Genomic DNA, 121,896 nt, shown 5'->3' with positions numbered 1-121,896 from the left:
GAAGAGAGAGAGAAAGGAAGGAAAGAAGGAGGGAAAGTCTGATAAAGATTGGAAGAAAGTACTTGGTGGCTATATGGAAAGTTTGACTCTGCAAACTTAATAGCAGAAAAGTTCTCCACTCCACTTCTCAGGCAAAGACTTCTTTGTTCATATGATTCAATTAACTCGTTTCCCATTGCTTCTAAGATAAACTGAAAACTCTGTTTAACTTTTTAAGACTTACATGATGAGTCCCCAACCTATCTTTCCAGTCTTCCTGTACATTACTTCCCCTCCCAAACTCTGTCCTATAGCCAAACTGGGCTTCTTTCTATTTCCCATATATGATAGGTCATTTCTGTCTCTATTACTTTATTTTCATTGACCATCCTAGTACTTTGGAATGCACTCCTTCCTTTTCCTTTGCCCCAGAGTTCTTCCCTTAAAAAAACCAAAAAACCAAAACAGGCTATATTTTGCATGAAGCCTTTCCTGATTCCTGCTATGCTCCCCTCCTCCAGGTGCTACCATCCCTCATAAACTATCTTGTATTTAATTACTTTGCATATAATTGTATTTATTCTCTTGATAGTTACACAATATGTACTTTTTGTGAACTTGTTTTCCTCATTAGAATGTAAGTTCCTAGAGTGTAGAAATTGTTTCATTCTTGCATGTCCAATGCCTGCTACAGTTACCTGCAGGTACAAATTAGGTTTTCTGTAAATACTGGTAGACTTTTGAAAAACACTCAAGGGATTAGATGGATAGGAAGAGGTGAAAGTTGTGTCTGGTTGGGATGAGAACTGAGTTCCCAAAAAATTGAAACAAAGGAAAAAAGGCGACTTTGGACAAAAGGGAAGAAGGAATGGGGAACCACAAATGTCTTTGTAGGTGATAATAAAGAGTATGCAGGTAAGAGGACGTAAGTGGTTCTATATTATTTAGGGTCTTGGGGATTGTGCATTTGGAGGGAGAGAGAGTCATTCACCTGAGAAGTCACCTAGTCCAATAGTCTCACTTTGCAAATCAAGCAACAGGACACCTCATAGATACTGTGTCCCAATCGGGATTTGGACTCAGGTACTTGACTCCAAAGCATTATTTCCTTCGCATCACACAGTGTTGGAGTTGGGGAAGCGTCAAACAAGCTTTGTAACTTTCCCTCTTGACTGTGTGTGTATGCGTATTGGGGGGAGAGTCGGGTAGGGTGAAACGTGGGGGTGGTCTCGGGGTCCCAAATTTAAACAGTTTTCAGTACCAGCGAGTATCCTTCCAGGGGTGTCCCTGCTTGGCTTGAGGTCGTCTCTGACTCAGTAGAGGGGCTGGATCGGTCCAGGCGGAGAGAGAAGGAAAGGGCGGGGGCCGGAGCTGGGGGTTGGGAAGAAGGGGGGGTCGGTGGAGCTTCTCCCACCCAGTTAGCTTTCGGGCTGCCTCTTCTCCAGCTGGGAGGCAGAGGCCGAAAGACTGGGAGGAGCCAGAGCCGGGAGCTGCAGCTGCCGCTGCTGCTGTTACTGTTGCTGCTACTTTTTCCCATCTCCCAGCCTCGGGCAGTCTCCACGGATCTGCCCTCTTGCTGCTGCTCCCCGCTTCAGGATCTCTAGCTGTCTCTCTCCTTTCCAACATGCTTCTGATCTTGGGGCTCTGCTTGGGCCTCCCGCTCTGTATAGGGCATCAGGATCCCCTGGTGTTGGCGGAAGAGCTGGAAGAGGCGCTAAGATGGGACGCCCCAGTAAGTATGAGAACTTTGACCGAGGATGATGGTGGGAACCGGTGGAGTGGGGAGTGAAGCGTTTAGCCTTTTTATAATCCGGACAGTCTATTCCTCAATCTCTGTTTCACTTGCCTAATTTTCTCATCCCTACTTCTTGTTTTGGAAATTCGAATGCCTGGTTCCCCCATCTTCTCCCTTGATTATCGGGGGTCTCCCCTTGTGAGTTTGCTGTCTAATAATCAGGTGCATTGCATCTGGCTCGCTCTTAACGTTTTCCAGTCTCTCAAGCGAAGATCCTTTCCCGCTCCTCCTCCTCACTTTCCATTTCAGTACTGGAACTCCAGGTTGAGTAAACTTCTTGGCCCCACTCACCGGCTGCCGGGGTTGTGGCAGCTTTTTAAACCCCAATTCTGATTTTGGAGCAAGAGAAGTTCCTCACTATATTCTGGGATATTTGGTATGTGGCTTCTTATTTGATCCCCGGAAGGTGATCTCATTTGATTGCTTCCTTGCAGGGCTCTAGGAAATGTCACTAATCTCCTACAAACGGGGGTACCTTATTTTCCCACCTGAAAGGTGGAGAAAACATAATACCCATTCACATAGTGTTATGAATAGATTTTGCCTATCTTAAACTACATGAGATATAGTGACTAGAGCCTTGGAAGAGGAGTCAAGAAACAAATTGGATACCTGGATTTGACTTCTCATTTTCTCATTAACTACTTGTGTGATTTAGAGCAAATCTCTTAAACTCTCTGTTTAGTTTCCTCACTCTTTCAAATGAGGAGGTTAGAGAAAGGATTTCTAAAACCCTTTCCAGCTTTAGCATTTCATAACTTGGATGAATGAGCATTGCTTCTTGGGAATGAAGAAATAGAAAAGATATAGGCACTTAACAGATGACTTTTGGGGTGTTCTTAATTTTTATTGGTATCTTTTATTTTATAACACCTGCCTTTCCCAATATGCCTCTCTCTCCCTCTCCTTCTCCCAGATAGCCATCACTCATAATAAAGAATTTAAAAAGGAAAACTAAAACCAAACAAAAAACCTCAGCCAAACTAATCAAAACTCCAGAGAAGTTTTATAGTACACACAGTGTTCTGCATACATGGCCTTCTACTTCTAGAAAGAAGCTGTGGGTGTTTTTCATATCTTTGGGAGCAAGGCTTGGATATTATGATTTCAAAGCATTCAGTTTCTATTGCTTGGTATTATTTTTTCCATTTACCTAGTAGTCAGTGTATATATCTTTTTTTCCTGGTTCTGTTTATTTTACTTTGCATCAGTTCATATAAGCCATTCCTTTCTTTTGTGTTTTCTTCATATTCATCATATCTTAAAGTAACATGTCATATAACTCTCTCTGGAGGAGATCTTCACAATAACTTTGCAAAATAGGTGCTATTTTAAAATTTACTCCATTTTACAGGTGAGAAAACTGAGGCAAATAGAGATTTAGTGATTTGCCTAAGGTCATAGAATTAATGTCTGAGGCCAGATTTGAATTCAGGAATTCCTGATTACAAGTCCAATACTCTATCCATTATATCACCAATTGCATCCAACATTTATCTACTGCAAATTATTTAACCATTCCTTGACAAATCAACATCCACTTGGTTTTCAGTTCTGCTATAAATATTTTCATATATATGGCAATTCTTTTTTTCCCCCACAAATCTCATGGGGGGTGTGTGTATTATGTTTAGCAGTGGAAATTCTGGGTCAAAGGGTATGGACATTTTAATCACTTTTGTTGCATAATTGTTTTTCAGAATGGTTGGATTAGTTCTTAGCTCTGTAAACAATGCAGTAATGTATCTATCTTCCTACAAATTCTCCAATATTAACTATTCTAATCTTTTGTTAAACATATTTTACCATCTCTCTCACTATTTTCAATTTTTTTTTCTGTAAAAAAGAAGCCTTCATATGGTACTACTGGCTGCCAGCATAGTGAAAATATCTTTTGCAATTATAAGGATGTGAAAACTCTTTGAAAAGCATAAAACAGTATGAGAGTATTAATGTAAAATGTTATATACTTATAGATATTAAAATATATAATGCCACCCTAGGTATCATCAATAGTTATATTTGGGAAAAAATAAATGAGTACCTGTTTCTTTCTCTAGAATTCCATAGTAGATACTGAAGAAAAACCCATGGAGGTATCATGATGGATATTTAAATGTTGCTTTTTCTCAATGGATGTTCTAATCTTTAAAGGATAAATAACTACATGTAATGTTATTTATCCTTGAGAGAGAGAGAGAGAAAGAGAGAAGAGAAAAGAGAGGAGAGAGAGAGCGAGAGAGAGCATGCGAGAGTGAGTGAGAATGTAGACATATGGAAAAGGTATAAGAGAAAGGAAGGGAGAATGAAGACATATGGAAAAAGTAAATTTTCAGGGAGGACCCCTGAAAATTATAGGACTCCCTAAAGAGCGCAGTGTAGTATTATACTTCTAGTTTGGGTGTGGAAATGTTGAGGAATCCAGAATGATAAGGTAGTGCAGCCTTTCTTTCTTTTCCAATATTCTCCAAAATGCTCTGCTGTGTTGTTATTGTGTGGCTGAGTTCCATCAATTCCTCTTGTAACGATCCCCAGCAGGAAATTCAAAAATATTTTTGTATCAGAGGGGTGGCATGGCATAGCTAGTGTGTGGGGCCCTAAAGTGGAAAAACTGGGCTCTCTCTCCATTCTATTACTCACTTGCTGTTTGACAGTAGGCAAATTGTGTTGCCCTTTTCTATTTTGATTTCCCCAAGGCACAAAAGTGAATAGTAATTTTCTATGGGCAAATAATGATTTATCCTTCATATCTCCCAGGAAATGATCTGAAATTCTTACCTACAAATACACCTTCCTATTCCAGTGAAATTAGTTAACAGCTGAACAACCTGTAGGAAGAGTATGCCAGCCGAAGGAAATATTTTGCATGGTTGATGTGTAATTATTCAAATTGGAATATGTCCAGACCACTGTGGCTGTATTATTCCTTGACACAGATGATAGATGACAACTCCAGTGGGCCAGTAATCTCTAGCCCTTGGTTAGGTTTCAAACTTGAAACAACTCTATTTGGGAACTCCCACCATGTTGGGTCATGAACTCTCTCAGGAGGAATGCTAACCCCTAGATTATTGCATTTTCATACAAATATAGAATCTCTGGATTAGGAGCATCAGAGATCACTTAGTCCAATTTGTACATGGACAGGAATTTGCTATCCATCCCTACCTCCATATAATTTCCCTCTCTGGGACTATACCTAAATGTTGGGGTAATTATCTCTTTTTCTCCCTCCCTCTCTCCTCTCTCTTTCTCCCCCTCTCCTTCTCTCCCACTCTTCCTTTCTATCTCTCTTTCTCGATGTTTTATATGTCTGTCTCTGTCTCTCTGTCTGTCTTCTCTGTCTTTCTATCTCTTTTTCTCTCTGTCTCTCTGTGTGTTTCTGTTTCTCTCTCACACTATTCAAATAAAATTAAATCACCACACATTTAGCGACTACTATCTGAGAGGCATTGTTCTGGGTCCAAGGCCCTATCTTTAAGCAGTTTACATTTCCTGATGTTCTTGCATAGTCTTTGCATGTTCTCAGATTCTGCCTAATTCTACTTTAATTCCTGACCCAGTCATACCGTAATATTGCCTTTTCTTTGGGGTTTTAGGGGATTTTTTACTATCAATTACCAACTCTCCTATTCCACTCTCCTTGCCTTTCTTCTTTTTATTTCTTCTTCTCTTCCCTTCTTATTTCTCTCCCCTCTTCCCTCTCACTTCCTTTTCATTCTCTATCTCTCCTGTTTCTTCTCTTTCTCTTCTCAAAGCTTCCTAGGAAGGATCCAACAACTCAGGCAAATCTTGACTATAATGACCTATGGTAAATCTAAATCAAGAGTTATTGAAGGGAACCCATGATGCCTCTCAGACCCATTCACTCCATTTATTTCTCCCCCTTTTCTGATCTAAATCATTTCTGCCTTTCTGCCAGAGGAGAATGTGTTTTTTTCTGAACCAATACATATAAAGAAGCTTAGATCTTCTGGGAAGAATAAAGTTTCTTCTTTACTCTCTTTTTCACCATTTATATCTTTTAAATGTCATAAGCTGTCTCTTTTCCTTTCCCCATCTCCCATTCAACATTGGTGGTCCTTGAGTTGGTCAGAGGAAAAAAAATTTCCCTTTAATTGGGTTTTTAAGGTGTTTCATTGTACCTAATAACTTCTTGTAATTGAAAATGTTTTGAAGAAGAGAGAAGAGTCTAATGTTTATGGCCTGGATGCTGTTATTGCTCTTGCTTTGATCCATGGGAGGTAAAAACTTGGTCATTCATCTTTCTGCATCCACTGCTGCTTCTGCTTTCCATAGGGATTGAGGTTCATTGAGCAGCAAACACACACTGATTGGAAAACACTCCTGCATTGGTAGTCATTGTCATGGACTTTTAGACCTGTAGGCTCTATTTAGTCCAAATCCTTTATTTTAAAGATGAGGAAACTAAGATCTTTCTTATTTTTATCCATTTTCTTCCTTTCTCTTCTACATAATCAGCTCCAGTCTGGTGCCTGTTGTTTTATCAACAATTTATTAAATGCCTACTATGGAATAGGTACAGTATGTATAGATGTTGGAGATAAGAGAAAATGGAGTCATCTCTCTTCTCAAAATTCTATCAGGAAAGGCAACATGTACATGAATGTATATATGTAGGTATGCACATATATGAATATGTATGCATACACATACATAAATATTTAAAATAAATAAATGTAATGAATAATTTGGGGAGAATCACCAGCAGCTAGGTAGGATTAATAAAGCTTGTTGTTTAAGTTGAGCTTTGAATGAAACTCGTGATTCTAAGTGGTGGTGGTAAGGAATGAATACACTTAAGGTACTTAGGAAAGCCTGTGGTGAAGAATCAAGACAAGTATTTTGCATGTGATATGCAACAGGAAGGCAAATTGGACTATACTAAAGAGTTTGAATGGGATCAATAAGGCTAGGAAGGTGTGTTGGAGATAGGCTGTGAAGAACTTGAAATGTCAGTTGCTTTTGTGTCAGTCAGTTATTTGTGACTCCATGGAACATAGCATACTTGGTCCATTTTCTCTCAAAATCTGTCCAAGTTTGTGTTCATTATTTCCATGACATTATCTATCTCATTCTCTGCTCCCCTCTTCTCCTTTTGCCATCAATGTTTTCTCTGACATCAGGGTCTTTTCTCATGAGTCCTGTCTTCTCATTATGTGGTCAAAGTATTTAAATTTTAGCTTCAGATTTGACTTTCCAATAAAGAGCATGAATTAATTTCTCTAAATATTGACTGATTTAACATTGCGGTCCAAGGGATTGTCAAAAGTGTTCTCCAGCACTACAATTCAAAATTGTTGATTCTATAGCACTCCTTATAGTCCAACTCTCACAGCCACATATTACTATTAGAAAAATCATAGCTTTGATTATATAGCAAGATGATATCTCTGCTTTTGAGTATGTTGTCCAAAATTGCCATAGTTTTCCTTCCAAGGAACAAGTGTTTTTTAATTTCATAACTGTAAGTCCTGTCTGCAGTGACCTTTGAGCTCAAGAATATAAAATCTGACACTGCTTCCATTTCTTCTCTCTCAATTTGCCAGAAGGATTTGCATTTGATATTAGAAGTAATATCCCTATTACTAGCTCTTGGAGCTTACTAAACTCCAACTTTATTGAACAGGGCAATGCCATGGACAGACCTATGCCTGTGGAAGTTAAGTGAAGAATGAGAGTGTGTGTGTGTGTGTGTGTGTGTGTGTGTGTGTGTGAACTTGAGATGGGAAGCTTAATTAGGAGGCTATTTTAATACTCCAGGAAAAAAGTTGATGATGGCTTGATCTAGGGCCATTTGCATGAGTGAGGCAAAGGGAATGAGTTCAAAAAATGTGGAGGTACAGTTGACCAGACTTGGTAAATGAGAGGATGTGGGCTGAGGGAATGGGGAGGTGAGAATGACTCCTTTAAGCTAAGTTGTCCTTGCCTCATCTTGTCCCTAGTGTCTCCTCTTCCTTTTATTTTGTTGTCATTTAAACACATCACTTATGATCTTATAAAGGAACCCTTTCACTGATCCATCATCCCAAGGAACATTTACAGTTATTATGGATTCGTTTCCAGGTCCTGTCAGGGTGATTTGCCTGTATTGCTTTATTAATCTTCCCCTTCTAACCAAACACAGTCTTCTCTTTTTCATTGTACTTTCAAAGTATAAAAATGTATTCTAATGGATAGAATACTTAGTAACAATAAAACCTGGAATCAATTCCTGCCTCTGACATAATTGGTAATGTGATCTTGGGTTAGTCACTTAACTTTTCAATGCTCTAAACTAGGGCTTTTAAAACTTTTTCAACTCAGGAACCCTTTTCTCCCTAGTAAATAGGTATATACTGATAATAAATCATAATTTCATGACCACTACTTATGAGACCCCCATATGAGGTCACAACCCACACTTTAAGAAGACAATTCTCTCAACTATAAATTGTAGAAACAGTGACCACCTGTATTGATAGAAGATCCCTATATCAATGAAATCACTGATCAAGTCCCTACCATCTTTTCCATTGAGCTTCAAATTGCCAAATCACATCATGTTTCATTTTCTTGTCTAGACTAAGCTCAGTCTCTGTCAGCTTGTTGGATGGATTGATTAATAGAAGCAATGGGAAAGTACTCACAGAGGACTTCTTCTAAGATCAATAATTTTATTGTCATGGGTACATCTTCCCTTCTACCAGCCCAGTGAAAAGGACATGGTTACCTTGTATCTACCAACTTAGTGATGAGCCTCCCAAACCTAGTTTGGGTGGTCTTTAGATAACACTTGGATTGTGTGTGTCATAAATACCTATCCCCAGTCCCATTGTAAATGCCCAGCTCATTTGTTAGAAAACTGTCAGAGCTTGTGTTGCACTGAAAGAGCTTTGGAAAATCCAGGATTACCTACATAATGCAATGATACACTAGAGTAGGGGTTTAATGGAGGAACTTGGCATCCCATATAATACCTCTGGATCTTCGCATTGCCCTGACTTCTCATTTCTGGCTCTTAGAATCATTCCCTTCGCTAAGGACCAAATCAAGGCCACTTTCTATGGATTTTGTCCATCTTTGATTATTTTGCATTAGTATTTTTTCTGTGTCTATTTTAGCCTTCAAAGAAGGGGAGCTTAAAGCTGGGCCTGGAGTCAGGAGGGCTCATCTTCCTGAGTTCAGATCTGGCCTCAGATATTTACTAGTTCTGGGACCCTACACAAATCACTTATCTTTTTGCCCCAATTTTTTCATCTGTAAAATGTGCTGGGCAAGGAAATAGCAAACCACTCCAGTATCTTTGCCAAAAAACTGCAAAATGAATAGTTGGACATCACTAAAATGACTCAATGATAAGAAAACTAGAACTCTTTAAGAGCCAGGAGTGTTTTTTTTTTTCTCTTTGTATTCCTAAAACCTATCACTGTGCCTTGTAAATAGAAGACAGTTTCTGAATATTTGCTGAATTCATGAAATTGAATATTTAACTAGCAATAGTGAGACTTCCCAATAGGCACCAAAAATCCATGTATGAAAACCACACACACAAAATGTAACCAGCACTTTACCTTTTCAAACAAATTTTGATTCTGTTCATTTTAAGTTTGGCCTGAACTATAGCTATAATGATCCCTCAGAGAGACCTAGATAGTCATCTCAGAAGCAAAAAGCCTACTTCTCTTATTCTCTATGAAATCTGTTTACCAGAAAAATATATTTTACAAAGGAGAGACTTCAAAGAAAATATTTTAGATCAATCAAGCTCCAAGTAAGTCCCATAGGGGGTTGGGCCCTCTTATTGAACCATAGAGTAATTTTGAGTGGTTCCTGACCTCTCTACAATTCCAGGTAGAAAAACCTTATTGTTAAAAAAGACTGAGATATTGGAGTAGAACTGGGTAAGTAGCTGTTCCTTTGGTCTTTTACAGGTTCTGAAGAATTCTTCTCTGTTCCTACCTCATTCTGGGGTTCAAAAATTACCATACAGCCTGAAATTCTCATTGGGCATCTATATGGCTTTCAGCCTAGATACTATGTCTCTTTCCTTTTTTTAAAAAAATCATTGTTTGGACTCCCTTTTATGGAGATTCCATAGTGATTTAAGTAGTGTTCTCTAATCACCATCTAAATGTTAGCCTATGGGTAGCATAAAATGCTGAACTTGGAGTAGAGGAGACCTGGATTTAAATTTTGTCTCAGAGATTTACCTATAAGAACTTAGGAAAGTCACTTCATCTCTCTAAGTCTCAATGTTCCTATTTATTAAATGGGTATAACAATAACAATAGGAAAGTTGTGAAGATCAAATAAAATAATATGGGCATTCTCATTGGTAAACCTAAGAAAACTGCATAAATGTTAGTTATTATTATTTTTATGACAAAAATATTTTATCAGAAAGCTTATAGTCACAGAGCTATAATATTTCAGAATTGGGAGGTGCCTCAGAGGCTATGTAGTTCAACTCTTTCTTGAACAAGAATTTTTTCTACAACATACCAGACAAAGAGTCATCCAACCATTGCTTGAAGACCTCCTGAGGGGGAACTCCAAAGAAACCTATTCCACATTTGGATAGCACCGACGGTCAGGAAATTTTTTCACATGAAGCTTCTCTGCAGCTTTTATCCAGTGTATCCTACATTAACCCTGAAGGGATTGCTAATGTTCTGTATTCAGTACCAACTGAAATATTTTGCTGATGATCTTGATTGTGGCTAGCATTTCTATATCACTTAAAGGTTTTAAAGCACTTTGCAGATATCTCATTATTTTCACAACAACCCTTAGAAGTAGGTGCTATTATTCTTTCCATTTTATAGATAGAGAACTGAGGCAAACAGAAGTCAAATGAGTCGCCCAGTTAATATGTGTATGAAGTCGAATTTGAACTCTTCTTGCCTCCAGGCTTAGGGATCTGTCCACTGCATAACTCACATTTATGTAAAGCTTTTAAGTGTACAAATCAAATTCTTCAAAACAAAACCACTTTTAAGCTTCCTTTTAAGTCTTGTCTTTCTCTTTCATCAAGCTCCATCAATCTTTAGAGTTTTTTTCTTTTTTAATGTTAGGAATGTCCAGTATGTATCTTCCTTTTTCTCTCAGGGGAGAGACTTCCTTCCCTATGATCATCATTTTTAATATCTTATTATGAAATGTTTATTGTCAACTATTATTAGTAGTACTTAATGAAAAGAAAAAAAGAAGACATGATTCTCTTTGGATCTCCCATGGAACATAACACTCAAAGCTGCTTGGTACTAGAATGAGAAAATGTTTGTAGTTAGATTGTGAACTCCTTGCAGACAGGGAATATTTTTCTCTTTACTTTTGTTTCTAGCACTCAGCACAATGCCTGGAACATAGTAAGCACTTAATAATTGCTTGTTAACCTGAGACAGGTAGCATTGGTACCTATGAGAAAACTGAAGCTTGGACTTTCTCAAGAAAATTTCTTGCTTCCTCTAACATACTTTGAGTGAATATTTAATATTTATATCTCTAGTGAAGGTGTTTCCTGATATTTTGAATTAAATTCAATATTGACCACCAATCCATCAAATTTAGACATCTTAATTATATATTAGCTGTTAAAAGTCAGAGTAGTATTAATTTCAAGGCAACAAAGAAGTGAAATAATTTTCATCTTCTCTGTTACATATTGCCTTACTGGTTAAGCATTCATCTGGATGTAAGTATTTTGTCATAGCTTTAGGTAACAGCTCATTTAACTTCTGACATCGAATTTGGTATCCTTACAGCATCCAAAGAGTATGAAGAAGTATTCTGAATTTAAAAGACAGTTTTTTTAGAATAGGATCAAACTAACTCATAAATATAAAGACTCTAATCAGTCATTTATGATTATATTTCATGAATTTTTTTTTGTTGTTTTTTTTTTATTTTTATTTTTTACTTTTAGCAGATTGGACATCGAGTCCCAAGACAGATCAGGCTACAGCAGAGGCTGGTAAGTATATTCATTTGGCATCTGAAAAGCAGATTTTCTTCACTGTACTAATTCCTTTGAACTAGTCCTTGCCTTTGATTAAAGCTCCCTGAAAACTTATAAAGAAGCACTTGCATTAATGCTAAAGTTTGATAGTATTAAGCTTTGAAAGCCATTGTTGTTTTATCAGGCTTTTAAAAAATAGATGTGAGCTTTCCTTTTTGGCAAAGGAACAGATCATGTCAGTAGGAAAGCAAGGACAAACTACTTTAAAAATAATCTACTACATAAGGTTTCAAAGGCCTTCTTACAAAATATAACCAAACATGAAACTTTTTTTTTCCTTTTAACATTTCTCTTCAATTCCCCCTAGGGGCTTAAAAACAACAAAATCTTCTTAGTGAAGTAAACAAATGGGAACATCCACAGATGTAGGCTAAAGCTTCATGGAATGAAAATTGGGCAAGAATTTGAGTGAATTTTGGAGATTAGCAGATTGGGAATTTGGGATAACCTCCAGAAATTCTAATAACTTATTTTGGAGTTTATCTGTTACCCGACTACTGTGTACTCAATGATAAATCATTTCAAAACACTGAAAATCTCTATCACTCTCTAGGGTTTTGTTTTTTTTTTTTTTTAATGCTAAGAATGTCCAGTATGAGTCTTTTTCTCCCTTAGGAGAAAGACTTCCTTCCCTATGATTGTCATTGTTTATACTGTGTTATGAGATCTTCCTTCCCTATGATTGTCATTGTTCGTATTGTATTATGCGATTTTTATTATTAACTATTATTAATAGTACATATGAAAAGAAAAAAAATACATGATTTTCTTAGGGCCTCCCTTAGAATGATGCAGTCAGAACTGCCTAGCACCAGGAAGAGAGAGATGTTTGACGTTAGAATTCCAGCAGCATCCTTTGGAATTGACCATCCTTGACACTCATCTCTTGCTAACCAGCTTTCTCTTAAATTGTTAATCTATTATTTTAAAGGTAATAATATACCTTAGGTATATTAACATATACCTTATTATATAAGGATTTAATATATAAGTCCTTACATATTATAAGGACTTAATATTTATTAAATAAATAATAATTTATATATATTATAAGGACCTTAACAATTAGGTCCTCCATAGTGGGCACAGTGTTGTGTAGCTATACTGAAAGTATCTATTATTTCATGAGTATCCTCCATTGTTGCCAACCCCTGCAAGCTTAAGGAGATAGTTTTCATAAACTAAAGGTCATGGCATATGCTTATAATTCCTCTTCTCAGGAGGCTGAGGCTGGTAGATCACTTGAACTTGGGAGTTCTGAGTTGCAGCTGATTTGGTGTTCACACAAAGTCTGGCAATCAATTTAATAAGCCTCTGGGATTAGAGGGCTATCCCATTGCCTAAGGAGGGGTGAAATAGCCCAGGTCAGAACAGCAGAGAAGGGCAAAGTATTGGAATTAAGCCTGTGATAACCCAAGGTCATGTAATCAGTATCTGTCAGAGGCAGGAATCAAACTCATGTTTTCCTGACTCCAAGGGAAACTGTTTTATCATTCACATGTTGCCATATATTTTGTTAATGTTGTTCAGTCATTTTAGTCATGTCCAACTCTTTGTGACCCCATTTCGAGTTCTCTTGATAAAGACACTGGAATGATTTGCCATTTCCTTTTCCAGCTCATTTTACAAATGAGGAAACTGAGGCAAACAGTCATGTCTCAAGTCTCCAGTTCAGTCAGTTAACAACTTAGTGGCTATCTAAGATTATAAGTTTCAAAGAAATGCTGACCTAAATTCATAGATTTTAGAACTGGAAGGAATCTTAGAGTTAAATGAATCAGTTCTTTTCCCTTTCCCCCCAAACTTGATGTTTCTAACTCAATAACAAGCCAACAAGCATTTTAAAACAACTGTCTGTCAAGTCCTATGCTAAGTACTGGGGATACATAAAAAAATAATAAAAACAAACAAAAAATCCACAAGCTCTCATAGTCTAATGAGGGAAATAACATCCAATGACTTCTGTACAAACAGGATATAGACAGGACAAACTGGAGATATATACAGAGGGAAGATATTAGCATTAAGAGGCTTGGGGAAAACCTTGTTGGGATTTTAGGTAGGATTTGAAGGAAGCCAAGAAAGCCAGGAGACAGAGATATTAAAGAAGGGAGTTCCATGCATGAGGGACAGCCAGTTTTTGAAAATGCCTAGAATCTGGAGCATCTTGTTTGAAGAACAGCAATGAAGCCAAAGTCATTGGAGCACAGAATACTTTGTGGGGAGTATGATGTCTCCCTTCATTTTATAGATTAAGAAATTGAGGGCCAGAGTAATGAAATGACTTTTCCATGGTCACACAGTTAGTGTCTAAGGTGGGATTAAACCTAATCTTCCTGCCTTTTCTGGGAACTTCCCCACCCAATGCAATCACAAATCAATTCTTATTTAAGAAAAAAGTCAATGAGACCTGGGCATATGCCTGGGGTTAATTCAGGTCATCTTTTTGTTACTTGATTTTAAATAACTCAGCTTGAGTCATGTTGAGGACTTTGGTTCATGGATTCCCAAGGTCAGACAGCCTTTCAATCTGTTTTAGCTTTCCTAGGAAATAATGAAGGAGAAATTAGATTGTGTCACAGGAAGAACTTCCTCCACCCTAATTTTCCATTTTTGTTTCCAAATTAAAAAAAAAAAAAATAAATGAGAGTTTGGAAAGGGTTTTGTGCCATTAAGGAATACTCATTGTGAGATGATTGAAGCAACTTTTTATATTTCCTTTGTTCTCATATACTTATGTAGTTTCTCACTTTGCTAGGCATTCAAAGACCTCTGTGATCTTGTGTCTCTACCTATATGATCTGTCTCTTAAAATATCACTCCATTCTAATCGGCCTCACTCTGGCACTGTCCTAGGACAGGTTATTCCTATCTCCATTTTTGCTTATATCCTTTCCCCTTCCCTTTTTATGATGTCCTTTCTTTCCTTTTAAACTTATCTATATTCTCAAGATCTAGTCAGGTTCTACTTCTTCCATAAAGCTACGTTTGCTTATCACACTTCTCAATAATCTCTAGGGAAATAGTTTCATGTAGTGGAAGAAGTATTGTATTTGGAATAAGAAGGCCTGGATTCTAATTACAATTTTTACTTACTGCCCAGGTGAGCTTAGTCAAATCTCTTTGCCTCTCTTCATATATGTTGCCATATGTAAAATGAAATAAATGAGATAGCTTTTAAAGAACCTTCCTGAGATATAAATCCTTTTCTCTAAACTCCGATACTATTTAGAGTAAGTACCACACAGTATAATGTTTAATTTATGGACATTTCTTTCATTTTCCCAATTGGATTGTATATTCATTCAGGGAAGAAACCATGTGTCATTTTCCCCATGTCCACTCCTATTTCAATATGTGCTGTATGAAGCATGAAGTGGAGTATGAAAAAGACTATCAACCATTCTGGAGGGTGGGAGGCAGTGAAGAATGAAGAAGAAAAATATAATTGGTAAACTATTTTGAGCTAAAATGCCTCTCCTTTGCCCAATATTCAAAGACCTCTCAATCCTATTACCAGCCTATCCTTCTATTCCTTTGTTAACCAATTTATCTTTCTAATCTTGTTATTCTCCTCCATACATTTTATGCTCAAAGAAAATTTGTTTGTTTTCCTTCCACAAATATTCTTTGTACTCTTTCACCTCCATACTTTAATGCTGTTTTGTAGGCCAGCAATGATGTTCCTCTCTCACTTTATCTATTAATTTTCATATTGTTATGAAAAAACAATTCACAAATCCCATCTCCCCTGAAGTCTTTCTTGATGCTCTTGGTTGTTTCCTCCTCAGGCTTCACATAATTCTTTGCTTTATAGCCCTTTTAGTGCATTTATCTGTGTGGGTAACTTACTTCTATTAGAATCAAATAAACTCAATGAAAATAAGAACCATAATTTATTAAAACTTTTTATTTCCCTACATTTAGCATAGTGCTCTATATACAAGCACTTAACAAATGTGTGCTAAACAAATGGACCAATGATCTACCATGAGTAACATTGAAAACTTTCTGTAGTCTTGGTTCTTCTCAATAATTCAGTGATCCAAGACAAGCCCGATAAACTTTGGATAGAAAATGCTATCTGCATTCAGAAAGAGAGCTATGGAGATTGAATGTAAATCAACACATGCTATGTTCACTTTTTTCTGTTTTTTTTCTTTTTTTATTCTGTCACGGTTTTTTCTTTTTGTTTTGATTCTTCTCTCCCAACATGATTCATAAAGAAAGGTATATTTAAAAAGTTAATATGCATGTAAAAATAAAATAAAATACATATATGGAAAAAGAGAAAACTTTCTGCAAACAGGTCTTAAACTTTTTTATAGAATTATTTTTTTTATTAAAAAGAGTAGAATTTCTTAGTGTAATCAAAAAATATTCTTTTCCTGTGAAATGGATGTTCTGTTGTTTCAAACTTGAAGCACCATTTTTAATAAGTGCTAAATGATGGCCTGAGAAGTAAGGACAATATGTCCATATATGATAATATTTCAGACTATTAAACAATATAGATCTGGATTCCAGTCTATTTGCATTTCCATTTTTTTTCTTCTTTGACAATATTTTATAAAATCTAAATGTTAAAATTGGAAAAAAAATTATTTTTATGTACCTAACTCTTCAGCACTTCTACATGGTTCAGAACCAGAAACCCATATGATTTTATCAGTGGAAATTAAAATTACAATTAAAAAATAAATATTAAAGAAGAGGAATTAATCAGCTGCTTTGCCACTGAACCCTAAGTAGCATGGGATCTTTCCATTCAATCCTTGATTGTAACTTTCTCTATGTGTTTGTTGCCTTGGCTCATTGAAATATGAGTTCCTTGGGGAGAAGGATTCTACTACTTTTCTGTTTGTATCTCTAGCATTTACACAGTGCTTTATGCAAGTAAGTACATGAAAATACTTCATTCACTCAGAAATTTTATTTCCTAAAATATTTTATTTTTATAGGTGAGTGGGACTTTAATATTTATAATACTTTTGTTGCTTAATTCTCAGAGGACTTGTGTGAATTAGTGCCATCAGTGCTGATAGGATGAGTTTTATAGATAACCCCTGATGGAAGGCTTCAGTGAATAGTTACTGAAACAAAAATAAAAGCATAAAGCATTCTTTTAATTGAGTCCTTTATTGAAATGTGTAACCAATTCAGTGGTTTTTGATTATCCATATCTTTTAGAGGAATCTTGAATTGCATTACAAAGTTAAAACAACATTGATCACTTTGTACTTGGAATCAGAAAGAATGAGTTTGAATTTTAGCTCTGATACTGACTAGATAAGTGATCAAGAGCCAATCATTCCAACTCTCTGATCATCAATTTCCTCATTTGTAAAGTGGGGATAATTTTCTGATGATATCTATATCACAGGGTTGTTGTGGAAAAAAAAGCAAGATTTACTCTCTGGGGAAAAGTAGATGGGAATCATATGATTTAGAATTGGAGAAGAGGAATGGATGAAGGGGAAAAATAAGAAAAAGGCCTCTAAATTACCCCCAAATTTTCCCAATGAAAAAAATACTTTTTTGAATTAAGGACCAACCAAGCATAGAGAATAATCAGTAGTTGTTTTATTTCCCATAGAAAACCAAGCCCTTGATGACGCACTTTTCGGTGAAATCTACCATTATCTCTCGTTATGCCTTCACCATGGTTTCCTGTAGCCTGTTGAATCGGGCATCAGAGGACAAGGAATTTGAGTTTCAGATGCAGATCCCAGCTGTAGCCTTCATTACCAACTTCACTATGTAGGTGGTACAAATGTCGAAAGCTTTACACGAATCTTATACTGTAGGATGCTCAAAGTCAGCCCAAAACAATACAGATGATTTAGAAAATGGTGAAGATCCTTGGTGGTGCTGATAACGGGTTGAGAATGTTAGAATGGAAAGTGTATATGTTTCTGTGTATTTGTATATATATACCATATACATAAAAATACATATATGTATATATTCTACATATATAATATAGATACACTATATATATATTTATATCCTATATATAAAATAAAATACACACATGTATATTTATGGTAGTTCAAGAGATTTGAAAACTGCTTTAAACTATCTAGAGCAGCAGATCTGTTTTGGGTCTAAGTCAAACTCAAAAGGTTTACAAAACAGGGTGGTGTTTGGGGTTTAATTTTAGATCTGGGCAAAGGTCCAAAATGGCACCTATTTTTTGTGTGTTGTTCTGGTCCTATCCTGTTTTGTGTATTTAAGACAGATGGCATGATTTACTCCTGCAACATTATTTAGATTTTATGGGTTGAGTCTTGCCATTCAGACCTGTTGAAAATTGCCCAGGAGAGAAATGAGCAATCTGTGGGTAGCATCCTGGAACTTTTTCTTTCTGTACATTGACAAGAAAAATAAAAATATTTTTCTAAGGTTGCTATGGTTACATGTACCTTATCTCAAATTGTCTAGTAACTTCAGCTTTCTTTTCTCTTGTAGGGTTGTTGGAGACAGGGTTTATCAGGGTGAAGTTACAGAAAAAGGAAAGAAGCATGGTGATAGGGCAAGAAAGCAAGACAATAAGACCTTGGAAGATAATGGGTAAGTATCATTTAAAGAATGGGTTAGTTTTACATTTGGAAAATCTTGAATGGAACAGCATTCTTCTAACCTCCCATATTCAGTTTCCCTCTTTCTCAGTTCTGTCTGCTGCCAAAGTGTCTTGAGTTTATCAGTGTAATAGCTTCATCAGTTCACTATTCCTTATCAAAAGTGGAGAGCTAATATTTTTCAATTTTAGTTGTGTGAGGTATCAAAAGCCATTTAGAATTCTTAGCTGAGTAAAGAATGAAACTTATACCTTGACTTCAGGTCTTTTCACCTATCAAATTGTTTAAAATTTCTTTTCACTGTTTTCCCCTTGATTTCTCCTGCAGAAAATGGTGTTGATTTTTGTGTTATCTCTCATTTATGTAGTAGCATGATTTGGCAAGGGTCCCTTGCTATGGAGTAGATAAGGATCTTATCTACTCTGGCTTTGGAATCAGGGTGATCTCAGTTAGAATCTTGTCTCTTACACATATAGGCTGTGTTATCCTAGGCAAGCCCCTTCATCTATCAATACTCTAGGTAAATCTTTAAGATTGTAGGTTGTAGAGAAAAGAGAACTATACATCCAGTTGCATAAAGTCACAGGTCTGGTCCCCCCTGCCACTGGTCATTATTTGTTATCTGCCCAGCCACTTTTTGTCTTTATCATTTGTGATTCTCCAGGTTTCTTGTCTTCTCTCTTATTCCATTTAGTGCTCTCATTGGAAGGCTAGGTTAGAAAGAACAGGAATATGATGAGGGAGGCTAGGGCAACAAACAGCTCTGTGGTGAGATGGTTGAAAGCTGTGAAGTGAGTATTATGGTGACTTTGGTTTGTCTTTACAGTGAAAAGGGGACTGAGACTTTCAGTGCCTCTGTCAATATTCCTAGCAAGGAAAAAGCTGCCTTCTTCCTACATTATGAAGAGCTTTTGCAGAGAAGACTGGGAAAATATGAGCACGTGATCAGTGTCCGGCCCCAGCAACTTACAGGGAGATTGCACGTAGAAGTGAATATCCTGGAAAAGTCAGGCATCGTGTCCCTTGAAGTACCACCCCTGCAAAACAGCAGGCAGAAGGGCAATGTGAAAGCGGAGGGTAAGTAGTGGCTATGATGCTAAACCTTTCAGATTTTGATCTCTACTCTTTACTATGGCAAAGCAATAAGCAGCATCCATGTTACACAAGGATGACTACCTATGTGGTATGATTTCAGGATTGCAGGGAAGGATTCTTATGCTATAGAATAAAATTTTTATTTATTTGTTTTCATGAAAAATGAAATTGTTTAATGAGGATTGAAAACTCATTAGGACAGTGGCACCTGAAATGTACAAAAGAGGGGCAAGTAGGATCAATTAAAAGAATCGATTACATTCAAGAGATGATTTAGAGGTGACCTGATAGAGCTATCTTCAAATATTTGATGAACTATCATATGTAAAATATGGGGAGAGGAAATGTATGATTCCTCCTTACCACCCTCCATAGTAGTCACAGAAAGCTTGAGCTTTAATCACATAAGATGTTGTCATTTTTCAAAAATAAATTTTTACTTGTTTTTTAATTCTTACATTACCATAGTTTTGCCCCAATATCTTTGCCCTTCCCCTCCCAGAAAGCCATTGTATATAACAAATAGTATTTTAAAAGAAAAAAGAGAATAGGATCAGTTCAACTAATCAAGACATTGACACTGTTCAAAAACATGTGTAATGTTCAACAGCTTTGGACCTCTCACCTCTCTGAAGGGATGGATTGGAGGTTGGGATCTCTTCATCTTGTTTGTCTTTTAAAATATTGTAATGTTTGCTTTTTTTTATATGTAGGTGGTTGTTCTTTCCATTTACATTATTGTAGATATTGTGTATATTTTGTTCTTGGCTTTGCTTACTTTACTGTGCTTCAGTTCAAGTAGATCTTTTTAGGACTCTATATCACATTCATTATTTTTTTCAATGCAAAATTCTATTCTATTCATTCATGTATCAAAATTTGTTTAGTCATGTACCATCCAAAGTGTATTTATCTAACATTATTTCTATTTTTCTGTTATTACAAAGTGATACTATGTATATCTCAGTACATATGGAAATTTCTTTTTATCCATGGCTTCCATATTGATTTCCAAATTGGTTGTATCAGTCCTTAGCTTTACCAACAATACAACAAGTTGCCTATGATCCCACAACCCTTCCAGTGATGACTACTGTAATTTTTTATCATCTTTGCTAATTTTTAAGAATATGTAGTAAAACTTCAAAGTTGTTTTGATTTGCATTTTTCTTATTATTAATTATTTAAAGCATTCTTTCATGTGATGGTTAATATTTTTTTCATTTTTCTTTTGAAAATTGTTTGTCCATCTTCTTTGACTACTTATCTATTGGGAAATGGCATTTGTTTTATGCATATCTATTATTTATCTATTCTGAATATCAAACCCTTTATCAAAATTTGATACAAATTTTTATCAATATTTTCTATCATAATTTAATACACAGATCTTCCTCATAGCTTCCCTTCATTGCCTAGGTGCATTAATTTTGTTTGTGCAGAAAATTTTCAGTTTCATGTAATCAAAATTATCTATTTTATTTTTTGAAATTGCCTCTATCCCTTGTTTGTTAAATGTCTTCTACCTAAACCTATGAATAATGTATGATCTTTTTCTCTTCAATTTTTTACAATATTATAATTAACACTAAACTCATGTATCTATTTAAAGTAGATTGTAGAAAATAGTATAAGCTGTTAATATAAGCCTAATTTCTGCAGAACTGCTTTCCAGATTTCCCAGAAGTATTTATCAAATAGGGAACTTATAAGTAATTTAAGTTTTTGACTTTATTGAATACTGGATTATTGGGTTCCATTGTTTCTGATTCTCTCTGATCTAGTCTATTCCATTTAGCACACAGTTTTAAAATCAATATCAAATGCTTTTGAGGACTATTGCTTATAATATCTGGAAGTGTTCTTTCCTCTGGATCCCTACCTCTTTTCATCATTTCTCTTGATAATTTAGATCTTTTATTTTTTTCCAAATTAATTATCATTTTATAAAATTCTATGAATTTTCTCTTTGATAATTTGATTAGTATAGCATTCAAAGTATAAATTAATTGTGGTATATTTTCATTTTTATTATATTGACATGACTCAGCCATGAACCCTCCACTCATTTAAGTTGTACTTCATTTCTTTAAAGAACATTTTGTAATTGAATCTATACAAGTCTTTTCTGTACTTTGGTAAATTAATTCTTAGATATTTTGTGTATTTCATCATTATTATGTAGAAATGCAATTTTTTTTTTTGGTCTGTGAACTTTTTGAATTATTTACTTGTTTCAATAAGTATTTTTGCTGATTCCCTAGTTTTTATCTCTTCATCTATCTTTGTCTTATTATCTTATCTTTATCATCTTGTTTTCTTGCTGTTGCCAACATTTCCAAAATTATATCAAATGATAGTGGAGAAAGTGAACATCCTTGCTTTGCAACCATATTATTAGAAATATTTTAGTGCATCTTCATTGCATATAATGCTTGTCTTTAGTTTTAGTAGATGCTTTTTCTTTCTTTCTTTTTTTAGTTTTTTCCAATTACATGGGAAAACAATTTTTAAAAGTTTTAAACATTTTTGTTCCAAATTCACTTCTTCTCTTTCCTTCACCTCCTATGAAAAAGTAATTTGATATAAAATATATATATGCAGTCATACAAAACATATTTCCATATCAGCCATGTTGCAAAAGGAGACACAGACAAAAAAAAAAAAACCAAGAAAAATAAAGAAAGTTTTCTTTAAAAAAGTATGCTTTGATCTCCACTCAAACATTAGTTGAACTAGAGAGATAGCTCCCAGTTAGTTATTAGATTAGTTATTAGAAGATTGACCTTTGAAGGAATAACCTCAAGTAACTGGATTTGTTCTATTTAACCCCCAAATATAAAATGAGGAACCATAAGTGGAAGGTGCAGAAAGGGCAAATTTAGGTTCAATGTAAGGAAAAAACTTACTAATAATTAGAGTTTATCTTTTCTGTTTTTATTATATATCATGTACTCTGTACAGTGACTGGAACTTAGTAAATATTTAATTATTGTTTATTAACTGATGGGGATGGATCTCTTTCATTGGACTTCTGTAAGAAAGGGTTGGAGGAATACTTGTTTGGCATATTGTGTTAGAAATATTTGGTATTTGAATCCCCAAAACAAGTTTGAAATTTTACCATTTGAATTTCATCCTTATTCATTTTGACCCAAATTGAAAAAGACATCCTTGAGAATGACAACCTGTTGAAATTTATCCTTAAATTATATTTTTCTTGTAAATTAGTGAATTAATTCAGTGAATCTTTTTTGAAGATTGATAAGGGAAGAAGGGGAGAAGGGGAGAATTTGGACATACACTGGTGGTTTTTGGAGGGGAGAAAAGGATTGGTAAAGGGAAATTTGACTTCATAATTTTGCTTCTTCCTGTCATTATTGCTTATATACTGGCTCATTATGAGTATTATAAACTTTTATTTAATAATCAAGTGTGGGAGGAAGGTGGTTTAGAATATTCTGTCAATTGAACTAATATTTGTGGGTCTCTTGAATTTCTGTTCTGAGAAATGTCTCTCTCCTAGAGATGATGAGAGTTTTGTAGTGGTGGAGGAGTGGGTTCTATGCAGCATAATTTGATGATAATTCAATTAAGCATTACACTGAAGCTTTAACAAAGGGATTGGCTGAGTTTAGGCCCATTAATTTAGACCAAGGGATTTTTGAGAACTGTCAGGCTTGCTGCAGTGGTGTAACTGAATTATTAGCTGTTTCTCATAACTTTTGCTCTTGCATATTTAAGTGTATATATATATATAATGAGTTAATAAGGTCTTTTGCTTTGGTAGAATGGTTGTTTATTCAGGACCTCTCAGCATCTCTGAAACATTCTTCTAGAGTAACTATTGATCTTTTAGGGGCTCTTTATTTTAAGAATGTAATTTTATTTACTAGTTGTGTCAAAACAGATAGATATATCATGAGTTTTGTGAGAATAAACTGAACCAGACTACATGGCAGGTGCAAAAAATAATGCCCTTATCACCACTTCTCATTTCCATTGCTCTCAAAGTTCAGACATTAATGTTTCTGTGAAATTGTACTGTGATAAAGATGAAACACAGGATGTTTTGAATTTGTCTGAACTTTGCTTCATGTTTCAAATGAAAAAAAAAAAAAAACCACCTCAGGGTTGATTGGAAATCAAACTGTTTGGCCTAATACCAGGACATTTGTTGGAAAGGTATAAATATGGACTCAAATCAACAGATTCTTCTGATGTTTGGAACAACATTAGCCCCTTCCCTGCTGCCTACGTGCACAGGACCAACTATTCTTCATTCTTTTTTACTTGACCCTTCTACCTCCTCAAGCTATTGCCCTATTTCTCTCCTTCTCTTTGTGGCAAAAATCCTAGAAAAAAACATCTTTACTCCTTTGCTTCCTCTCACTTGTCAACTCCTTGGAATTTGGCTTCTGGGCAAATTCCACTCAGCAGGAACTGCTCTCTTCAAAGTTATAAATTATTTCTTTATTTTTTGAAGGTAATTGGGGTTAAGTGACTTGCTCAGGATCACACAGCTAGTAAGTTTTGAGGTTAGATTTGAACACAGGTTCCCCTCATTCTGAGGCTGGTGCTATAGTCACTGAGATACCTAGCTGCCTTTTAAATGATCTCTTAATTACTAAATTTAATGAACTTCTTTTAGTCTTTGTCTTTGACCTCATTTTATCATTCCATCCTCCCCCAATACTCTTCTCCCTTGGATTTTGTGATACTTGTTTCATAGGTTTTTTTTTTCTGTCTGACAGCTTCTACTTAGTATTCTTTGCTAGATCTTCATGTTGATCTCACATGCTATGCATGGACTAGCAGATCTCTTTTTTTTTTTAATTATAGCTTTTTATTTACAAGATATATGCATGGATAATTTTTCAGCATTGACAATTGCCAAGCCTTTTGTTCCATTTTTTCCCTTCCTTGCCCCCACTCCCTCCCCCAGATGGCAGGTTGACCAATACATGTTAAATATGTTAAAGTATAAGTTAAGTACTATATATATGTATATATATATATATATATATATATATATATATATATACACACACACACATGTCCAAACAGCTATGTGCTGTACAAAAGGAATCGAACTTTGAAATAGTGTACTATTAGCCTGTGAAGGAAATAAAAAATGCAGGCGGACAAAAATAGAGGGATTGGGAATTCTTTGTAGGGGTTCATAGTCATCTCCCAGAGTTCTTTCTCTGAGTGTAGATGGTTCAATTCATTACTGCTCTATTGGAGCTGATTTGGTTCATTTCATTGCTGAAGATGGCCATGTCCATCAGAATTTATCCTCATATAGTATTGTTGTTGAAGTATATAATGATCTCCTGCTCATTTCACTCAGCATCAGTTCATGTAAGTCTCTCCAGGCCTTTCTGAAATCATCCTGCTGATCATTTCTTACAGAACAATGATATTCCATAACATTCATATGCAACAATTTATTCAGCCATTCTCCAATTGATGGACATCCACTCAGTTTCCAGTTTCTGGCCACTACAAAGAGGGCTGCCACAAACATTCTTAGCAGATCTTTTTTTCTGGATTCTCTTTCCCCTACATTCTCTCTCAATGATGGATTCAATTAAATGTAGTTAATTGTAGATGGTATCTAAACCTACATGTACAATGATAATATTTCTCTTGAGTTTCAGTTCTGTATTAACAATTTCCTGTTGGAAATCTCTATATGAATGTCCCATAGGCATCTCAAATTCAACATGCACAAGATAGATCTCATCTTTCTCTCCAAACCTATATCTCTCCCTAAGCCTTCTGCCAGAGTCCTAATCATTCTTCCAGTTTCCTTAATTTGGAACACTAAAAATAATCTTCAACTTTCCTTTCTCCATCACCTATTCCTACTCCTACATTCAATCAGCTGACAAATATTTTCTAGCCTATCTCAGGAAAATGTCTCATGACTTTCCATTTCTCTTCACTTACACAACTACTACCCAGACTTAGGGTATCAACAGCTTAGACTACTGTTACAGTCTCTCCTTTGGTTTATCTGCCTCAATTTTTTTCCTTCTCCAATTTTATCTCCATATATGACAAATTGATTTTCCCAAAGAAAGATTAAAACATGTCATAGATCTAGACATGTCAGTGAGATTCTTTATTATAAGTGGCTCAGTCATTTTCAGTCATGTCCAATTCTTTGTGATCGATCACATTTGGAGTTTTTTTGGCAAAGATATCAGAGGAATTTGCCATTTCCTTTTCCACTTCATTTTATAGATAAGGAAATTGAGGCAAACAGGGTTATATGACTTGCTCATGGTTACACAGCTGATAAATGTTTTGAAGCCAGATTTGAACTCAGGAAGATGAGTCTTCCTCACTCTCGGCCCAGTACTCTATTATCTCTTAGCTAAAATACAAACTTCTCTTTGTCATTTGAAGTTCTTTGCAATCTGGTTTGAACTTATCTTTTCAGATTTATTACACATTGCTTCCCCTCATGTGCCCTATATTCCAGCCAAACTGGTCTATTTCTTGTTTCCCATTAACAAAATTCCATTTCCTACTTCCACACCTTTGCATAGCCTGTGCTCCTTGAAATCTTCTACCTCTTTGCTCTAACTCCTGGAATTCCCATTTAGAGTTAAGTGAGCTCATGAGTCAGTTCCTGCATAAAGACATTTTTATTTCCCCACTTACTCCTCAGCTTTTAACTTTTCACTTAGAAATTATTTTTGTGTATTTTTAATATTTATTTATCTGTGTAATGTTTGTTTACCCCAGTAGAATATAATGTCCTTGAAGTTTGGGATTGTTTTTTGTTGTTTTATGTTTGTCTTTGAAGCCTCACCACATAACGGCGTTTCTAGAAAGTGTTAAATAAAGGTTCATTTAAATGAATTAAATAGAATAAGAATGATAGATTTAATTACATGCATGGAGAAGATACAGAGCACCAAAGTTGTCCAATTTCAGACTGTTTCCCTCCTTTATCCTTTCTGCAAATATAGTATTAATTGTAGGGAAATTGGAAGAGGGCAGCAATGGGGGATAAATGGGCAGAATTCTATTAGAACTCAGCAAAATCCAAGTTAAAGCAATATGATAAGTGTTGTGTTCCTAGGACAAGTTCTCTGATCTTACTCCTAGTCTTTTTTGGAAGGCATATTTACTTTAATTTTTAATTTTAATTTTCAGTTCCAAGTTCTCTTCTTCCCCTCTCTAATCTCTTCTTCATATATCGAGAAGGCAAGAAATACTTTATCTATTAAAATATGAAGTCAGGCAAAATATACATCACATTAGCTATGTTACCAAAAAAAAAACAAACAAAAAAAAAAAAACAAGAGAGGGAGAAAGAAGAAAAAATGTTTAGCCATAGTTAGATGCATAAAAATAGCAATACATTATGTAAAATAATGGAGCAGATAAATTGGAGAACATTCTCACAAATTTCAAATACTTCATAAGATCTCTCGTGACTGCTTATCTGTCTTTGTGTTTCTTGTGGTCTGTGACCTCTCTTTATGTGGCCTATAGCTGTGGGTGCCTTTCAAAAGTGCTCAGATAGTCTTACCTTGACTAGCCCTAGAAAAATCCAAAATTAATCTGAGAACAGCTAAATAAAATAGGTCAACTCTAGTACAGCAAAAACAAAGAAATAAACAAATGAAACTTGCTGGAATCTAGAAAATGAAAAAAAACAAAACGGTTCTGCGTTTATTAGAATGAAGAAGAGTAGAATCTGAATGTCACTGAGAGAAGGAGAATTTAGGTGAAGTTTTTCCTTCATCATTCCATGAAACGGAATAGTATACAAATGATCTGGAGTTTAAACTTCAGAAGTTTGACCTAGCAAATTTCTTAATTATATTATTTTAGGGGTATAATATTGGTTTGACCAGCAGGTCATATAGGCAAAAGATAGGATTTTAATTCCAGCCATGTCCCTAAAATTTAGTCATGTATAACTTGCCTTGCTTGTTAAAATGTAAGCTCCTTGAGGGCAGGGACTGTTCTATTTTTGTATTTTCATCCCGTATTTAGTACAGTGTCTGACACATAGTAAGTGCTTAATAAATACTTGATTGACCATATCAGAAACCTCATTTATGTGGACACTTATGAGGTAAATTATGTATTTTAAGGACAACCTTAATATGTTACTCTCTGAGCAATCCTAGAAACTCCCCAAAGAACCCATAATCTCCTGTTTAATTTCTTACTGGTCTGAATATTTGGTATTCAATTCATATTTAAGGAGGAAAAAAAATGATGTATGGGAATTGCTAATGAGTGTGGGAAAAACAATCAATGAAAGGAAACAAAAGTGATGAAAAAAGGACATCCTAACTGAAGTGTTACTTCTCTCCTGTCATCTACTTTCCTAACAATACTGGAAAATCATATTTTTAAACTGACAGAAAAATGTGAACTTCTGACCCATGGGATATCCAGGACATTCTGATGCTGGATTCCCTGCTATGACATAGGTTGTCCCTATTTTCCATTTGCAGTGTTGTTGATTTTTTTTTTTTTAAACTATTGGAGAGGAGCCAACATAGAGTTGCTCATGAAGCTGATGGAAACAGTCTCTTTCCATAACCAATTCATTATCATAGAAACCAGTATCTAATTCAGATGATCATGGTCTTTGCTCTCTTCCTTGAAGCTAGCTTAAACCAAAATGGTAGCAGTGAAGGAAGTTCTCATACAGGAAAGGTCATAGATACACTATTGATATTGGAACATCTTTTCCCCTACTTTTTGCAAAAAAAAAAATTTTTTTTGCCAAAATATATTCTTTAAGGTTTGATAACTAATGTTGCAACTAACACTCAAACTTGAAATACGATCCTAGGCTTCTCAGAATAATAGTAGATAATTAAATTAGAAGTTAATGCTGTTCATTAAAATGGTTTTGCCTTTGGTATTTGTAAGCACTTTTCTTAAAAGTGTAGTTTTTGCTACTATTATAGGCGCACACCTATAATCTTAAGCTGCTTCCCAGGTTGAGGGTGTCACATCTTGAATTTGGAAGTTCTGAGCTGTGACGGCCTATGTAGGAATGGGGGACATTGGACCTGAAGCCTTATAAGTCCCTTGAAATCATTTAGTCTGGCCCTGCCAAGGCAACTGCTGGTAATGATGAGCTGAAAGCTAGATACAACCTCCTACTGCTTGAATTTTTAAGTTTAAAATTTTGTATGGCTATGAATGATGGCCCTTGGCAGAAAAAAGGTTCCTATCCCTGAAGAAAAGGTTCTTCAAAAGTTTTGTAACTAAGTTCTTTAGAAGTTTGTCCTAGCAAATTCCTGAATTATTTTATTTTTAGGGGCATAATAATATCATAATATTAAGATGTTGAGCCCTCAAGAGGGGAGAGAAGGGGCACCAGGTTATTAAGGAAGAACAAACCTGCCCCAGGTAGCAGATCAAAGCTCCCTTGCTAATCAGACTGGAATTGAGCCCATACAGCTTCTAACTTATGGGAGATGGGGGGGGGGGGGGGGGGGCACCAGGTAAGGAAGGAAAGAATGAAGGAAGAAAAAGGAGAAAAGGAGAAAAAAAAGGAATAGAGAAGGAAGAATAAAAGGGAGTAAAGAAGAAAGGAAAGAAGGAAATTATTAAGATGGTGTTATTCTTCACAGTAATAGGAAAATTAAGAAGAGGCCTTGAGGGAAATGGTAATAATTTGAATATAGTGAGTTTAAGATGATTATGGGACATAATTTTGCAAGTGGGTTTGTAACAGATAGCTGATTCAGAATTGACTACAAAGTAGTTACTGAGATAGAGTTAGATAATAAGATAGAATTAAGGTTCTGTTCAAATGATTTCTATTGCTGCTGCAATCCTCTTCTGATTGTCCACACATGTTAGTGCTATTCCTTTGAAATTATTGCGTTCATTAACCTGGGTCCATGTTATTTTTTCATAGTAGGATGCAAGCTTCTTGAGATGAAGAATTATTTGATTCTGGTTTAGTATCTCATTCCCCAAGAAGGAGATGGTTGATAAATACTTAGTAAATGATGAATTAAGATTTCATAGAATCCATAAAAAAAGGTTTTCTTTCAAAAAAATTAAATGTTTAGTTTGTTTAAGGCAACATACTATGTTCTGGGTACTTACATGGATCCTGACATCAAGAAACTCATATTATAATGGGAGTTACAACCGACAAAAAAAATTTACATCTAAGATCCAGTGTGGGTAGAAGGTAATTTCAGAGGATAAGCACTAGTGAGGGGAATTCTTTTAGAAAGTGAGATTTTATCTGAGTTTTGAAGGAATCCTGGGAAGCCAGGGGACAGACTTGAAGAGAGAGACTATTCCAGGTGTAGTTGAAAGTCTTGCAGTCTTGGAAACTCTAATTAGGCTAGTGTAGCTGGATTGTGCAGTACTGGAAGGAGTGTAAGCTGTAGGAACAGTGGGAAGTTCGATGGTCTGAGTTATGAAAGTAGTGAATGCCAAAAAGATGGTTTTATATTTGATCTTGAGGTAATAGGGAGTCACTATAGTTTATGGACTGGGAATGAAGTGAGTCATGTGATCAGATTTTAGGAAAATGACAGCTGAGTGGATGATAGATTGAAGTGGGGAAAGATCAGAGGCAGGGAAAGACTAAAGAAAATTATTTCAATTCTCCAGGTAAGAAAAAGAGTGGGCACTGTTTAAGTAGAGAGACGCTGTGAAAGTAGAAATGGCAGCACTTGGTGGCGGGTTGGCTATTGGGAGGAGGAGGAATCGGTGAGATTGAAGAGTAGAAGATCACATCTAGATTGTGAGCCTGGGAGTCTGGGTAGGATGGTGGTACCCTTGACAGTCATAGGTAAGTTCAGAAGAGAAGAACATTTGGGGTGAAAGAGATGGAATTCTGTTTTACACATAAAGAGTTTGAAAGGAGAACCAATAATGGAGGGAAATTCTATGGCTTGATATACTACCAATAGAACTAATTTTTTCTAATCTGGATCCCTGCTACACAGGAAATGAATATGGTCTATGTGCCATTTTTATAAATAGACTAAATAAAATTAGAATACTTGTTTATCACTAATTAGTCTGTAAGGGAGAACCTCACTAGTTATTAAGTTGCTGGTTTTTTGGGGGAAGTCCCAATAATAATTTATTTATTAGCAATACAACATACATAAATTTGCTTTTAAAAATATCCGTCTCCCCCACCCCACTCCTCCCATTGATTTCCCCATTAAAAGCTTCCTCATCATTAGCTCCTACCAGATTTCTTGCTGTGATAGTTACTTCTTAAACGTTCCTCACTCTGGATGCTACAGTTGGAAAGGTATGCTGCTGTTTGGCCCATGTGAAATATTCCTGTTCACTTGCCAGGAAAGAAAGTTGCGGGTGGTTCCCTGACATTGTTCAACTCTTAGATTGTTCAGGTGCATATCATTCAACCCCTTAATTTCTTGATGCTGAAAGCAGATGGAGATCACGCGGTTTTGCTTGTCCTGCCTTTGGCCCTAATATTGTCAGGGCCAGCTGTGTATGGAGTGACTCAGAAATACCCTTATGTGGTTGTTTTGCTTGATTAGAACAGATCACAAAAAAAACCTGGTATTTTTCTTGCTACTCTATCACTGGTGAGTAGTAATCCTTTATGCATGTAAATTTGTTCTTATCCCTTTATTTTTCCACAAATTTATTTTTTTAAAGTCTTTTCTAGTAGTTAATTTAGTTTCTAAGTTCTTTCTTCACTAGGTGATCTATCGTCATGTCCAGCTATGAATGAATGAATGAAAAAACATTTAAATCTTTACTAAGAAGCAGCACTATGCTAGATTACAGATAGGAAAAATGAGATAGATCCTACTCTCCATGAGAACACACTCTAATAGAAAGAAGTTACAGAGTTCTTTTTTTCATGTCCAATGAAGTATAAGAAATTGTTCTAAGGGTGTCACTTTGCAAGGTGTCAGCTTTTTACAATAACTTAGGTCTAATTTTGCCCATAAACAGGACAGTGTAAAGGAATTTTGGAGATATCTTTTGTAACTAGGATTTGTAATATTGATTTAGGCCCCAGCTTCTTAAATTGTGGTTCATGATCCTAAATGGAATCTTGTAACTGAATATGGAGGTTATGAAATTATGATTTATGATCAATAAATGTTTGATTTATATAACTATTTTATATACTTATATTCATAGGGCTATGTAAAAATTTCCCGATTGCACATGGGGAAAACTGAAGAAATCCTGCTATTATAGGCATACCTTTACCCCATCTACTCCTATCTCCTACACCTAACCAGATCAGTTCCAGGAATACAAGCATAGTTTGGAAATGAGACCCTGGCCCTTTAGTAGGCAAAGTTGTATCCAGAAAGGTTAATATATGTCCCAAAGACTAGATAGGTTGGTGAGGCTGCCTTTGTTTAATTTTTCAGAGGGACTTAACACAATGTGGGCCATTGAGAGAGTCATCAATATGAGAAAAGAATCTATTAGTGATAAAACAATTATCCTAGAGCTTTTGACCTTTTTTTTCCTTGAATCTTACTTTGCACTTCAATTTCATCCATCAAAAGTTGTCTAATTATACTGCAAAAATAGCTCTCAAACTCTGCACCAAAATCCACCTGTTGAGAGCCCAATGATCTCAACCCAGTTGTGGTTGTACCTATGTGCTTACTTGATTTACTTTTAACAAAATGGGTCTTTAGGTCCCAGGTGAGGCCATAGTTAAAATGAACTATTTAGCTGTTTTTTCCCCCTAATGGGAAATGTATTGACATATGTGTTTGAAAAACAACATTCTAATGTCACCGGATGTTGACTACTGTTCTCCTACAGTACAAAGGGGACCGCAGTAAAGAGCAGTCAGTAAATCCCTCTTTTCAATTGCTCAAACTCAAACAGCTTTCCAGCTGGTTCCCTAGAGTGTCATTCCTCAGGACTAAATTGTTTTGTACCTCTAGTTATTCCATATGGCCTTTGGCTTCCTTCTTCCTCAAAGGGATGACTCATCACTCAGTATAAGCATCTAGGAAAAGAATCAGTTCTTCTTTGCCAAAAGCAGCTGGTGATGTGGTACACAGAGCATTGGGCCTGGAGTCAGGAGGACCTGAGTTCAAATCTGAACTCAGACATTTATTAGCTAAGTGGTCCAGACTTAAACTCAGTTTCTTCGATTGTTAATTGGGGATCATAATTGGGGATAAAATGAGATAACATTTGTGAAGTACTTAGCACAGTGCCTGCACATAGTAGGTACTATCAAATGTTAACTGTAATTATTATTAACTCTCAACTAGATTTTAAACTCCTTGAGGGCAAGAACTATATATGATTTTTCTTTGTTTCTCCTCCAATCACCTAGTGTATTATACACGAAGCAAGCATGAATGAGTGATAATGAATTTTATGATTTTCTGTCACTAATAGAATATGACTTCTGTATTGCTTCTTGGTTCTAATATAGCATATTATGTTAAAGAAGCACCAGATTTAAAGTAGTCAGCAGGATTAGCTTTGATTTATAGTGGGGAGAAGGAGACACTAGAGGGCTAAAGTATATTAGTTTGCTCTGGGATTTCTGATAAGTCACTTAATCTATTTGTTTCATTATTACGGAAATGAAGGATCTCTTAGTTGGAAGGGACTCAGCAACCATGTCCTTCACTAACAATATCTCTCTACAAAATCCTCAATAAGTTATCATCTGGCTTCCCCTCTAACTTTGGAATAACTCTAAATATTAAAAGTGTTTCTCTTCTGCCAAAATGAAACCTGCCTCTTTGAAATTTCAACCCACTGCTCCTAACAGGCATCAGGATGGGAATTCAAATCCATGTTCTTTGGTTACAGGTAAATGGAGAGATGGGGACAGATTTGAGAGAGACATTGCAGGGAAAAAGCTGACAAGACTTGGAAACTTATTGGTTATAGTTAGGCGATAGAATTTTTAAAAGGATGATGGTATCCTCTATAGAAATAGGATTTGGCAGGTTTAGGGGGAAAGAGAAATCAGTTTCAATTTGAATGTCCTGAATTTGTGATACCTACAGGATCACCAGGTGGATATCTCAAGATAATGTCCATCCATGTGTTTTTAAGTGGAGTTTGAATGAAAGCACACCAGCCTCTCCTCTCAATCTTCTCTGCTTCTTGTCCACTGTTTTTCATACTAATTATAGTTCACTAGCAGGGAGCCCACTAATTAGAAGAAGTGTTGGAAAATAGGTCAGTTCTAAGAAGATAAGCTGCCTGTTTCACAGTATTTATAATACTAATAATTTTATTCAATGCTTCTAAAGTCACAAAGTTCTTTTCTCAGGTAGAGTAGAAACAGAGCTTCATGAATTGTGAGAAATACGAAGAACCTCAGAGATAAGCCATTCCAATCTCCTCATTTTATAGACAAAGAGATTGGGATCTTGGGTAGGTCCAAGGTCACACAGCCAGCTAATGAATAGCAAAGGTGAGATCAAAATCCAATTATGATATCATGGAAAGAGACCTGATATTGTAGTCAGAGGACCTGTATTCAAATCTTGTCTCTGATGCTTAGCTGTGTGACCCTGAGCAAATCACATAAGTTTGCTTAGAATTTAGATTTTTCTTCTATTAAATAAGTGAGTTGGTTAAATTGTTTCTGGGATGCTTTCTAGCCCTAAATTTGTGATTCTATGATTCTGATTTCTAGTCCTATCTTTGTATCATATCATAATGTCATGTGAGAAGGTTAAGTGATGAGGTCTCTGGAGGCCTCATGATGAAACATGCTATCTCTTGACAGAGAGGCAATGGACTCAGGATGCAGAATGACATATAGATATATAAATATATATTTTATGTATGTATATTTGTGTGTATATATGTCTATGTACATAAATATGCACACATAAGTGTATATGTATATATGTGTGTTTGTGTGTATAATACAGCCAGCCAGTAAATGAAGGGAAAGAAACTTGAGTTGGGTTCAAATTATAAATATTTATAACAAGGAATTTAGAGTTTTTTCTTCCCCAAAGTGGGATAGAGAATGTAAAGAGAAAATAGATATTTATGTTTAATAAGTATTACAATAAAATTTGAACCCAACTCTCCTGACTCTATCATTCTTTCTACCACACTCCATGGCTTTTCTGCCTTGAAGAGACTTGAAGAAAAAGAAAAATCAAGTTTCTTTCCCCGACTTTAGTGAAGGCTACATATAAACTGTCCTTGAAGAAAAAATGTCTGTTCTCTGAAAGGAAATGTAGTTTCCTTTAGTTCTAGTGTAACCCTTAGGAGTAGGAAGTTTATTTTTAAAAACAAATTAAATTTCCTTAGTATCCATTTAAATCCAAAATCTATTGTATTCTGATAATTAGAGTTGGAAAATAATTAGGCAGCCTCTCCCACATAATCATCTTTGGTAGATTTCAAACAGGTGACCAAACACTTAGAAGTATTAAAGCAAAAAAAAAAATACTTTGACTTTGTTTCAAAATCTAGATTTTTATTTCTTCTGCAACCTTTGAAGACACATGGTTTATAAGGTGTTAGTATTATACTAATTATAGTCTACTAAAAGGGAGCTTAAAGGACCAAGGTGAAGAATTTTTAATTATTTGTCCGTGTGCATGTGAGATGATTATTAGTCATGTGAAATTTCAGTGCGTATTTTGTAGTAATTTTAATTTCCACTGAGAATTTTTGATCAATAGAAACTACTGAGAAAATATTAAAATGTGTCACATAGGGAGACATTTTAGTTCATAATGATGGCATTATATACTTCATGCTTTTTGCCACATTCTGTTATATAAAAATAAGACTCACCATTAGAATGAAATTCTGAGTGCTATAGTTGTAGAAGGAAATTGGAAGTACCTGGAGATGCTAAGTCTAACTTTGTTTCTCTAAGAAGAAATGTACCTATTACATCCCAGAAAGATAGTATTCTTCATAATTATGTTTTCTTTTTGTTTTTCAGATGATGTTGGTCTACCTCCTTCCACAGTCATCAACCAAAATGAGACTTTTGCCAGGATTATTTTTAATCCTAGTATCATACAGCAAGCCAAGATTGCCCAGAATGGAATTTTGGGAGATTTCATCATTAGATATGATGTGAACAGGGAGCAAAGAGTTGGGGAAATTCAGGTAATGAGTTTGTGATTTCAGTTTTAATGTTTTCTGTCTACAAATTTCAGTTGAATTCATCTGTCTAAATTATATTTTGATTGTTATCTCATGTTCTTATTTCTGGGTAATGTTTAAGTCTCACAAAAATCTGTTTGCTTTCTCAAGATAGATATGCTACTGTGTCTCCCTCCCTGTGGGTCAGAGGTTCACATTCCCTATTTCCATAAGCAGAAGACCAGGTTGAACCAAACATCACTTTTGTCCTTTACTATAGGTCATGCAGTTATAATTTTAAGTTTGGTATAGATATTAATTAAAGTGACTCTTCTGTGGCTAATTTAGCTTGAGATTTTCTTATTCTAGAGCAGTGGTCCTCAAAGTGTAGTCCAAAGAATTGTTGGGGTCTCTGAAACCCTTTCAGAGGGCCTACAAATTCAAAATATTTTTTATTTCTAATATAGTAAACAGCTATAAATATAACCCACGTGAACAAAAACTCTTTGAACAGATCCTCAATAGTTTTTTTTTTTAACAACATGAAGATACTGAGAATAAAAGTTTGAGAACCAGAGAGTTGGTGGGCATGTCAGAATGTGTACTTAGAATGAGCATAGGATGCTCAATATGTTAGATAATAAATGAATGTCTATGGACAAAAGTGTAGTATTCCAAAGAGACTAGAGTCAAAGGAAATTGCATAACCCTGTTTATCAATTATGAATTTATTAAGCTCCTACTATGGGCCAGGCACTATGGTAGACCCTGGAGATATGAAATAATTTCTACCCTCTAGCAGCTCACATTCTATCAGGGGAAGCAGAAAGTATACATTTAAATATTTGTAATCTGTCTATATCTATACATATAGATAAATGTATGTGTGTGTGTGTATATGTGAAAATTACAGTTCTTATTTAAAATTGTGGCAATTATATGACCAATAACAAAGTGATTCTATTTCCACACCAGTTGAATGATCCTTTCAGAGGGATTTGACTGGAGTCCAATTTGAATATTAGGAATATTATGCATGACAATAATAATGAGTTCCAAGAAAGCTGAGTCAGTGGCACTGGAAAGCTCCAGAGAATTCGTCTATTTTTGTTTTCCCCTCTATATGTCCTAGGTTTTGACATATCTTCCCTCCTTTCCAACAGGTTCTGAATGACTACTTTGTGCATTACTTTGCCCCCAAAGACCTCCCTCCCCTCCCCAAGAATGTGGTATTTGTCCTTGATAGCAGTGCATCCATGGTGGGAACCAAACTTAGACAGGTGAGTGAGGGGCAATTGACTCCTTATCCTTGGTTTTCCCTCCACACTAGCTTGTGGACAATGGTCTCTTCTGAGTAAAATCCACTAGTTGCTGAATATCATTATAAAATTACAGCATACAACTGATTTTGCTTAGAAACAACACTCCATAACTGATTGGGTTAAATTGTTATAATGTCATCCTTTCAGCACAATGGGATTGGGGAGAGTGGAAGGACTAGCTGAATCTAATCTGATCATGCTATGGCAATGCAAAAACCAAGGTGACTGGTAGCATGAGGAATGTGATTGTGATAGGGATGTGGAAGTGGGATTAGATGTGTTTTTCTTGGCTCTGGAGGGCAAAACTAGAAGCAATGAGTGGAAAGTGAAGAGAAGCAAATTTAAGTTTGATATGAGAAAGAAAACCCCAGTCATTAGAATTAGCTGGAGTAGGATGGATGGTCTCAAGAAGTGTTGGTTTCTTTCTCAATGGAAATACTCAAAGTTGAGCATATATCTTTTCAAAGTTGAAAGATCACTTCTGAGGATGTTGTAGGGAGAATTCTTGGTCAAATAGAAATTTGAGGACCATTACAACTGGGTTTCTATGAAGATGTGACTAGAGCCAATTGTATTAAACTTAAATGAAAGCCTATTGATCCCAGACATTGACTTAGAAAACCATGAATTAATGTTATTTATGTTATATTTTTATTTATTTTTACTACACAGTTTCCAATTACATTTCAATCTAGTTCCCTCACCTTTGGACTAGACCATTGTTCAGGAAATGATTATGCTTAGTGATTGGATTCAGAGAATGTATGTTTCAAACTTAGTTCTGCCACTTATTTATGTGACTTTGGTCAAGTCACTTTATGAAGGTAAAGGAGAGTGGATAGTGATAGACTTGGAGTCATCAAGATAGGAGTTTGAATCCTGCTTCAGATATTTACTGCTTTGTGATGGTGAGCACGTCATTTAACTTCTTTGAACCTCAGTTTCCTCATATAAAATGGGATAATAATAGAACCTATATTACACAGGATTACTCTGAGGATAAGATGAGATAATATATGTGAAATGCTTTGAAAACCTTAAAGTATTATTATGTAAATGTTAGTTATTAATTTCTCTGAGCTGTAAAAGAAAAGGGCTAGACTTGAATATCTTTCACCTCTAAATCTATGATCCTGGGATGCTGTGATGTTTTCTGGAATCTATCAGAGTATATCTGTGTCATCTTATAGCATGATCTTGCCACCATGTATATGCTCCTAGCTCCCAATGCTCCCATTCTCCACCTTTTGCTTTTACTCTGGAATAGTAATTAGATTGGGCAATTAAATAGGCAGTAGATAGAGCTCTGATGTTGTAATCAGGAAGACCTGTGTTCAATTTTGGTTTCAGACACTTATTAGCAATGTAAGTCACTTAACCCTGTTTCCTCATCTACAAAATGAGGTGGAAAAGGAAATGTGTATTTTCCAAGAAAACTCCAAATGTGGTCATAAGGACTTGGATATGACTGAAAACAGTTAAACAACCCTCTTTTCCCCTTTGTTCCCCTCTGTGACCATCAATAAATTTTATATTTCAAGATTTAGATGAAGATAGGCAACAGAATCAGTCATTTATTAAGTATCTACTGTATATCAGGCACTAGAATAAGTGCTGGGGATACAAAAATAAACAAAGGACATTCTTGTGGAGGTTGGGATAACAAGCAAACAAATATGTACAAAAAGCCATAAAAATTCCAAGAGAGGATTAAAAGAGAAGAGGCACTAGAATTAATAGGGGTTGGGAAGTACTTCTGGTAGAAGACTCCATATGGTTTGGTCTCCTTCTTCTTTGGTCACTGAGTTATTAGAATGCCATTCCTTTCTAATCCCCAAAGCCTCGGCATGTAGTTTTGGCTATGAAGTTGAAGGGTGGCTTCTTTCCAGGAGAACCACCCCAAGCTATCCAAAAATCTGCCAGGGATCAGTGAGTAACTCCTTAATATAATTGCTATCTTGAGTGGGTTTGAAAACTGCTTACTATTTTAGCAGCTTTCAGCTTTTCTGAAGCTTCAACAATTCAACAGACGGTTGTTAATACTGCCATCTCTGCTGTGAAGAGCAGCTTCTGAATTCTCCAGCATGAAAAGTTTTTATGTGTTGAGACCTTTAGCATTTCATAGAATTATGGAGATGGAAGGAACGCCAAGGGTCATGTACTTCAACTCCTATTAAAGTATAACTCTTCTGTAACATCCTAGGAACAAATAACTTGGCTGGCTGATATTAGTGAAAGGCATGGGACATATTTCCAAGGCTAGTATTATATAGCATTAGGTGCAGAGGACACTTGGACTCTGTTGAGTACAGCTGTTTTTGAAAAAGCAGGACCAAAGATTTTGGACCCTTTCCTCATCCAACACCTGGGAGGAAACAAATGGGAGGAAAGGTGATAAATAATAGATGAAGCCCATGGATGTCGTGAGGCAGGTCCTGGGAGAGGAATAGCACAATGAGGAATCCTGGAGGTGGTGGTACAATGTTGGTTAAAAGAACTAGGCAATGAGAGTAGAGAGCCACAAGCCATGCCATCTGGGAAGAAAATATATTCCCATATCAGCTCTCTGGGTGAAAGCCCAGGCTGTCCCTTTTGATGTTGTTCTGAGGGACAGGGACTACATCAAATTTTACTTTTTTACATTCTAACCTCTGTTAGAATGTTTTGCCTTATGATGAGCTGGAATTTGCCTCCTTGCAGGTTTCATACATTGTTCTTAGTTTTGTCCTCTTGGATCCAGGCAGGACAAATTGCATTTTTCTTCTTTTTAAAACTTTTTTAATAGCTTTTTATTTACAAGTTATATGCGTGGGTAATTTTACAACATTGACAATTGCCAAACCTTTTGTTCCAATTTTTCCCCTCCTTTCCCCCATCCCCTCCCCTAGATGGCAGGATGACCAATACATGTTAAATATATTAAAGTATAAATTAAATACAAAATAAGTATACATGTCCAAACAGTTATTTTGCTGTACAAAAGGAATCAGATTCTGAAATATTGTACAATTAGCCTGTGAAGGAAATAAAAAATGCAGGCAGACAAAAGTAGAAGGAAGGATTGGGAAATCAATGTAATGGTTCTTAGTCATCTCCCAGAGTTCTTTCACTGGGCGTAGCTGGTTCAGTTCATTACTGCTCCATTGGAACTAAGTTGGTTCATCTCATTGCTGAGGATGGCCAGGTCCATCAGAATTGATCATCATATAGTGTTGTTATTGAAGTATATGATGATCTCCTGGTTCTGCTCATTTCACTCAGCATCAGTTCGTGTAAGTCTCTCCAGGCCTTTCTGAAATCATCCTGTTGGTTGTTTCTTATCGAACAATAATATTCCATAATTGAATTTTTCTCCTTAAATATTTGCAAACAGCTATTCTATCTTAATACTTTTGCCAAAGGGTTATCCATTTCCCCTCAATCTTATGAACTAAGTTGAAATGTCTCATCTTGACATGCCCTGAAATACTTTATTGTGACTAATATGGTCACATATTTGGGAGGGGGGGGTGGAAGTCCCTGGAAAGACTCCTGGATCAAGTGTTCTAATTTTCAATAATTAGCCATAGCAGGATTATGAATTTGGAAGAAAAGTAGAATTCTCGGGGAATTAATTTTTGAAAACTTTTTTTGGTTATTCAACACATTTCATGGCCATGTTCTTCCACATGATTCCATAACAAACTTGCTCAGGAAGTGAGTTTCTTCATTCTTCATTTTGTTGATATGTGAGGGCTGTTGGGTTTTTTTAAAAATTCTGGAACAATGACAAGCAAAGGTATTTTGATCTCATACTTCCCAGGAAAGGTGGCAGAGAGTGAGGGGGGGGTGGGGGGTGGTGCTGTAGCAAGCAAAACAAGAAAGAGAAAATGTCTTTTTTTTTTATGTTACCATCTTGTTGAAAGCATTGGCCTTACTCTCAGCAGAGTGTGCCCACAGGAAATATAAGATTGCCCAGACTAACAAGTGCTCATTTCCTTGATCAAGAAATTTATTCTTGGACTCTCACTTTCCGGGCTATCTGTGCCAAAAGAATGAGCACTGGTCCACCGATATTAAAGTCTGCCCCCAAAAAACCCTTCTTGGCAAGTGTGGCGTGATTAATACACCTCATAGGAGATAATTTACTTGCTATCGCTTTTCAAAAACTCATAAGACAATCAGTATGGTTCTAAGATAATACCAGGCTGGTTTCCCATACAACTTCTAAAAGGCTTTCTATTTTATCTCTTCAGTAAGGGTAGGGGATAGAAACCGAATAATCATTCCTGAGTTTCAGGTCTGTAATTGCTAATCTAAAATGAAGAATGTGGGACTGAATTGATTATAATGAATTCAATGTTCATTATTTCTCTCTCCTCCAGTGATTTGCTCTACTTCCTAAGGTTTTAGTTTCTCTAACAGTAAACAGAGCAGATCCCTCCCAGAAGACATTACGAAATCTCCTCTCTTTTTCTCTTCTCTTCCTTCTCTTCCTCCCATTCCTCCTTTTTCCCCTTCCCTTCCTCTCCTTTTCTGCCTCCTTCCTTTCTCACCTTTCCTCTTCCTTCCCTTCTGCTTCTCTCCCTTTCCTCCCTTCTCCTCTTCTCTTTTTCTCTTCTCTTTCTCCTCCTCCTATTCCTCCTTTTTTCTCCCTTCCCTTCCTCTCCTTTTCTTTCTCCTTCCTTTCTCACCTTTCCTCTTCCTTCCCTTCCCTTTCCCTTCTCTCCCTTTCCTCCCTTCTCCTTTTCTCTTTTCCCTTCTCCTTTCATCTCCTCTCCTCTCTTGGATGTCCAGGAGCTACTCATGGGCCAATCCCAATCTAATCAAAAGTGGAACTTTGTCTTGCTCTATTTCTGGCTTGGGCAAGCCTGCCCCTGCTTTGGCAGCCTGGTGACCCTTCTTAACCTTACCCATACTCAACCCTCCAAATCTCCTCTCAGAGGCTTGCCATATTAATACTAAGCTTAGTGTGGGCATCCAGTTAGCCTAGCCCACTGTAGCTCAATTCCTAAATTAAAATAAGCCACCAGTCTCTGGGATTTATACCTATGCCCCTCCATTTTTAACTGTTTTGTCCTTTTGAAAGAATGGGTGATACAACCTTTAGCTCGCCAAGCTCTATCATGTGCTCCCTCCCTGCCCCAATCCCCTACCAAAGAAGATTCAGTCAGTTTAGCATCCTAAGGGTGAATAATAAAGGGATAGTGGTTTTTAAACTTGATGACTTGACATTTATAGAGCAATAATCAAGCATATATAGATGACAAACATTGTTCCTTGCCTCCCACATCCCCTAGTTTAAGATTCAGAGTTAGGAAGTGATAGGGAGAAAATAGGATGCATGATTAGGATAAGAAGTGTATCTCCAAGGCTATTACATTAAATGAGCAAAGAGGATGTCAGAGAGATGAAGATATTTATCCCAAGTCCATGTCTACTAGTTAAGTGGTAGCATTGAGATTATATTCCAGGCTTTCTGAATTCCAGCCCTTATACTTTTTGTTTTTTCCAAAACCAAACCCAGAGACATCCTGGGAGGCTGATGAAGGTGTGCATCGGGAGCAAGAGCAGCAGTTGGAAGGGGCCAAGTGGATATTTGTCTGATCCACTTAAAAGAGAATTTGATGAATGAATATAAGGAGAGAAGAGAGGAGGAGGATTGAAAGGGTTTGAAGATAAATGAAATATTACTTGAAAATTCTTCTGAGAACCACTGAATTTTGGCAACACAAAAATGATGCAGAGTAATTCTTATCACTGTAGCCCTCTTCCTCCTCTCCTTCACCCCCGCCATTAACTGTCAGGTTGTTGGCTCTTGGTTAACATCTGAAAATGAGCCCACAAGAAGCGAGAGGATCAGCCACCCCTTGTCTTTGTTCTAATCTTTCTCTCTAGGGCAATGACTAATTGGAGAGTAATCTGAGGTCACTCCAGTTGACAGCAACTCTTCAGAAAAAGGGTGAATGCCTCTGTCAACACTTGGCCACTGACAGATCAGTGTTGTAGAAACATATCACAACTATGAAGAAATATGATTTGGGATGCATTATAGGCAGCAGAAAGAGCTGAAACCTCCCAGCTATGACTCAAAGATATGAAGTAATAGATGGAAGACTGAGAGCAAAATTCTTTTTCTCCTAGCCCCTTAGCACAGATTTGAGTTTTTAGTTTCAAAGAAACTTTTTAGTAATAGTAATATGACTTTTCTAATTCAAGTCTGTGTGGCTTCTTCAAAAAACTGAGAGACCAACAAAAATGTTCTGAACAACAATCAGCAGGATATGATTTGGTAAGAAATATCTTGAATCTTGAATTCTAGAGCAAAAATTGAGTACCTAGTCAATCAACAAGTATTTATTAAGTGCCTACTCTGTGTGAGGCATTGGAGATAGAAAGACAAAAATGAATTAAATCCTGCCTTCAAGGAACTTATAGTCTATGAAGGGAGATAAGTACATATATTATAAATTTACAGTATATATATATATATATATATATATATATATCTGTCTGTCTCTTGCCTCTCTCTCTCTCTCTCTCTTTCTCCTCCCCCCCCCCCATATAAATACAAATTAACTCGGGATGAACAAAGGTACTAGAAGTAGAGGCAGCTAAATGTTGTAGTAGATAGAGTGCTAGACCTTTTGTCAATAAGATTCGTTTTCTTGAATTCACATCTGGCCTCAGACAGATTTTATTAGTTGGCCAAGTCACTTTAACCCCTTTTGCCTCAGTTTTCTCATCTGTAAAATGAGGTGGAGAAAGAAATGAAAAACTACTTTAGTATTTTTGCCAAGAAAACCCCAAATGGAGTCGCAAAGAGTTGGACATGACTGAAAACGACTGAACAACACCACCAGATATAAGAGGAATCAGAAAAGACTTCTTGTAGAAGGTAGCACCTAAGTTTTGAAGCAAAGTACGGATTTTAAGTGGTACAGGTGAGGAGGGATGACTTTTAGGTAAAGGGAGAAGGAAATTGGAGTAGAAGTATGAGGAACCACAAGGAAGACATAAAGGAAAAGCTTGAAAGAATATATTATGAATCCATGTAGTGAAGGACTTTAAATGCCACATAGAAAAAGTCTTCATATTTAATTCTAGATTAGTAGGTGGAGGAGACCCTCAGACATCAACTAGTCCAAGCCTCTTGTTTTACAGATGAGAAAATGGATGTCAAGAAAATTGAAATATCTTGGCCAAGATCACAAAATCCACAAGTAACAGAGTCAGAATTGGAATCCTAGTCCTCTGATTCCAAATTCTGTGCTCTCTACTCTCTACCATGTTGCATTAAGTTGTTAGCAGGACCAAAGGCATATACACAAAAACGAGAACAGTGTATTCATGGAATAGTAAGAAGAAGTACTGGCTGGAAGACTGAGGTATATTAGTTGTATTGTAGATGGGCTTAAATTATGTTGAATCTTGAAAGCAGAAAGAATTTGGGATTTTATGTTGAGGGAAATTTGGAATAGCTTTTGAACAGATGATCAATACAATGAAAAAAAGGTTTTTAATAACTAATAAGTTTAAACTGAAAAAGTGAAAAAATAATATCCACCTCCAAAGAATTGATAGAGTCTGTCCTCCCTTCAGCTTTTTATCTGGAATCACCCAGTATTTTTTACTTGAATTTGGTCAATATTTGTTTTGTTCCATCCTTTCTCAGTGAAACAAAAAGCAACATTGAAAAGTTGAAGCATATTTTTTTATTTGCTTTCCTCATTTGTCTTGTATGTGTTTTTGCCTGTTTTCTTTTGCAACATGGCTAATAGAAAAATAGATTTTTGCAGAGCTGCATATGTATAATTTGTATCAAATTAATTGCCTTCTCAAGGAGGGGGAGTGGAAGGAGGAAGAGAATTTGGAACTAAAATTTTTTAAAATGAATGTTAAAAATTGTTTTCACATGTAATTATGGAGAAAACAAAAAAATTTAAAGTAGTTTAATTTTTCAATGGTAAAGTGTAGATTAGAGTGGGGAAAGAATAAAGTCATGCAGAGAACTTTGGAGGCTATTTCAGTAAGTCTGGTGAGAAGGGATCAGGATTTTGATGGAATTATGGGGAAAAAAAAGGAAAGAAATTGATGAATATGAGAAACATTCTCTTCCTATTCCTCTCTTATTCCTTCAATAATAAAAAACTTCAAGGTGTTATTTGACACATTTTCTCTTCTGTGGCCACTTTTCCCTGCCCCCTCTTTACCCCAGTCACATAAATCTTCAGGCTATTTCCCCAGACCTCAGCCTGCCAAGGGAAAACCAGACAGCTGATGGTGGGGAGTGATCGAACAAGTGTTCTTCTCAGTCAGTACTGAATACTGTCCAATGTTTGTTTGATAACCTCTGTACCAAGAAGGCCTGGTTTTGGTCTGGGCTTCTGGTAGATTAGCACATATATGAACAAAGCTGTAATCTCACTGGATACTAGGTATTGCCAAGCTCAGCTACCCATAATTCTCAAAGCACAGGGAGATGATGTTCTGTTTATCACAACTGAGCTTTTAGTTAAGACTGATATGTCCTACCTCTATTTGGAGAATAATATAAAACATTTTTCATTTGCTAAGTAGAGAATATTAATATTTTATCACTCACAAGAAGTTAGAAATATAATAAGTTAAAAAAATGAAACATACACAAGACATTAGAAAATAGTTTTTGCCAATGCTTTTCACACTAATGTCAATATAGTGATGCATCAAGTGGTATGTGAAGAAAAATAGAGAATATTTCATAACACTGGGAGTATTTTTTCCTTGAAGTGAAATTCTCATTTAATTATAGATTGATATTTGGGGTTTATAACCAAAAAAGCCTTAAAGTTCTGTAGTTTCTGACACTAAAAGTCTGAAGTAATTTGTAAGGTCCTAAGAAAAGACAGGGAGGACTCTTGCAAATATTTAGTCTCTTCTTATATTATTGTAACATTTCTCTAGTGATTATTCTGTGTTGCTGAATAATCACAGAACATGTACTGTCACCATTGCCAAGTGTTCAGGCCTGATTTACAAAAAGGGAAATTTGACTAATGTTCTTATCATTGAAGAGAGCATTCAAGCGTCAAGAAGAGTGCTATCCAAACTCTGTCCTTCCTTTAGCACAGATAAGGGTGCTTTTTATCTGGAAAAACCCAGTATTTTTTACTTGAATTTGTTCAGTATTTGTTTTGTTCCATCCTTCCTCAATGAAACAAAAAGCAACATTGAAAAGGGAACTGAAGGGGAGAGAGAGCCATGGCCCTGAGCATGTAGCAAACAGAGAAAGAATAGATTGTCTTTTCAGGGGAAAGGAGACAAGGCGGAGGAATTGTAGAACAAAGACAAACCCTCTCTGGTGAAAAGTCCTGACTTTGTATTCTTGAGAAAGGGACAGATGGCCTAGTGAATAAAACTAAAGATTAGGATTGAGACCTGTTACTCTGCTCCCAGCCTTGCCTTATTGTGGGAGGTGACAAGTTATGGGGACGGGGTGCAGGTTCAGGACAGGTCAGCCAAGGCAAGGCTGGGAGAGTAAAGGGTAAAAATTTACCCATACTAACCTTGTTCTGCTTCCCCTTGTGTAGACTATTAGGAGTTTCTCCAAGTCTCCCAATCTCATTCTCAATGCTCAAGGCACCAGCTTGTACTTTTCCATGGTATTATTTTCATAGTCATCAGTCGACCAACTAATCTGCAATCATTTATGAAATATGTGTCATATACTAAGCATTATGCTAAAATCTGAAGAAACAAAGAAAGGGAAAGAAAAACACCTCATCAGTTTCTGTTTTCAAGGGAGAACTTATAATAGTTTTGTACAAACAAGGGGCTACTGGGTAGCACAGTGGTTGGAGTGTTGGACCTGGAATCAGGCAGCTTCATCTCCATGAGTTCAAATCCAGCTCCAGACAAATAGTAGCTGTGTGACTCTGAGCAAGTCATTTAACCCTCTCTCGGTTTCTTCATCTGCAAAATAAAAAGGAAATGGCAAACCACTTCAGTATCTTTGCCAAAAAGACCCAAAATGGGGTCATGAAGAGTCAGATACAACTAAAAATGAGTGAACATCAACAACAAATGTACAAACAAGATCATATTTATAGGATAAATTGGAAAAAAATCCCAGAGGAAAGACTATCCTATGGTTAAGGACTGAGAAAAGCTTCCTGTGGGACATTAGTCAAGATTTGAAGGGAGTAAGGGAAGCCAGGAGGTCAAGATGAGAATGGAAAAAGTTCCAGAGATGGGGTAAGGAAAGTGAAAATTTCTGGAGTTAGAAGATAGATTGTTATTTGTGAAGAAGTGCAAAAATGATAGTGTTAGTTGGTTCTCAGAGCGTGTGGAGGGGAGTGAGGTGTAAGATGACAGAAATGGTATCAGGGGCCAGGTTATAGTTTTTTAAAAAGCCAAATAGATGTTTTGTACTTGATCTTAGAGGCAGTAGGAGGCCATAGTGGTGATTACATAGGAAATAGCCATGGCCAAACCTGTGTTTTAGGGAGTGGAGATTAGTCTGGAATAGAGAGAGACTTGAGGCAGACACACAAACCAGCAGGCTGTAAGAATAGTCCAGATGTATCAGGGCTTGTATCAGGTGGTAGCAATGTCATATAAATGACATATAAAGAGATGTTGGAAGCTAGAAATAATAGGATTTAGCAGCTGATTAGCTATGGTGGGGGGAAAGTGATGAGAGAGAGTTGAGTGCAATACTTAAATTGTAAATCTGAGTGACTGGGAAAATGTATGAATATAAGTATATTCAAAATAAGTAAATACACACACAATCCAAGGTTTTTTTCATAAATTTCTAGGTCTTTAAAATCTTTTGAGTTCCCTATCCAAGCATATGTCAGTCTCTTGTCCTTTTTCACGCTTTTACTGCTACTAATCCTTCTTTAAAATTGCCTCATAGGAGGAATCTTTGGGTTAAGTTGTCCATTTGAAACTCAACTCTAGTTCTCCATCCATGTTCTGTTCTCTACATACTCCATATTGCATGCCCGAGGGAGGAATCTTTTTGCTATTCAGTTATTTTTCAGTTATGTCCAACTCTTGACCCATTTTGAGATTTTCTTGGCAGAGATACTGGAATGGTTTGCCATTTTCTCCTTCAGCTCACTTTACAGATGAGAAAACTGAGGCAAACAGAGTAAGTGACTTTCCCAGTGTAATACAGCTAGGAAGTGTCTGAGACCAGATATGTACTCAGACTGATGAGTCTTCTTAAATCCAGGCTCAGCACTCTACCACCTACCACCACACTAAATAATGATCAATAATCTTTCGATATCTTGGGAGTTAATTACCAATTCTGGGCAGCTTTAAGTCTCTGCCCTACTTTCCTCATCTCTAACATGAGAGGATTGGACTATATATCCCTTGAGGTCTCTTCTCACTTTACATTTATGTGTCTATCAAACAGACATAGATACTCAGGGTCAAGGTGCTTAGTGAGACATTCTTGAAGTTTATTGTTCATCCTTCATTTGATTTTTGATTTTGATTCTGATTTTTTAAATTTTTGGTAAAAAAAAATCTCTACTTTCCAGTACAAAATGACTCTAAAATGTCTGAATATTTATTCTGGATATTATTCTCCATATGAAAGGAAAACTGGTGACTTGGACTGAAGTAGGGAGAGTATGGTGGGAAAAATCACAGTCTAACTCAAAGGAAAATGGGTCACCCAGCTAGTATATGACAGGGATGGGAAAGGACATAGTAGGTGCTATGTAAGTGCCATTATTTATTGTTATTAATAGATGTATTGAAATTAAATGAATTTTTAAAAATGAAAGTTAACCTCTAAATGACTGGGCATTTGACCAATATTCAACTGGTCTACTCCCTTTTCCTAGGATGGCTTTTAGAAAACAGTATTCTTTCAGATTCATTCAGGATGGTCATTGTGCTTTTCTATGGCTCAAATCAGAAGGAAATATAATTAGTTTTAAATATGGTGCTCTTTCTGATTTTCAGTGTGAATATAGCCAAAGAGTGAGCTGAGAAGTGTAATTCAGTACAACAACCATTAAAAAAAAAGACCATTTATTATACAAGATGTAGGTCAAGCTTTTAGGTGTGGAAGATAAAGTTCAAAGTGGAAGAAGCTCACCCCTCTTGCCCTCCCAATTTTGGTAAATACAGTAGTTATCAATGGAGATTATGGACCATATGGGAAAGTGACAGAGAAAATAAAAATCTATTATAAATTAGAGTAAAACAAGTTCTGTTGGAGAACTTATAGTGTACAGGACTAATGCTTAACATATTAACCCCCTTTCAATTTTGCTTTCACATATGATGTCATAATTTTCCATTTTTCTCTTCGTACAACAACCCAGGAATTGTAACATAAATGCCACTGGTCTCTGCTTGTCTGATACAAATACAAAAATATTTGAAAATGTCTTCTTCATGGGAACCCTGAGAAATACTACATAGACAACTGGGTCTTTCATTGGCTCTTCTGATGTTTCACCCTGAGGCTGTTATTATGTCATGTCTTCCCACTTTTAAAGTGATTGATGTGGTTTTAAAGAGGTTACAACAGTAACACATTCCTCCTTTTCACAGATGTGCTAAGAATATGGAGGAGAATGTGGTCATTTGGGTTCAGTCCTTAAGGGACTTTCTTGATATTAGGGTGCCTGGGTCACACTGTCAACCAGGATCCATCACAATGTTCAGTGGTCATAATGAGGGAGCAGTATGTGAGTAATGTCCTAATAGTGACAGCGGAAGAAGGGAAAATAGTCCTCTATTGGTCTCAGTTATGATGCCTTCTATGGACAAGGGAACAAATCATCATAAATAGTGGTATAATTTTTTTAATGCTCTAAAAGAAAATGATGTCATTAAAATGCCTACATTTATAGATGGAGAACTTGAGCCAGAGAGATTAAAAGATTTGTTTCAAGCGTAAATAATAAATCAAAGGCAGAGCTAGGATTAACTTCCATGACTATCTTTTTAAGAAAAAACCTTTTGAATTAAGGAATGTATATTTCATAATTGGAATTAATTACCATAGAATGGTATTCTGTCAAAAAGTTAGTATTATCTATCATATCTTAGAAAGTATTCAAAAGAACAAATTAGAAGTCATTTTTGTTCCCTCTTATCTCCAGGCCAAAATCCCTGCTTCCTGGCAGAAGTGTTTCATCATGTAAGATTTATTCCCCATTCCCTTCAGATCTAATGTTTTTATAGATCTCCAAGAAAATAGTTTTTACCTTCTCCTTCAGTCACTGCATCTTTAAGTATGCTGAACAAGAGGAGGTAGACCTTTTATTTAACTCTCCAGAATGGGGACTTAACTACTGCTGCTTTCTGGCCAAAAATTACCATTTTTTTTATAAACAAAAACAATTTAGAATAGGAGAGAGACAGACAGACAGAAGAGAGACTGAGGGAGACAGAGATAGAGATAGATAGAGACAGAAAGCATACTGACCTTGGAGTCAGGAAAATCATAGCTGTATTATTCTGGTAAGTTTACTTAATTCTTTGGTGTTCCAGGAAATTCAAAAGATGAGTTGTATATTAACTATTCACCTGCTTTGGTAGAGTTTTCTCACTAAGAGTTCCATTTGCTAATGAAATCACAAAACCAGACCAAAAATTTTTGTAGTTTTATTGTGTATATACACATATAAATAATAGCACATACAATAATTGGACAGCTAGGTGGCACAGTGAATAGAATACTGGATCTGAAGGCAGATTAAGTTCAAATTTAGTTCAATTATGGCCTCAGACACTAATTAGTGACTTTGAGCAAGTCATTTAACCTTTTGCCTCAGTATCCTCATCTGTAAAATGATCCGAAGAAGGAAATGGCAGACCATTGCAGTATCTTTGGCAAGAAAACCCAAATGGGTTCATTAAGAGTCACACAGGATTAATTGACTAAACAACAAATATGGAAATGTTGCCTCCCTTGTAGAATGGATGGTTCCTGAGTGTAGTAGCTGTGATTTTTATCTTTGAATATCCAGAGCATGGTCCAGCGTCTGCTTCAGGCTTATTGATGGTGTCATAAACTTAGAAGTGGAAAGGTCTTTAGAGATTGTCTAGTCCAGGAATTTTTAGTCTCTTGTGTCCTGGGCCCCTTTGATGAAGTTTATGGACCCTTTCTCAGAATAATGCTTTTAAATAATTGAAGGGAAAGCTAAATTTTGCTTAGAAGTTAGTGAAAATAAAGATGTACTATTACTCCACCCTAGTTCATGAACCCCTTGAAATATATCCACAAGCTGTTAATAACTGTTCCAGTCTTTTCCATTTAAATTTCTTGATTTATCTGTTAACCTGCCCTGTAACTTGTAAAGAAAATTTCCAACCTCAGATTATAATAAATGATTTTCTTTTCAGATATATATTAATTGTTTTGGATCAGCATCATCAGTTAGGAGGTCAGGACTATCATACCTTTCTTGCAGAGTTATACATGCAAAGACTCATGAAGATATTGATGATTAGAATAATATTTAGCAAATGATTGATATCATGTGACTTTATGTGAAAATTATAAGTACAGTCTAAGCCTATAGATATATATAGTTGTTTTACTCATTTGTTTAGTCATATCAGACTCTATGTGACCCATTGTACTTTGTTCACAAGGTTTTCTTGGCAAAAACACTTCAGTGGTTTCCTATTTCCTTTTCTACTATATCCTCCATTTTTCATATTAGTAAACTGAGGCAAACAGGATTAAATGATGAATCTTCCTGACTTCCAGGATCAGCCCTCTATCCAATGCATTACTTAACTTTATGTATATGTAGTATACATAAACTCTCCCTCTGCTGGCTCAGACTTTGCAATGATTTCTCTGGAATGTATGTCTGCTTATCACCCTGGTCCAAAAACCCATGAAAATATCTGAACGTGGCTCTGTTAGTCTTTAACATGCAAGCATGTTGTGCAAAAATGCCAGCTTCCAAAGCCCCCTAGCATTTACCAGCATTCTCTTCTCCAGAACTTTCGCCCCTCCTACTCCTTGCAAACCCTTTGGAGACTGAAGAACTTGCAGATCACCCATGTAGAACATACAAGCAATCAAAGGGTTAACCCACTGTGGCTACAACTCGGGCCAAAGTTGCCTCTAGGGGTAACATTTGAAAAGCCATAACAAACTCTAAAGGCCAGAGGAACAGAGGGGTCCCACTACTGTGCCATTCAGGTCATTTAAGGATAACTTGCAGCTGTGGCCATACAAGGTCATAAGAAACCTGTAGCAACTACTAAGAAAAGAAAAGGGTGGAGAGATCCAAATATTTCAGAGAGATGAAAAAAACCCCTCACTAAACTCCAAACCCAGTAACCCATTCCTGAAACAGAGCAGCAGGCGCAATGGGAAAAAACATCAGTAGAAAGGGCTGGTCGATCCTCCACTTCTTAAACTTACTATTTAAGGATCCCTAAGGATGCCAGCAGCTAAACAAACATTATATCCACCCGACAAAGTTTCCCTGATTCAAGCCCAGTGGCACCTGGCCAGCTTTTGACATCAGTCAGCACTAAATGCTTCCAAATAAATACAGGACCAAGAAGGGGATGATTTTGGAGGCTTCTGTGGCTTCCTTTCTATGGTAATTTCATTACTTAGCAAACTAACTGGGAACCCTGACAGGAGATAAGACCAAATCACTAGGAATTTGCGAAACTCACTCTGAGATGGAAAACCTATTGGAAGAAAAGATGAGAAATGACAAAAATAGGTGCCACTTCCTTGGACCATTTTGTTTCTTATCTCTCTAAATTACTTGTCATGTAATATGGGTTATAATTAATTTGTGTTCATGTCTCATCTCTGTTCTGAGCTTATGCACTGTGATGTCTTATCTAAACTTGATATCTCCCCCCAGAATCCATCTGAGTGTTCTGCATTTTATAAACAATAAATGTTTGTGGAATTGAATCAAGTGATGTCTTATCTAAGCTTGATATCTGCCCCCCAGAACCCATCTGAATGTTCTGCACTTTATAAACAATAAATGTTTGTTGAATTGAATCAAGTTCAATGTCAGCACATGTGGGAATTTTCCCAGGACAAACTGGACCTGCCACTTTCATTTCCCCAAAGCCATCTTTCTCCACATGAAACCTAATGACTGGGTGTCCCTCAAAGGTCAGTCCTGGGTCTCCTCCTCCTCCACCTCCTCCTCCTCCTCTTCTTTCTCTTCTTCCTCTTCTTCCTCCTCCTCCTCCTCCTTCTTCTTCTTCTCCTCCTCCTCCTCCTTCAATGATTACCTCCATGCAGATGACTCCCAAATCTAAAAATACAAATCTACTTCTCTATTCTAAGTTCCAATAACCAACTGCTTGCTGAATAGCTCTAACTGGCTTCTCAAACTCAGCATGTTCAAGATGATAATTTATCATCTCCTATTCTCCCCTATGCTTCTCCTTCAGATTTCCCTATTTCTGTTAAGTGTACATTGTTCTTCCAGTTATCCGGTTTACAACCTCAGAATCATTCATAACTTTTTCCTCTCCCTCAGCCTTCTCCCTGCCATCTGATCAGTTGCCAAGTCTTGTTATTTTAATTTATTCAACATACCTCATATCCCCAGAGAAAAGAGAAGAGGGTCCTCAAGGTAGTATGGTATAGTAGATGACAGCTTCAGAGTCACTATCACTGAAAAAGAGCTAATGGACCCCCAAGCAAGTCATTTTATTCCTCAGGGTCCCCAATTTTCGTGACAATTGTCAACTTGCTTTGGTGGGAATTTTCTTTACACTGAAATTTCAGGATGGGTCTAAAAGAGCTCTGCAGTGTCTTATACACAGTCAGTGGCTATTAATGCTTGTTGAATTGAAAGACTAGACTTATGTCCACTACATGTGTAGCTAGTCACAGTTATTTTGCATTTGTTTGATATTATCATTTAGTTGTGTCTATGTCTTTTATGTATTCACCAATATCAGGGTTGTCTTGGAAGAGAGAGCTACTCAAAGTTATAATAACTCATTTTCGGTTGGAATGTACAGGAATAGATGCTTAGCAAATGCCATCTTCAGCTAGTGGTGACAGCTTTATTTGGGTGCAAATTCTATTTATTTCCACAGAATATTTGTGGTTTGTGAAGACATATAATATGTGTACCTGTTGTGTGAGAAGAAATACTGCTGCTCTTAAGTCTGCAATTCCAGAGAGCTAGAAAAGGTTGGGAGTTGGGGAGAGATAGAAAGAGCCAAATTGGGAGAGAAAAAACAGACATGAGAGATGTAGCAGGAGTTCCAGACTGGCAAAAAAAGAATGGATTTTATTGTTATTCCTTTCTCTTGAAAGAATTTGGAAAGGTCTCAAATCTTTATAGGGTGGGGAGGAGAATGTTATGTGATATGTTTATTTTCTTCATCTTTTCCAAAGTACAGAGTTCAGGGAAAGCTTTATGTAGGAACATTAAAAGAAATAAATATTAATTTCCCAAAAAGCAACTTCTTTCCTTCCTTCTTTCCTTCCTTCCTTCCTTCCTTCCTTCCCTCCCTCTTTCCTTCCTTCCTTCCCTCCCTCCCCCCTCCTTCCCTCCCTCCTTCTCTTCTTTCCTCCCTCCTTCCTTCCTTCCTTCTTTCCTTCCTTCCTTCCTTCCTTCCTTCCTTCCACTTTTACATATTTCTCTCAATTCTCTATATGCTTGAGAAATTTTTATTAGAAAAAGAATATTTGAGAATATAAGATCTTGGAAGTAGAGCTGTTATAGGTAATAGTGAGGTCTAAAGAGTGATGACCCTCATGTAGCACTGATTTTTTCTCATCTCCTTTCCTCTTGAGGGCAGAAATTATATCTTATTTTATGTCTACCACTGTGTTTTGTGTTGTTATTTATTTTCAGTCTTCTTAGTCATGTTTGATTCTCCATCACCCCAAATGAAATTTTCTTGACAAAGATACTGGGGTGGTTTGCTATTTCTTTTTCCAGCTCATTTTACAGTTGAGGAAACTGAGACAAATAGGGTTAAATAAATTGCCCAGGATTACACAGCTGATAAGAGGAATCTTCCTGTTTCCAAACTCAGCACTCTACCACTGTGACACCTAACTGTCTTTTATACATAGTAGGTGTTCAGTAAATTTTTCTGATTGATTTGACCATCTCCTCATTGACAAGGATTTTAAGCCAAAACCTTCACGCTCAAAGCAGTACTGAATGACACATGGTGAAGCTGACTGGTTTCTGTCTTTATCTAGACCAAAAATGCCCTCTTCACTATCCTGCATGATCTAAGGCCACAGGATCATTTTAATATCGTTGGATTTTCCAATCGGATCAAAGTATGGCAGAATCACCTGGTTCCAGTGACTCCTAACAACATCAGGGATAGCAAGGTCTACATTCACCACATGACACCTACTGGAGGTAAAAAAAAAAATCTCCTTTTTCTCCTTTTAGCTTTTTCAACATGATAAATATGAAGGCAAATATTTGAAATCTGAAGCTGACTTCTGGTAATAACAAATTAAGAGTTTGCATATTAAGAGATAATAATTTAAAATTTTTCATTATCTATGATCATCAAAACAAAACCCTACCCCCTAACTTTTCTCAGTCTTCAATTTGAGATGGTCCACTAAGTTATAAGGAAGAAAATTCTATTAGTCTTCTCTACTTCTTAATGATCCCTTACAATGAAGTTATGTTCTAAGAGTGGCAGTAGATAACAAAATCCAACAGTCAGAGTTACAAAGAGAAATTCCATTTAAAGTAACTACTGATAATATAAACTATTTAGGAATCTATCTGCCAAGGGAAAATCAGAAACTTTATGAGCAAAATTACAGGCCACTTTTCACACAAATTAAGTCTGATCTAATGAATTGGAAAAATATTAAATGCTCTTGGATAGGGTGAGCAAATATAATAAAGATGACAATACTACTTAAACTAATAAAATAAACTATTTAGCGCTATACCAATCAGACTCCCAAAAAACTGTTTTAATGACCTAGAAAAAATAACAACAAAATTCATATGGAAAAACAAAAGGTCAAGAATTTCAAGGGAATTAATGAAAAAAAAATCAAATGAAGGTGGCTTAGCTTTACCAGATCTAAAATTATATTATAGAGCAGCAGTTACCAAAACCATTTGGTATTGGCTAAGGAATAGATTAGTTGATCAGTAGAATAGGTTAGGTTCAAGGGATAAAACAGTCAACAAATATAGCAACCTAGTCTTTGACAAACCCAAAGACCCCAGCTTTTGGGACAAGAACTTACTGTTTGATAAAAATTGCTGGGAAAATTGGAAACTAATATGGCAGAAACTAGGCACTGATCCACACTTAACACCGTACACCAAGATAAGGTCAAAATGGGTTCATGACCTAGGCATAAAGAATGAAATTATTAATAAATTAGAGGAACACAGGATAGTTTACCTCTCAGACCTGTGGAAGTGGAAGGACTTTATGACCAAAGAAGAACTAGAGATCATTACTGATCACAAAATAGAAAATTTCAATTATACCAAACTGAAAAGTTTTTGTACAAACAAAACTAATGCAGACAAGATTAGAAGGGAAGCAATAAACTGGGAAAATATTTTTACAGTCAAAGGTTCTGATAAAGGCCTCATTTCCAAAATATATAGAGAATTAATTCTAATTTATAAAAAATCAAGCCATTCTCCAATTGAAAAATGGTCAAAGGATATGAACAGACAATTCTCAGATGAAGAAATTGAAACTATTTCTAGTCATATGAAAAGATTCTCCAAGTCATTTTTAATCAGAGAAATGTAAATTAAGACAACTCTAAGATACCATTACACACCTGTCAGATTGGCTAAGATGGCAGGAAAAAATAATGATGATTGTTGGAGGGGATGTGGGAAAACTGGGACATTGATGCATTGTTGGTGGAGTTGTGAACGAATCCAACCATTCTGGAGAGTAGTTTGGAACTATGCAAAAAGTTATCAAACTGTGCATACCCTTTGATCCAGCAGTGTTACTACTGGGATTATATCCCAAAGAGATTATAAAGAAGGGAAAGGGACCTGTATGTGCACGAATGTTTGTGGCAGCCCTTTTTGTAGTGGCTAGAAACTGGAAACTGAATGGATGTCCATCAGTTGGAGAATGGCTGAATAAATTGTGGTATATGAATATTATGGAATATTACTGTTCTGTAAGAAATGACCAGCAGGATGATTTCAGAAAGGCCTGGAGAGACTTACACGAACTGATGCTGAATGAAATGAGCAGGACCAGGAGATCATTATATACTTCAACAATAATACTATATGATGACCAGTTCTGATGGATCTGGCCATCCTCAGCAACGAGATCAACCAAATCATTTCCAATGGAGCAGTAATGAACTGAACTAGCTATGCCCAGAAAAAGAACTCTGGGAGATGACTAAAAACCATTACATTGAATTCCCAATCCCTATATTTATGCCCACCTGCATTTTTGATTTCCTTCACAAGCTAATTGTACACTATTTCAGAGTCTGATTCTTTTTGTACAGCAAAATAACGTTTTGGTCATGTATACTTATTGTGTATCTAATTTATATTTTGATGTATTTAACATCTACTGGTCATCCTGCTATCTAGGGGAGGAGGTGGGGGGTAACAGGTGAAAAATTGGAACAAGAGGTTTGGCAATTGTTAATGCTGTAAAGTTACCCATGCATATAACCTGTAAATAAAAGGCTATTAAAAAAAAAAAAAAGAGTGGCAGTAGAGGGAGAATTGGTGCCAATGGAATGGCCTACTATTTTTTGTGTTCAAATATTGTTAGGAAGAAATGTGGGAACTGCCCAGCCAAGCAACTATCCAAAGGTAGAACTGTAACTAAATGAATAAAGCTTGCTTATCTGAGAGATATAAGCTAGGTGCCAAGGGGAAACAAATTCTGTTTGATGTAGAAGAGACATAGTTAAGAGATCACATGAGGTCAAAATTGATTGAATGGTCTGGGATTTTTCTTTTGCTATGTAATTGTGCAGCCTCTAGGAACTTCTGCCATGGTTCAGTCAAAAGATAGGCAGAAGAATTCTAAGGAGAGATTGTTTAATCCTAATTATGTAAATTAAAAGGAGTTTAAAATTTCACTTCTTAGATTTAGGGGCGGGAGTTAGAGGTGGGCTTCTAGCCACTAAGGAACAGCATAATCAAAAACAGAGAAATGCAGGAAGGACATGGAAAGGTGTGGTGAATAGCCTAGTTTGGCTGGAACATGAAACTATTGTAAGATAAAGATGGAAAGGGAAAGTGTCAGATTGTGGAAGACAATCCTTCACAGTCTCCTTTGCTGGATCCTTAAACAGGTCACAGACACTTATTGTGGGTGTCTCATAGGGATCTGCTCTGGCTCCTCTTTTTTTCTCTCTCTATACTACTACATTTAGTGATCTTATTAGTTCCCATGGATTTAATTATCATTCCTTAGGCTAATGATTTTCAGATCTGCTTATCCTGCCCTAATCTTTCTGCTGCCCTCAGTCTTCACAACTTCAAATTTATTTCTGACATCTCAAACTGGATGGGACTTAAGGAGAGAGAACAGATTTTGAAACTGTCATTTTGGGGAATGAGCCAAGAAACCAATAACAGCTGAATAAGATTGCCAGACTTCAGTGAGGTGATGCACCATATTGTGCTCAATGTCAGATTTCATGTAGGGTTCAGTTGAATACCATAAATTTATAGTAGCTAAAATGCATAGAAAATTTTTCCAAGAACTCTCTCCTGGGAGTAAATGTGGGAAAACATAGTGGTAGGGGTTATCCAGGTTGAGGTCAGGAATAGAGGAATGAATGAACTGAGAGGTGGATGCCTCAGATAAGATTTGAGAAGTCTGATTGCAAGTAGGGATTCTTTCATTCATTGCATTTGTTTCTTTAGTATCTAGTATGGTACCTGGAACACAGGAGACACTTAACAAATATTTATTGACTGATTGATTAACATATCCCAGATCTTGCAAAAATAGATTCTGTCCAGTTTTTTTACTTTTCTTCATCTCCTCTTTTACACACACACACACACACACACACACATATATACACACACACACACACACAAACAGTATAAATCATTAATATTGATCTTTATAAAATAATCAGATTTTGCAAAATGGAATGCTAAGTGACTAAATTGTGATGTTAGTGGTTTGGCTTCAGTACCTCCAATTTCTCTGTTGTATTCTCTTTATAGCATACCCCTAGGTAATTCTTCCCTTTCATCTCTATAGCTAGTTTCTATTAAAATCAGCATTCAGGAAAGATCATAAAATTCATTTATACTATAGTGTAAAAGATAGATGACCATCCAGAGTATTACCTCTGCCAGAGAGATCTGCAGCGTTATGAATATAAAAGCTAAAGGGAATAAAACTTTTGGTAGAACTTTAGGCAACTCTAAATAGGTTGAGTGAAGAGAAATATGTTTTAGGGCATGAGAGTCTTCCTAATACCCCTGAAACTTAGGTACACCAAACATCATAGCTTTTTTTGGCTAAACATTGTCAAACTTTAATCATTAATTCATGGATGATTCACTTTTTGGACTTCATATAGTATGATTTTTATTCCATTCTGCCATTCAACTCACAATTAAATTCTCTGTCCCATCATCAACTGGCTGTTAACTAAAGCAGAGCTTTTTGATCTTTATTGGAGGTCCCATACAGCTTTTGTTTATATGGGTTGATTGATATTTATCATATTAAAAATTTAAATGGAAAAATTTTAAAAATATTTATTAACTTAAAATAACAATGAAACTCATTCTATATAAACATTCATAACATTTTGTGAAAAATAATCATATTTTCCAACACAAGAAGATTTAATGAGAAGAGTGGCTTTGTTTTATGGTTTTTTTTTTTGTTGTTTGTAAATAATGTTGGGCTTAATAGAAGACAGCTAGGTTTTCATTGAATGCTTCTGCATTCAATCTGTTGCAATCTGTTGTTTTGGTTGAAGTATATGAAGAAAAACTGGCCTTACACAGATATATAATTGGGAAGGGGAGGAGTAGGCAAATAATATTTCATAATATTATGAAAATTGTTTTTACCTCAAAGCTCATTGAAAGGGTATCAGGCCACTCCAGGAATCTGTGGGTAAACTACAGTTTGAGAAACATTGGCTTAAGGAATGAAAACTCATTGATATTAGCCTAAGGAAAACACAGATATGTAGCTTATATCACATAGTATATTCTAAGCAAAGTAAAATTGATTTGAAGATTAACTACTTTTAAAAATTATTTGTCTATGTCACTTTTCTCTCTTCCCCACCATTAGTGAGCATAATTAAAAATTAATGAGGGATGTAATTAAGATCCTAAGATCACAGACCTAGATCTAGAAGAGATTCCAGAGGCCATCCAGTAACTACTCTCTCATTTTACAGATGAATAACTAAGGCTCAGATTAAGTGACTTGCTCAATAGAAGTATCAGAAGCAGAATTCAAGCCTCTCTGATCTCAGAGGATCTTTCCATAGTAAAGCACCAATATCTCCACAAAATAACTTTATTAGAAAAGCTAAGCCAAAGGCTTGGCTGATAACATTTTGATGAATGCATCCACAGGTACAGACATCAACGGGGCTCTGCAGAAAGGCATCGAACTGCTTAATGACCACATAGCTGACAACGACATTGACTCCAGAAGCGTGTCTCTAATTGTCTTCCTGACGGATGGGAAGGCCACAGTGGGAGAGACCCAGTCAAGTAGGATCCTCAGCAACACGAAAGAAGCCGCCAGAGGTCAAGTCTGCATCTTCACCATAGGCATTGGGAATGATGTCGACTTCAAATTGCTAGAGAAGCTGTCGCTGGAGAACTGTGGTATGACGCGTCGGGTGCAGGAGGAGGATAATGCAAAGGAGCAGCTGATCGGGTCAGTTCACTCTCCTGGGAGAGGAGAGGCAGAAGGCCAGGCTTTGGGGACGTGAAGTGCAAAGGCAAGGGAGGTGATGGGAGCTGGAGTATCATGAGCAGCGAGTAAGCCAGAGAAAAGCCAAAGTATGAAGACTTAGGAGAACTTTAGATTTGCTGCGGGAGGTTATTGTCTCAGAGATATGGGCAGGCAGCAAGTAATTTGTTACTTTTCATGCTGGTGGGTTATAGAGAATATTTGAAATTTTTCTTTCTTTTATATTTGGGGCAAAGGGGAGAAAAACAATAAATGCTAGCCAATTGAAAAAAAAAAGGTGGTAATGGAGGGAATAAGATCATATTAATTAAGGAAGTGGCAGAGAACATGTATTTTGTATTATTATTGTATTACATTGTATTGTAGTATTTTGACTCCCAGCTTATCAGGGCATGCTGTTATTGTTTAGTCATATCTGACTCTTTATGACCCTGGGATTCACTCTGTCCATGGGGTTTTCTTGGCAAAGATACTGGAGTTATTTGCCATTTTCTTTTCCAGTGGATTAAGGCAAACAAAGATTAAGCCCAGAGTCATACAGTGAGTAAGTGTCTGAGGCTGGATTTGAATTTAGGTGTTCTTGACTTCAGGCCCAGTGCTCTATTATTCTCTGAGTCATTTAGCTGCCCTCCTGGTACTTGTAAGCAAAGGGGAATTCTAGATATATTTATAACTGCTCAATTGATTGGTACCTTAAGTGTTCTGATAGTTCTGTCAATTTGGAGAAAAGTTCCTAATGGCATGCTATAGGTCTATGATCTGGGTTTTTCCTTTTTGAAGCTTTTATCAGTGCTTGGAAGAAGAAATAGAAGCACACTTATAAGTTTATATATTAAAAACTGTGAGAACTAGTTAATATTTTGAAAGACAGGCCTAGGATAAAAATATCTTGACCAACTGAAATAATGAGTTTAAATTAAGAAGATGACATTGGAAAGAGATACTTGTAAAATTGTGAAAAAAAAAACCCCAATTATGTAGGATCAGAGGAATCTAGCTTTTCAATGCTTTATATGAAAAATTTTCACAAATATAGATATCTGTACTTAGTCAATAATTTTCCTTTATGGCCCATTAGCTTGAGAGATATCTTATATTGCATTTCTAAGGTCATCATTGATCTGAAATTTTGTCTTTGTACATGCACTTGCAGTTTCTATTACACATCCTTTTCTTGAGAAAAAACAAACAAGAAACCCTCCAAAACCACAGAACCAAAACTAAAAACAAAACTATTTATGTGAAGAAAACAGCTGGGATTTCTAGTTTACTCCAAACTGTGCAATGACTGATAATATTTACTTTCAAAATTACATAGCTTTCAAATTAAGGGAACTAATAGTCCTCCCATAAAAGAAGGAAGGAGAAAAGAAAAGAAGAGGGAAGGAGGGAAAAATGTAAAAAGAAGGTAGGAAAGAAAGAAAGTTGGGAATCAGTCAATCAACAAACATAATTAAGTCTATGTTGTTGTTCAGTCTTGTCAGACTCTGTGACCCCATTTTTTTTTCTTTTTTTTTTCTGGGAAAGATAATGGAGTGGTTTGTCATTTTCTTGAGCTCATTTTACAGATAAGGAAACTGAGGCAAACAGGGTTAAGTGACTTGCCCAGGCTCACACAACCAGTAAGTATCTGAGGCTGAATTTGAATTCAAGTTTTCCTGCCTCCAGGTCTGATACTCTATTCACTATACTATCTAGTTGCCCTCTATTAAGTATACATCATGTGCTAGGCATTGTACCAGGCCCTGAAGACAAAATTCAAATTCAAATTCAAAAATAAGACATTTGTTGCTTTCAATGAATTTACATTTTACTAGGTGAGGATATATATCCAGAGATATATAAATACATGATGAATACAAAATAAATACAAAGTGATTTAGGGTGCAGAACAGCTAGTAACCAGGGAATCAGGAAAGGCCTTTTGAGGAAGGTGATCTTTGATTTGAGTCTTGAAGAAAAGCAAAGGTTATAAGAAAAGGTGAAGAAGTACATGACAGGTATGATGGACAGACAGTCTGTGCAAGAAATAAAGTCTCACGTACAAGTAACAGCAAGTAGATCACTTTGGCTGAAATATAGAGAGAATGAGGGGGAATTGATACATAAGCAGTCTGAAAAAATACTCTAGAGCCAGCTGAGGAAGAGCTTCCCAAAACTGAGCAGTTTGTATTTCATCTTGAGGCAATGAAGATTTTGGAACAGGAAACATAGCAGAATTTATTTTAGGAATGCCAGCATGTTAGCTATGTGGAGAATGTATTGGAGAGGAGAAAAAGAAAGAGAGAAGAGAGAGAGAGAGAGAGAGAGAGAGAGAGAGAGAGAGAGAGAGAGAGAGAGAGAGAGAGAGAAAGAAAGAAGCTAAGAAGAGCAATTAGGAGATGTGTAATAATCCAAAAAGAAGGTGCTGAAGATGTAAAGGATGCAGGAGACAGTATGAGGATAGAAGGGAATGAATGAGAGAGATGTTGGAAAGAGAAAATGGACAAGACTTAATAATTGATTAGATATGGTAAGTGATGGAGAAGATAGAGATTGAGAATGACCACAACACTGAGAACATGAGTAACTAAAAGAATGGTTTGTACTCTCAAGCTAAATAGGAAAGTTGGGAGAATCAGTTTAGAAGGAAAGTTAATGAGTTCCATTTTGTACATTTTGAGTGCTTCTGGGGGTATCCAGGTGGATATGTTCAGAATGCTGCTATGGAGGCAGGATAAGAACTCAGGAAAAGGGACCAGGTCTGGATATGTAGATCTGGTCGTGATTTTCATAGAGATGATAGTTGAATCCACAAGAGCAGATGAACTCACCAAAAGAGTGAGTGCTTTCTCATTGACAGCTATGGGCCTGGAAAGTTATCAGGGCTGGTGATCTGGAGTACACTACTATTCTCAAGGCTCTTGGGTTCAGGGTTCTGGGCCAGCTTCATGGGGGTCTGAGGGTAAAGATAATGGTGGTATTTTGATTTGCCTGACACATGCTGCCTTACATCTCTCCCTCAGAATGCCTTGCTCCCACAGTTCATTTGTTTTCCCTATTGGTGTCAGGTCAAGAAGGATCAGGACTGAGAAAAGGTCATCAAATATAGCAATAAAAAAGAGACCCTTGGTGACCAGGAAGAAGGCATTTTAGTTGAGTGTTGGGGATAGAAGCCAAATTTCTAGGGGTTGAGAAGTGAGTAGGAGGTAAAACAGTGCAGTCATAAACAGCTTTTTCAAGAAGTTTGTGAACAGGAGGAAAGATGTCAGCTGATGGGTTGAGAGAATGAGAGGGTCAAATCAAAGTTTTGCTTTTTGTTTTTATTTTTTTTTTTCTTTAAGGAGGAAATCTGGATATGTTATGTAGACAATAGCAAAGGAACCAATGAATTAGAGAGGCTTAAAATGAAAGGATGGTGGTGGTGAATGATGCTCTCATTTCAACGGCCAAGTTCCCTGAGGAGACAGGAAGAACTGGGAACAAAGGCACAAATAGGGGTTTTTTAACATTGGCAAGGAAAAAAGAGACCTTATTATTCAAGACTGTCTGAATTTCTCCTATTAGCAATATGACCAAAGGAAACTGAGTCTTTCTGATTCTTGGTTTTCTTGTCAGTAATATGGGGATGGCAATAGTTGGACTACTGTTCAGGCAGAGTCTTAATGAACATTAGGGTGGTGAAAAATGTTAATGTGAGTGTTATAAGGGTCAAGTTTGTTGGAAAATCTGGAGTGAGTTCACAGGCATGAGTAAAAACAGTCTCAAGTATAAGGAGATTTTTCTCCTTAGAAAAATGCACCAGCTGCCTTGAGACCTTGGCTACTTTAATAGAATTGGCTAATGAAAAGACAGAAATCTGGGTTATTTCTGTTGCCTTTTCCTCATAATAAAAGAAAAATATTCATTAAAGCATTTTTTTTCAATTTTCTTTTTAAAAATCTATGAACTTGACAAATAACATGAATATTTCTTTATACAAAGAACAGAAAAGGAAGGTTATGGAACTGTGAATTTCTATATGGATTTTAAAGAATTTATATTCTAAGTTTAACGTAGTAAGTAGAACCCAGAGATGGTAGACCCTAGCTTGTCTATATCTCTTCTGAACTTCCTTCTACTCTTATATGCATTTTTATAAATATTTCATTGACATTCTTTTCTTTCTTGTCTTTTTTTTAAATCACTATCACTAGTCTTCTTCTTTCCCCCCTAAAACCTTCCTCCTAAAAATAACAGTCCTATCTTGTAACAAATAAATACAATTGAGCCAAAGAGATTCACACAATGATCATATCTGATAATATATACTGCAGTTCTGTACTTGCATTTCATCACTTCTCTTCCAAGAGATCAGAAACATGATTTATTGTGGTTTTTCAGGAATGATAGTTGGTCACGGCATTGCCCTTAAGGCTTTTGAAGTGGTTTCTTTTTTACAATATTGTAACTATTGTATAAATTGTTCTCCTGATTCTGCTTACTTTCTTCTGCATCAGTTCATAGTCTTACACACGTTTCTTTAAATTGGCCCCTTTGGTCATTTCTTATGAAGAAGATGAGCTAGTGGTAAAAGGATTGAAACACCATATGCTATAATAAATAGTTGAAGGAATTGAGCATTGCTTAGTCTAGAAAATCTATAGAGGACAGAGATCTGGTATTTATACTGGCTTTTGATATATGAGCAATTATCATATAGAAGAAGCCTTGGACATTGTCAGTACTAAAGTCAGTGGATAGATGTTAAAGGGAGGCAGATTTTGGTTTAAAAAAAGAAAGAACTTTCTAACAAATAGATTACTCCAACAGTACAATAGTGGAACTGTACAACTCTCTGACAATATAGGTATTTAAATATGAACTTATTTGTAAGACACTTAGGAAGGGAAAGATCAATGAATTTTGGAGCCAGAGGACTTCCACTTAAAGCTTGCCTCTGTGGTTGGTGCCCTGTGAGTAAATCACTTAAGCATTTTTATCTTCATTTGTAAAATGGGCATGGGTTTAAATGTCTTCTAAGTTTCCTTTTAACTCAACATCTGTAATTCTGTGATATTGCGGAGGACATGTATTGTGAATCAAGCAGAAAATTAGACTAGGTAAAGTCTATGACCTTTTAACTGTAAAGTTGTATGATTTCCTTTGCATTTCATAGTTTTCTTTTCTTGGTTGTGCTTGCTATCAAAGTCAGGATCTTAACTTTCATGTATGCTCTTCTACTTCAGGTTCTACGATGAGATCAGAACACCTCTACTCTCTGATATCCGAATTGATTATCCACCTGGCTCTGTTGAGCGTGTTACCCAAACTCTTTTCCCTAATTACTTCAATGGGTCTGAAATCATCATTGCTGGGAAGCTGATTGATAGTCAGTTGGACAATCTACATGTGGAAGTCACAGCCAGCAATAGTAAGAAATTTGTGGTCTTGAAGACGGATGTTCCTGTTGCCTCACACAGCACAGGGAATGATGTCACAGGAGTTTCCACTCCGAAGGACCAACATACTGACCCAAACTACGTTGAGCGGCTCTGGAGTTACCTTACTATTAAGGAGCTGCTGACTTCTTGGCTGAAGAGTGATGATGAACAGGAGAAAGAACTTTTGATGGAAAGGGCTCGGGCTCTTGCAGTGAATTACCATTTCCTCACCCCTTTCACTTCCTTGAAGATGAAGGAGTTGACACCTGAGGCAACTCAAATGGCAGCAAAAGAAGTCTATGGTAGTTCTGCTGCAATAGGTCCAGAGACAGTTGTACAAAGCTTGCATGGAAAGAACATCTCACCAGGTAAGGTGATCACATGGCAACTTTTAGAAATTGTTTACTTAAAATTTTTGCTTTCTTTTTTTAAGGCTGGAGTTGTTTCTCTAAGAGCCTAGATTTCTTAGCTTAAATGTATCTTAAGTCATCAAAACAGGGTATATATAACAGGGGAAACAACATGCAAAAACGATGTACAAGCTCCTTCTCTGTCTCTTTGTCTCTGTCTCTTTCTCCATTGTTGGAGGTGAGGGATAAGAAGACTGGAAAGACAGGAAAGGGGTCAGGTTATAAAGGGTTAAGAATGCCAGAGGACTTTACATGCGATCCTAAAGGTAGCAGGGAGCCACTGAAGTTAAGTGAGTGAGCTGGGGGAGGGGAAAAGAGAGGAAATGAAAATTTTATATATGTAATTAAGGAAAATTACTTTGTCAAGAAATAGAAGAGGTTTTAGAACAGAGCCTTGGGATAGGATGTAAAGCTTCTGTTTCTGATATTATTATGCTTTGGGATCCGTGGAATCAGATTGGGATTGAATAACAGATATATTTGAACTCTTTATGTTAAAAAATCAAAAAGAGTATATTAAATGTCTACTTTGTGTTAGGTAAATACAAAAACAAAAGTATAACAGAACTTACCCTCTAGGATTACATTGTGTCAGGGCAGACAAGTTATCAAAAAGTATGTATTTAAAAAAAAAATAGCTAAGGCAAGAGGTGCAAAAGAGCCAAATCAAAGAGTCCACCCAAATGGGGTTTGCTTATTTGTCTTAGTTATGTCCTCTATCACCAAATTAACTGAACAACATAGACTCACTCTTGAAGCTAAGGAAAAGATGATGACGGTAAGAAAGCAAAGAATGGAAGCTCCTTAGATGAAGTTGTACCAGCAAAACTAGAATAATTTGAAGAAAGATTTGAAGCAAATTGTATAGAGAACATTATTTTGTGCCATTGAGGCCATGTGACAGATGCAGGGAAAACTACTTTTGTGAATGACATTGTTATTATAGCCCCATGACAGCAAGCCAGATCTCAGTAGCTTCAAGAGGGATAAGGCTCAGATGCTATAATGTCCAGAGGACCAAAGACAGAAATGAGAAAATAAGCCAGTTGATTTCTCTAAGGAATATTTTTGAAATAATATTTTCATGAGGTGTCAATTGGTGCATAATATAACCTTCATTTTCTTAAAGCCTTGATGATTTTGTTGAGTTTCCCTGGGAATTACAATTCACCAGCCCATGAATCATCAAAGAATCCATCTCAGTTGGATAATCCTTTTCCTTTATATTCAGTTTTCATTCAGCTAGCATCACATTGGCCTGGGATCATGTAAAAAAAAAAAGTCCAAGAGAGTAGAAAAAAATAATGCTCTTTAGGGGGATACTTGAGGGGTCAAAAGAGTTTGGATAACATAAAAGAAATTTTTTGAATCTAATTTCTGAGAATTATGACATATCTTTATGAGGTGAGATTCAATGAAAATATAATTGCAAATGTTTATTAATCCAAAAAATGGAAAAAAAATTTATGAGGAAGATGTTAAGTTGTTCTTTTGTTGTGCTTATTACTTTTGACATATCCTTTGTATATATACTCTTACACATGTGTGTATTTAGTTGATTATTATTAGATCATTCAGACAGCAGAACATGTTTTTCTAATGTATGCATAATTCACAGAAATAAAAAAATGCTGTATAGAATAATTCAATAATGAAAATTAAGCATCTACATTTCAAATGTTGATGTGTATCTTTTGAGGCAGAATTCTTTGGGTAATTTTTTTAGACTTCCATGTGTATCAAATGTACATGAAAATTAACTCATGATCTCCACATCCTGCTCCCACTATCTTATTTTATGTATCTTAATAGTGGCTGCTCCATTTTTCTCCTTTCTAGAGCCTGATTTCAAGAAACAGTACAACCCAAGAATTAAAATCTCCAGAACATCAGGTACAGAAAAACATCTATAAGTGTGGATGTATGTATTGAGGTAAAAGACTTTTTTCCCTTGGTTAGGTCTAACTGAAGGTGAGTAATTAGTTACTTCTTAAAGCTCTTCCAAATATTTTTCTATAGTGTAGGAGAGCAGGAATCGCCTTCTCCTAGCCAAGGCCAACAATTGTGAAACAAATGCCAAAGAACCATCATTAAGTCACTGAGCTGAAGCTTGGGAGATATCAGAGTAAATGCAGAAGCTGTAGGAAGAAGACCAGACTCAAGAACAGATTGATAACGGGTGCATTTTAATAATTATTCTAGTTTTAAAAGCTAAATTGTTTTAGACTCTTGAACTAGGCACGATTCTAGCCTCCAGGCTTAGTGATAGCTCTGAAATGAGCTTTAGCCTCAGAGGGGAAGTTTATACCAAAATGTTAAAATAAATAAATAAATAAATAAATAAGCCTCTCTTTTGCAAACTTCCCGAGTTTACAAGAAAAACCAGATGGAATGACAACAGAAAGCCTAAGTTGTTGCTTTTTCCCCTCAAGAAGTTAAAGTCTTTTGCTCCTAAATCTTTGTTATTGCTTTCCTGATAATACTATCCATTGAGCAGTTCATAAGACTAAATGAAGTTCTTTAAGTGAGTCAGGGGGTGGGGTAAAACAGATAGTACTCAGCTTCCAACTGACATAATCTAATTCCTTTGAGCACACACATGTTTTATTAAGTGCTTGCAAATCTCTTTTGGATGGTGTATGAAACTTAATGATCTGCACATTTCTTCATCTGGAGTAAATAGCATCATTTCCTACAAAGTATTTAGGGGAATTTGGGTAGAATGTTTTATAAATAAGTAGAACATCTTTTGCTATCTGACTCAGTTATCATTTTACCCAAGAAATGCAGAAACATAAGTGGGAGCTTTCTCACCCTTAAGCTTTTGGTTTCACTACACATAAAAGACATAAAACTGTGTGTGTGTGTGTGTGTGGAGAGAGAGAAGAAGAAGAAGGAAGGGGAGGGGGGAGGTAAGGAGGGAGACAGGGAGAGAGAGAAAGGGAGGGAAGAAGGGAGAGAGAGAGAGAGAGAGAGAGAGAGAGAACCTTTCTTCTAGAGAATTCAGAGTCAAGGACAGTATATTTTGCCAGATTCTCCCAATACATTTTTTAATAATATTGGTCTGCATGTAGGGTAGTGAAAATCAAGTCCATTATTCAATAAGCATTTGTTAATATGTTAGCCACTGTGTGAGGGATAGAAGGGAACGTATGTAAGAGATGTTTGGAGTTAGAAATGACAAGATTTGGTGACTAATAGGCATTCGGTGAGAGGAAAGAGCTGAGGAGGATACTGACTTACTGACTTGGAGATTCTAGAGAATAGGAGAATGATAGTGTCTTCAACAATAATAGGGAAATTTAGAAGAAGTTCAAGTTTTGGGGAAAAGATCATATTTTGGACGTGTTAAGTTTGAGATGTCTATGGGACGTGTAATTTGAATGTTGTTAGACTGAAGTCAGAAAAGGGATTAGAGTTTGATATCTAGATCTGGGAATTATTTGCACAGAGATCAGTGGGAGCCAAATGAGAAAGTGTAGATTAAAGAGAAGAGGAAGGGGAAAGATGTCTAGGGAATAACTACACTTCCCAGGCAGAACATGAATGAAGACAGAGCAAGGAGACTGAGAAGGAGGGATCAGATAGGAAGAGAAACAGGAAAGACTAGTGTTGAGAAAACCCAGAGATGAGAGAGTATCCTAAAGGAAGAAAGTATCCTAAAGGAAAAGATGATCAGCAAATTCAGAGGAAGCAGATGGTGAAGAAGGAAGTAATGTGAGAAAAGGTCATTAGATTTGGTAATTAAGAGATCAATGGTAATTTTGGAGAAGGCAATTCAGTTGAATAATGAAGTTGGGAGTGATTGCAAAGGGTTTAGGGGAGAGTAATAGTAAATGGATCTTTTTAGTTTTGTCGAGGAAAAAGGGAGATATGAAATGATAGCTAACATAGAAAGTAGGATGAAGTGAAGGGTTATTTTTAAGGAAAGAGGAGACAAAAACTTGCTTATTGGAAAAGAGAAGGAGGCAAGAGGTGGGTAGAAATTGAAATTAGGAAGAGAGGATGGAGAAGATAGTGGAGGAAATCTGCTAGATATGATGGAATGAGACGTGATCAAGGGAGCTTGTAGAGGAGTTGGGCTTGATAAAGAGGAGAATCACCAATTCATCAAAGTCTGAAGTGATGGAGATAGTGGTGACTGGTGTCAGGTGATTATGAGATAAGAAGGTGAGAAGAGCTAATTCATGGGATACAGTCTCAGAGTTTTGGGAGGTGAATTATGAAGTACAACTAAGAGGGTGAGGGGAGAGTGTTGTGGGGGGTTTGAGAAGAGTAGATTTGAAGTAGCTGCTGTGATGAGTAGATAGAGAATCAATTAGGGAGGAGAGAGTTGCCTTGCTACAGTGAGGACCCCATAAATATTATATGACATAAATTTGTAGAGGAATCCAGTTTTGAGAGTTCTTCCAGTTCCTTCAGCAGCTTGTGCTTATAAATGATGGAGGTAGATGGTGGCTATTGTATTTACTGCTGGTGTTTGGTAAGACATGATTGGTGACAAGATAAAGGATCAGGGACTTGAGAGTAAACACTGGGCTAGTTCACTAAGGAAAGAGTACTCATTAGCCTCAGAGACTGGAGCCATTAAAAGAATGGCTTCACCACTGTTTTGATGTAATTGTTAATACTCCTCTGTATTTATATTCTAATCCATAAAATAAGGGGATTGGACAAAATGTGCTTTAGGATTTCTTCTAGAACTAATATTCTGTGACTTTTTGGGTTAGTGTAAACACACAAGTTCTCTTCGATAATGATTAACCCCAAAGTCAGGAAGATAGATTCCTCCTCTCCCCACTGCCTATGACTCCAAAGGGGAAGGTGTTCAGGCTCACATTATTCAGCTAATAAGTAACTATTTAAGAGAAATAAGTGGACATTGGTATTTGGTATAGATCTCAGGAAAAAATATTGGATTGTAAGACAAGAGACTTATGTATAGAATAAGAACTCAGTACTAGAAGGACTTATTTGACCTTGTGTGTGAGAATATAGAGGGACTTATTGCAAAATTTAGATGTAAATTAAAGAAAGTAGGGAAAACCATTAGACTGAATTAATATAAGCTAAATAACATGACTTATGAATATGAAATGGAAATGAAGATTATAGTAAAAGATTAAATTTGGTAGTAAATTATTAAATCTGGTAAATAAAGTACCTAAAGAATTATGGACAATCTTTGCATATATTTTGAAAAATAAAATACTATCAAAAATAGATATATCAAGGGAACATTCCATGCAAAAATGGATGTGATAAAAGACAAAAATGATAGAAACTTAACAGAATGTTATGCAGAAGACAGCAACAAAAAATCTCCCAAATAAAAAGAAAAGCAAGAAAGCAAAATGTCTATCTGAAGCTGAGGAAAGAAGGAAAACAAAAAAGAAAGGAGAAAGAGAAATATATACCCAACTGAATGGGAATTCTAGAGAATAGTAATGAGAGAGGTTTTCTTAAATGAGCAGTGCAAAGAAATAGAAGAAAAGAAATAGAGTGGAAAAGTCAAGGGATCTCTTCAAGAAAATTAAATATGTGTTTTTTTCCATTTTGATCTGATTTTCCTTGTGCAGCATGATGAATATGGAAATATGTTGAGAAGAATTGTACTTGTTTAACTTATATCAGATTGTTAGCTGTCTTGGGAAGAAGGGAGATAGGAGAGGAGAAAAATTTGGAAAACAAGGTTTTGTAATGTGAATGTCAAAAACTATCTTTGCATATATTTTGAAAAATAAAATACTATCAAAAATAGATATATCAAGGGAACATTCCATGCAAAAATGGATGTGATAAAAGACAAAAATGATAGAAACTTAACAGAAGCAGAAGAGATTAAAAAGAGGTAAATACAAAAAGAACTATGCAAAAAGATCTTAACATCATTATTAATCACAAGTGATGTGATTACTGTTCTAGAGCCGGACATCCTGAAGAATGAAATAAAGTGGGCTTTAGGAAGCATTGCTAGCAATAAACCTAGTGAAAGTGATGGAATTCTGGCTGAGCTATTTAAAATTCTAAAAGATGATACTGTTAAAGTGCTTCACTCAATGTGCCAGAAAATTTAGAAAACTCAGAAGTGACCACTGGATCAGTTTACATTCTTATTCTAAGAACAATGAAAAGGAATGTTCAAATTACTGAGCAACTGTACTCATTTCCTACATGGGCAAGATTATGCTCAAGATTCTGCAAGGTAGGCTTGGTCCAAGGGGTCATGTAAGACTTAAGTGAACAACTTAACAACAACCACAACAATAACAACAATGACAAAAGGATGTGATTGAGAAGAAGTATGATGTAGTGGATGGAGTGTTGGTCTTGGTAGCCAAGAAGACCTGGATGCCAGTTGTACCCTTGATACATATTTGGCTGTGTGACTCTGGACAAGTCACTTAACCTCTTAGTGGCCACTGACAATTCTTTCCATTAGTGTAGTTATTGAATGATATTGGGAAAGATAGTTTTCTCATTGTCAGTTTCCTTTGCCAATTAAATTGTGGGTCTGGTTCAAAATAAAATAGCTCACTTTAAGGTTTATAAAGAGGTTTACCTACATTATCTCATTTAATCCTCAAAATAATCCTATGAGAGAATTACTATTTTACCAGTAAGAAAAATTGAAGCAGGGAAAGGTTGAGTTGTCCAGTCACACAGCTAGTAAGAGTCTCGAGTAGGACCTGAACTCAGGACTTTCTAATTCCAAATCCAGTATTCTATTCACCATGCTTCTTAGATGCATAATTGACACTTATTCATGTTTCAGGGTTTATAAAGCACTTCTCATGCTAGCATTTATATAATACTTTAAAATTTGCAAAGTGCTTTACAATTCTCATTTAATCTTCATAACAACTCTGGGAGATAGTATAGCATTATCCCCATTATACAAAAAAAAAAAAAAAAAAGGAATCTAAGGTAGATAGTATCTAAGTGACTTGCCCACCATCATTAGCAAGTATTAAAAAAAAAAGACCACAGAGGTTAAAAGTCAGACAGCTAGCATGGGGAGGACTAGGATTCAAACTCATGTGTCCTAATTCCAAGTCCAATAGAAAAAAGCAAATATTTAGAGCTGGAAGGGAACTCGTCATTTTATTTTACAGATAAAGAAATTGAGGTTTAGGAAAATTGAAAATTATACTTATTTTAGCTTGCTTTCCCCCCCCCCCCAAAAAAAAAAAAATTACACAGGCAATAAGTGACAAGGGTAGGATTTGATCCTAATTCAGAAGTTAGTTGGGATGGGGCAGGGATAGCATTTTTAAAAATCAAACAATGTATATTAATGTCAATTTTAACCTACACTGTCTTTCTCCACCTTCACCTCCCTATGACTTTCAGAAGTGAAATCAGAAAGAAAATTTTAAAAATTATTGAAAAAGAAAAAGCAGTTAGCTAAATGACTCAATGGATAGAATGAATCTGGAGTCAGGAAGACCTAAGTTCAGTTTGACCTCAGACACTACCCTTGTGACACTGGGCAAGACACAAACTCAGTTTGCCTTAATCCATTGGAGAAATAAATGGCAAACTGCTCTAGTATTTTTGCCAAGAAAACTCTGTGGACAGTATGGGTCACAAACTCATCAAGATTGGACATAACTAAACAACTGAAAAAGAAGCAATATATGAGGACCTCCCTACTAATATCCCACAGCCTTCTCTTATACAGTCAGTCTCTACATTGAGCTTAAATTTTCTTCTCTTTTCTTATTCTCTTAGCGGACGGAGACCCTCATTTTGTGGTGGACTTCCCCTTGAGCAAGCTCACTGTTTGTTTTAACATCGATGGGAATCCTGGGGACATTCTCAGACTTGTATCTGATCACATGGACTCTGGTAAGCTCCATCCTGGCTTGTTGAATTAAATGAAAGAGAGGGTGGAGGGATTTCTGCACTCCACCATCACTGATGGGATCCAGATATCTACCCATTTTCAGAGAACAAGAAGCGAAAGACCTGGGACTTCATCCCCAATTACATTTTTCTCTATGTGAATTCAGCACAAGTCATATAATTTCACTACTTGATGCCTTATTTCTTTGAAAAAATAATTTCTTTTCTTAAAAACTTGTATTAATGCCTAATATATGCAAGGTATTAACCTTTACAAAGGGGAAAAATGTACTGGTCTCTGCCATCAAAGACCTTACATTCAGTGACCTGAATAAAACATTAACACAAATACATAAAGATAGGTAATTTGAAAAAGGAGAGAACATTAAGAAAGATGGTTTAATGGAAGAGGTAGCACTTGAAGTGATGCCTGAATTGTCATCCCCTAGAGTGGCTAAGAAGATACTTTGGAATAGGAGGATTAATTAGGGAGAGCGAGCCTCTATTATATGGCAGTAACCTTTAATGCCATATTTCTTTTAGCCAGGGAGAACAATCCATTTCAGTACATATTGTTTCATTAGACATTAAGATATCATGTATGCATGTTTAACATATATTGGACTACTTGCCATTGAGGGGAGGGCGTGAGGGATGGGGGAGGAAAATTGGAACACAAGGTTTTTCATTCTTTTTTTTTTTTTTAATAGCTTTTTATTTACAAGTTATATGCATGGGTAATTTTACAGCATTGATAATTGCCAAACCTTTTGTTCCAATTTTTCCCCTCCTTCCCCCCACCCCCTTCCCTAGATGGCAGGATGACCAATACATGCTACATATATTAAAGTATAAATTAAATACAAAATAAGTATACATGACCAAACTGTTATTTTGCTGTACAAAAAAAATTGGACTCTGAAATATTGTACAATTAGCCTGGAACACAAGGTTTTTCAAGGGCTAATGTTGAAGAATTGTCCACACGTGTTTTGAAAAATAAAAAGCTTTAATAAAGGGAAAAAATATCATGTATGAAGCTATCATTTGTATGATATTCAACCAAGCAGTATGAAAATCTACATCTTTGCTTGAGAGAACTTCATTAAATCTTAGGATACAGCATTGGAAAGAAACCTCAGAAATTATCTAGAACGACCTCCTCATTTTTCAGATGAGGAAACTGAGGCCATAGTCACACAGGAAGAAGAGGCAAGATATAAACTGAGATTCTCTCACTCCCAACCCAATGCTTGTCTTGATACATAACAATGCCTCTTAAAATATTAATTTTTTTTACATCATCTTCATTTCACAATGGATCCTTCTCTTCTTCCCCTCCACAGAAAGTTGTTCCTTGTAACAGACAGAAAGAGAGGGAAAAAAGCATTTTAGTGAAACTATCCAACACTTCAAATGAATATGACAGTGTATAAAATGCTTTACATACATTCCCCCCTTTTCCCCAATAAATTGAGGGAAACACCTCTTCTCAATTCTTCTCTTCTTGGTTGTTATGACTACTCACCATTCAAGTTTTGTTGTTCTTTCCATTTATCTTGTAGCCATTTGTAGACTTTTCTGGTTTCATTTACTTTGCTTTGCATCTGTTCATATCTTTTTCTCCATGGCTACTCTTTAAAAACTATAGTGGTAACATCCCAAAATGTCTAATTACACTTGCAACAAGTGAAAGATCCTAATTAGAGACTAACAGGATTCTTTGAGTCATCGGGCAAGCGGTGGAATGGAGGGTTCAAGGAGCGAAGGGCTTGAGCCCAGTGCTATAAGCTTGCCAGTGTCAAGCCACCAAGAGCTGCTTTCAGATGGCCATTTGTCAGTAGAATACTGACTGTTTTGCTCTTAGAGAAAAGGATCACACAGCTGGTATCATTAGGGCAATGGTTCTGCTTTCTTTGTTTGGAGAATGGAATACTTTACCTCACGGCTGTTTTGCTTTTCCTTGCCCCCTCCGTTAGGTGTCACAGTGAATGGAGAATTAATAGGGGCCCCGGCTCCTCCCAATGGTCACAAGAAGTTTCGGACGTACTTCCGAACCATCACCATCCTCATCAATAAGCCGGAGAGATCTTACTTGGAAATCACACCAAACAGGATCGTTTTGGATGGTGGGGACAGATTAGTTCTCCCTTGCAACCAGAGTGTAGTAGTGGGGAGCTGGGGGCTGGAGGTGTCCGTCTCTGCCAACGCAAACGTTACGGTGACCATCCAAGGCACGATTACTTTTGTTATTCTTATTCATCTCTACAAAAATCCAGCTCCTTACCAGCGAAACCATCTTGGCTTCTACATCTCCAATAGCAAAGGACTGTCAGCCAACTGTCATGGACTTTTAGGTAAGTTGTGTATCCTCTGGTCTGCCTCTCTCTGTCTCTTACTTTCTTCTATTTATATTGGGTTTCAGGAGACAATTAAATGTTTTAACTTGAGGTTGATGCTGCTGACATTTCTTTCTCTTCTCCCTTCCTTTCTCCTCCTTTCTTGCCCTTATCCCTTCTCCTTTCCTCACTTCTCTTCCTTCCACTTATCCTCTCTCTTTATTCCCTTTCCCTCTTTTTTTCCCCTCCACCTTCCATTTAATTGGTATAGGGAACTCCTGGTGAAGAAATATTCTCCACTAAAGTAGGAACTGCAATTTATAATCTTAGAATCATTGCATGAGAAGACTTGCCAGTGGTTACACAATCAGTATATGTGAGAGGCAAGACTTAAATCCAGGTTTTTCTGTTTTTAAGATCAGTTCTTTCTTCACTAAGTGGTGCAATGGATAGGAAAACCTGAGTTCAAATCCAGCCTTAGATGCTTACTAGCAGTATGATCTGGGTAAATCATTTAAACTCTTTCTGTGTGACTTAGTTTCCTTAACTGTAAAATGGGGATAACAGTAGCACCTTTCTCTGAGGATTCTAGTGAGGATCAAGTGATCCCCAGCACAGTGCTTGGCACATAGTAAGAGCTCAATAAATACTAGTCCCTTCCCCTCACCTTCCACCATGCTACATAGCTTTAGTTTTATTATATATATATATATATATATATATATATATATATGTAGGTGTGTATGTGTATAATCTCTCTATAATTTATATAGATAAATATAGATAATTTAATATAATTTTCATTATATGTATAATCTCTCTAGCTATATAAATATAGATAATTTAATAGAAATACTTTTGTATTACATAATATATGTAAGCCTGGATTCTCATTTAGACATCCATGAAGACTTCTGGGAATGAGCCAATGCTCCTAAGAACTATAAGAAAGTAAAAGGTTCTGTTTTCTCTCCTTTCAGTAAAGTGCCATTAATGAAGTTCAAGCCATTTTAGATTCTTTGATGTCAATCCCCCGTGTTCTTAGCTAACAATATTCTTGCTCTGTTATTTAAAAAAATTATTAATAGGTTTTTATTTTCAAAATACATGCAAAGATAGTTTTCAACATTCACCCTTGCAAAACCGTGTGTTCTACATTTTTCTACCTCCCTTTCTCCCACCCCTCTCCCTTGAACAGCAAATAATCCAATATAGGTTAAACATGCAGTTCTTCTAAACATATTTCCACATTTATCATGCTTTCTTGCTTCATTGTTGACTGTGCCAATTCCCATAGCTCTCTGGCTCCAAATTAACAGCAAGACTTTGTGCCAGAGCTGGGTTTAGAAGGCAGGATTTCTTGGTATTTGAACCTGAGATTTTAGCAAATTTTATCTATCAAGAATGAATTCTGCTATGGATTGGGATCTAGAACCCCACTTGATTGGAAGAATTCTGATTATGACTGTCTAAGTGATTGGACTGTCTCTTACAGTCTCTTTTTTACTTTCCTTAACCTCTTGTACACACATTCAGTGCCTCTGCATTAGGTTACCAAAAAGACCTAATCCTACTTTCCTGTCACTCCTGCCTCATTTTTAATTTGCTTAGGGGCCAGGTTGGTAGATCTCCATGAAACAGGTGTGGAAAATTTTCAGTGTTAAGATAATAGGAAACAACCTTTTTACAAACATAGAGGGGAAAGGAAAGACTAATGAGAAAATCAAAGAAAAGAATCATAGATTTAAATCTTGAAAGAACTTTAAGTGACATCAATTGCATCTCTTCATTTTACAGATGAAAAAACAGCCAGAGAGATGTTAAGTGATTTGTTCAGTCACAGAGCTAGTAAGGATCTAAGATAGGATTCAGATTTTGGTTTCCTAATTCCAATTCCAGTTCCAATAATCAATTGCCTCTCCACAACTTATACTGTAATCATCTTAAAATCTTTCTCTGATGTCATAAAATTCTCCTTTACTAACTCTAAGAAATGTTCATTTCAGTTAATCCAGCCTGGAGCCAAATGTTATCACATCTGTGCTGGGTTTTCTCACATTTGTTTCTTTTTCCCCTCATAGGTCAATTCCTGAACCAGGAGCCTAACCTAACAAAAGAGCCAGCTGGCTCAAGCTCCTACCGGAGTCACGCTGACCCTGCAGTCTCCCAGGCAGACCCAAGCTCTGAGACCATTCTGAAGGTGAAAGGGCACCGGGTTCCAGTGGTCTGGAAACAGAGGAAGATCTACAATGGACAAGAGCAGATAGACTGCTGGTTCGCCAGAAATTCAGCCAAGCTCATTGATGGAGAGTACAAGGATTATGTAGCCTCCCATCCTTTTGACACACAGACCACTTTTGGAATAGGAGCATCCCAATGATTGTAGGACATGCCAGTTCTGGATATAAGAACTAATGGTAGGGAAATAAATGACCTTCGAAGCTATTCTAATGTATGCAACTCTTCATACCATGTCCTGAGCTACTCTCTACAAATGTCAAGCTGACCAAAGGATAAGGAGGGGAGACATGGGTGAAGAAATGATTTCCTTGCTCCTTTCCCCTCTTTTCTTTCCCCTTTCCTACTCCCAGGGGAGAAAGAGATGATACAATGAAGTAGGGAGAAGCAAGTGAAACCTTGACATTCTCTAACACGGCTCCACCATTCTTCCATGAATCTCAACACCTGTCACAAATTAACCAACTCCTTTGTGATACAGCCTGGTTGACTGGAGACTTGGCCTTTGATGTGGCTTGTCTGGGTCAGGAACTTTGCCTTTTGCCTCACTGCAATGCTTGGCGAGCTCTCCTGTAAAAACTAAGTTCTCCTGGATGTGCGGCTAGATCCTTGTAGGGGAGGACACTCTAACCTGTTTGGGGTTAGGGGTCCTAAAAATAGCACATGTGTTTAATAATGGCCAACAACTCTATTATATTTCAGGAAAATCTCCTCTGTGGTATTAGCTCACCTTTTTAAAAATTAGCTTAAATTTTTATCTTTTTTTGACTCGAGTAGGAATTGATATGAGGTCAATCCTTCTGCACCTAAAATCTTTTTAGCTGGATTTGTAAATAACTGGACTTGGTTTGTTTGATATTTTCCTATTTGTTTAGTTATGCTAAATCCGTAAAGGAGAGAAAAATAACAAACATCATGTGTATTTGAAGTAGTCTGCTTGGAATGCTGAGAATCTTGCCAGCTGTGTGTTAAGTCACTTACAAAACTGGAGGAAATCTCTGGTTTGCTCTCATAGATTTTGGATGATTTTTTTTTTTTTTTGGCAATAAAAGGTTCTTCAGGAGATGATGAACTGAATTGTCCCAAGTGGAACTGGGGTGTGTTTTGGATTCAGAGCAGAACAACTAGTCTAGCAGGCTGGCTAGCTTTAGGGGATTAACTTGCACATTTTGGGGAACAGGAGGGCACACACTTACCCAACCTGAAAAGAATGCCAGCATCTCAGACTTCCACAGGCCATCGAGCCAGAAATCATGGCGTGAGTGAAGGAGTTTGATTTTTCTCAGACCTTGGCCAAATTGGTATCACAAAAGGAAGAGGAGGATAGGAGTGGAAATTAAACCCACAAATGTTGTCCATTTAATTTTCAAACATCCCATTTTAAAGCCAAATTGCATCACTAAAGGAGAATGAGTGTCATAGTAGAAAGGAAACTTTATCATTACTCTTTTCCAATATCTCTCTACCTTTGGTCTGCTGTTCAATTATATTGTCTTTTAAGTGAAACAAGCCCACATCAGAGCAAGTGAGGAAGTTTGTCAGGGAAATAGACAGATGCAACGTGTATGGAGCCAAGTAGAAGAGAGGTGCCAGAAGTTTTCAGCCAAAGAAATATTTTATTTTGAAGATGGCTGTATCAGAAGGTCCAATGTTAACCTCAGGAGAAGTTCCTTATGTTAGGAAAGCTGCCAAACTAGCTCTCATGAAATGTGAAAACAACTCCAGGATTTGGGGAGAAATCAGAATTAAGAAAATTGTTTGTCGTGTTTGTCTTCCCTTGAAAAACATCAGGAATAGCCAAATGTCATCCACGTGTTACAGTTAGATCCAGACAGCTTCAGGGGGAGTAGGTTATGTCACAATATTGTCTAATTTCTCTAACTTTTCTTAAATCATCAACTTCTGTCTTTAACAACACACAGCCAGGAATTGATCTCCTGTGTTGTCAGTTATATCCCTTATTCTACTATCCTGTTTCCTCCTCTTGCTCCCCTTCCCCCTTCTCTTCCTTCTCTCTCCCCCTCCTCCTCCATTTCACATTTCCTCTCTCCCTCTTTCTCTCTCTTTCCCACTTCCCCCCATCCTCTTTCTCTCTCAGTACTGTCTCAAAATAGCTTCTTGCTCTGAGACAATAGGTGCAGAGACATCTAGTCTAGACTACAAGGCGATTGTTATACAATTAGTGATGCTCAGAGCGAAGGGAGCAGCAGGAGCCAGAACCCAGAAGGAATTGGACAGGCTTTTGATGGTCCTTTATCGCTTGCTTTACATGTTAGTGCCTCAAACAGGCAGATATAGCCCAATTGAACCTAGACCATTTTAAGCATTCAATAAAATTCAGAATGAGGACTTTAGATTAAAAGGATTTCTTGACTGTGAGGTTCTTTAAAGGTGGAACCAGACAATCATTTTATGGCCATTTTTCCTTGTCATTTTTAAATTTGTCTGCTCCCTTTCTAGGTCTCCCTGAGACAGCAGGAGTGGTAGATAAAACTTACTTTTAAGTCAGGAAAGACCCTGCTCAGGCCCATAATGATCACATGACACTTGGCAACTTATTTCAGGTCACAGACTATCAACTGAATAAAAGGTTCTGACTTCCCTCATTAGTTTCTTTACAACTCTAAACTCCAGATGCAGGCTTTATCTTTTAGACTCTATAAGTAGAACAAGTACTTAACTGAAGACATTGGCAGGAGTGTAGGGATCAATTATCAAAGGAAAAGGAAGAGGAGCAGCCAAAGCCTTAAGCTTTTAGTGATGAAACAGAAACAAAATTAGAATTCAGCCCTTCTTACTCCTCCTTCCTGGTCCTTTGAGGGGCTTAGAACAATACTCCCCTTACAATCATTCTGCTTCATACCAGCCTTCTCCTAACTTGGTCCACAAAGACCCATGTGCTGGGGTTTGGCCATATCTCCTTAAGATTTGTTTTAAATGACTGTTCTCAAAGGTCCTTGATTTGCCTTCCTTACATCTTGGTACCTTTGGCATTCTTGGACCTTTGTCGAACCTAGACAATAAATAGCAGGATCTATTGATGGATCTTTCTTCTGGAGCTTTGGGAATGAGTGGGATACCCAATTGATTTTTATTAGAAAACACATTCTAATTTTCTAATCTTACTACCGCCTTTCAAGTCTCTAGAAAGGGATGTGTACAAAGATGATTTTCCTGGGATATCCTACCACTATGTGACCTTCTGTCTCAGTTTGATCATCTATAAAATGAGGAGCTGGACCAGCTGATTTCTAAGTTCCCTTTGCAACTCTAAAGGGCTATTGTTGTAATAGGGGTTAAAGAACTGCAATAATCTGTTTGCCTTTTCTTTGATTTCTCTGGTGCACAATGACATACTTATGGGAAACTGGCTAGAAGTCTGGACTCACTCTGTGACTGGAAACCTAAGTTAGCTAATAGGATTTTATCATTTTGTGCTTTAGCCTTGCTGTCTCACACTCTAAGCTATTATAAGCATTTATTAGGCACCTACTTACCATAGAACACTGTGCTAGGCAACTGGGCATACAAAAGCCCTAATGAAATCATCCCTGCTTTCAAGGAGGAGTGACATTCCTTTTGAGGAAGATATGTGCTCAAACCAAATGAATTTACTAGACCACACATCTATTACCAGAAGTGAAACTGTAAGAGTTCTCTGCCAGTGGGAATATTTTGCAATCACTAAAAGTTCACGCTCAGTTCTTGGTGCTTATGGTAAATTAGGAAGGAGGAGTTAGGAAGATGCTGTGAATTCAGTCAACTTGACAACACTCTTTTGGGTCTCCCTCAGGCACACTGGTATTCTACAAAGGGGCTTGTTTCCTGGTGGAGGGTTTCTTTAGATCTGGACTTTTCTTATTAGGTAGTTCTAGAGAAGGGACTTGTGTGTTAACTCAGTGCATGAGGATATTAATGAATAGGAACTTCAGAATTCTAAAGTTGTTTTGTTTTTTTTAATTGCTATTATTGTGATACCTAAAGATGTCTTCCTCCCCTTTCTAGTAAGACATTCCTCACAACAAGCCAGCAAACAAATAAAGAAGAAAAAAAATCAGTAAAACTAATCAATATAGCAATTTACTCTGGCAGTATAACATAGTGTTCTGTATCCATAATTCCCTACTTTGATGAAGGGGGAGCCACATTATTTCATCTTTTTTTTGTGGAATAATTATCTTACAGTTGCATAGAATTCAACTTCTTATCTTTGTGTGTGTGTTTGGCATTTGGGTGGATTTTGGAATCTTAAAGTAATGGACAAAGAAAAGTGGTTTATGTAAAAGTTTGAAACATTTTGTCCCCTTTTCATTCTTGGGATGAATGTTCCAAAGATAAGAATATGGACAATTCAGTGAAGGTGCTGGAAAAGTCAGAAAAAAAGGCAATTCCATTACAATTGTGTGCTTATCTTTTAAATCTATAAAATAAATATATACTAAATGACTTTGAGAATGCCATTTTTTCCCTTCATATAAGGCAACTTCAGTCTACAGCTTAGGATCAATTCAGCAACTGGCAAATGTTGACAGTGATGCTGGTAAGGGTACTAAGTCTGGTTCAAGGAAAAGTTGGGTGTAGATAAAAGGCTTAGGTTTGAAGGGAGAAGCAAAAAGTATTTGAGTACCCAGAAAGATCAAGCACCTTGTGTTTGTTTGAGATGAAACTAATTTAAAACATTTCCAGCTGTGTGACCTTTCAGAGATCCAGCACCTGAATCTCAGAGAGAAGTTTAGCTCAGGACATTGGCTTTCCAAACCTGAATGTGATCTTTACTTTAGTCTTACTATCACTAGGGAGACAATGGGAAGAACAAGGGTCCTTCGACCAGAGTTTAAATCCTACTTCTGATGCTCACTACATGGGGCAAGTCATTTAATGTCCTTAGCTCTCAGTTTCCTCATCTGTAAAAAGCAGGGTAGATTTAAATGACCTCTGATGCTCCTGGGTCTAGCTCTGGAGAACTGAGTAATATATGTTGATTAATATGGAGTTGGAATTGACTTTTTTTAGCTGCTTCCAGGAATACTTGTTAGTCTGAATTGAAAACTGTATCCTGATGGATAAATTAGGTGACTGCTAACCCAATTTCCTTCACATTTTTCAAATAAAATGTGCCTTCTGGCTAAGCTGAGTCATGAATAATGTAAGCCTCTTCTTTCTCAAAGGCTTCCTAAGAGGAATTTTAAGTCACTCTGGGTGGGTATGCTCAATTCCACAGTTCTGTGATTAAAAGAAGATGGAACCCCTACAGCAAGCAAATGACACAGCTGAACAGACGTGACAGTTTTACTTCAAATGTTTATTACAATCCATAAAAAGCAAATAAAAAATAATAAAAGGACATTTTTAGAAAGTCAATTACAGTATAATAGTTAAGATTCAATTTAAAAAGGAAAAGAATTTTTGCAAGAGGGATATTTTATTTTTTTAAAAGTGGTTGATGCCTACATTAAAAATCATTTTTTAGTATAGCTTGGTATTTTTTTTAAGGGGGGATACTTTTTAGGGGACAAAAGAGAAGCAAGAATGTAGAAAAATTCCTCCACCATTACAAAAAAGTGCAGGCTTGTGGTCCAGATTCTATCCATTAGTGGATGGGTTTGAAATATATAAAAGGCAGACTAAACTGGTATCATCAACAAAGTCAAATTGAAATATTAAAATGACCATGCAAAGGAACATGATTACAGTTCCTCCTTGTTGGTCTTTCAAAAAGGCATCAAGTACAAATGATGAATAGCACTTAGTTCTGCTGTCCTGAGAGCTATCTATTACCTTCCTTCCCATAGTTTCTCTCACATTCTTATTCCACTTACAACCATTGATCATCCAAATTCCCCAGATAAATTTTCCAGTTACTTTTTTGTATCTCAAGGGGGTCTTAGGATCATAGATTTGGACGTGGAAGGGACTTTAGAGGCTGTGGAATCCACCATTTTACAGATAGGGAAATCGAGACGTCATATAGCTGGATACTTATCCAGAGCAAAATTTGAACCCAACTCTTATTGACTTGAGTTCATTGTCTTATTCTCTAAACCAGGCTTCCTGGTTTCAGGTGACATTTTCCTTGCTTGTTTCAAAGATGGTTTTGCCAATTTTTTTGGCAATTCTCTGAGCCTGCAGAACTGCCTGTCTCATCACTTGTAGTGAGTGGTCCTTCTGGGTCTCATTTTCAAATTGATTTGACAAATATTAAGAATCTGCTGTACTCAAGGGACTGGACCAGACATTGGGGACACAAAAATGAAAAATATAGTCCTTGCCTTCAAGGAGTTAATGGGGAGCACAACATATAAACAATCACAGCAGGAAAAAAAGAAAGGAGAGGAGAGAGAAGGAAAGAGAGGAGAGTACAGGAAAATTAAGGGGATCGAGAGAAATTTCCTGTAGGAGAGGGTTTTAAGGAGCCAGGAAGAAGACTGACCCACATAAAATTGAGATCTAAGCATCATCTAAAAAGATTGAATAAGACCTAGCTGGTGATGGGGAAGGGTTGGTATTAAAAAGGGAACAAACATAGAACTCTTATTAAGAACTAAAACAAAGCCAGCTAGTTTGACCTGCGTATAGTATAGCATCTGAACTCTAAGATCTGAACCAGATAATGGACACAGATTCCTTCTTGTTTATTTATAGGGGCATTAATCCCCAAGGCAGATGTTTTCTTAAGGGGGATGGAAATAAATGAAAAAAGCATAAATGGGAAATAGGCAGGCAAATTAAAGTTTCTGAAATTGGCAATCAACATATACCACCTAGATTAAAATTACCCTCCATAGTATTGTTTTATACATGGTGCTATAGGAATCAATAGTTATTTTGTGTATTCACAAGGAACATTCAAATGGGAGATATTGTCTTCAAAGGTGCACGTGTTCTCAATCCTGGCAGAATTTTTCACATAATCATGCTGCTCCTGAAGATGCATGTCCTATTTCTCTTCTTGCTTTTACTGTTATATTTATTTTAAAAATGAATATGTTTTGTTTTTCCATGACAAATATGTACAGATTGTCCCTACTCTGTAAAAGCTTTCTTATCATCAAGTTGAAGAATTAAATAAATTTGGTAATACAATGACTTCAGTTGACCTTCAATCTTCCTATTTAAAAAAAAATGTTTTTAATGAACAGAAATCTATTTTTCTCCCTCATCCCCCAGTTCTTTGAAACAAAAAGGAAAAAAAATGATTTTTTTTTGTTTAAAAAAAAAAAAGATTCACATTCAAGCAATTTGTCACATTGTCATACTTCTGTGCTCCATTAACCCAAGCCCTGGGCTTAAATGGACTGGGTTCAACATTTGATATGTTTCATCCCCACCTGGAATTGCTTCTGAGAAATCTCATAATATAATTCCAATACAGCTCACATGCAGGTCTTCATAACTGTGGGTAAAAAAGTCCCTAGTTTCTGAATGAAATATATTGGGTAGAGGATCATCTTTTCTAACTGCATGATTTAGAAAAAACATGAAGGACTCACTAACTTATAAACAATTGATATAGTGAACTTCCCCAGAACCCTAAATGTCTCTCCTCAAGATCCCTGGTATCACCCTGTGATTCAGACTTCCCAACAGGAAGATAATTAACACAGGGGATCTTGGAAGGGAGTATATTCCAGTGAATCCCTTCTGGGGGAAAGCCCCTATAGTCCTGTAGAATTTTTCCGAGGGGCTGGGACTATCCCTGGAAATACTGGAGAAAGGCCACTTCCCTTGCACTGGACCTTCCCTCTGCCCAAATGACTCACAGCTGTAATAGCATGCAAGCGTGAGGGGTGTTTTTGCTCTCCCATCACATGCATGGTTCGCTCCCTTGTTGTTCCTCCAGCTACAAGGATGATCTACAATAAACGTCAAACTCTTAACAGAAATGGATTTCTATGGGCTGCATATTGACTTAGAAAACCACAAATTAACATTATGTCTATTGTATTCAATTTTTATTTGTCAACCATTTCCTAATTATAGTTTAATCTAGTTTGGCCAGGAACTGAAGTTTTTGTGGTTACTTGTTGCATCAGAGAGCCCCACATTTGATACCTCAGAGCAGAATTCTCTTCTCCCCAAAAACTGGCACTGCTCACAAACATCTCCTTCTGTTACTAGAGAGCTACCCTCCGATCCCCTCTCTCCATGAGGACATTTGGCACTCCTATCTCTGTGTAGAAGGCTGTTATATAATTCTCAAACTTAGCGTGGCTAGAGAGGCAGCCTTAAGATTAATCTTGCCTAGATGCTCTCCCTTCTCTTTCTGGGAAATCAAGATTCCAGAATTCGCTAGAAATTTGATTTTGCACAGGAAATACTCCCACTTCTATCCCAGAAGCTGGGTCTTAAACACTCCATCTTGGCCACCAGGTTCTTCTCTCCTAGAGCTACATGTTGGGGACCCTGCCTCTGCCGCTGCATTGCTGGTCCAGGAGCTCAGCATCCAGAAACTCTTGCTATTATACCATTTTCCCCAATTATTGCTTCACAGGGCTGGAGGGTGGTAGTGAGGAGGGGGTGGTGGAGAGTAAGTCCCAGAATAAGAGAGGTATTCAGGTATCACTCTTTTCTCTCTGCCCCAACAAAATCAAATGTCAGGTTTCTTGTCTCAGTCTTTTTCTGGATCTCTCTAAAGAAGGGCTGAAAATAAACTCTCTCTCTCTCTCTCTCTCTCTCTCTCTCTCTCTCTCTCTTTCTTTTTGTAAGCCCAGAAAAAATGGGTGGTTCCATACCAGAGGTCCAATTCATTACTAGTTGATAACACCTCAAGAAATATCCTTCTTCTCCCTGGTCTGCTCAACAAGGTTGACAGTGAGCGTGTCCATACCCATCTAAAGAATACATAATTGAAGACTCCAAGATTGCCCACCCTATCAAATTCAAGCACACTTGAATTAATGATGTACACCAGTGGTTCTCAAACCTTTGTTCTCAGTATCTTCATGTTGTTAAAAAAAACTATCAAGGATCTGTTCAAAGAGTTTTTGTTCACATGGGTTATATTTATAGCTATTTACTATATTAGAAATAAAAAATGATTTTGAATTTGTAGACCCTCTGAAAAGGTCTCAGAGACCCCAACAATTCTTGGACTACACTTTGAGGACCATTGATATACACTGAAAGAGTTTCTGTTCTCACTGTACTGAAAAACAGGAACTCTCATAGCAAACCGATAATTTAAACTTCCCAAATTCATTGCTTTTATCCTCTATTCTTATTCTTCTTGTCCCCTCTGCAGCATTGATTCTTGAAACTCTTCCTTCTCTCAGTCTTCTTGACACTGTTTTAACATTCTAAAGGTAGTTTTTGATCAATTGTGCTTGTTTCATTTCAGAATATGTTAGGGATAAAGCTGGGATATGTAGAATTATAAGGTTTTAATTTACCATTTCACAAAAAATAGTCAGTTTTTAGGGGGAGTAAACATCCTCCACTAACCCAGTTTGCTATTTTCTCTGCAACTTATAGTCTTAAGGAATTGGCTCAACAGCTTGGGCAAGGCCACACAGCCAATATGTATCAAAAACACAATTGTTCAAGGCCAGCTCTTTATCCAATATGCAACACAGCTACTGTGCACTAGGAAAAAATCCTTTATTTGTATTATAAGTAAGGAAGAGTGAGATGTTTTTCTAAATTATCTACTCCTCTTTGAGATACAAACCAAAAAATTAAAATATACACACGTGTTTATGAACTACATTAAAGTTCATCTCAAAAAAGAGTTGGATAATAGACATGCATAGGAAACTTTCAACTTTTATTTTCATTTTATTCCCTATAAAATCTTTGAGAGTCAGAGGGAGGAATGTAAGAGATGAATATAATGTCTGCTAGCAGGAAAAACCCACAGTGAAAAGTAAACCTTAATTTCCCAGAATGCTTTTGCCCAAAGCAACATGGCAAGAAGTTACAAGCAAGTTTCTGGGAGAAAAAGTTGGCTGCAAGGAAAAAAGAAAGAAAGAGAGAAAAACCATGACAAGGGAGAGAAGAGTTTTCCATGTTTCCTCAGCAGCTTGAAGGTAAAGAAGATTTGTTAAAAATGGTACCATAGGATCACTAATAGAGAAAATAGCAGTAGCATCATCTGGACAGATAGCACATTGGAAGTGGTAATGATAATAATGAACAGGAAGTGGGAACAGTACAAGGAACTAAAGAAATCATATTTGCCATTAGACAGTGATCATTGTGGGGCAGCTAGATGGTACAATAGATAAAGTGTCAGATCTGGAATCTCATTTTCCTGAGTTCAACACTGTCCTCAGATACTTCCTAGCTGTGTGATCTGAGCAAGTCACTTCATTCTGCCTCAGTTTCCTCATCTGTAAAACGAACTGGAGAAAGAAATGGCAAACAACTCCAGTATCTTTGTTAAGGAAACCCCAAATAAGGTCACAAAGCATTGGACGTGATTGAAACGACTTAACGACCACAAAAATGAGCACACACTTCATTCAGGCTCTTCCCAGATTCCCTCATTAGGCAATATGAGTTTTCAGAAACGGAGATGAAACAATTCTGGGTGGACAGGGGAAAAAAAGGTCACTCAGCAGAACTCCATGCTGATTAATTCCCATTGCATTCCTGAAGGGGAATGAGGACGCTAACCCTTTCATAATTCTGTAAACGCTTTAAAGTGACTTTGCTATGTTGTTCATTGCTATTTTAAATAAATACCTTATGTTCAAAAGCCTTGGAAACCTTGTTTGTCTATTTGTTTTCCAAAGGAATGGCATCTAATACCCCCGGGGCAGATTCGTAACAAGCCAGATTGCAATAGTTTTTCCCAGAGAGAGATTCTGGGTGGGGGCATGAGTCAAAGAGATGAATGATTATTTAACATCCTCAAGAGAGAACCCAGTCTGACTGCCAAAAGCAGAGGGTTGAAGAGCTTCCCTTGGCACTCAGGTAACAACTGGCGCAGTTCTCTTGCTGGAGGCCCTCCAGTGAGTACAGTAATGTTTCAAAATAACATGGTGTCTGGGTAGGAGAGAGGTCAGGGTCCAGAGCTGGTTTGAGGCTAGGTATTTCAAGAGCTGTGCTATGGTGGCAAGAACATTGTCTTGGGAGTCAGAGAACCTGGGTTCAAATCTTGTCTCTAATTCTTTTAACTTCCCTAAGTCTCAGGTTCTTCTTCTGAAAAATGAGAAGTTGCACCTTTAAATTGATAGTCCCATGAATGTGCAAATAGAACCAAAAACACTGGTCAGGGGCAAAGAGTGTTAACATATGTTCTCCCTCCTCCCACACCAAAACTTTGCCTTGGGCTTGAAGATGATATTAATGGCAGTGTAATAATCTTTGCAAAATAGTCTTCTATTAAAAATACACTAAAGAGTTTCAGAAGAATCTGCTGTGGTGATTCAGTGCTCAGCATAAGACTTGAACTGGAGTAGTTGTTTAATAAATATCTATTGAATTAAAAATTGACTTCAGTATATAAGTTACTTATACATGCCCTCCTTCACCCTGTTCGGGAAACTCTTGATTACTTATCCTTGGCAGACTGGCTTCCATTTGTAGCATCTTTCAACCATAAAATATTCCATGAGGCTGTAAACACATTTTTTTTTACAAAAGGTTAACAGGGTGCTGGAATGTAGTTGCCATTTTTATATGGGAGTAAGCAAAGGAATGGAAAGAGAGAGAGAGAGAGAGAGAGAGAGAGAGAGAGAGAGAGAGAGAGAGAGAGAGAGATTCATAGACACATACAGAGACAGAGAAAGACAGACAGGGAGAGAAAGAGAAAGAGACAGAAACAAAGAGACAGAGACAGAGACAAAAAAGATGAAGAGGTGTCATTTCTAAGATGTATAATAGCACAAATGGAAGAAACAGAGAAAGAGATGGAAAGAGGCAAAGACAGAGAGAAAGAAAAAGTAAGAAAGGAGGGAAGGAAACAGGTACAAAAAAGGAGAAAGAGAGAGAGAGAGAAGAAGAAAAAGAGAGAAAGTAGAGACACAAAGACATAAAGAGAGAAAGCCAGGAAGACAAAGAGAATGAGAAATGTCTTCAAGGCAGTTTACTATGCTAGAGATTCCACTCTGTATGTATGTTCTGATCTTTGCAGATTTCCAATAAGGAGACTAGTAGGTCTCTCTCAGACAATTTCTATTTATTCTCTTGTTGTCATTTGCTGAGCTATAATGAAGGCAGAGCGTTCTGAGGATTTTTGATGGTGGAATCTGGTTGACTGATCAATTGATCAATCTGGTATATGTGAGGTGGTATCTTAGAGTTATTTTAATTAGTATTTCTGTAATAAAAAGCGATTTGGAGCACTTCTTCATATCCCAATAGATAGCTTTTATTTCTTCATCCAAAAACTTCCTGTTCATATCATTTGACCATTTATCAGTTGGGGAATAGTTTGTATTCTTATTAATTTGACTCAGTTCTCTATATATTTGAGAAATGAAGCACTTAACATTTAGACCTAGACCTCATGTAACTAAATTCATTTTCCTTTTTACCAGAGAATCTTACTTCCTCCCTTATTACTAACTGAAAGCAATTATTTCAATGTTGTTTTTCCCATGTAAATGTGGCTGCCTAGTATATTAATTCTGTCTTGGTTTTGTGATGTGCTCAGCCTAGTGGTACAAGTGGACAAGTAAGGACATAGATTTGCTTCATATCCTGGCCCTAGAAAGAAATTGACATGTCCTCTTGAGAGGATCCACACAATGACCAACTCACTCAATTTCACAAATTACTTTCAGGGGTCCTCAAACTTTTAAAATAGGGAGCCAGTTCACTGTCCCTCAGACTGTTGGAGGGCCGGACTATAGTAAAAACAAAAACTTTGTTTTGTGGGCCTTTAAATAAAGAAACTTCATAGCCCTGGGTGAGGAAGATAAACGTCCTCAGCTGCTGCATCTGGCCTTCGGGCCGTAGTTTGAGGACCCCTGAGTCCTAAATGTTATCTACCAGTTTCAAAAGTGAATCTTCAGAAGGTTTGTTGATATTGGAAAGAGTCCAGAAAGATCCACTGTCCTTGGGACAGGTATCGGTGACTTTGTTTTTGTCTCAGAATCTTTGGATCCATGATGCACTTGCTCAAGTTCAGCCTTCTGCCCCCATCTGAGAAAAGTTGATGAGCATTCTTGGGTGGCTGCCATCCAACAATAGTGAAGGGATAGAACAGAGCATAACGTCTGGATCTATGCTAAAGTCTTCCTCTCCCTCCTTAGAAACAACATTTTACAAAGCCTCTCCCGGGCAGTGGGGCTCTGAAGCCCCTCATTGTTATATTGTGAGATATGGAAAAACATCTGGGGAAGAAAAAAACAGTTTCGAGAAGTGGGAGGGGTGGGGATGGGGGTCAAGGAGAGGAAGTTACACGCATGAAGGCTCTGCTAATTTCTAGTTCCATCCCCTTCCCCTTGTTCAATGCCCATAATTGAGGAAAAAGATCAAATATCACATTGAGTGACTTCTAAATGTCACTCCTTTTATTTGGGAATATCTGGACAATGCTGCCATTGATATGATTTATGAATTAGCCAGACTCACATCTGGCTGAGAGAGCATTGAGCTTTTGTCCTTCGCTTAACCTTTGGGTTTTGGTGACACTTGACCTACCCCAGTTTCTTCTCAGGAGGAAAGTTCGTCCTGGGCACAACTTCAGAAAGAGAAGTTTGGCTGGAAGAAGAGACTTGGGATCTGAGGACATATGGAAAAAAAATGGTTCATTATGTTAAGAGAAAATATGGGGGTTCAGGATAAGTGATAGGACACAGGGAAGAATGTCTTAGAAAAAAAGAAAAAAGGTAAAGCTAAATGTTATCAGTCTTTGAAGCTTTAGAATCTTTCCATGATCCAATTTTATTTGCACATCCTTAATCATCAACTTTTAATTGAATGCAGCAATGAATATGCTCCATTTCCTTCATAACTGCAAGGCTTTATCAAATTCTTCCATATATATCTTGAGGTTCTTGTCCTCCTATGAGCCTTTTTTACAGTTCCCCAGATTATTTGGTATATATTCTATTTTTTTCTTCCTCTGTGTCCTCAAAAGACTTTTTTGTCAGCTATCCTCTCCATTCAAGGGGATGCTTCTTTTAGCCACAATTAAGTTAATTGTGCTGTTGGGTAGTGATGAATATTTAAACTGTGACCCAAGACCCCACATAGTGTGTCACTCTATTGTTAAGCATGTATAGAAGACATAATTCCATTAGGAAATGGCATTTAATTAATATGTGAAGCAACAGAAATAAAAAACCTTCTCTATACCTATATAAAATTTTTATACATACATACATATATATACCTATACAGAGTTTGTATACCAATATACAAAAGGATTCAAATATCCTATATCTCCAGAAGAGATGGGGTCTTATTCCACTTCTTTCTTTCTGATTCCTTCTCTTAGTAAGGCAGAGTCACCAAATTTATAAGAATACATTCCCGAATTGATAAATGATGAAAGGATACAGATAATTTTTAGATGAAGAAATTAAAGCCATTTCTAGTCATATAAAAAAATATGTCACTATTTATTAGAGAAATGCAAATTAAGTGAACTCTGAGGTACCATCTCACACCTCTCAGATTGGCTAAGATGAAAGAGAATGATAATGATAAATACTGGAGGGAATGTGGGAAAACTGGAATATTAATACTTTGTTGGTGGAATTAGGAAATGATCCAATCATTATGGAGAGCAATTTGGAACTATGCTCAGAGTCTCTACTGGATCTGTATTCCAAAGAGTTAATAAAAAAGAGGAAAGGACCCATATATCCAAAAATGTTTGTAACAGCTCTTTTTATAATGGCAAGGAACTGGAAATGGAGTGGATGACCATCAGTTGGAGAATGGCTGAATAAGTTATGGTCCATGAATGTTATGGAATATTATTGTTCTATAAGAAATGACGAGCAGGCTGATCTCAGAAACTCTGAAAAGACCTACGTGAACTTATGCTGCATGAAGTGAGCAGAACCAGGAGAACTTTGCACACAATAATAAGATTGTATGATCATCCACAGTGATGGACTTGGCTCTTCTAAACAATGCAGTAATTCAAGGCAATTCTAATAGACTGGTGATGGAAAATGCCATTCATATCTAGAGAGAGAACTATGGATACTGAATGTGGATCGAAGCATAGTTTTTTCACCTTTTTGTTTGTCTGCTTGTTTCCCTTCTAGTTTGATTTTTTTTTTTTTTGCACAACATGACAATATATTTTAAAAGATTGCACATATTTAACCTATATCAGATTGCTTGCTGTCTTGAGGAGGGGGAAGGCAAGGAGGAAAAGGAGAAAAATTTGGAACACAAAGTTTTACAAAAATGAATGTTGAAAACTATATATGTATTTGGAAAAATAAAATGCCATTTTAAAAAAGGAAGGCAGAATCTCTTTATATTTTGATGTTGAGGAGTAAATCCCTAATATGCACTTGGAGACTTCTTAGGTCTATGGTTATCATCATCTTGTCAGATGGGATTTAGAAGTTCAGGATTCCTTTCATCGACCTCTCTCCTGTGCATGATATTTCTCTAATTATAGTTTCATGTCGCTGTCTCAAGACCACTTTAAAATCTTTCCACGTTGTGGAGGTTCTTCAGTCACACAGAGTTCTCATCTGATGATTAATGAATAAATGAATAAAAAATAATTTATCAACTTCTTTCTCGTGGTAGATACTGTATTGTATGAAAAGCTTTCTGGGAAATGTAATTCAGAGAATTACCTCCAAGAATCAAGCTTTTCCCAGAAATAGGCTTCATCGTCTCATCCTCTGTATGAGGATCAAGCTGGGTATCTTGGGGAAATGAATTGATAAAGAAAGTTTGGAAATGCCAATTAAAACCTGATTCAGAAGACTGAGGAATCTCATGGGCCTGGGCTCTTGGGGACCCATTCCAACCTTATTGGGAAAGAATGGTTAGCTCATTGTCTGAACTAATCTCAGGTTTTTTAGTTCACAGATACTTCCTTGTTGTAGGCCTATAAAAAGGAGCATCCAGAATTATTATGGGCATTTGGAGAGATTTAGAGAAGACAGAGAGCTCAGAACTTCATCCCTGGGAGGTTGAAGGCTGTCTATGAGAAGAGAGCCAGAAACTAATTGCTTCCATCCAGACCCCCCTCAAAAAATTGACAGCTATGGAGAGGCTTCTTTTCCTGAGAAATAGTTGCAGCTGAGAGGCAGTGGTGGAGTCACAAAAATTTCCTGGACCCAGCTGGAGAGCATCTGTGGTGGAAACTGTCAGAGATGATAGCCATGGATCACAGAATCCTGTCGTGGGAGTGGCTGAAGTTCAGATCTTTGGAGGAATGTCAAGAATTTCAAGACCCCAGTCTTAGAGAGAAAGTAAGGAAATTCTTGGGATAAGAGATGGCAGTAGTCAGAGGCAGATTAAAGTGGCAAGAGAGTCTGGACCCAAGCATCTTGTAGAGAAGAATAACTGCAGGACCTGGAGCAAACCTAGCTCTCTTTTACTGAGAAAATGAATTATCAAGTGGTGTAGTTTGGACAGCAAGGAAATTACCGATATATATATATATATATATATATATAATGTTTGTTCTATGGCATTCAAACTATTGTAGTATTTCTATCTGTGAACCCTGAGATGATAATGAACTCAATGGAATATCAAGGCAGGCTGACTGTCTAGCAACCCTAAATTCATTTCCATTCCCTGGCAAGCTCAGCCTCACTAAATCTGGAGAGTTGTTGTCTTATGCCGTGTACAAGTTGGTCCCAAATGAAAGTTCTGGATCTGATCTTCCTCATTCCAATGACTACATGTTTCTTTCATCTCTCGTAGCTTTAATTTCCTGGGGCAACAAGGTTAAGTTAGAATCATGATCCAGCTTCAGTTGGGTCATCCTTAAAAATTTCATTTGCTTCTTCTCTTTCTATGTAGTCAAGGAATGGTAGATCCAGTCATGTTTTTGTCCCCTTATTTCCTCTCTGTTTCTAAATTAGCTAGCTAAGGCTTCTTGGAATGAAGGGGCTCTTAACCTGTCTCATTGATGGAACTCATCCCAAATTACCTATAATAGAGACCAATGTCAGGTTATATAGGTAATGGGAGAATCTCATCTTTCCTTTGCTACCATTATGTCTCCTCCCACCAAGCCATGAGTCTACTGTCAGTCTCATCAGATTCCACTGTCTAGGAGCAATATTTTAAGCCAGATTCAGGCTGGCCCCAATCCTAGAGATCAGGATCTGGAGAAATGGAGTTAATGAGCAAAATTATTTTTAAACCCTTTTCATCCATATAAGCAACCACTAACCAAAGATATGTGAACAAATATTCAGGAAGAAAATATAGATTCATTTCTTCAGGTTCCTGCTCATAAGGATGAACTTAGGAAATCACCAATACATCATTTAGGAGAATGAACACTTTATTAAATCTGAAGAACAACTAACTCTTCCTTCTTGATTTTTGTTATTGAGTAGTTTTCAGTCACATTTGACTCTTTATAGTGTTTCTTGGCAAAAATACTGCAGTGGTTTGCCATTTTCTTATCCAGCTCATTTTACAAATGAGAAACTGAGACAAACAGGGTAACATAGCTAGTGTCTGAAGTTAGATCTGAAATCATGAGGATGAGCATTCCCAGTTCTAAGCCCTGGGTTCTATCCCCTGTACCACCTAGCTGTTCCTTCCTTTCCATATAAGACTGTCCTCAAAGTAGATCCTTGTGCACCTGACTTCTCTCCACTCTCGGCCTTCCTGGCTGAAAGCTGTGTCTGAGGCACTCACACCATCTGGTCCAGATTATTGCCAATGTTTCCTAACTGTTCTTCCTGCTTCACATCTCTCCCCACTCCAGTGCATCTTACACAATGCTGCCTAAATAATTTTCCTTATGCGCAGATCTGGATATGTGATTTCCAACTCAATTCCCATGGTTTCCTTTTGCCTCTAAAATCAAACATAACCTCCTCTGATTAGCTGTCAATGAAACCTTGTCCCCAATTTTTTTGTCCAGCCTGTTTTATTCTTCCTTCCTGCACTCTTCAGTACAGCCAAATTGGCTTTCCCCATGACGTGCCTTTTTCTCTCTGTGCCTTTGTTTTGGATATTATTACCCAAGCTTGCAATGGATCTCCTCTTCACCTCTTCCTTGTAGAATTCATCTTTTCCTTTAATACTCTGCTCAAGCACATCTTCTATGTGAAACTTTTCCTGATCTACCTAACCAAAGTCACAGTGTTTGGAGCCAGCTTCTCAGTAATAATAATAAATAAATAACAGAATTTTTTTCTCTTTACTCTTCTTTTTACTCTTTTTTTATTCTTTTTTACTTTTTTTTTCTGTATACATCTGTAAATGTCCTTGCAATTGCTCATTTAGAATGTAGACTTTTTGTTAGTAGGGGTTGCCTTATTTTTTTATGCATCCCCTAGCACATAATAGACACCTAACAAATGTTCTCTTGCTCGCTTGATGATGCCATACAATCTAATCAGCCTCTGGAGGTCTGGGAAGATTGTACAATGAATATCACACCTAAATACAGATCTTTGGGGTAGAAAGTACAATGTGAGAGGTGGATGCTAACTGACACTTGGAACTGCTATTTTTTTAAAAAATCAGAACTCATCTCAAAAACCTAACCCCTTGGAGACCTCTTTTGATCCCCCCAGTTTCTAGTGCTTGGTCTTATGAAATGGCTTTTTATTTAAAATATAAACACTTACATGTTTGAATGTAAACTTCTTAAGGGAAAAGACCATTTCATTTTTTTTTTCTATGTATCACTAGCATTAAGCTTAGGAGCTAGTTTATAGTAGGCATTTAATAAATGCTTTTTTATCTAGTGATTATACTGTAAGACTGAGGTCAGTTAAACATTGATTAAGTGCCTCATGTGTGGAAGTGTGGGAGATACAAAGAAATGCAAACCCAGGCCCCATTCTCTAGGAACTCACAGTAAATTGGGGAGACAACTTGCCAACAGCTGTACACAAACAAGATATGTGCCACTTAAGCTGGAGAAAATCACAGAGGGAAGACACTAGCATAAGGGGGATTAGTAGAAAGGCTTCCTGAAGAAAGTAGGATTTTAGCAAAAATTTGACGAAAACTAGGAGGCAGGAGCAAGTAGGGAGAGAATTCTAGACATGGAGGAAAGCTTTAAAAAATGCATGGAGTTGGGGGATGAGTGTCTCGTGGTCAGAACAGTAAGGAAGTCAATGATGCTGCATTGTAAGGAATAAAGCAAAAGCAGATGGCAAAGAACTGAGGTTATGAAAAATTTTAAAAGCCAAGAGATTTTATACTGAATCCTCGAGGTAATAGGAAATCAATAGAGTTTATGATCTAGTCAGGTGCACAGTCAAACCTGCACTTTAAGGAAGATCATTTTGAGAGTTGAATCTCCACTGAACTTTGAGGCAGGAAGGCTGACCAGCTGTTGCTGTCAAGCTTGACTGTAGAATTTGGAGAATGGAGAAAATGAGTGTGAAAGATTTTACTAACCAGGGGAGAACAAAACCTCAGAGTGTGATAGGATGTCTCTGAAACATTGGATAATCCATCTTAAGCCAGATAGACCTCAGTGGTCTTTTCCTGAGATTCAGAGAGGCTGTGACTTGTCCAGTGTCACACAGGCAATAAGTGTCCAAGGGAGGATGTAAACTGGAGTCCTCCGAGGTCAAAGGCTGTTCTCTTTCATAATAACTTACTACCTTCCTTTGCTCATGGAGAGTATTTCCCTTGCTTCCAGGCAATCCTTCCCCTTTAATGGTTCTCAAACTTTTGTTTTCAGTATCTTTATCCTATTAAAAATTATTGAGTATCTCTCCAAAGCATTTTTGTTTATCTGGGTTATATTTATAGACATTTACCTATTGGAAATAAAAACTATTTTTGAATTTGCAGACCCTCTAAAAGGGTTTCAGAGATCCCCAGGATTCTCTAGACCATACTTGGAGAACCACTGCGCTCATTCTTGACGGAAGTTATCTTTTCTATCTTCAAATATATCTAATGTGGGAACGTCTAGTTCCTTTGTTACTATGTTCTAGTGTTGTATGTAGGACAGTTAGGTGGCACAGTGCATAGAGTGCTGGATCTGGAACCAGGAAGACTCTTTCTCCTGAGTTCAAAAAGGGCCTCAGGCACTTACTAGCCATGTAACCCTAAACAAGTCACTTAAGTCCATGTGCCTCAGTTTCCTCATTTGTAAAATAAGTTGGAGAAGGAAATGGCAAACCACTCCAGTATCTTTGCCAAGGAAACCCCAAATGGGATCACAAAGAGTTGTACAGAATGGAAATGACTCAACAACAAACATATTGTACATTGTCTGTATGTGTATGGAAGGGGATGATAACATATGAAATGACTATATGTAAAACCTATTCCATTTTTCCCTAAGAACCAATCTCAGAATAGACCCATAACTAGCAACTTAATTTAGCTAAAGGAAATTTCTCAGTTAAGCAAATAATGTTGGTTAACAGGTTGAAAAATATGCCCAAAGTCACAGTGTTTGGAGCCAGCTTCTCAGTAATAATAAATAAATAAATAAATTATAATCAATAAATAACAGAAATATAATAAAACAAAAATAATTTTTAAAAAACCTCACATTTATATAGTGGTAAGTGACTTGCCTACAATTACAAAGCTAGTAAGTCAGTCTGAGGGCAGATTTGAACTTGGAAAGATGAGTCATTGTTTCTCCAGGCCTAATGCTGACATAGAAAATAAATGCTATTCCATAAATGTTCTATTTACTGAACTACCATAGAGAGAATAAATACACATAAATAGTATAAGATTATTTCAGAGAGAAATTCATCAGCAATTGGGAGAAAAGCTTTCTTTATAAATAAGGTGGTACTTAAGGAAGAGAGAGTAGATTTGGTCTCCTGTTTTTTAACAGATTCCAAGACTATCTTGTGAAATAAGAGAGAGAGAGAGAGAGAGAGAGAGAGAGAGAGAGAGAGAGAGAGAGAGACTGAGAGACAGATCAGAGACAGAGACAGTGAGAGACAGTGAGGGAGAGACAGAGAGAGAAACAGAGAGAGAGAGAAGGAGAGAAAAACAGAGAGAGACAGAGACACAGAGAGATAGACACAGAGAGACAGAGACTGAGACAGAAAGACAGATCAGAGACAGTGAGAGACAGTGAGGGAGAGACAGAGAGAGAGAGAGAGGCAGAGAGAGAAACAGAGAGAGAGAGAGAGACAGACAGACAGAGAGAAAGAAACAGAGAGACAGACAGAGACAGAGACAGACAGAGAGACAGAGAGAAACACACAGAGAGAAAGAGAGCGAGAGCGAGAGCGAGAGCGAGAGAGAGAGAGAGAGAGAGAGAGAGAGGGAAAGAGAGAGAGAGCATTAAGAACTGTTTCTTTTTCTTTGCTGAGATGGGGTAGAACCATAGACATGCAATACCTATGCCTACCCATTGTGTGAGATGCTAAACTCCTAGGCTATTTAACTCCTCATAGGGTCATCTCCTTTTCTAGTCCATGCTATGTTAGGACTGTAGCTGACTAGGTAGGTTAAAAAAAAGAAAAGAATCCTACAGGTTATAGCAGGGAGGATGGCTGTCCCCACATGATCACAAGCTGCTGAGCTTGGCTAAAAGAATGGAGCCCATTATGACTGAGGTGGATGAGGGTAGGTGTGTGTGGGAAGGGGTGGGGGGAGGTGTTAAGGAGAGAAAATGAGTTGAAATTCAAGTAGCAGAGATGTGAGAGAGTAGCTGGCGCCTGCTGTTAGACAGACCTGATGAACTCTGATAAACTCTGAGGCACTTTCCCCATAGCCTTCTAATCCTTGCCAGACATAGAGAAACTTAGCCCATGATGGAAGGAGAAAGGGGATTCACGAGGGGTTGAGGGAAAGCAAGGAGAACGGAGAGAAGGAAGCCGAGGTCTGGCCTGGGAGGGCTCCAGGGGAAGAAAGGGCCTTTCAACCTTTACAATGAGGGGAGGAAAGAAGGAGTCTTTGCTCTTGACCCCAGTGCTGTCTCCTTCAGTTTCTAGTCTGAAGCTGAGATGATCCTGCCACGAAGGCCCCACGGGGAGTAAGCAGAGAGAGATGAAGGCCTTTGCTTCAGGGACCACCCAGGGGCAGGGACCCCACAGCCACGCTGGAGGGAGAGGCCCACAAGTGCTAGGATGATTAAAGGACTTGGAGTATCATGGAGGCTCTCAGGTGGGTAGGAAACAGAAAAGGAGCAATCAAAATGTCATCCAAGCGCTTGCTACAGGAGCACATATACTAAAATTGGAATGATCACAGAGATTTGCATGGCCCCTACACAGGGATGATACGCAAATTCATGAAGCAGTCCATATTTTTAAAAAAGTCATCTAAGATCATCTGGGGAGATTATCCTTTAGCTGGGGAGTGGAATGGCCCAACTCACTTTATTCACATTTCCAGTCCCAGGAAGGAAGATTGGGATGGGCCTTTCTTGGCACAATTCAAAGTGTGGTTCTGAATCCTGTTTCTTTCATTAGGATAATTTCATTTTTGATCCTTACATCTTTGATCCCTGGGACAATGTTGTTCAGCAGAAATGTCAAACTGGGATCCACCTCTCTTCTGTGTGCTGCTTGAGCCAGATTAAAATGAAATTGGGAAACAGGTGATAAAAAAATAAAATTTTTTAAAAAATAAATGATGTTGCTATGTGGTTTTCTAAGTCACTATGTAGCCCCCCGGACTTGTAAGTATGGTTTAATGGCCCTGTTTTAATTTGAGTTTGATGGTATTTATGTAGTGAGTAGAGAGCTGGCTCCCATTTGGGACTAAAATAACCTTCATGATCACTTAACCTCTTAATGTCCCAGTAATTCTGTATGCTTGGAAGCTTCAGGAAAGGTGACAGTCTGTTTTGGTAGTGAAGTTTTTCACTGGGTTTGTTGAAATCGCAGGTCCAATAACAACAACATCGTTCTCAGTACCTAGTGTAATACTTTATATATCTAGATCTTGGGGGGATCTTAGAGGTTTTCTAGCTCAACACTTGCAGTTTCATAGATGAGTAACAGGGAGGTTAACCAGGTAGTTTATCCAGATTCACACAGGTAGTAAACATCAGAGATGGGACTTGAACCCAGTTTTTGTCTGTGGTTCAGTCATGTCCAGCTCTTTGTGACCCTGTGGACCCATAGCACACAACAGAGTTTATTTTTGATAAAGATACTGCAATAGTTTATCATTTCCTTCTCCCAGTGGATTAAGTTACTGGCCCAGAGTCACATAGCTAGCAGTTGTGTGAGGCCATATTTGAACTCAGGTCTTTCTGACTCCAAGCTAGCCCTCTATCCACTGAGCCATCTAGCTGCTCCTGAACCCAGATGCCCCCTTTACTTTCCCCACTTTATACCTCATCCATGGCTATAATAGATGTTTACCTTTTTTTTTTTTTCATTTTAAATAGTATTTTATTTTTCCAAATACATGCAAAGATAGTTTTCAATATTCCCCTTTGGAAAACCTTGTTTTCCAAATTTTGCTCCTTTCCTCCCCTTCATCCCTTTCCTAGACAGCAAGCAATCCGATATAGATTAAACATGTGCAATTCTTCTAAATATATATTCCATATTCACTATGCTGTGCAAGAAAAGAGATCAAAAAGGGAAAAAAACACAAGAAAAAATAATAACAAAAAGGTGAAAATACAATGCTTTCATCCACATTCAGCTTTCATTGCTTGCTATATTTTTGTTGTACTGATTGGTCCCTGTTACTCTCCTTGTCTGATCCTCAGCTTTCTTTAAATTCTCAGGTCTCCAGCCTAGCTGGCATAACTTGGCTGGGTGAGTTTATGTGTGTGGGGGAAAGGAGAATTACATTGCAGCAATAAATTCAGGAATGAGGCAAGAGCAGTAACCACAACACTGTTTCCATAGCCTGGGAAATCCCAGACAAGCATGCGAGGATGTTTTGGAAGCACAGAGTCACTAAGTAAGCCTGAGTTCAGAGACAGTGCCCATGCTAGCTACCAGGATGTGTGTGACTCATTGTTTAATTTGGCAGGCTGGCATTGAACATCTGTCTTTGCCTTCTGGGAGTGAAAGGGAACCTTCATACCCACTGTCCTTCTCAGCAGGGGGTCTTGATCCTGGAGAGGGTAGCTGCATAATATCAAAAGTTCACTTTGAGTGAAGGGGATGGGGATGAAGAGAAGAAATCTCATAAATAGCTTTTTCTGAACCTCTTACCCCCCTCACCCCCTCCCCTAAATGGCAGGATGACCAGTAGATGTTAAATATATTAAAATATAACTTAGATACACAATAAGCATACATGATCAAAACATTATTTTGCTGTACAAAAAGAATCAGACTCTGAAATATTATACAATTAGCTTGTGAAGGAAATCAAAAATGCAGGTGGGCATAAATATAGGGATTGGGAATTCAATTTTAGTCATCTCCCAGAGTTCTTTCTCTGGGCATAGCTGGTTCAGTTCATTACTGCTCCATTGGAAATGATTTGGTTGATCTCGTTGCTGAGGATGGCCAGGTCCATCAGAACTGGTCATCATATAGTATTGTTGTTGAAGTATATAATGATCTCCTGGTCCTGCTCATTTCACTCAGCATCAGTTAGTTAAGTCTCTCCAGGCCTTTCTGAAATCATCCTGTTGGTCATTTCTTACAGAACAATAATATTCCATAATATTCATATACCACAATTTACCCAACCATTCTCCAACTGATGGGCATCCACTCAGTTTCCAGTTTCTAGCCACTACAAAGAGGGCTGCCACAAACATTTGTGCACATACAGGTCCCTTTCCCTTCTTTATAATCTCTTTGGGATATAAACCCAGTGGTAACACTGATGGATCAAAGGGTATGCACAGTTTGATAACTTTTTGAGCATAGTTCCAAACTACTCTCCAAAATGGTTGGATTCGTTCACAACTCCACCAACAATGCATCAATGTCCCAGTTTTCCCACATCCCTCAACAATCATCATTATTTTTTCCTATCATCTTAGCCAATCTGACGGGTGTGTAGTGGTATCTTAGAGTTGTCTTAATTTGCATTTCTCTGATTAATAATGACTTGGAGCATCTTTTCATATGACTAGAAATAGTTTCAATTTCTTCATCTGAAAATTGTCTGTTCATATCCTTTGACCATTTTCAATTGGAGAATGGCTTGATTTTTATAAATTAGAGTTAATTCTCTATATATTTTGGAAATGAGGCCTTTATCAGAACCTTTGACTGTAAAAATATTTTCCCAGTTTATTGCTTCCCTTCTAATCTTGTCTGCATTAGTTTTGTTTGTACAAAAACTTTTCAGTTTGGTATAATTGAACCTATTTCTATTTTAAAAAAGAAATCAACATAACAGGAAAGCAAAAAATTCATACAGGTAACTAAAGTAAGCCATTGGTGCTCATTTATTTTTAGATAATCTTAATTTTATCTTAATTTTAATCAATCCTCATCCTTCAGTATTGATATATTGAGATAAAGCTATTGATATATTGATATAAAGAGGTAAAAGATATGATGAAAAAATAAAGTTCCCAGGATTTTGTTTCTTAGAGATCATTATTCTTTGTGAGAAAGGTTATATATATGACTGCAGAACAATAACATTTCCAGGGGAGAATTCTGAATTTTTAGGAAATGGTAGCAAAGTGGATGGAGTACTGGACCTAAAATCAGAAAGACTCATCTTCCTGAATTCAAATTTGACCTCTAATACTTACTAGCTGTGTGACTCTGGGCAAGTCACTTAACTCTGCCTCAGTTTCCTCGTCTATAAAATGAAAGAGAAGGAAATGACAAACTACTCCAGTATCTTTGCCCAGAAAACCCCAAATGGGGTCATGAAAAATTAAATATGACTGAAAAAATTACAAAGAAAAATTTGAAAACTGCAAAAGAAGGCATGTTAAACAGACTTAGGACTGAAAAGAGAGGGGAAAGTCCTTAATTTCTATTTATTATTGTTACCTTCTGTACCCTAAAATATATTGCAATGGCTAGTGAGAACTTCTGGCCTAAGTCTTCTTGGTCAACAATCACTTTAGTGAGTTAGCAATACTATACTTACAAAATAATTACTTAATTGTACTTCCAAGTAGAGGTTCTTAATCTAAGGGTCTTCAAGTCCACAGGGACCTAGGCATAGGTGAGGGTCTATTTGTACATTTCAGTGGGTCTATGAATTTGGATCGGAAGAAAATCACATCTTTATTTTTCACTAACTTCTAACTGAAATTTACAGTTTTCTTCAATTATGAACATAGGAAACAAATGTCTTAAGAAGGGACTCCCAAAGGACATCTGTGGCATATAAAAAAAAATGTTAGGAACTCTGAATTAAAGAGAGAAATATTTAATGGGAACTATCAGAAGAGAGATCATAGGGGAATTCTTAGATTGCTAATAAATATACCAATTAAACAAATTAGCAAATAGGCCATCAGGATAATCATTAGTTCAGCTTACTAGTTGTGTTGCTTTGGGCGAGTCCTTAACCCTGTTTGCCTCAGTTCCTCATTTGTAAAATAACCCGGGGAAGAAAATGGCAAACTACTCCAGTATCTTTGCCAAGAAAACCCCAAATGGGGTCACAAAGAGTTGGACATGACTGGAACAGCCGAACAACAGCAACAGCAAAAATCAATAGTGATGTCTATAAAATAAGTGGAATCTTTGTTCATTGTTTACCATCCTAGAAATGCAATACTTGTAATTGTATTTGTGATTTGTAATTGTAATTGTATTTTTCGGCTGCATTCCAGCCTAAAAAGAGAGGGAAAAATAAAAGGGGGAGGGAAAAGATGTAAACCAGGCCTCCATCACCCAGGCGGTCCTAGTACAGCAGTATAGCCCAGCCAGCACTCTGGGCTGAGAGGATGCTCTGGGGTCAGCAGGAGGAAATGGAGGAGCAGAGGCATCTGACTCTTGCTTCCATAACAACGCAAGAACAAGAGAAGAAAAGGAGCAGCAGCAGACCCATCAGACCCCTGATCCCTTGGTGGTGAGCAGAAGAGAGGGACAGGAAGGGAGGCCAAGGGTTAAACTCCAGGAGCTTGCCTATAACTTCCAGTACAATTAGGTCACGAACACAGTGATGGGTGCCCTCTCGGCTCCATTTCTGGGATGAGTCACTTTCTATCAACATTGGAAGCTCCGTCAGGAGGAAGTCAGCTTGAAAGGGATGCTGACTTCCACTGAGTGCAAAAAGATGTGTTTCCCTTCAAACACGGAATCCCAAAGGTCCTGCCCTATGCCTATAATAAGTTGTGTACTGCAGTGCTATGACTTATTTGGAGCATTCCTGTGCTGGCAGGAACTAAATGGAGGAAAATCAGGATTTTCTCCTCCCCTTACTCCTATTCAATAACCAAAAGATTTCAACTATTTATTATTTCAAGGAGTAATGGGTGTAGGTTCACAGGTTGTTATTATTATTATTATTATTAATTATTATTCACTATGATATTATGGAGGAAAATGGGGGTCCAGGACAATAGGGCTGCCTGAGGTAATTGAAAATGGAAAAGGAAAGTCAAAATAGGGATTGAAATGAAACAAGAAAAACCAGGAATACATTATACACAGTAACAGTAAAACTGTGTGATGATCAACTATGAAAGACCTGATTCTTCTTAGTGATCCAAGGCAATCCCAATAAACTTTGGATAGAAAATGCCATCTGCATCCAAAAAAAGAACTACGGAGATTGGAGTAAAACAACACATTTTATATTCACTTCTTTTTTTTCCCTCTCTTATGGTTTTTCCCTTTTGTTTTGAATTTTCTCACCCAACATGATTCATAAAGAAATGTGTATTTAAAATGTTAACAAACATGTATAATGAGAAAAAAAAAAACTTTAAAAATATATAAATAAATAAAAGAGGAAAAAATAGGAGCTAAAACACCTGAAGAATTATGACTATGGAGTTCTCCATTTAGGCGTGGCAGCACAATCCTAACAATCTCAGAACCTAGTTAAAACATGGCTTTCTCAAATTGCCAGCTTGCCCTGAGACACTTCACTGATCTCCAGTCAGTCTTAAGGGGCTTCAGACAACACTGGAACCTAAGCTTTTAATAACTGGGCCAGATATTTTGAATAGACTATTTCCCCCTAAAAGCAAGAGGGATAAGAATGGATTAAGAGATGAACTGGATTATAATCTGGAGTCTATAAAGGTTTGTGACTAAAAGGCTCTAAACGTCTCTATTGTGGAATTACTTTTTCCTTCTTTTTCTATCTTAATTAAATTATTGTGCTAATGCATTTGTGATTTGCCTTATCTGTAAATTGAGAACTTTGCACCAAGAGGGACTCAGAGCATAAATGAAGACCCAAAACATACTGCATGGACCTGGGAAAGCAAAGATTTTCAGAGTCAAAGTCAAATAAAATTCAAAACTAATCACTTTAATTTTCCTCTTCTATCCCCCCATAAGGAATATATATCTTGATTTATAGAATGTTAGCTAAAAACAATGGAGATAAAGATTTGAATATCAGGGATCCATATGATAGAACCAGAATGTGTTTTCCCTTATGTTCTTTTACTGTATCATCTGAAGTAGTGATTCTAGAAATGAACTGGACTACCTGTGGTTTATGACATCACTTATATCTTTGAGATTCAGTAATTATGTGATCTATGAATAAGTACTATGGAGCTTTCTAATATATCAAGATCAAACTCTTTGGGCATCCTTTAAATAGCGTCTCAACATTGTAGACATTTTTACTCTTAACAATACTAATCAATCAATGAGTGTATTAAATACCTACTATGTGCCAAAGCTGCTAGAGGGATGGACTGGGAGCCAGAAAGACTTGGATTAGATTTCTATCTGCCTCTCTGCCTTATTCTGGTAATGTAAGGAACTTCCTAGTAAATAGTTCATAAAATTTTAAATGCCTACTATGTGCTAGACACTACGTTGAGAATTGAAGATAAAAATATGAAAAAGAAAGTCAGTTATGCCCTCAAGGAATTTATAATCCTATGGGGGAAGAAAATATACAAAGGAAAGCTGAGTAAAAAAGTAAAAAAATTTCTTAGCTAAGAAATAAAGAGGTGTTTGACCTGGGTGCTCTCATTAAATGGAGGAGGAGTTCCCAATTCTCCTCTCCACTAAGAGGAGTCCCAGGAATAGATATTTAATACTGATCAGATTGAATAATTAGGCTGTTGTGATCTTGCAGGATAGTGAGATTCTTGGTGACAATGGTGGGGGTAGAGTGCAGCCAGTTGGGAAATGGAATGCTATCCTTCAATGAGATGGGTAGCCTTGTGAGGACGTATATTTACCATCACTGTAGTGCTTGAATAGATGCCAGGTGACCACTTGCTAGGGATGCTATACACATCATATGTAATACCCACAATTCAGATTTGTAGGATGAGATATCCTAAGGTACACTAATTTCTTAAGGCACTAGGGGCAAACCAGAAGATCATTGGGCTATGTTTTGCTGTTGCTCATTAGTTCCCCATAGGTATGCTTTCCACTGATTATCAGCCAGAATTAATTAACATTTAGAAAGTATATTTATTAAACAAGTACAGCAAGGACTTGCTACAAAACATTGTCTTGTACATGAAAAATCCCCAAGGACAATAGTCTCAAACTTAGAAAACATGTTTCCAAAGGGTAATCGCACAGTTCCTGATGACTAGAAGTGCTTTTCTCCTTTTGGGGAATGCTCATAAAGTTCCCATTAGATGTAGTTGGGTTCTGAGGATTAATGCCTTCAGAGAGTGCCCTCCTTGTGTCTGGTCCACCATCAGAGTTTCTCCCTACCATCAACCCCATATCAATTTAGATTTTTTTTTACCTTTTGAAGATTACAAGGTTATTGTCACCTGCTCAGTGGGGTAGGTAAAGGGAAGGAGAAATAAAGAGAATAAACTTTCTCCTCCTAATCCCTTGAGGGCAGTTTCCTTTTGGGAGTCCTTAGGTACTGGATTCAGTCACCACTTGGCTATCTTGCTACTGGAATGTGTACTTCCAATACACACTGGCTGGCTGCATTATACATAGTCTCAGAGGAATGTCTGACTCTTTCAGCCAATAACAAGGTATTTTGTCTGCTTTCGATGATCTGAAGCTTTTACGATCCTTTCAAATATACTAAGGACATATTCATACCTAATTTATTTTTGATTGCTTGACTAAGATGTCTGGATCTTGGTTGATTACATTAATTAGGGTTTGGAATAGAAACTTTTACACTTACAACAATCCCATAGGATTGTAGATAATTTTTATTTAGAGGTGAGAATAGAAGGGGGGGGGGACAGTGGATAGTCATTAATTAAACATATAGTTATGATAGAGTGCTGCATGTAGAGTCAGGAGGACTCATCTTCCCAAGTTCAAATCTGGCCATAGAGACTTACTAGTTGTATGACATAGGGCAAGTCATTTAACCATGTTTGCTTCAGTTTCCTCAACTATAAAAATGAGCTGGAGAAGGAAAGGCAAACCACTTCAGTATCTTTGCCAAGAAAATCCCAAAGAGTCAGACATGGTGAAATGACTGAACAACAACCAGAGCAACAAACAATAATCTCAAAGATCCTTTCGAACTCTCAGATTTTGGATGTTTGAGACAGTTGGTTCAAGGGTGGGATCGGAGATGGAGGTTATTATTTTTCATCTAGTTCATCCATTTCATTTTATATAAGAGGGAACTGAGGCCCAAAGTGTTAACTCTTTCCACTTCTCCACCCAACCTGTACATATGTAACATGTACATATGCAAGAAAATAGAACCCCGCCTGGTATTTCTAACTTTACACTGTAAATATTATTTGTATGAACTGAAAATCCTTCCATTCCTGAACTTTGATCAATAAAAAGTGGATACATCTTGATATGGAAGTATAGAAATAAGTGAAATATTTTCATTCTCCCAGACTTTAAAAAATTCTTTAGAGGGGGCGTAAAAAAGAGATGATATGTGTTGTTTTGCCATTTCATTTCTGCCGACCTGGTATTCTTTTTTGGTATAGATTCATCCAGTCATTAACTCAATTTAGGGTTGTATAGTAGGCATATGGTATCTCCCTACATGTTAAAATGCTGCCTTTCTTAATTACATTAGCTGGAAGAGAGAGTCACATTGAAAGGAGGTAGCCTATTCTCTGTTTGTGGCAGCCCTCTTTGTAGTGGCCAGAAACTGGAAACTGAGTAGATGCCCAGCAATTAGAGAATGGCTGAATAAATTGTGGTATATGAATAATATGGAATATTATTGTTCGATAAGAAGTGACCAACAGGATGATTTCAGAGAGGCCTGGAGAGACTTACATGAACTGATGCTGAATGAAATGAGGAGGACCAGGAGATCATTATACACTTCAACAACAATACTATATGATGATCAATTCTGATGGACCTGACCATCTTCAGCAATGAGATGAACCAAATCATTTCCATTAGAGCAGTAATGAACTGAACCAGCTACATCCAGCAAAAGAACTCTGGGAAATGATTAAGAACCATTACATCGAATTCCTAATCCTTATATTTTTCCCCGCCTGTATTTTTGATTTCCTTCACAGACTAACTGTACAATATTTCAGAGTCCAATTCTTTTTGTACAGCAAAATAACAGTTTAGACATGTATACTTATTTTGTATTTAATTTATACTTTAATATATTTAACATGTATTGGTCAACCTGCCATCTGGGGGAGTGAGTGGGGGGAAGGAAGGGAAAAATTGGAACAAAAGGTTTGGCAATTGTCAATGCTATAAAATTACCCATGCATATAACTTGTAAATAAAAAGCTATTAAAATAAAAAAAGAAGCCTATTCTCATAAAATCATAGGCATGAGGCACATAGAAAAAGGGAAAAGAGAAGCTTCCAAGGAAAAGAAAAGAGATGAGATCACTTACAAAGACTAGGCCTGCAGTAGTGAAAAATAGTACCATTCAGCCTAGGCTATCTATAGAACCAAAATTGGGATTGAAGACCCATGGGTCCACAGAAACATGTACATGTATCAAGCATGGGGAGACCAAATATTCAAGTCATCATCGATATACTTTAAATATCTGACAAATGGACCGGGCAGATGCACAACATCCCAAAGAGGAAATCATAAATCTGGCAGTGCCCAGACCAAGTCTAGGGCTCCTCATTCCGGAAGGGTGTTCTTTCAATATAGAATGATATTTTTATTTCCTGAACTATGTGGCATTGGCAAATTGCTTACATCTTTCTGAGTGTCAATTTCCTAATTCAAGAAATGGGACTGTTAATAATATCTCCACTTCATAAGGTTATTTTAAGTCTTCCTCATTGTAAGGTTGAGTCTCCAAACATTAGTCAATGCTTTCTCTTTATCCCTTGATAAAAACAAAAATCTTTATATCATATTCAAGCTCAATTGCATGAGTATAGCACATGTAGTATAACACCCCAACTTTGCCCCACTCCCAAGCCAACTTATTTTCCCTGTACTTGAATCATGCATCCTTTCATTACGAACATTTTGTCTTTCCTCCCCATGGAAAAACAAATTCTTGCCAGGATTTCCTTTTGCAAAGGATGGTCTCTTTAGGACCATGTAACACTTTGTTTTGTTCCTTCCCCATACTGAACAGAGGAAAGGTTCCAAAGCAAGTTTGCTCCTTTTGTCACTGTGCTGGTAATTTGGAGACTTATTTTGGAGACCCTTTTCGAATCATGTTGATTGTACAGTGAGCATCACTATGATAAGCTCCAGTTGAAAGTCTGGGCACTGGTCCAACAAAATCCCTTGAAGTTGCAAGAGGAAGAACACCATCATATAACAATGCAGCCAAAGAAACCTTGGATGTCAGGTGATGGCATTAGTCATCCACATCTAAGAGAACATTATATTCCCCTCCATATTCTGTCTATTATCCAATCACAGGAAGTGACCTCAATGCTGAACAAAAAACAAATAGATTAAATTAAATGAGAAGGGAAGAGTGGAAGCTTACAAACATGTGGTTTGAATTAATTTATCTGTGGCAATGAAGACACAAGGATAGTCCTGAAATCTACCAATAAATTCTAAATCCAGTTTGAACCAATGGTCTTATTACCCTGATTTTATAAACCTTATAATAGAATTGCCTCCAAAGCTATCAAGTTTCCAAAATATCAAATCTTTTGATAGAGTTGCCCAAAGAGCAAATGCTTTGGTTCCCTTTAAGTTTTGTTCTGTTTTGGGGGAGGTTTTATTTTTGCCCTGAATATCTTAATGGCACTAGCTCTGTAGAAATAGTCCCTGAATAATCAAACTTGGTCAGTTTTTCTCCTGAATCCTATGATTTTTTGCCCTAAATTAGGATAGTAGGCAGTATGTATAGCAGTCAGAGCTACCTTTGGAGTTCAGAAGAACTAGGTTGTAGACTAGCCTTTGGTGCATGGTAGCCATGGGAACCAAGACAAATCTTTTAACCTTTCAGTGATCTAGGCACTACCTGTGTATATACACATGCACACACACTGTGTGGAAAGAAAAAGGAAATCTTGAAATGAATTCGGTTTTTCTTAGGGAGGAAAGATAGAATGTTTATATGGAAGGATGCACAATTTAGGAAAAAGAGAAAATAAGTTGATTTGGGATGGCATAAAGTTGGAATCTTATATTACATTTGCTATACTCATGATATTGTATTACATATATACAAATATATATATATATATATACATTCAATGGCTGTGTCAGTTTTAATGGGTTTTCTTTGAAATGATTGTGTGTGTGTATAATTCCCCAATTGATAATTGTTTATTGCTTCTTGTTATCACAAAGAAAAAATATTGGTATGAATATTTGGTAATATAGGATCTTTATTTTCTTTTAAACATTTTATTGATGTCTTTTGTGTTTAATATTCTCTCATTTAAAGAAAAACAAATAAAACCAACAGACATAGCCATTGAATGTAACAGCATGTGCAGAGTATTCCATCTTTAGTCTGCTTTATATGGTGCTTTAAGATTTATAGAATGCTTTGGAAGTATTGTCTTATTTGATTCTCACAGCCACCATGGGAGGTAGATATTATTTACATTTTGCAGATAAGGAAACTGAGGTTGCAAGAGGTTAACTGATTTGCCCAGGACCAAATTGCTAGTAAGTGTTTAAGGTTACAATTGAATTTATGTCTTCCTGATTCTAGGTCCAGCAATCTATTCACTGGGTCACCTAGCTATCTCCCATGAAGATACCTATCTTCCTGTTGCTCCTCCAGCACTGATTATATATCTCTATCTTTTTTCATGTTTAACAATTCTCTGGGTGCAAAGTGAAAACTCAGAATTTAAAAAAAATCAATATTTCTCTTATTATCATTGATTTGGATCAGTTTTTAAAGATAATTTTGATAGTTTTTATTTCTTTTTTTAAAAACCATTCATATTTTTGACCACTTATTTGTGACCTGTCTCTTGAGCTTTTATATGTTAATTCCCTTATATTTAACTTTTATTAAAAAAAAATCTTCCAACCCCCCCTCCTTTGGCAGTTTTCCTTCTTATACCAGCTTTACCAATTATGTTCAATTTTATATAGTTGAAATTATCCATAAAGTCCTTTATGATCATTTCAATTCCTTTTTGGTTAAGAATGATCCAATTAACTAAAGCTGTGAAAGGTATCTCCTTCCATTCCTCTCTAATTTTTTCCAATATAGCCGTTTATATTTAGGCCATGCATCTACTTAAAACTTATTGTGGGATATGCTCTAAATGGTTATCTAAACCTACTTTCTGCCACATTGCTTCCTAGTTTTTCCAGCTGTTCTCATTTAATAGAAAGTCTTTCAACAAATAGTTTGTGTTGGTAGTTCTACTGAACACTGTGATTCTTGATTATCTAGTCTGCTCCACTAATTTACTTTTCCATTTTTTAATTAGTACCAAATAGTTTTGATGATTATTACTTTGTAACATAATTTGATAAGTGTATATGCTATACCATCTTCTTTCATATGGTTCCTCTCTTTATTTCCCTAGGGAACTTGCTCCAAGTATCTGTTGTTCAACTCTCAAATACATTATGCATTTTATAATTAATTTGAATGGGAATTTTCTTTCTATAATTTCCTTCTGTATTTTCTTATTGTTATATAGAAATGCAGATGATTTTTGTATGTTTATTTTATATACTGCTATCTTGTTGAAGCTATTAATTTATTCAATTAGTCAATTTGCTGATTTTCTGGCATTCTTTAAGTAAATTATCATCTTATCTGTCCTATTTGCATCTACTGGGAAGCAAAGATTTGAGATTGTTACTTTCTACCTATTGTTTAGGAGATGATCCTTAAAACTTACCTCCTCCTCATATCTTATCATGAAAGGGACCAATGGCTTCATCAGACACAACAACATTGCTTGTTGTGATCTTAAGGGACCTTTTTGAACCTTCTGAACGTCACTCTTCATTAGTAGACTTCTTTTCATCTGTTGATATTATTCCTGGACTCCTTTTCCCCATGGTTAGTATTTCTCCTCTCTTTCCTTTTCTCACCAGTGATACTAATTTTTTTCTCATCCACACACATACAGATATATCTGCATGCACACACACATATACATATAAAATATTTTATTCTTTCCCCAATTACATGTTAAAACAATTTTTTAACATTAAAAACGTTTTGAGTTTCAAATTCTATCTCTCTATTCCTCTGTCTATTTCCCCTCCCTGAGATGGTAAATAATTCAGTGTAATTTATACATATTTAATAATGTAAAACATTTCTATATTAATCATTTGTACAAAAAGATAAGGAAAAGATAGGATGAAAGAGAGAAAGAGGAAGGAAGGAAGAAGGGAGAGAGAGAAACAGAGAAAAAGACACAGAGAAAAACAGAGAGAGAGAGAGAGAGAGAGAAAGAGAGAGAGAGAGAGAGAGAGAGAGAAAGAGAGAGAGAAAGAATGAGAATGCATACTTCAGTCTGTTCTTTCTCTGAAGGTAGATAGTATGCTTCGTTTTGAGTCCTTTGGGATTGTCTTAGATCAGTGTAGTGCTGAAAATAGTTAAAACATTCAGTTCTTCACCCTACAATATTATTGTTTCTGTGTACAATATTCTCCTGGTTCTGCTCACTTCCCTTTGAATCAGTTTATATTAGTATTTCCAGATTTTTCTGAAATCAAGGTGATACTGAATCTTGAAGAATAAACTCGGTCCCCAAATCCCCACTTATTCTTATTTCCATCCAGTCAAATCCTACATCTCAATATTTTATTATCTAGTTCTTCTTGGTCCTTCCCTTTGACTCTTTAGAATGTCCAATTAACAAACATCCTCTTGCCTTAAAACAATTTTCTCTTTCACTTCCCATATTTTGGTACTCTTTGATAACTGGCTGCCTCCTAATCATATTGCATCCCATACAGCTTTTTCCAGCTCGGGCTGTACTTGCTCTCATAGCCCTAGATTAGTCATGAGGAAATGAAATGCTCCTTTTTCCTCACTGCCAATTCTAGACGACTTTTCATCTATTTTCATCACTTAGTAACCTCTTCTACTTTGGGATTAACACTAGTCAAATTTATCACCCAATCCAGATCCGGGTAGCTTTTATCTAGCAGCACCCAGGACAGGACTGTATCCACTTTAAAATAATTTTTTGGGTATATTGTATATACTTAAAGTATATAAAAGAGCTCAATAACTTTCAGTGAGTTTAACAATCTTTCTCTGCCTCTCCACTCTTGCCCCCATACTATGAAACTTTGAAGAAAGGGAAAATAACATTTTTTTTTTGTTCAGTTATATTTGACTGTACATTACCTTATGGACTTTTGTCCATGGAGTTTTCTTGGCAAAGATATTGGAGTGGTTTGCTATTTCTTTCTCCAGTGTGTCCCCATTTTTACAGATGAACAGCTGAGGCAAACAGGGGGTCAGTGATTTTCCCAGAATCACATAGCTAGCAAATGTTTGAAGTTGAATTTGAACTCAGATCATCCTGACTCCAAGTCCAGCGTTCTAACCACTGAGCAATCTATCTCAGCTAAATCCTTTTTTCTTAGGGTCTTAAGCAGGGTCTACTTCTTGATTAATTTTTTTTTTCCTTCCAACTCAGGAACTGGGAAGAATCATGTTAATAATAGCACACACACAAACACACAGACATATACACAATCCTTCTAAACTTATAGATATCTATGACACCAAAAAAAATTCTTCTCCACTCTTGTATCTAAACCCAACACCCTGATTTGTAGCTTTTAGGGAGAAGACCCTATCCTTCCATGAGCTGTGGTTTCTGTCCTTAGAACTTCTCATTCAACCATTCCCAGGCTCTCAACAACGTTATGTCAGGGTGCCACAAAGAAAAATAAATTGAAAAGAAATTGCATCCTATTAAATTGTCTGTGTCCACTAATTGGCAGAGGGAAGGGAGAATAAAGAAGAAAGGATTTGGGGAAACTTATTATAACCATTTATTAAGCACCTACTATGTGACAAGTGCTAAGAATTTTCCAAATATCATCTCATATCAATTCACATTTTGTGACTTCAAAATGCCTATTGATATTCTCACAAATATTCTAATTTCCTGGTTCTTCAGTCTACACAATTTGTGTGACCTACTCTTCCATTTCATTTCATTCATCTGTAGGTATAATCATAACTATAATTTTGCTGTTTTGTATAAACATTAAATTTCCATGTTCATTAAACCCCAAATCTTATATGAACATAATAATGAATAATGAAACTGTTTTTACATGTAATTGGGGAAAAACAAAATATTAAACAAAATTTTAAAAATAAAGGCTTTGAAAGGCAAAAGAAAAAAGCAATTTCATTGTTGGTCTATCTACTTGGGAATTAAGCTTTGTGCCAAAATTTTTTCTCTTGGCCTTTTTTTATTTAGCCCTTTTATTTTAGGTCTCATAGTTTATGTAAGATATCCCTTCTGACTTTTTGTCTCCTCTCTCTTTTCTTTGCCATGGTACTCAAGTTTTCTTCAAAAGTTGGATAACTTTAAATTCCTTACATTAAAGAGTATGGAGGCCCAGCTGTTTCTTGACCTATGGAAGCTTCACCAAGGGAGGACCAACTACAATTAGGTTTATGGGTCCCTTTTTCTTAATTAAAAAAGCCTTTTCCTCTCTAGCTGGCTCTCCATTGCTACATCTTTTCTCTCATGTCACAATTGCACCTCCTTTTCCATTTGCTTGGCCAGGTAAGGTCAAAGTTTTCTCTACCTCTTTTGGGATGGGGAAGGGAGAAGGTTTGGACTGAGTTACTTCCAGGAATACAATTAGTAGAGTAGGTCTCTACAGAGAAGTTTGAAGCTTGAGCTCACTGAGTTGTTTGCACTGGGGAACAGACTAGGAATGAATTTGATAAATGAGAAATTTGGGTAGTTCAGCACATTGTTTTTTCAGAATGTTTTTCCTTGAGTAGAGACATTTCTTTTTTTCTTTCCTTGTTGATGCCATTTATTACTATAGATTTATTATGTTCTTCTCTTGAGGTTGGTGGGGATGAAGGAATGATGCTAAATACAACTATGCTATAATTTTGTCAATCACGTGATTTCTATTTTTTTCTTTTAAGAGTAAGCAGTTGAGAATCCCCCTGTAACAGAGGGATGTAAGCTTTACATTGAATGAGCTAAACTACTCTTCATTTACTTATCCCTTATCCACATATTCTCCCTAATCTGGCCCACCACATATGCCTTATAGAGACAATCAGATGGCATTTTGGATAAAGCACTGGATTTGGAGGCAGGAAAATCCTAGGTAGATCACTTAGGCCCTTGAGTCCTCATCTGTGAAATGGGGATAATTACAGCAACTACCTCACATGATTGCTTGAGGGACTAAAATGAGATGGTATATAACAATTAAATAAAAGCTAGAATTTATATTGACCTTACAAGTTTTACAAATATCTTGATATTCTCACAAACTTCCTGATTCTTCAGTCTATACAACTCCTATGACCTACTCCTCTATTTCATTTGATCCTCATAATTCTGGGAAGTGGATGCTAACACTATTTTTATTTTTATTTTTTATTTTATTTAGTTATTTTTATTTTATTTTATAAATGAAAAAAACTGAGGCAGATAGAGCTAGTAAAAGTCTTCCTGATTCCAGGTCTAACACTCTAACCACTATACTACTTAGTTCTTGATAGGTAAAGTGCTTTGTAAAGCTTATGGTGCTATAGAAATGCTGGCTATTTTTATTATACTTCTTCCAAGAAACTACTTATATCATCACCATCCATGAGTGAGAATTTGCTTCTGAATCATCAAGCACAATTTCTTTGTGAGAATTCTTCTTGACAAATCCCTTCCTCCCCCTGCATCTGACCAGTTCTTCAAGCGATTCATTCACTGCAGGTATTTCAGAAATTAGGAAGAAAATGGAGACATTGACCAAGGCTGGTTGATGTCCAACTTCACAGTTTCTTTCTCCATCCCTCTTTCGTACAAAGGACCTCTCTTTCATCCACACACAAGGTCAGTCTCTGAGCGCAAGTGAGATATATCCCCTAGTCAGGCTTCCTCAATCACCAAAGAAGTATCCCAAGGCTCCAACGCCCCATAATGAGGCAGAGGAATGCAGTCTATCGTGGCCCAGCCTCATTCACTAGAAATCACTTTGCGCTCAGGTCGACCCCTGCTCTGGTAGCATGTGGGCAGCTCGGATGTCTGTTGACTGCTGATGTGGACACGCGTCAGCAAAGAGATGTGTGGTGACTAAAGGATTTCCATTATCCTGGGCTTTCTGGGTAATGCAATCTGAAAATCAATTCTCATTATACACAAGTGATACTAATACCTCTGACAGGTTACATCTTAAGTGATAATTAAAAGCATATTTCCTGACACTTAGCTGCTATGTAATGCATCCCTATTTATGCTACAGAGGGGGTCTCATGCTAAGACCTCAGCAGACGCTCATTAGCTCCCCCAGGAAACCTCCCAGTTCCTGGATTGTCATTCATGATTTTAATCTAATTTTCTTCACTCAAGTGAAATAGAACCAGACATTAACTCCTGCTCTTTCCTCTCCTTTCTATAACCCTAACCCTTAACAATTCTTGTAATACATTTATAGGCGAAAGAAGGTAGGTTTGATTTTGCACTCAGTCTCCAATGTGTTTCCCAGATGTTCTTGTTGATCTTCAAAGTGTTTCAGGGAGTAGTGGAGAATCATCATTGACTCTTGCACTCACAAAATGGCAAATAAAAGTTGATATGATAGATCAAGTCACTTATGGTTCAAGACTACAGGAAAAATGCATTTAGCTTTGGCATCCTTGGAGGAAAAGAGTAAAATGACAAAATGGGCCTTAAATACTCAGAAAATGATGGATTATAGAACTAACCTAACTTTGGCTAATAGTCCAAATCCCTCATTTTCCAGATAGAGAAACTGGGGTACAGAGAAGCTAAAGGCTGGAGCTGGACTCTCAACCACGGTCATTTGACTCCAACTCCAATCTTCTTTCTAATATGTCACTATCCATCTGTCACTGTGATCAACTGTAGCTGACTTCTGGATAACAGGAACTACTGCCTCTTTCAAAATGCTGTCCTTTCTCCAGCTTCTACATAAATACACATAAACTCAAATTCTGAGAGCATGGTCTGGACGTGTCCTACAAACCGACCTAGGGTTTGGGGAGACAACCACTTGATGAATAAGTACCCCCAACAAAAGGACTTTGTAAGAGGTAAAGTAGCCATTTTATTATCTCTGAGCTGGTTCACAGGTCTTGATGAGCAGGAGCTCTTTGCAGGGAGTCTGGGAAAGTACTCATAGGTATGCAGTGAGATGGGGATGTTCCATCTTTTCATTGGGCATTGGGCATTGCTGTATATCCTCATTGCTGTGTAGAATGAAGTTGAGAAAGTACGTAGAAGCACACAGCACATAGGAGTCAGACACCGATCTCTGAGATATCCCTGTGATTTCCATTTTGGCTGACCAGTTTCTACATGCTCCTGTCATTGGTGGAGTGGCAGGTCAGTTGGTGTACCAGTGGCCAAATACCTTGTTGGGATATCCATTGGTTTTTCTCTTCTTGTTCATTTTGTGAGAGAGGCCAAAAGCTTTAAAACAATGTTGGTCTTAGAATTAGTTCACTCTCACTTTGAACTGTTCTCTTTTATGGTTCTCTTTTATGGAGTTTCTATTTCCAGATTAAGGCAGGATTGAAGAATTTGAAACTGATTTAACTCAATAAACATTCAGAGAAATGGGTTAAAACATGGAGTCTCCAAAGTTGTGCAGATCAAAGGAGATAGCCTGAAAATTTAATGGACTTACAAATGCCAACTAATATTATTATTATTATCATCTCATAGTTATATCTCATTTTAAGGTTTGCAAAGCATCTCCTGAGTCCATGTCTTTAAGTTAGGTAGCATAGTTAGTTATTATTTTCATTTTTTGGATAAGAAGGTTATAGCCCAGAGATTGGGTGATAGGAACAAATTTCCTCTCAATAGAAAGAAGAAATTAAGAGAGAAGGGGTAGATTTGAAGAAAAAAATAATGAGTTCTGCTTTGAAATAATGAATTTGAGATGCCTATCTGGTCGGAAATATCTAATAGGTTAGGTGAAGTTGGATATCAGGATTGTTTGAGGTCAGGCTTATGAATGTTGTGCTGTCTGCATAGAGGTGATAATTGAATCTTTGTGAGCTGATGAACTCAGAGAAAGGGAATATATAAAGAAAAATTAGCATTTAAGACAGAGAATTCCAATTCAACTATATTTTAGGTGAGGGAAAAGAATGATAACTCCAGCAAAAGAGAAAAACTAGGAGAGGGTAATGTCATAAGAATTCAGAAAGAAGATAAGAGTTTAGGACAGGGGTTCTAAATTTTGATTCCATAAATTTGTTTCTAAAAAAATATTTTGATGACAATTTCCACATAACATATCCTTTTTAATCCTATATATTTTATTTTATGCATTTAAAAACATCATTCTGTGAAGGCATCCATTGGCTTCAGTGGACTGTTAAATGGGATCCAAGTCATGGAGTCTTTAACATGGACATGGGCCTTGAAGAAATAAATATTATTTTAAAGAAAGGAATGAATAAGTGATGATTCATATGATTTACACGCAATTTTTCTAAAATGGCCAGTCTTTGAGAAAACAATAGTTAGGAGCTAAAAGAAAATCTTTAAAGAAGACAATAATGAGAAGGGAGAAAGGGGGAATAGAGAAGGAAGGAGAGAATTATGATACCATGAATATAGGTATCAGAGATGAAGGTCAAGCTAACGAAGAGATAGGTTCAAGAGGGGAGGTGAAAGTAGTTTCTAAAAAAGAATCCTATCTGAAAGATGTGAGGAAAGTTTTAAAAAGATTTTATCAGCAAAATTAGAATGTCAGGACATGTGTTTTATGTGGGTGAGGGATGATGTGGGTGGTGTTTATGTGTGTATTCAAGGAATCTAGCATCAGTCTGATACTGGTGAACTTATAAAGAAAAAAAAAAACAAGAAAGCAAATCATTGGATACTTTGGAGGGAAAACTAAACAACTATAATCTTTAATATAAATGGATTGAACAATTAAATGGAGACCCCATAATTTTATATTAAATATTATTGATTAAAATTAGATACTTGAAATCTATAAGGAATTTGCATAAATATATAAGATAAAGAACCATTTCCTAATAAGTAAATGGTCAAAGATTATGAATGGGTGGATGTCAAAAGAACTATCTGCAAAAAGTATTCATAATAACTAATAGAGAAATGGGAATTAAAAAGACATCATTAGGCATCATCAAATTGATAAAGAAAGTAAAAGATAAAAAAATCTCAATGTTATTCACACTGTGGGAAAACAAGGAACCTAATTCATTGCAGGTGAGGGTGCTGGGGTCCATTGTTTGGAAAAGACATAAGGAATTATACAGGAGATGAAAAAATA

General features: G+C 36.8%; 1 protein-coding gene, 1 long non-coding RNA gene and 1 other non-coding gene across 4 annotated transcripts; all 3 read left to right on the top strand.

Moving 5' to 3' along the window:
- The first annotated feature begins 1,367 nt into the window (after positions 1-1,367).
- ITIH5 (inter-alpha-trypsin inhibitor heavy chain 5) lies at positions 1,368-86,071 on the top strand. 2 transcript variants are annotated; one of them, XM_023504692.2, is made up of 14 exons: positions 1,368-1,711; positions 11,706-11,750; positions 17,392-17,555; positions 18,267-18,368; positions 19,203-19,453; positions 35,400-35,569; positions 36,709-36,825; positions 55,040-55,208; positions 60,402-60,711; positions 65,955-66,517; positions 68,399-68,452; positions 74,294-74,410; positions 76,387-76,764; positions 78,828-86,071. In XM_023504692.2, exons 1-14 carry the CDS (start codon positions 1,604-1,606, stop codon positions 79,124-79,126), a joined length of 2,847 nt encoding a protein of 948 aa, XP_023360460.1. In that variant the 5' UTR covers positions 1,368-1,603; the 3' UTR covers positions 79,127-86,071. The 2 variants fall into 2 exon arrangements, with proteins under 2 accessions (XP_023360460.1, XP_003771459.1); XM_003771411.3 differs by having other exon boundaries at positions 11,703-11,750.
- A 14,441-nt stretch (positions 86,072-100,512) lies between these two features.
- LOC116419669 lies at positions 100,513-101,585 on the top strand. The gene is made up of 3 exons (XR_004229943.1): positions 100,513-100,870; positions 100,976-101,154; positions 101,463-101,585. It is a non-coding gene; the product is annotated as an uncharacterized LOC116419669 (long non-coding RNA).
- On the top strand, positions 101,197-101,301 carry LOC111721101. The gene has a single exon (XR_002770465.1). It is a non-coding gene; the product is annotated as a U6 spliceosomal RNA (small nuclear RNA).
- Positions 101,586-121,896: the final 20,311 nt, after the last annotated feature.

The sequence above is a fragment of the Sarcophilus harrisii genome, chromosome 5 (assembly GCF_902635505.1).
Source record: "Sarcophilus harrisii chromosome 5, mSarHar1.11, whole genome shotgun sequence".
Classification (NCBI taxonomy): domain Eukaryota; kingdom Metazoa; phylum Chordata; class Mammalia; order Dasyuromorphia; family Dasyuridae; genus Sarcophilus; species Sarcophilus harrisii.
Note: the sequence above shows the minus strand (reverse complement) of the source record. Positions and strands in the feature narration are given on the sequence as shown.

Excerpts from the sequence above, each read along its gene's own strand:
- ITIH5 (XM_003771411.3), top strand. The coding sequence starts at position 1,604 with ATGCTTCTGATCTTGGGGCTCTGCTTGGGCCTCCCGCTCTGTATAGGG. Across the intron at positions 17,556-18,266 it reads TTCATTACCAACTTCACTAT|GGTTGTTGGAGACAGGGTTT; the intron begins GTAGGTGGTACA and ends TTTCTCTTGTAG. Across the intron at positions 74,411-76,386 it reads ATCTGATCACATGGACTCTG|GTGTCACAGTGAATGGAGAA; the intron begins GTAAGCTCCATC and ends CCCCTCCGTTAG.